A 141,957-nucleotide genomic window follows, 5' to 3' on the forward strand; every position below is an offset into this window, starting at 1 on the left:
AGTGTTAAGTATAGGAAGCCACATGGTTGAGTCCCGTCTCTGCCCCACCAGAGTGGGTTTTCCAGTGAATTCCCAGCAGTGAGGGATCTTCAAGGTGTCCTAAGAAAGACTCTACCTGCCTGGCAGGATGCAGGCAATATCTCAGTGGCATGTGGATCATGCTGAGCTTGCCATCAAACTTCTCCAGCTGCTTATCACTGGAGTTGATTGTTTTGATGTAAATTGTTGGTGTAGACAGGCTAACATTTTCCCACAGACCATGACTTAAACCTTGTGGGAGCTCATGTGCAGGCTGCTGGTAGTGTGGGTATACAGGAATCCTGGCTGGCTTACATGCAGCTACCTGCCCTGACCTGTCCCATGAAATTAAGAAATGCAAAAGTTATTTCCTAGGAGATCTTTTGTATTTATGCTCTGCTGGGTCAGGCTGGCCCACAAAAGCCACTGGGCTGAGGCTGTTTCCGTATTGGCTCAGTGGCTGGAGGAGTTTAAAAGCTGGACATCTTTTTAAAACACCAGCTGCTCCCCTACTTCCTCTACATGGGGCAGGGTAGTTCTGCTTGGACAGAACGATCTAGTTCTGTCAGGAGGCAGTATCCTCCTGACAGCCTCTTCTAGGCATATTGATGCAGCACTAGAAAGCAGTGATAATGTCCTTTAGGGAGACAGATGCAGAAATCCTGAGAACCTGAGCTAGAAAATCTTGTTTATTGAGACATTGGGCAATTCAAAGAAACACAAGTAGCAAGAGTTATATCCTGTGATGTTTCTTTTTTTTTTTTCTTTTTTTTTTTTTTTTTTTTCTTTTTTCTTTTAGCTTGCCCTCCATCACTTCCTGTATCCATTGCAGTTTCTATCTCTGTGTTCAGATTTTTCCTGCCCACTCCCCTTGCCCTCCCAGTGCACGCAGCCCTGCAGAAACGCAGCCCTGGACTGTTAGGAGCTGACTCTACCCAGGAGCTCCTGGCATCCGGCAGAGGGCAAGCGAGCTAAGACAGCGATCCTGTCCCTGCAATCCCCCCTGCAATGATCACTGCTCAGGGAAGATATTTTGGGATTGTTCTGGGCTCTCAGCAGACAAAATCACATTATCTAGCTCCTTTTTTCCCATCTTCACCTGCCTGCATCTTTCCATTTCTCCTGGCCAGTAACACCGTATTTAATTTTTTTTTCTGCATTTGTGTCCTGATTGGTATTGGTATTGGCATGATCTTCCATTCAAAACTTTTAGCTATTTTTCAGTCTGACTAGATACAGGAAGTATTTTTTAATTTGTTTGTTTGTTTGTTTCCTGTGTTTATTTCCTGCAGTTTTGGAAGACATCTTCCTCTTTTTTGGGTCCATTTTGGATCACAGGCCCTGGGGTCTTGAAAGCTGATTCCCTGGAGAAGCTGTTGTTTCTCCAACCTGCTAAAAGCAAGGAGCAGTTCTGTCCAACGTGTGCACAAACATTACTCAAATGGCTCCTGCTGCTCCTTTACAGCTATAGTACATCCAGACATTCACGTTGTTACCTGTTACTGTTCCAGCTGGCAGCTTCACAGTCCCATGTGCTGCAGGACAGAATCTTTCTAATCAAGTCCCCTCCTTTCTGGGAATGTGCACTGTTCACCCTTACACCTGGCGGAGAATAACGCTTAAGATTTAATCAGCGAATTAAAAAATAAACAAAGCGAGTTTGAAAAGAAGCAGATATTCCTGTCCTTTATTTTGGGATGCTCTCTCTTTGTTCTCAGCACAAGTTAGTGTGTGTGCATCATCAAAGGGAATTAAAATGTGGTTCAACTCTCAAAAGACACTGCGGGAAACCAACACCAGTTGCTGTGCATTTGCTTCCTGTAAAAGGTCAGCACTGGGCTGTACTTGCTGGGAGAGTTAAAAATGCTGAAGGAAATCATATACTCATTTCTCTTTGAATGCTTGTAGTGCAAAAGCTCCCTGTTCTCTTAGGTTCCTCAGGAAAATCCCAGTAACAAAGGTAAGTAGGCTTTATTCCAGCTCACAGCTGTTCTGGTAGGTAAAAGAGTGAGTAACTGGTTTATTGCCTTAGACAAGGGTGTGTTTGCTCCTGACTGCTCCCTGTTCCACCCTGCAGCCGCACCAGCAGTGTCCCGTGGGACAGAGTTACAGGAGGAAGAGCTGGATGCTGTAGAAGGATGGATCCAGCATGGATCCAGCAAATGGATCAGGTTCTGATTGGGTGGATATCCCAAGAGCCAGGGTATTGCATAGGGCTTGGAGGAGGTAGATTTGGACCCTCTGTTTTAGAGCTTGTGGGCAACGGAGGATAACCTGTGCCTGCAGAAGGCTCATTAGAAAACAGCTCTCTCTGGTGGGGTGGGTTTCATCTGGAATCTGGGAGAGACAATAAACAGGATGTCCCACAATGACATTTTTATAGAGCTGCTTTGCAGAGTGGGGCTGTGCTTAAAATCCAAATTTAGTTTATTTGAGTGGGAGCATCCTCAGCTTTAATGTCTGCTTGCTTTCAAAGCAAAATGATAGAGGCTTGGCTCACGCAGCTCTGGTGTCCGGGCAAACCCGTGATCTGGATCCCTCCTGCTATCTTCCTAAAAGCCCCCTGCCCTTCCATTGAGCTACGCTGATGCTCACGCGTTGAGATTTTAGCTGTAATGATTTTGTGAAGGGTTAATTAGCAAGCTGTGCTCTGCAGCAGAGATGACTTCATTTTAAGGTTTAAGCATCTTTGTACATCAGGCCAGTAAAATATGCTTGGAAATAGACACAGAGCTATAAACCTAAAATCATGCTCTACTGCTGAGTGAGATACAAAAATCTTTAATAAAAGGTCTGGTTAATTACTAGCATGTGATGGCAAGTGATGAAGAGAGGCTGTGGGCTGTGTTTGTTCAACGTGGAGAAGAGAGGGCAAGAGCCAATTGCTGTATTTGACTCTCCAAAGGGTTTTAGTGTCTGAGAGACACTACAAACGGACCAGAAACAACAGAGGCAAGTTGCTGTGAGGGAAGTTCTCTCTCAGTAAAAAGAAAATAATTTCAGAGGGAGAGTGGTTTACCCCAGAGTGGCTGTGGAGCTCCAGCCCTGGAGATACTCAGAACTGGATCAGAACAGACATGGAGCAACCTTTTCCAGGTCTGAAGGGGAACCTTGTAAGTCTCTAGCTGAACACTCTGCTCTGCACACCCACTTTAGGTGGGGGATTCCCGGAGGTGTTGATTTGTGGGGTTACTAGGGGACCTTTTCCTGGGATGGAAGGAATATACAGCCTCAGGCAGTGGTGGCCCAACCTTCTCACTTTAGTCATGCCTTTTCTTTGGCAGGGTGTCCACATCAGCAAGAAAGTGAAGAGTTTGTTAGTCCAGCTCCTCCTCTGTCACAGTGAGGGTCCAGAGAAGCAAGCCAGAAACCAGCAGTGATGCTTGGAGAGAATGCAGCAGAAGGGGTCTTGCTTGTGGACTGCATGTCAGTGCTTGTGTTCATAGGCTGGTACATATAAACATACTGAAGAAATGGAAAGACTCACTGCTGTAGGAGTGTCTCAGCTGCCTGGCTGTCTCAGCAGGGCTGCACCAGTGCAGAAGGGCTCATTGTGCTACCCTGGGATGAGATCATCCAGATCATCCCCTCCCACACCTGTCTTGACAGGTAGTGTGCTTTAAAGCATAGGATTAAATGCTGTGAGTTGAGGCCCCGTGCTTTTCTGCTGGCCCCTGGACAGTTTTATACAGGGCTGGTTCCTCAGTCTTTCTCCTATGCTGTTGCTGAAGAGGGCGAGGGGCTCTGTCTGGAGGCAGAAGGGCAGAGTTGGTGTTTCCTCAAGGTCCCCTACAAGTGGTCTCTGCTGCTGAGCAGGGTCAAAGGTAGGATAGAGCTTATCTAGGTCCTGGGGAGCTGTAGTCTGAGGACCTGTTCCTGCAAGATGCTCTGTCCCCTCAGCTCTTGGCTCCATCTTCCTCTGCCTTGGCCGCATATCCAGAAATGAGTCAGACTAGGAGAGGTGCAGACCCAGGGCCAGGGAAACGAGACTGGAGAAATTCTTGTTTAAGTTGGTAGGGGGTTAAAGGCACTGCAGTCCTGTGTGCTTCCTAGTCCTGGAGTAGCTCCTGTTCTTTAACAGCCAGGGGACTTTTAGTGCTGGGGTTTTCTTTGTGCTAGACGTAAATGTCAGCGTACCTTCAAACACTCCTCTTGCCCTAGGAGAGCTCTGTGCTCTGAGTCAAGATCTGAATGGCCTTTCTTGCCCCAGCCAAAACACGACTGTTCCCTGTGTTTCTTCCAGTACTTGTTTTATTTGTCCCATGAGACGAATAAAGTTACTTCCCCGAGGAGGCTTTGACATAGGAAGCTAGAGACCAGCAGCTGGAGTCCTTTCTTAATACGTAGTCACACTACACTTTCCTTTCCTTCATCCTGTTCCATCCAAGCACTTTCTGTGGACTCGTGTAAGCAATCCCTGCTCTCCCTGGGGCTGCAGCCCCTTTCCACTCCATTCCTGCATGCAATGTTGTTACTCAAAGCAGTATCCCAGCATGGTGCCTAGAAAAGGGCTGTTTTCTCTCCTGAGTAGGTTCTCCAAAGCTGTTATTACTTTTCCAACAGCAAATACAAAGCAAGTGGAAATGTTGGCTGATGCTGCTAACAAAATTCTTAAGCATCTATGTGTGCTTTGAAATGCTTTCATCCCGCTGCCCTGCTCAAGGGGTACCAGGCACTGAGGAAAGCCTGTCAATGCAAATGTCAAAATGATCTTTGGGTTCTTGTATCTGTCAGGGGGATACTGTCCATTTGCTATTCCAGGGGCTGGGGGGCTGTCCCAGCCCTCTCCAAGAAGCTGGACCCTTTAGCATCTGGACTCACTGAAACAAAGGGATTTTTAATCTTTTATCTTGGGATCTAAATCCCCATGGAAACCATGGATCACACTGGAAGACTCGGTAAGTGTATGGATTGTGGTGGCTCTTACGCCCAGGCATGTGAGGTTTTGGGAGCATTCCTGCTGCTGAAGGGAAATCATGGTTGAGTGGTCTGGAGAGGGGAGGTCTCTGAGGCCAAAAGAACAGGTCCTCAGGTAAGAAGCAAAGGCTGTTAATCACCAAATATGAATAGTACTAGCCACTATTCCCTCTAAGTTACAGCTGGAATGTCTGTAAAGACACTGAGAATTTAGGATCTTTGTAAACAAGTCACCTTCTGCTGATATCCTGAGAACTGCCACTGGGAAACTGCAATAAAGAAGATGTGTATAGTACTATGTCCTTCAGCCACCCAAGGCCCACTTCAGACAGAGATTTGTTTAAAGTAGGAATAGCTCTGCAAAGATGCACTGCTACCTTGGCTCTTCCTTCCCCTCCCTCAGCTACACCTCCTTTCCAGGTCCTCTTCCAAGAGCAATTAGCCCTGGTACATGCAGAAATCAAGGACATTCTCCACATAAATCCTCTCTGCTTTTGTTTTATCACCCCCATAAACCAAGCCACTGTGCCTGAAACGCCTAGGTCAATACCGAACCTTTTTTCCTTACCTCCTCCTAGTCAGCTACTTGGTTTCAAACAGTTTTTTAGACACCTGCAACTAATGAAGGCATCTTTGAGGGAAGCTTAGCGATGAGTGAGGAGTGACTGCTGGGGTGTCCAAGCGCACAAGCCTCTTCTGTGTGTGGCAGCTGCAGACCAGACAAACTTGTGACACCCTGCCTCTGCGCCCTGCACCCCTGCTGGAGAGCAGTGGTGCCTGGGAGATGGGTAAGTACTGAACACCTGGCCCCTTAGCATGAGAATCAGCATTGCTTCATGCCTTCCAGCTAATGGGTGGTTTTAGCTCTGCTAATCTCTAATCAGTGCTGGAGAAACCTAAACAAACTAGCCTGGACCATTCCAAAGCATTCATAATTACTGGATCAGGCTCAGAGATAATGCATTTAGGGCTGCTCTAAAAACATTTCAGATAGGGTGAATGTAAATAAAATGGCCTATAATTGACCCTTCTGCTGACATCTGAACCCTGGCTGTGCTGATGCACCTGGGGAGAACAATATGAGGATGGAGAGGGGTGCCTGGGGCAGCCGGCAGGTCCAGACCTACCTCTGAGTGGAGCAGCAGAGGTAAGGGTGTGGACCAGAGCCGCAGGAGCTTGTGGGGTACCTGAGCTCCTTGCACGGGAGCCAACCAGGCTCCGGAGAACAAGCGCTGATGGAAGTGTGAAACATGCTGATGAGTTTTGGGGGGGTAGAAGTACATGAGGCTGACGTGCAACCACAGGTGTAACTCTGGCAGTGCAGGTAAGGTATGCAGTGAACCTCTGGGCACTTAACCCTCATGAGGAAGAAGACATGATGCTGGGAACTCATTTCTGGGCCATTCGTTTATTTCCTCGAAAGCTCACTGTTTACAGTGTGATTGTCTTGGGGAGCAGCCGTGGGGAGGATGGAACAAGAGGATCCTGCCAGTGCCTCCCTCCCCCCTGCAGGCTCTGCTGAGCTCACTCCCACCACCCCAATTCAATGAGCAAAGCTACTGAGCTGGGGTGCCTGAAGGCAGGTTAAGTTCCACATGTCGAGGCAGCACGGGGCTGGAGCATTGGGACCTACAGTCCTGGGGAGTGAGGGAAGGACAGAGAGCCAATTCCCTGGTTGGATCCAATAGCCTGGATCTTAAGGCTTCATGTTCCTTTTGAGGAGGAGTAAAGGTCCCCCTTGCAGGGGCAGAGGGCAGGGCAGGGCTCCTTCTGCCCCAGCTACTGACTCTGGCCTTGGTCATGTTCCTCTGGCACCCCCTGGAAGGGATGGGGATGAAGAAGGAAAGACCCCCTGTCACCCCACTCTGAAGTGCTTCACTGTGAGCCAGAGGCAATTCCTACCTCCAGTACCTTTAACTCATGGCCGAACTTCGCCGAATCTCCAGGGAGAAAGAAAAATTCTTTTATGGCTCTGTCCTTTGTCAAGGATGAATTAGGAAAAATAAACTCACAAATAGAAAGTGGAGGCCCAAATACATCAATCCTAACCTTCCTCCTCACAGCCTCCCCTTTGTCATCACCTGTCCCTCACCATGTCTCAGACTCCAGCACCCACCATAAAGCACTTTGTGTCAGTCTACTGAAAAGGAGGAATTTAAAAATAATTAAAACACTGGTTTAACCTTCTTGACTTTTTTTTTTTTTTTTCTCTTAACCCCCCCCCCTCCCCCATGCTCTATTACCCATTAAGAAAAAAATGAGGGGAAGAAAAAGGCAGAAGGGCACTTTGTTTTCTCCCCCCACACACTCGGAGCTGTAAAAATACTTCTTAATCATCGGGAGCAAGAGGATCTCTGTGCTGGGCCTCCACTTTTTGTTTGTGAGTTTATTTTTCCTAATTCATCCTTGACAAAGGACAGAGCCATAAAAGAATCAACCAGCACGTCTGTGGGAAAAAACTGCCCTGAAAAGGGTCGGAGGAATACTGTAGCATTTCCAAACAATTCCAAGGGCTAAAGCCTGTGTGAGATGCAGCTTCAGCTATAACTTGCCTTTCTAGGAACAAGCGTACATCTGTTTGGCAATGCCATATTTTGTAGGGTAAAATAAACCCTTGAGAACAAACAGGCCAGCTTATCCAGAGGGGTAAATGCCTGGGAACAGAGCTCACTTGTTAATCCTAAAACTGTCAGCAAAGACCCACTGGAGAAATTATAGCTGGCCACGGGCACTCAAGCTGTTTCCCCCTGCCTCTCTGCCTCCCCCCATCCCCACAACAGCTGTAAAATCTTCTTTATTGTTCTGCTGGAGTTGGAGAGCAGCACAGAGAGGTCTCCCAGCCCAGGGCTGCAGCAGCAGGGGCAGGGGGAACATCTGATCCATTGAATCTGCACCGGTGTTATTGCTTCAGTGGCAGACAAAGAAAATGACGGCAATAAAAGAAGAACAGCCCGAGCACCTACTAAAGAGGCATATGAGCAGGAAATCCTGGCTCATTCCCACATCTGAGCTGCGTAAGGTTTCTTTCCCTACAGGATCATTATGTTTAATGTCCTTCTGCAATTCAGGCAGCTGAGCCAGCGGAGCCCCTTCCCTCCCCCCCCCCCTACCTTCCCTTCCCTCATCAGATTTCGAGTCGTCCCTGTGGAAAAATGATTTGTGCACAAGCAGCCTACACAATGGTGCTTAGAAGGAATTTGCCCCCGCCAGGAGTTATTAATGGCACCCCAGTAAATGCCCCCAGCAAAATGGGCCGCTGCAAGCATCAAGTGCGTGTTGAAAAATCGGGTTTAAATCGTCCCTTGGGCAATGACCTATTGGCCACCTGAAAAACGCAGGATTGGTTTGCTGTATAATTAAGTTCAGGCCATCTCTTGTGCTTACACATGCAGAAACCCAGATGTCAGCTCAGTGCGAGTCAAAGTTCTGGGCTCTTTTAAAGCACCAGAAGACAGACTGTGAGGGCATAAGATTTGCCACTGGAAGAAAACCTACTCTGAATAGTTGGAATATTTAAGTGACTGCAACAGATAATTAGCCAAACCCTCTTACGCCTCCAAATATAGATTCATTAGTCATATGAAAATATCTCATTGGAACCAAATGTGAGTCATTAGTGAAGTCAACAGCAGATCATAAAAAAGGTACCGAGAGCCTCCTTCCCGCTATCCCTGAGAAGTTGTAAGCGTGCAGTGAAAATAATTTGCTCCATTTTCTATTGAACATCTGCTGGGAAATCTGTTTTAAAGGGAGGCTTTTGAAGGGCTGCTGGTATGCAGGGCTGTGCATCCCATTTTCCCACTTCGAGATTCGTGGGAGTAACAATTGCAAATCCTGTGCTGGGCTTTTTTTACTGTATTTTTCTTTTTGTCTTCTGGAAGAGACTTTCTCAAGTCACCCAGGCTAAAATTTGGGTTCTGTAATATAAAAAGACATTTTGTAACATGAAGTAGAATAAAAATCTCTCCATTATTTGTTTGTAATTTCAGGGGAACATGTTTATTGGCTTGGAATTTCAGAGTCCCCTGCATTCAGAGCAATGAGTGCTGCTGCCACAGGGACCCCCAAAACAGCTGGATACTTTCCAAAGTGAAACAGGGCTGGTTAAAATCAGTGTCCAGCTTAAGCAAGGTGCAAACAAGCAATGGTGTATTTTAAAAATTGAAGCAAGTGGGTAGTTCCTCTATGGCAAAGAATCTGCGGCATGATGGGCAGAGAAAGGGACCATGCTTGATTAAACTCTTGTAAAACCTGAGTTATTGTTTGGGAAGACCCAGGGACTGGGATGGGACTGCATACTCAGTCCCAGGACGTATCACAGATTTCACAGAGCATGCTGAACGCTGCAGTCCATCAACCAACCCTGCAGTCATCAATCTCACAAACAAACATGTTGTTGTATAACTCCAGAGCTGTGAGTAATCCTGTGCCAAAAGTTGTGTCGCGCAAGTTGTCAACAGCAGCATTCTGCATTTTTCTTAATTTGAAAAAAACTAAAACCAGAACAACAAAAAAATTACACCAGCGAGTTTAAAATGCTCCAAAGCTGTCGTTTTTCTTGTGGCTGAGGGAACTCAGGCTGCCTCAGTGCCTGACTTTAACCTTACACCCCACAAAGATATTAACTTAGTCTCCTAGCTTCATTAGCTCAGTTGCATTCCCTTGACTTTGTTGTTACTATATTTTTATTACGGAAAAAAAGTGGTTATCCCTTGTGGTTAAAATCCTCTGTGTAGCCTGTGGCAGTCGAGTAGCAGGAAAAGGAGTGTGATAGGGTTTGAAATGGGCATTTCATACCAAAACCCCAAAGCTCAGAGACCTCTGTCTCTGTGCCTCTGTTTGTACCCCACTTTTGGTCACCCTCGTGAGGCAGTGCCACAAGTGTGATGCTGAGTCTGCTGCAAACAACTTTGATCAGGGGGCAAAATACCCTGTGGGCAGCCAGGCTGGAGACATGGGGCATCCCCATGGGCATGCAGCCCTAGGTCTCCAAGAGGTCTCACCCAGCTGCAGGCTCCTGTTCCCATGGAGGCATGGTGGCTCCCAGGACCAACATCTGGCATACAACTGGGTGTTGGGACTGTCCCTGAGTCCAGGTGCTGGCCCCCATGCCCATGGTGGCACCAGGACTGAAGTGACGCTGCTGTGCCGGGCCCGGCACTTTTGTGGCAGCAGGGTGAGAGTGGGCCTTTGCTTAGTCCCCCGGGTCCCCTCGTTTTTGGGGGTGTGCAGATCACCCAGTTCCCCCTCTCCCAGCACTGGGTGTTGCTGTGAGGCACGACCCCAGCCCTCTGGTGGAGCGGCATCTCCATCCCTCCCTGTTCAAGGTGCCTCTGTGAGGCAGGTCGTGACTCCCTTTGTGTTCGTCCCCGCCGCATTCGGCGGGGCAGACCCCCATCCCCAGAGGGACACCTCGTCTCCCACTGCAGTAGGCCCTCGCCCCGCGTTGGTCAGACTCCCCAGTTCCTCTTTGGGTCACCCCTAATCCCGTGTGCGGCTGGCCCCGGCCCACTCTGGCTCTGATCCCCACTCCCCACCGGGAGGGACAGCCCCGACCCCCGCGGGGGACCGGGGGCGGGCGCGGGGGCGGCTCTAGGACCCGGCAGCGGCGCGGCGCGCCCGGCCCCGCTCAGCTCCGCTCAGCCCGACTCCGCGCCGTGCCGAGCCGTACCGTGCCGTGCCTCGCCGGGCCGTGCTGCGCTTCACCCGGCGGTGCTGTGCCTCACCCGGCCGCGCTGCGCCTCGCCGTGCCGTGCCGTGCCACGCCGCCTGGTTCCGCTCCTCTCCTCTCGTCTCCTCTCCGCCCCGCGCCGCCCCGCCGGGGGGCCGAGCGGCGCGTCCACCTGCCGGCCCCGCCGCCCGTCAGTCCCGCCATGGCGCTCGGCGGGGTCGGGCGCGGCGCGGCGCGGGCCGCCTGGCCGCGGCTGCTGGTGGCGGCGGCGGCGGCGGCGCTGGCGCTGGCGGGGCCGGCGCTGCCCGAGGTGCTGTTCCGCTGCCCGCCCTGCACGGCGGAGCGCCTGGCCGCCTGCCCCCCGGCCGCCCGCCCGCCCTGCCCCGAGCTGGTGCGGGAGCCGGGCTGCGGCTGCTGCCCGGTGTGCGCCCGCCTGGAGGCCGAGGCGTGCGGTGTCTACACGCCGCGCTGCGCCGCCGGCTTGCGCTGCTACCCCGACCCCGGCGCCGAGCTGCCCCTGCAAGCCCTGGTGCAGGGACAGGGCACCTGCGCCCGCCGCCGCGACACGGCCGAGTACGGCGCCAGCGCCGAGCGCCCCGCAGGTGAGCAGCGCCCGGCCCCGGCCTCCGCGGGGGTCCGGCACGGCGCCCCGAGAGCCGCGCACCGGGGACGGGGCACCGAGCGCTCTGCGCGGCGCGCCGGGGACCGGGCGCTGCGCGCCGGGGACTTGGGACCGGGGACCGCCGTCCGGGCTTCGGGCGCTGGGGACCGGGCACCGCGCATCGCTCACCGGGCGCTGGGGACAGGTGGGCGCTGGACGCCGCGCTCTCGGGAACGTGTGCCGGGGAGCCGGAACGTCCGGGGGACAAAGAAATCCTAAAGGGTGACCTCACGGGGGGTTCTTCCCGGGGCACAGCGACGCCGCGGGAGGGCAGACAAGGGGGATCCCTGCGGGAGAGGAGCGTGAGTAAGGGAAGCACAAAGAGGGAAGGAGTGAAAAGGGCGCTGGAGAGGGGACACATCCCTGAGGCGGGCAAAATGGGATATTTGGGGGTGCAGTTACTTCGGGGATAAGAGAGGTTTCCTTGATATGGGACAGGAACCCCGGGGGTGGAATGTAACGAGGTGGGAGGTGGGGGGGGGGAAATGCAGGGACTACTCCAGGGTGCAGGCTGGAGGTTGGAGTCTTTTAGGGAAAAAAAAACCCTTGGAAACAGATCAGCGTGAACTTTTGGGAGATGCAGCTGAGGGGTGGGGAAGGTCCTTTGGGGAACTGAGAGAAGTGAACGTTCAGATTTGTGTTTAGTGGACGAGTAAAACCACCCTGAAGGGTAATGGATGCCCCAAAGATATGGAGAGAGGTGGTGGGGGAGGCCTGGTGGGAAAAGGGGAAGCTGAGGCAGCACAGGGACCCTGCTGCATGAGGAACCTGTTCCCTATGGCCACCCTTCCAGCAGAGTCCACCTTGGAGATGAGGTGACCTCTGCCAGCTCCCATTGGGGTTCCTGGGCCCCTCAGGCCCCCCTGCTCCGGGAACTGGGTGCAGGGACAAGAGGAGCGCCTGCCGGGGGCACAGCCCCGGAGACAGGGACATCAGCAGGCTCCTGACCTGTTGCTGTGATTGCCGTGGGAGGGAGCGCTCTTCGGGTTGCCGATAACAGCAGTGCTGGGTTTTATTAATGCCTGCTCTCCCGTGCGATCAACTGCAAGCTCTTTTCTTTTTCGTGGAATGTTGAGAATTGACAAATCAGCCCTGGAAGTAGAAACCAGCACTTTCTCCTTTGTAATCACCCGTCCTTGACTTCTGCTGCCTTGCTGGTTTTGCTCCCCTGGCTATGACTTGGGCCCTTGACCCTGTTTGCATAACTAGTTCAGCAGCACGACTCTGAATTCCCTCCCTTCCTTCTTGAGGCTTTATTTAAAAGTGCTCTGAACCAGGCTGTACCTCTTGGCTTCCCTCTCCATGAGGATGGGAATGCAGCCAGGTACCTGTGCGTGCTGCTCCGGGTACCTGTGCGTGCTGCTCCACTCCAGGGGGAGAGATGGAGAGAGCGGAGTAAAGGAAAAACAGCAGCACGGAGAACTCTGCATGTTTCAAGCTGCTGCTATGCACAGCCAGGCTGCCACTGGTGTTCTTCTCACTCCTATCCCCTCTCCTGTCCCTGCTCCCTTGCCCAGCTGTGAAAGGCTGTGGAGAGCTAGGACTCTGGAGAACAACATTGATGCAAAATCTTCCTTGATTACAGAATATGAGCGTCAAGGGAAAGAATTTTAGACGCTCCAGAAGAAGCCAAGGGCATTTAGATTTAAGGAATTTGGCGCTGACTTGCAGGCTTGTGCTTTTAAGAAAAGCTGAGGTGGGTAGAGAGCATTCAGTGATGGGCTGAGAGGTGATTTTCTGAGATAGTGCTTCTTTTTTTTCTTTTACAGACTTTAATTCAGAATTATGTCAATTTCACTCAGTATTTTGCTTTGACTATCTTTTTTTTTATTATTATTATTTGATTATCTTTATTCCTTTACAGTGGGTGTGATTTGTTAGATTGTATCTCTGTGGGTAATACACACAGACATAAATAGCAAAGTTTAAGAACCCTATAATGTATGTAGTGCTTTGTAATATCCATAGGGGGTGAATAATAAAAATACTGGCACATCCTTAACCAGCGTGATGTGAAACATGCAGCTGGAATATTCACAGTTGAGCATGTCTTGGCAGAGGAGCTTGGACATCCAAAAGGGTTTGCACTCTTCAGATTACAAAACTTTTAACAGGTTGTTGTAGCCATTAGGAAAAAAAACCCCAACCAAACCAAAACAACAAAACCCACAACAAAAACAAAATCCGAATCTGCCAGCTTCACTTGGTACTCTTCTTTTCAGACTCTCATCTTTCATCCCATCTGCACTGTGCTTGCTAAACATATATGAGGGAGCTGAGTTTGCTTTTTGTTTTAAGCAGTGACAGGGAAAGCACTCTGGCACCCAAAAGAGCAGGGGCTGGAATTTGCTTTCAAATGCTGATGTTAAGCCAGTTTCAAGAGTGCCCCAAGAGCAAGTTTTCGCCTGCAAAAAGCAGGTGTTAAGAGTTTTTTGGTGTGGTTGGTTTTGTGGTGCCTTTTTTTTTTTTTTTTAATGTGCTTAAAGGTATTTACCCTTTTTCCCCTTTCCAGCTTGAAAAGGCTCCTTTGGCTGATTCAGGACTGGAATGCAGAGCTCATGCTATTCCTAAATTAAGAGGTTGGCAAGTTTTTTTGTCCCTGATGAGAGGCAGAAGGATTGCCCAAATGAAACAAGGAATAAAACTCTGCAAATTCTCCTGCTATGGCTCCAGCATTGTTTAGTCTTCCACTAAGGTCTGTAAAGCCAATCCTGAAATGGTTGTAGGCGGAAAGTAACATAAACCACCATGTAGCTAAGAAGCAAGGGATGTTGCTCGTTGCACAAGAGGCTTGGGGTATTTTGGAGATGTTGGGAATGTTGGAACAAAATAGCAGCAGTCTGTGGAAATCAGTCTGAGAACTTCTCCCCTCCCCGGGGAGGTGGGTGCATCAATCCCCGTCAGTGGCGGGAATGAGGTGGAGACTCAGCATCTACAGGGATCAGGGCCTTTTAGGTAGTTTGGTGCCTCTGGACCACATTGCACTGCAGTTTGTTTCAGGTCATGGTGTAACAAATTCCCGTACTTCTGACTGGAGCTGCCTGACCTGGGGACAGGGTTGTTACTGTGTGTGCAGAGCTCGCAGAGCTCCTGCTGGTATTGAGTGTGTGTTTATTCTCTCAGCACCTCAGCAAGATTATCATGGTGTTTTGAAGATGGAGTAAATATGTGCCCAAGGTCCTCCAGGACACAGGGCGCAGAGAGAGGACTGTCTTCCCATTGTGTTAGTCTGTGTCCTGGCAAAAAATGTCTCAGTCCCTGCAGCCACCTTCTATTCAAAACAGGCCTAAGGTGGCCATATGGCTCTAGTAGACACAGTGTGATCCGAGAGACATTTTAAGTACCACTGGAGCCTTTCAACCCCTCCAGTCTCAGCCAGAGGATGGGGATCCTGCCTTCTCTTTTAGCCATGATGAACTGGATTCAGGGGCCTGTGTGGTGTTGTCCAGCTCTCAGCTCCCATGTCCTTTGCCCACCTTTCTGCTGGGTTCAGCTCTCACTTTATTCAGGCTGGTTCAGGAGATAGTCCTGCTGCAAGCCAGCCCTAGAAAACCAGTGTCAGATCAATGACCTGAACTGGCTCAAGGTGCAGCAGGGTGCCCAGCAGGATGCCAAGTGCTGCTCCCTGGTGGGAATTTATGCTAAGAGGTGGAGCAGGGCAGATCTTAATGATGTCAACAAATGCCCTAGATTGTCTTGCCCAAACCATGAGAATAGCTGAAAAACATATTTTCTCCTAATGGAGACAAGGAATAAAACTTGTTCCACTCTGAAAAAATGGTTCTCGAGCCACTGTTCAAAGCTGACCAGTTAGGAGATTTTTTTTTTCCCCTTTGCCAGTTCAGTTCAATTGTGTTTGTAGTATTTTTTTGTTGTACTAATTTAGTGGGCTGTGTCTCATAACCCATTGCTAGCTAATGAGTCCTGCTTTGGAATCTCACTTACTTATTCAAACTGTGTTTTTTTCAATCTATGCCAGTGCAAAGTAACCTTTCCAAAGAGAAAGAGAGCTGTGCAAAGAATGTGGCTTCAAGCAAACTTAAACTTGAAGGGCTGGGGTTGCCTTACTCACCTGACCAGGGTCTCCACTTTCAACTCCCACAACAGAAAAACAGCGTCAAAACAGTTAACTGTTAAAAACACGGTCTTGTTTTAGCATCCAGCTAAAATCCTTATTTGGGTAGCTCCAAATGCCACACATCCTTCCTTACAGGTCAGATGTCAAAACCTTAATTTCCCCTTTGGCAGGCAGCTGCTAAAAGACAGTTTAATGTATTGCTTGAAAACACAGAAGACTCTGAGGTTGGAGGTAGCATAATGTAACTGGAATTTTAACAGCAACTTGAAAACCATGCCAGTAATGCAATGAATGCATTTTTCATCTCTCCTGAATTGCCAGGAAGACTTCTGCTTTTCTCCTGCTTTTATAAGGAAATGAAGCATCCTTCATGATCTGCATGTGCACGTGTGTATCTGTCCTTCTGTCCCCACAACTTCTGACCCTGTCAGTCAAGTTGGTGAGTCCAATGCAGTGGTGGATGTCCTGAAAGTACTGTGTTGCTAAAATGTGGGTGAGGAGTAGAGGAGAGCCAGGCTGTGAGTGTCCCCCTTGTCCTGTGCTGGAAGCACATGAGCAGGAGGGAGGTTAGCTATGAATGCAGCAACCAGGCTTTCAGCCTGGCTTATGCAAGCTTGGGCATTTACCACCCACCAGGGAAGCTGACTACCAGAACCGAATCCACGGGAGTGTGTTAATATGTCCATAGCTACTACAGTGGCTCTGCCCAGGATAAGCTGAACATCTGCACAGCTCCTTGCCTTGGAAGAAATTATTAAAAGTCAAATGCAATTAGTAACAGCTGTAGGGATGATAAGTGAATGAGAAAACCACACAGCTCATCTGTCCTCATTGCCCCTGGGGCTTTGCCAGTAGGTGGACCAGGTCTTCACGCTTGTCTGTGGCATCTATGTCTGGTCAAGAGCTAACCTGGTCATCTTTTAAGTAAATAGCACCTTTGTGAAGTAGCTTCGTGAAAATAATGCTACCCCTGCCACAGTCCCACTTGGAGTTTGCCGTGGTGAGAGTGCTGCTGGTGTGAAAATAGTGGTTTGGAAGGGAGAGGGAAGCCTGGGAAGATTTCAAGGCTCTGACCCAACACAGAAATGTGTTTTCATGCTGTCCCTTGGCAAATGATCTGTTTCCTTCTTGCCCTTTGCAGTTGTTTCCTTTCCTCTGGATTTCAGGCTTATAGTCACTGAGTATGGTATTTGTCAAGGGAACACCGAGAAGCCTTGTCTGTGAGAAAGTGCATGTCGTTTGTTTTATCCACATCCAGGAATTGAGCTGAGATAAACAATTCAGGAGGCAAAACAGTGAAAACTGGAATGTGAGAGGTGTCTTTGTGTGTGGCTCTGTACATGACCTGGCTGCAGTATCATCTGGGTCTAATTTATCTGCCCAATGGGCAGCTGTTGCTGCTATCCACAAACACGACTGGATTTGTGAAGGGCGGGTTTCATCCCAGCAGCCAGCAGCATTCCTGTACCTGCTTTTCCTGGTCATGTGTTCTGAGCTATGGAGATAGGAGAAACAGTAGTTTTCTTGGTGGATTTTTTGCATTTCTATTTGGATTGGACAATTCTAAGCTTTCTGAGCATGGTAACATCTGCCTTCCCTTTCAGGGACTCGACTCCTTCAGGGAGGATCTTTTGCTCGAAACAGAGTAAAAGGAAGGCCAAGGTAGAATTAAAAATGCTGTATGAAGCATTTCTGTTACAGAAGGAAAGGTGATCTTGGTGGTGTACTGTGTTTTCAGGCATAAGAATTCCTGTTTTCTTTCCTTGAGTTGGGGTGACATATGTAACTGTGATCAAGTGTCTGGTTAGCAGACCCTTTCTGTATTAAAGAGATGCAAATCCATTGCAATTGCTTGTACTTCCACTATCAATTCCACCCATCTTCATCCCGGCTCTCCCTTGGGGAGGTGCTGCCGGAATCAGTGCCCCTATGACGGAGTCCTTTAGCAGCACGTACTGAACACACTGTGCTTGGCTTTCCAGCTTGTCCTCTGACTGTTTGCATCTGCCAAAAGGGGCAGGTTTGTCCTGAGGCCTGCATTAGCACCTCCCGGGGAAGGGAGCTGTAGTACGTGTGTGCTCCAGCGTGGTGCCTCACGCGTGCTCTGGGACTGGGAGGCTGACCATGGTGCATGGTCCTGCTCTAGACTTGTGAGAAAAGGAAAAATGCGTGCTAGTGGTTCTAACATATTGTGCCGATTATTCTGCTGAGCTGATGTTGTGGCAGCTGTGTGCCTTGCACATTCTCATGCTCTGCCATACAGGTCTTGGTCCTTGGATCGTGGAGCCATGATAAGAAGTTTACCCAACTGAATCTTCACTTTTCTGGAAGGATGAGATTTCTGCCAATTTATCAGATTTCAAATCTAGTCTTATTATTCTTTCCACTAAGGCAAGCTACCTTCAGTAGACCAAGTCTGGCTGAAACATCTCTGCCTACTTTCAGCAGTCACTGCCAGCAAGCTGGAAGGTGTTTCTCATTCACAAACTGGCCAAGCGTGACCTCATTAAAGGTTGAGTTGACACCTAATTACAAGAACACATGATGTGATGGCTATCCTAGGCAAAGGCTGGGGAGAAGAGGGTTAGTGCTCAGTTATCAGAGCTTTGCTGCAGCCCAGCATTTGACAGCTCTTTGTAATTGCATTATTGATTGATTTCTGCTCAGTGTTTTGCCAGACATGTCATTTAATGAGATACCAGTGGGAAGATGAAGTCTCTTGTTGCATCAGTTTATGGTAGAAGTAAATGGTTTAAGAAAGGAAAGGATTGAGAATTATGTGCTTTTGTTATGGACTGAAATACTGGGAGACATCAGGTCACTTTTATAAGCCTTGAACTGTCCTCTGACATTGCAGCCTTTTTTCTGAAGAAAGCTGCACTGTGCCTCTTGGCTGGTAAGGGAACAAGTTCACTGCCTGGTGCTCTCTGTAGTCAAAGATCCCATTAATTCTGCCGGCTGCAAGGAACGATTTCTTGGTATTTCATTCTGGACTGTAATTGAGAGTGACACAAAGCACTAGTGGGAATTGGACTGTGTAGAAATCTCTCCTTTTTCTTACAGTTTTCTGCAGATAAACCAGCTCAGGGTATTCCTGATGAGGGTATTCCTAATGCTCTGCCCTTGAAATTTGTAATGTTTTCAACACCTGACTGGCTGGAGGCAATTTTAGAGAGGCGTCTTTGTGCCTTCTTGTAGCTTGTCCTTGTGATGCGGGATGTCTACAACACTGACACACAGTGCACTGCACTCACTTGCATGACAACATGTGTGGGATTACATGTACTGTAATATCATGAAAATTCATTAAGCTTTGCCCAGTATTTTTCTCCAGACTACAGCAAGATTTCCCAGTATGATGCTGCTGGTCAGACTTCAGCCAGAAGTCTGGTCTCAGCTCTCCTGGCTAGTTGTAGAAGACTTAAGTCCAAGCTGATAAATTTCTCTTGGCTTGGTGAGGAGATTGAAGCCTTCCTTCCCTTGTTCTCTCCTTGCTGTTTTCTAACTAGAAAAGGTGAGCACCTGAAATCCATTTCTTCAAGAGTGCTTGCTGCTCAGTCTGAGGTGACTGGTGAGTTGTTGAAAATGTTTTTGTGGTTTTGGGTATCCTTTATGACCTTTTTGGTACCTTCAAAGATCAGGTATGTGTCCTTAGTGTGACCAGGTTCTTGTAAGGAGTAGGGAGTGCCCTGTATTTAAGAATTCTCACATTTTGCTCCAGTGAAACTGGACAGAATATGACTATTTTTTTTGCATGTGGAAAATTGTGTTGGGTCATTTTCTGTTTGAGCCCAGGAGGTTTTGTCTGCAGTGCTCAGGATGCCATTTGGCTGCAGACTGAGCCAGGGGAGACCGCTCCTCTCCTACTGCTTCCAGGGGGTCACTTCCCTCTGGCTCTTCAAAAACAAGCAGAAATGGGGAGGAAAAGACAGATTTAGTGAAGAGAAGTGGCATGAAGGGGAGAAGCGGGATGAGGCTGGCATGAGGCTCCATCCTCCCTCCCCCTGTTGGAGCCGAGAGCTGGTGCTGTGGCTCTTCCTCCTAGCCCCGACTGCGACTGTAGCTACCGTGGCTGTGGACAACCCAGGACAGCTGGCTCAGAGGCTCCCCAGGGTGCCTGGTATGTGTCCTCTGGGACCTGGCTGCTGGGAGGGTTTGGTGTGAAGGCTAGTGCCACCATGGTGTTTCTGTTCACAGTGAAGCTGACCCAACAGCCCTGGGACTTTCCATGGCTGTTTTTAGTTCCTCCTCGTCCTCCTTACTTACTCTGCAGTGCCCGTGCTAAAAACAAATTCCAGTTGTATTGGTGAATCATGTCTTGCTGCCTGGGGACATTGTTCAGGGGTGCTGCAATCCACCCTTCCCTCAGTAGCTACTTTGCTATTCTAGCTTTGCAGCTGAACCAGTGTGAGGAAAATGCTGAGTGATGGCACTATAACGAATCTTAACACTGCTTTCTGAAGGTTGGAAGAACTCTTCCAGGCTCAATCCCAGGCTCTGAAAAGGCATCTCTTAGTCCAGATGGTCAAGGACAATGTTCCTTTTCTGGAACCTTTCTCTCTGTGTTACTGGTCTCCAACAGTCATTCCTCTAGCATAGTACCCACCACTAACTAAGGGCCATGATTTTGATATGGTCTGTTATGTATAGAGGGCTCTTTATGTCTGAACTTCATCTAAGCCTGATAAATAGAATGACAGTGAAACCACTGCTGGACTATCTTGATCTGACTGTGGTGTGAATGAACAAGTAAATAATCTGCCAAGATGGAAACTGGGATGAGGAGGCCTAGAGCAAGGGCTGGCCATGGTGGGGTGCCTCTTCTTTCAGCCATAATGAACAGCACTACTTCCACAGCTTCTGCAGGGGTGGTTAGGGCAGGATTTTGTTTAGGCAGAAATCCAGGGTGTTACAGACCAGTACAGAGATCATTTGGAGCAGAAGATATGGTTTTCTATTGGTGTTTAGGGAATATTGCCATTCCTAGGACAAGATGCTGGGTCAGCAGTACAGGTACTAATTAGAGGCTAACCCACCAATTCATCACTGAATTTAAAGAGCACTCTGGAACTGGAAGGGAAAAGTGAGACTCTGGCAAAATGGTGCCTTCTTACAGGTCAGCTCACTGTGGGAATTCTGAGTCATTTTGTTGTTGTTAATTTTAGTAACGAAAATCATTGTATTCTCTCCATTTTTTCCTTGCCAGACCCCACAGGCCTGGTCACCCCAAGCTTTCAGATTCCATTAATTCTTGTGCCTTATTGAGGGATTTTGGTTGATTAGATTCTTGCCTGGAATTTCTCTGCAGAGGAGGTAAGCTTCCCACTGCCTGCAGATGGGATCTGTAAAGCTCAACTTCCTTGCACACCCAGCTGGGTGCTGGGAATACAACTTCTGATGTCTTCAGGACAAACTTGGTACCCTGCCCCTTTCAGGGTACCTGTTGCTGAGAGCATGGCCAAGACTGGGCAGGTGGAGAGCGACTGGTCTACAGAGCTTTAAATAAAGCCAAAATGCCTGTTTTGGGCTGATTTTAGAGGTCTAGGAAGGTGTAGACCTCTCTGCACATAACTGAAGCATGGTTGGTCTGTGGGCACAGGGAGGAATTTGGCATGGAGCCCTCTGAAGCATCTATCTTGTTTAGTAAAACTCAGGCTGTGGGAGTTGGTGTGAGGAAATAACAACATCCACTTTGGTTTCTGCAGGCTCTGTCCCGGGGGCTGGTTGGGTGTTGCAGAAGGCCACAGGAATCCTGCTTGTGACCACAGACAGATTAATGGCCACTTGGGCAGCTTTTCAGAAGTGAGGAATTTGTCCACTTTCACAATAGTGGCAAGAAATTCCACATGAATTAATTAGTTTTATTACAGGACTTGTCCTTCCTGCTCCTCTAGGGCTGCCTGAAACACTGAACTCATTACATGAAGAAATGGAAATAGTACTAAAAATAAGAACTGGTATTCCAAGCCTTTGTGAGGAAACACACAGAGTATACTGACATCCTCCACCAGATGTGCTTCCCGAGCTGTGGCTCTTGGCCAGATGAGATGCAAACCTGAGATTTAGATCAATTGCAGCCACTTAAACACTTCAGCCTGCTCCACGATGCAGTCTTCTCCCAGCCTCTTATTCCCTGCTCAGTTTAGACTGTTCATCTAGGCTTCATAATTACTCCCACAATTTCAGTTTGATGTACCCTTGGGTGTTGCACAGTGAAGGATGCACACTTTCAGCTTCCTCTCCCCGTTAGAATGGGTTTCCTACCTTGCAAGGACACTGTTGGCTTTTATGGTAGTGAAATACCCCTGTGAAAGGGTGCTGTACACTTCAGTTATGGTGCCATGGAACTCTGGAAATGTTTGATTGAGTGTAGTCAGAATAACGTTAGACTGAGTAAATATTTTGGGAGCCCAGAGCTGATAACTTTCCCTTGCTTATGTTTGTGGGGGGTCAGCCTGCAGAAATTTACCACCACTCACATGGCTTTTAAACAAACGTTATCCGTGGAGGCAGTGTGCTTTTAGTTTAATCCCTTTTTAGAAGTGCTGATGCTGTCTTGAGATTTGCTCTTGCTGATAAGGGCAGGTGTACTGCTTGCTGGTCATTCCAGTGTTAGCTTTATGAACATTGCTTCAGATACTTGTGGTAGGACAGGGCTTCTTATTTTGAGACTGACCCCTCCTTTCTGCTCAGCCCCACCTTTGTGACCCAGGCTTGACTTGGTTTTGTTTTGTTTTTTTTTTTTTTTTTTGGATGCAGTGAGTTTGATACGAGAAAGCTGACCAGTGAGGTGGTAAAGTTCCTGCAGATCCCACAGTACAGAGGGGTTTGGTTGCTGCTCAGCCCTCTTCTCATCCTGGACAATGGCCAGATGAGCTGACAAGGACTGCAACACAGAATTTCCAGCATTAACAAAATGTGCCCTGTACAAAGAGTAAAAAATGTGAATGCAGACGTAGAATCTTCTAATTTCAGATGGTTGGAAAGCTTCTGTTGTTCTAGTAATGTTTGTGGTGGATTTCAATTGCTGCTTTTCTCCATTTTTCTGTTTGTTTTTTTCATCACGCTGGTTTCAAGGATTTGTTACCTAACTCCCAGCCATTAGGCTGGTCATGCACATGCTGAAACTGACCTTTGCAAATTCAGACCACACTGAAAGCGTTTGGGCAGTGCAGGTACGACGGGGCAGTAGGCGAAGCTAGCCGAATGTCTGTCACATTCATAATCTGGCCTTCGGTGACAGCCAGCACTACACAAATCGGGAATTTATGAAAAGAGTATGGAGTGAGCCTTGCGAGGTGGGAACAGTGCTATGGAAACCCATCATGCTGCTGATACCGCTCAGCCCACAATTTCAGGGATTTCCAAAGCACAGCCTGGTCTGCTGGCTGCTCACAGAGTATCTTCTTTATTTGGTGAGCTGCCCTGACTTCCAGCAGTGGGGCTTCAAGTGCTGGGAGAGGTAAACAGTGATGTCTGTGTACATCAATCCTGTGTCTTGAGGCTTCAGCTGTGGTGAGAAGGGAGGTCCCATCACTTGTGCTGTGCCCAGTGGAAGCACAGCCCTGCCCAGATCTGTTTTTGACCTTAGTTACGGGGGTGTGCTAGGAGGGTTGAGCCTCTGGTGTAGTCAGCTGTATCCTGTCCGCTGGATCTGATCTGCCCTAGCAGACCTAAAATGTCTCAGCTGACCTAAAAAACTGCTTGTAATTGAAATGCAGTGCCCCCCATAAATATTTAACTGAGTCTGTGTTTTGCTGTGCATTTTTTTCCCCAGTTCTTCTCTTTTGCTTTTCCCTGCCTATGTGTGGATAGTCAACTGCATGCACACCCCCTCCCTGGCATCCTGTGATGAAATGGCATTTTTGGCAGTTAAATGATGCGTCTTGCTTGTCTTCCATCATTATTGTGTTTGAGACTGATATCAAGTTCAGTGTGGAGTGGTGTGAATGCTCCTGTGGCAATATTTACACTCCACTACGGGCTGCCCACTGCCATAAAAGCCACATGACAACCTGGCACAGCCTGCATTAAGATTTTGCAACTCTGCTGCTGAAGCAGTGGACTCCCCTCAAATGAGGGAAGTTACTAAGGTTTTGCCCAAGAAATAGCTGTGGATGGATGGGACTTTGTGTGGCAGAAAGAGCCTGCAATGCAAGGCTGCAATTAGTGCAGTCAGACAGCAACAAAGGTTATCTCCGTGAGCAGCGGGCACACTTGGGCTGAGCTTTGGAAATCCCTGAAATCGTGACCTGAGCTGGGCTGACTGCCTGACACCAGTACCTGGGGCTTGTGCAAGGTGTGCAGGCTGCCCTGTACTGGAGTAACCCCGGCTGGGCTGCTCTCCTTTCCCCAATCGTGGAAGCATGCACGATGCCCGAAGGACATGTAGCCACGGCCTGGTAGGGACTGGGACAACACAGATCAGGCTGCTACCGTGGTGGAGTTAGGCTGGGGGTGCTTCAGAGCCCTTGGATAGGGTCACCCATCGTGGCAGGCCAGCCTGGAGCAAATGTGATTTCTCCATTGTGACAGCGGTCAAGGGCTGCATTTCAGAGCTGGGGAGGCGGTGCTGGTTCCCCTCTGCGCTGAACCCAGCGCAGGAGCCGATGCAGGGCACGGCTGCCATCCTCTCGTTGCTGACGTCCTGAGGAGAGCAGAGCTCTGCTGTTCTCAGCTGGGGTCAGACCTGAGCAGCCTTGGGCCAGAATTGCAGGTTTGCTCTTTTCCCAGACAGACACTTGCATCTGTTTAAGGCAGCCAAGGCACAGGGTGAGTGAGACTGAATCTCTCCAAAACTGCCTCTGTTTCCCGAGGACTTGAAGCAGGGGCCACAGGAGTGGGATTAGACACCAGAGTTTGAGCACACGTATGTTGCAATGCTGCCTGAAGGGTGCTTCTGTCCAGGGGCTTTCCTGTGGAGAGACATAGTCGGGAAGCAGAAATAGCAAGTGACTAAACGTCACGGTTACACTCCTGCCGTCTGAAAAGAATTCCCTATTTTCTTTTGGCTGCAAAAATTAACTTCCCTTTTCTCCTCCCTGAGCGGGCGAGCTGGCTCCCGGTGGCTGTGCCCTTGTGGCGGATGCACAGGACGGTCCAGGTCAGACTGAAAGGAAAACTCTCCTACTGGGGGCTTTTCACTGTTGTGTTCCTTTCTAAAGAAAATGTGCAGGGCTTTTCTTGGCCCTCGTGAAGGCCAAGATGCAGGTCTGTAGCTGGAATAGGATAAGACTGGCCTCATTTGGGAGCTCTTTTGGGTTTTGAGCGCTTGCTTCCCTTCTGCATCCCGCTGAGCTGTGTGGGGTGGGGGCTGGTGGCTGGCATCCGGCTTTTTGTTATTCGTGTAATTAATCTCATTCCTCCCCAACTGTGGTTCTGCAGCCCCCAGGCACAGACTGGCTGTTCGGCCTCTGCTGCACAGTAAAAGCTCCACCTGGGAGTCAAGGAAACTGAGGCAGGTATAGCTGAGTGTGTTGTTCTTGGGCATGCCTTATCCTTTGCTCCTGGAAGGTTCAGTAATGGGACTGTACCTTAGGACAGTAAATTCCTTAGACTTAACAGCTTGCTTGTTGCTCCAGTGATGAGCACTATAAAAGTGACGACAGTGCCATGTAAAAGGCTCCAATCCAAAATTGCCTGGGATTTTTAAAAATTTCTTTTTAATACTCTTTGCAATAGCTGAAGTCTGGATTTTTTGTGTGATGAAAGCCTGATGGGTAAGGAATGACTCAGCAGCTGCTCCACCTGGGTCTAGTCAAGAGCTTGGTTCTTTGACTTGCAAAAAGGCTTTTATGGGCCCTCTGGGAACCCCTTAGTGCCAAGAAGAAAATATGCATCATTATACCCATGCTGACCATGTGCATTCAGGGCAGCATACTCATCCCAGTCTTTTTTGCTGCTTTTTTTCCTCCTAGAACCCTGTACTTTTATCCCATTGCATCTTTTTTTTGGCCAACAAATTTATTATTTTCCTGTATAAGGTGCTGCACTTTCTTTCTTCCTCTTCTGTTCTTGCTGCGCTTCTGTCAGCCTCCTCTTCTCTCCCCGTGCTTTGTCTCACATTTACTTTGCATATTTTCAGCAGGTTGCTAGCAGGATTATTGTGACCTGTCTGTCTCAGTGAAGACCTGCTGAAACCTGCCATTCATTGATCCAGCAAGAAGAGCCATCAAGGAGTGCTCCTGCCAGGTTGGGAGGGTCAGGGCAGAGCTCTGCACAAGCATGTCTGGGAGCTATGGAGGTGACACTCTGGGTTTGGGGTATGATGGAATCCATGTGTTGGTTCCTGCTTGGGACTGATCTTTTGGGTTTGGCTGCCAAACTATTTGAAAAAAAAAAAGGTAAAACTAAGGTTTTATTCTGGTAACTTTGAAATATTGACATTTCTCCTTGGGAGCACAAAGGAACCTCAAAGCAAGCTTGCAAAGATATTTAGAGAGACCAGCAGCTAAAGAAGTTCACCACTTGAGCATCTTTAAAGAAAGAAAAGGGAATGAACATCTACACTCTCAAAAGCAGTGCCAAAGAACACACCACCAGTGACCCAGGATGTGTGAAAAGTCACACCAAACTCTTCCTATGCCTGAGAGGTGAAACCAGGCTGTCTGAGCTCCCAGACTGTGACACATGGGTTTTGCAAAACGCTGACATTTCAGCTGGCATAAGAGCTGGTGGTGTTTAGGGGAGAGCCTGGATGAGCACAGTGATCCCTCTGGGATCAGTGAACCTCCTGAGCAGCATCTGCAGGAGCCAGTGGGATCAATCTCTGGTTCAGTGGGTGTGGAAGACTTTAGTCCCAAATGGCCAGGTTCTTGGTGGTTTGTGTTGTCATTGCTCTTCCAATTCTTGCTGAAACTGGGCCATAAATGTACCACCTTGGTGGAGCTGCTGGCACACAGACTCCCTCCACCCAACTGGCCCCAGAACTGACCACAATCTTCTATTTCTTTTCCTTCTAAAAGGACCAAAAAGAAGCCTTGGCTTTGACCATAAGCCAGCCTTTTTGACTTGATTGCTGTTGCTGCTGTGATTAAACCCAAACAAAACCAAAACCTGGAATGTTTTCTGTATGTCCAGTTTTAGTTCCCTTTTTTTCCAGGTCATCAGCCAAACTAAACAGCCCCAAACAGACCCCAGGTGTTTGCACTGTCCTGCTTTTCACGAAAATGCACAGTTCCTTTATAAAAATGTGTGCAAGAATTTGGTGTTTTCCTACTCGCTCTCTTTCTTAAGGGCATTCCGAGAGAGATCCTCTTTCTGTGGTAGCTGTACTGAGATGTTTTCATCCTGGCACTCTCTCCAAGGCAGGGCAAGGAGAAGCCATCAAGAAGCTGTGGAAAGAGCAGTGTGACTGAGAACCAAAGTGGACTTTGGAGCAGAGTCCTCCAATGAAATTTTTTTGGGGGTCATGTTGACCCTCTGGATGGGTTAAATGTCTGCATCTATAGCCACCCGCTCTCTCCCCTCCTCCAAACTGAACAGGGCTTTCCTAGAAGCTCATCCCAAACCGGGGCTCGTGGCTTGTAAAGTGGTGCCAATCCAGTGCCTGGACTGCACTTGGACCGGTGCCCATCCACTTTCCAGAGGGTGGGGGGGCCAAGTCCACAAGGAAAATTTTCTGAGGTTTCAGTGAGTCGAGTGACCATTATGGCACGTGGGCTGAGACATATGTGGACTTTTATGTCTTGGCTCTTTTTCTCCAATTACCTGAGGTGCTGTCTGTCATCTCAGCATGTAATTCCTCTCTGCTTTGCATCGTAATTCCAGCGGGTGCAAATCGCTCTCCTCCTCCGGTGATATCCGTTCTCTGACTTAGCATTTCTGCTGCTGCTGAGTTCTGGCCTTCCCCCTTTGGGGGCTGGCACCCACCGAATCCAGCTGAGAATGTGGCCTTTTGTGCCGGAGCTGCTTGCAGGAGCTGGGGAGCTTTTCCTTCCCTGCTGCGAGCCTTTTTGGCTGGAGAACGTGTGCCCTTTCCTGGTGGGGAGGGATTTAGGGGTGAGGGGGAGGTGAGAGCGCTCCTTGTGCTGGAAGAAAAATGATGAATGACTCTCTTGTGCTTCTGAACAAAACCAGGAAATGGGGGGGGGGGGGGGGGGGGGGGGGGGGGGAGCAAAAAAAAAAAAAAGAGGAAATGAGAAACAGTAAAGAGGCCTCCCCCGCCTTCATATAAGCAATCACTCCACAGCATCTGGAGCCCAGTAAAAGGGCTGTTCCCAGGAGACCTCACACTCGCCAGCCACACAGATCTCCTTTATTGCAGACTCCTGGGGACTGCACCCCCACCCACGTCCCCTTTGCTGGCCCTGCACCCCAAACTAGCGTAGCGAGGGCAAACGGAAGCTCAGTTTCCATGGCCATGAGCACCAGAGACGGTGGTGTGTGGCTCGGCTGGCAGGGCATGGCCCGGATCCACGCGACGCTGTCAAAGCAGCTGGAGCACCTGCACGCTGTTTGTGCTGGCATGCTGCCTGGCAGCACCAGGGCACAGACAGCTGATACTCTTAGCTGGTGTGAGATGTGCTGGAGTGGAGTCACCTCTCCTGCTCTCTCCCCCAAAACTGTTTTGGATGCATTAGATGCAGTAGGGATGAGCAGAGTGGGTCACTGGCCATTGTGGTGTTGGGTTTTAATCACCCTCCTTTTGTTAAAAAAACTTCATCTGGTAGGAACCTCAATAGGTTAAGCTCGTTCTTACTGTAACCTTGCTAGCATTACTAGTTTAGCTATTGTGGAAGGGGCATGCTGGCAGTAGGAAAACTGTTCCTGAGTGCAGCTTTAAAATCATAATGCAGGTTTCAGAAACAGAGACCCTGAGAGGGGAGTGCTTCCCACCCATTTTCAGATGGAGGTGATCACAGTTGATCACTGAGCATCTTTATCATCCCTGCCAAAACACTAGGTACTAATTTAGCTGTAGTTCTTACTCTGTTGTCATCCTCAAGTCCCAATTGAATTTATGTTAGGTGGGAGGGGACTTGGTTGTTAGTTTCTACTTCCTGAGCTGAAGCTTCTTTTCTCCTGGATGTAAGACAGTTAGCTGTTGTCCTCCAGTCTGGAGATGGGGAGCATTTCTGATGTGGCATTTGGGTCTTGCCTGGGAATTTTTGGTGTTCAGGGCTCTGTGGCAGAATTTTTTGTCATACAGGTAATGTAGATACTGTGGAACCTCTGTAGTGATGAATGTTTTTGTATCTTATATCCAAATATTATACTTCCGCTCAGGCTTTAGCTCAGTGCTTGTTCACCTGCTCGTGTGGCCCTTTTTTCATTCACGCAAATCTGGAGGATTGAGTGCATTATCTGAAAAATAATAATTCTCTGTTTTTGTGGGCATGGGAAGAGAAAGTTTTCTGTTGTGAAAAGTTAAATCACCACTTTGGATATTTGCAGCTGTTCTTGAAATCCCCTCTTATCCCCTTGTCAGCAGAAGGGAATCCTTTTCCTGGTTCACAGATGCAGTGTCCTCGGTGGGTATCTCTGCATGCTGCCAAAAGGAGCTTCTTGAGGGGCTGAGGAGAGGGATGGCTGGGCTCACACAGGTGCTTTCATGGAGGAAAGGCAGAAATTGCAGAGGAGTCACAGACACCCCACTGTTTTATGGAGAGACAGAAAATCAGGTTGCATCCTTGCAAAGTGGTGTTTTCAGGTTTTCCCTAGCTGGTTAATGACAAGGCTGGTGGGGGTGCTCTGGGTTTGGGCTGTTCCCCTGGGGCAGCCTCTCTGTAAACTGGCAGGACTTAAGAGGAAAAGCAGTATTACTCTTGAGTTTAAAGCAGCTCCCGGGGTTGCTCAGCATCTAGAGGAGTTTGCTGAGAGGGACAGTGCTATAAAAATCCTCAGCTCTTCCTCCTAAAATCCACAGGGCAGTACCTTCCTGAATTTGCTCTGCCTTTGCCCTTGTGTTCTGGGTCTTGGATGCTTGAAGAGACATGTCAGAAGCCAGGCAGGCCTCCACTCTTTGCAGTGCCTGAACCCTGGGGTTAGCTTTGGAGTGAATTTGTGCCCTGAATTGCACAAATTGGGAGACAGTGGTGAGAAGAGGCGCTGTAAGCCCTGCCTGCAAGGTCTGAGCTGTGCTGCTGTGGGCTTAGCTGGAAAGCAGTGGGGTGTGTGGCAGGTAGCAAGGATAGATTTTGTGTTTGTATTGCAGAATGGTCAGGGGCTGGGCTGGGAGCTGGTTATTTTTTATTTAGCAGTTCTGTGACTAGTCCTTAAAGGAGGGCAGCTTATGATTCACCCCATGCCTCCTTTTGCCCTTACATGAGCATTGCTTTTAAAGCAGGGTTCTTGATGGCTGGGGAGGGGAGTGTGCTGAATCAGCAGCTGTTATTGCTGCTGGATCAGACCCTGGTCAGGAGTGTGAAGTTTTGGGGATGCCTCAAGCCATTGCACCCTTCTCTGCTGACTGCCCCTGTGGGAGGGGGGACCTTATGCTCTCATTAGTGCAAACCAGCAGCATTTGAGACTGGTAAATTTACTTTCTTTAGAAGATACTTGGTTGGAAACCCTGGGTCAGTTGACTGGGTGACTGCTGCATTTTGGTCCTGAGCCTTTCAAAGTTAGATGGGCCCACTCAGAGGGAGAGAAATCTTTGGAATTGTCTTCCTTGGGAAAAGCTCCTGGGGGAAGTCTGACTCCTCTGGGGTTTCCGTAACACCATGATGAGGTGTCTGCATGTCCTAATGTCTTACTAATTTGCCAGTGATGATTTTTTTTTTTGGAGTTATTTTAAACCGGCGCATTGTGCAACTAATGGGCTTTTTATTGGTGGTAAACAAGCCGAGCTAGACAGGAATGCTGCCGAGGCTGGACTGGCAGGCTTGCCTCTGAGTGCTGTAGAAATAACTTGTTCGGGTGTTTTTTTTGTTTTTTTTTTTTTTTCCTTAAAGAGGGAGAGTAGCTGAGGTGCATGCTCTGCACCTTGTGGCCTGATTTTTGGGTCTACAGCTGCTTTCTGCATTGGTTTAAGGGACTGTAACCTTTAGGGGGAAGGCAGTGGCTTTGCCCACGTACCGTAGCTGGGTGGTGCAGGGCCCAATCCTGTCCTGGGCCAAACAGCAGCTTCCTGCCAGGCAGTGCCTGGGATGCTCGGGGCTGAATGCATGGAGCTGGTGGGTCTTTGTAGGGGCTGTGGAAAACACCCTGTCTCTTATCACACCTCTTGCTTGATGAGATCAAAACTGTGGACATGGAGCATGTCCTCACTCCTGGAGTGGGATGAGGTCAGGTTGGAAACAGCTACAGTCAGGGGCATGCAGGTGCTGCCACAAAGCCTGTGGGTACTGGTGGTGCCTGGCAGTGCTTGGCTGTGCTTGGGGACACTGCAGGGCAGTGCTTGGGGACACTGCAGGGCAGTGCTTGGGGATGCTGCAGGGCAGTGCCAGGGACACTGTAGGGCTGTGCCAGGGACACTGCAGGGCTGTGCTTGGGGACACTGCAGGGCAGTGCCAGGGACACTGCAGGGCTGTGCTTGGGGACGCTGCAGGGCAGTGCCAGGGACAGTGCAGGGCTGTACTGGGGACACTGCAGGGCAGTGCCGGGGACACTGCAGGGCTGTGCCAGGGACGCTGCAGGGCAGTGCCGGGGACACTGCAGGGCAGTGCTGGGGACACTGCAGAGCAGTGCCAGGGATGCTGCAGGGCAGTGCTGGGGACACTGCAGAGCAGTGCCAGGGACGCTGCAGGGCAGTGCCGGGGACACTGCAGGGCAGTGCTGGGGACACTGCAGGGCTGTGCTGGGGACACTGCAGAGCAGTGCCAGGGACGCTGCAGGGCAGTGCCGGGGACACTGCAGGGCAGTGCCAGGGACGCTGCAGGGCTGTGCTGGAGACAGTGCAGGGCAGTGCTTGGGGACGCTGTAGGGCAGTGCCGGAGCACCGCGACTCCCGCCAGGCTCACAGCCGTGCCTGGCCTCAGCCTCTGTCCCTGCAGTGCGTGTGCCACCACCGTCCAGGATAACCTCAAGTGAAAAGTATCAGACTTCAGTGGCCAAGAAAAGAGTGCTGACCTATTTTGGACACTTATTTATATTCAAGTTGCTTCTCTCTGTCTCTGTGAAAAAGCTGTTGTGACTCCAATACTTTTTTTTAAGTTTTTCCCCTCCCTTAGCTTTTGTTTGTAACAGGATATGATCTAGGACTAACATCTGTATTTTCCAGTAGCCAGAATAAATGTCTTATTATCTTTTATTTTTCCTGCTGAAGCAACACTTTTACGGAGCAAAGCCAGTTTTGTAATATAGCTAAGCATTTAGTTGTATTGTGTTTCATTTTTTACAGGTTCTCCTTTTAATAAAAGTCTTTACTAAAATTTTCAATTTTCAGACCAAAATGGAAAAAAGTTGCTGTTTCTGATTGTGAGTAACAAAAAGTCATCTAATGTAAGGTCACAAAAATTATGGAAAACTGTTTGGGTTTTGGTGTGTTTTGGGGGGTTTTTTTTTTTTTTTTTTTTTTTTTTTTTTTTTTTTTTTTTTTTTTTTTTTTTGGTACAGTTTCCTGTCATTTACTGGCTATATCAATTTACTGAAGTCATGATCTTCTGAAAGATCTTACTGGTGAAAATGGTTTTGATTGCTTTTTTTTGTGTTTTGTTTTTTTGGTTTTTTTTTTAACAGCTACTAGCTGATTTTGTGTGCCGCAGTTCACAGTTAATTTCTTATGTTTTTTAAAATTGAAATTGTAGTTTCCCTGACAAAATTCTGCCATTAGAATAATCATTAAATCTGAACAGCTTGGTCAGGGCAGCTGTGTGCACTAACCCTACTTGCTTGTCATCCTGTAGATTTTAGGATTTGCAGTTCTGTCAACAGTAAGCATCTAAGTTAGATACTTAATCAGCAAGGAAAGCAAAGGCAAATGCTATGAATATTCATCATTCCTCCATATAAATGGTGGTTGTATTGTATTTTATTCCATAATTTTTTCTGCTTTAAGGTAGGAGGGTTTTATTGTGTTTTTCTTTTGTTAGTGTTGCAGTTGGATTTTTGTTTGTTGGCTTTTATTTCATTCTTTCTGTGTGCATCTTTAAGACCTGAAAGAGGAAGGGTGAAAAAACTTGCTTTATGGAAATTGCAAACCCTTTGGCTTCACTAGCTGAGCTTGCAAACTCACTGAACAGCACCAACCTTGCGCGGAACTGGCTGTGCCCTGTGCAAGTGCATCTACATGAAGATCATATCTCTCAGAAGGCCAGGAAGTTCCATAACCCTTGCCTGCAGCTGGATTTTTGAGTATATGTGAGAAGGATTATGGCAGTTTCTTTGTTGAACGTAGTTTTGGTGGCTTTTGTGCTGTCACATCTGTGTTCTTTGTTTAATGGCTGACATGAAATAACCAGTTTGCATGCCCAGACAGACACACAGCCACTTGTGCCCCGTGTGTGCACTGAAATGTCTCTGTGCATTGATGTGGCTGGATGGGATGATCCCTGCACCATGGCAGAAGGGCTGTGCTGGCTCCCTGGGCTCCCAAGGCTGCTGGCTCTGTGGCATCAAGTAAAGCTGCTCCTTGAGCATGGTCGGGCTGCAGCTGTTGCTGCTGGTGAGGTGTGCCCTGTGCAGGGTTTTGGAGAGAAGGACTGGAGTTTTATTTTGCCCTACACGCTGCTGTAAGATTGTGTCTCACTCTGCAGCCAAGTGCAGTTGATGCAGCTGTGGGTGCTGAGTCTGAGGGTGGTCTTCATGCAAAGTCACCAGGGAGTGGAGAGCTGGAGGCAGAGCCCTCATGATACATGAAAGAAGAGTGTTTCAGCTTCTGTCTGTGAGAAACATCAGCTGAGGCTTCTGGTCAAGGCCTTGCCGTGAGAAGCTCAGTATTGCCCTTAGGAGGAGTGGAATATGGCATGGTCAGATGAGACCCCCTCCCATGCTGTATGCTGGGGTTTGGAGTGTCAAATGCTCTTCAGCTTTCAGTGGTTCGTTCACGTGTGTCTAAAGTTGTTTCTGATCCTTGTTTGTTAAAAAACATTTGTAAAGCTCATCTAAAAGGAAGTAGGTTATGAAGGTGAAATTAGTTCCTACTGCTGCTGGGATCAAAGGAGTGTAGCAACAGTGTCCCGAGTGGTGTGTGGGTTGGGCTTGGTTGTTCAGACCGGGCCATGGGGAGACCAGACCAGACTGTGACCCCTTCAGTGTAAATGAAATAATTTTAATATTTTATGCATGTTCAAATGGACAGCATTTCTTTGCTTTCAGAAGAGCTGTTCTGGGTGACACCTAACAATAGGTGGATCACCCTAACAATAAACATAACAGTGAAATGGTGGGCTCCAGAATAGATGCTTGTTTTGTCTCCTGAATACCCTCCATAAGCTGCTGCAGTGGAGCAATGCTGTTGGCATCTCCTGGTGAAATGTGCTGGTGTGCTTTGACATCAGCAAGATAACCAGGAGTTTACTGAACTCATCTGGGATTTGCTGCTTTAGGCATGATGAGAGGCTGCTGAGTCTGGAAGCTGAGGGACTCTCAGGAATTAATGATGTGTATATACTCTGGATTAGTTTTATCTATAGAAGTTTCAATGCAAGACATTTTCTGGGAGTTGAAGTGCTCCTTGTTCAAAATGAGCAGCGTTCTCCCTGCAGATGAGAAGGCAAACTTAAAGGAGGGATGCTCTGTATTGAGTTAGCATACTATTTAGCTACTCTACTGTGAAAGTGAATTCAGATTAAGCTTCCCCTGTGTAAACAAGCCAGGTGAGGAAATTTTTTGTGTCATGAGTTGATACAGTAAAGCAGAAGCTGTAAAGGAATCTGCTGTAAGCAGAGGGAGTGTCCCTGGAGCTGGCAGCATTGGCAGAGCTGGGGATGGGGAGCACTTTGGAGAATGCATGGGACCCTCCACTTCAGTGCTTAGGCCTCTTACATCCTATACATGATACATCAGGTATGAAACTGCAATTTTCCTATTCTGAATACACATGGAGATGACAGTTTTGTTTTCCTTGAGTCCGTCAAGGATCAGTCCCTTTGCACTTTGGCTTAGTTATCTTCATGATTGCCGGTGGTCTTGTGCATGTGTGGCTTCACACCTTACACATCCGAATGTCAGCAGGACAAATTTTTTTATAAAGTTACTGGGGAAAACTTATGGTTCCATATGTTCAGTTTGTTGGAGACATTTGGATCCAAGGCTGAGGCTCGAGCGTTCTTTCCCTGTGTTGCTGCCACCATATTTGTCTCTAAGCAGGAACACTGATTAAATTACAGTGCACCTCTGATAATGTGCACATATGGCAACTCTCTGAAGTTTCATATTAATTTTTATTTTTCATGTGGTGAATAATCATGCTCACACATCCAGAGGGTTGAGGAAAGAACAGGAGACAGTAATTGCTGGATATGAATTTCAAAATTCCCTGTGGAAGACTGTCTAATTAGATTTAATGAGCTGGCTGGTGAGCATGCGTGTGCATGTGTGCTTTCACCACCTCTCTTGAGCCAACTGGCTCAGGGGTGCTTATGTGTGTCTGAGGTGAATTGGAGGAGTATGTGGAAGAGATATTTTTGCACTTGTAGAGGGCAGGTTTGAAGCAGACTTCTACCTGCTTTTCTCATGTGTGTGCTGTAATGAGGAACTTCCACCATGGAGGTGAAGCATTTGATAATGCAGGTGATAAATTGGAAGTGACTGTGCTGTGGTTTCAGCTGTTTAGTTGAGGAGGGATGGGAGCAGAGTATCTGTCTCTATCTGTGGAGTTGGTATCCCTTCCTCTCTAATGTACTTCTCAGAGCTGCTGGTGCAAGGGGTAGCAGAGCTACAGCAGGTCACAGGATGTGTGCCACTGAGCTGCCAGGAGGAGGTTTTGGATTAGCTGGAGGCAAATGGTCACTGGGGCTGGGATTTTGTGAGTGAGGTGGATTACAGCCCTCAGGTTTGAACATTGCTGTGTCTCTGATCTGGTCTGCTGGCTGCTCTCCCACCCCTCAATCAGTGGGAACAGCCCTGAGTTAGTTGCGTGCAGTTCGGCTTTTTTGCAGGGGTCATTGCCATGGATCAGTGCTCTGTTTCCCAGAAGGACCAGTGTGAGTAGAGAGCTGTGCTGGGAGGGTGGCCATTTTAATGAGGGGCTTCTATGTGTTTTTTTCTTTCTTTCTTTTTTTTTTTTTTTTTAAATATTAATTAACCTTTATTTTCTGTCAAGAAAGTTGTCCTGAAGCATGACTTAGCAAGGCAAACATGCCCAGACAAAGGAAGCATTAAGCCTGCACAGAGGGAGGGGAGAGGGTTACACCTCTAATTATTTTGTGTGCATGTAATTTTTTTTTCCCCCTCTGGTGACTGATGGGTCTTGAAAGGACTTGCCGGGGTTGGTGTGTGATTCACCAGGGCAGAGCGTGTTCTGGGCTGAGGCTGCCGGCTGTCTGGCCCTGGATGCCAAGGGCAGGAGATGCCCTTGTGCTGGTGTTGCTCACGCCTGAGTCAGCACTTGTGCAGCACAGCTGCTCCCCAGCTGGGGGCCAGGTGTGGGATTCACTGCTCACACCCCAGCCCGGCTGGACAGGAGGATGCAGAGGCTTGGCTCTGCCACGTGAGCACTGTCTGGAGAGGGCTGCTGTGGGAGCATGTGGAGCAACGTCTCCTGCTAGGAATGTGGGTGCTCAGAGCCGTCCTTGAGTGGGTGGGAAGCACTGAGCTGCCAAAGTGCTTATGCCAATGAAGGGGCTGGAGAAGGAGGCAATCCTGAACCCCTTTCACACATCCCTATCCCCAAAGAGGGAAAAAGGGATCAGTGCTCTACCACCCTCCCGATAAGCAGCAGCCTACAAACTACCCAGCCTGCCACCGTGTCCTTTTCTCTGGTCTTCCTGTCTGGTCCTGGAGCCTACTGAAAAAAATGGGACCTGAGATTGGCTAGGTGGGGACTTAGAGCTCATATGATGTTCATGTGGGAAGCAAGAAGAGGGGAACTGAGGTGAAGGAGAAAAATGGGTTATGAGCAGGAGTGGGAGTGGTGTTCGGGGAAGAGGAGGAGAAGCTGGGGCTGTGCAGGAAAAGGAGGAACTTGTGGAGTGGGCTGCAGTCCTGGCCTCAAAGCTGATGGATTAGGAGGGCTTGGCAGAGAGTTGGAGATCTGGTTTTATGCAAATAGTGTAAAATATGTGGAATTCAAGGAGGGAGCTCCAAAGCTAGTGGGCTTGGCTCCTAAAGATCCCACAGGACAGAATGAATTTTAGTCAGCTTTTTTAAAGGTTTTCTCTTTCCCACTAGTTTTTGGATCCATTGACCAACTCCCTGCTGGTGGGGTGCTACAGAAGTCTGACCAATGATTTTCATCTTCAAAGTCTAGTAAAAATCACTGACCAGATAGAGGAGGAAAGGCCCTGTTAGTGTTCACCTGGAGAGGAAGGCTGCAGCATGGGTTCAGCTGGAATATTAGACATCAGGACATCTGTGTGGGTGCTTAAGGGCCACGATGCACACTTAGGCAGTTCTGCTTCTGAGATGCCTGGCTGTCTTTGGGAAATGGTGCACGTTCTGCACCAAAATCATGGAATCTTTTAGGTTGGAAAAGGCCCTTGAGATCATAGAGTTCAACTGTAAACCCAGCACTGCTGAGTTCACCACTTACATCCCTAAGTGCCATATCTTTTAAAATACCTTCAGTGGTGACACCACCACTCCCTGGGCAGTCCACTCCAATGTTTGGTAACCCTTTCCACGAAGAAATTTTTCTTGATATCCAATCTAATCCTCCCCTGCTACAACTTTAAGGGTATTTTCTCTTGTCCTATTACTTGTTACAAGAAAGGCCAGAACAGATTATTGCAGAATTTGATTTGGCATATAGAAGAAGCCTAACCCCGCCATGGCAGTAGAGAGATGCAGGTGATGGGACTCTTCCTGAGCTGGGTGGTTCGTGGTTCCAGATTTGAATCCTAGAATTTTAGATATGGCGTTTCCCTGCTTCTGGGCATGACACTTGGTAACTTAAGTATATCTTGCTGTTGGAACTTGAAAAAAGTCCCTTTCTTCTTTTCACCAATTCCTCTTTCCTGATGCTTTCATAAGTCCCAGTGGCTTACAGAAAATATTTTTCATCTCTTCCTCCTCCCCCCACCCTGCCCCATGACCATCTCTTCTATTTTTTTCATGAATGAAAAATTGTCTCTAGCAAAAGGGAATGAGAATCTTCACCATTTTGAGCAAACTCTTGTCCTACCAGGGTGGGAAAACATATCAGTGTCACCTCTTTGATTGGTTCCACCAGCTCTTCTCTGCTGATTGAAGATTAACTGCGTCTTGCAATTGAGTTTGGTTTTTGGTTGGGTTTTTTTTGTGTTTTTTTTTTTTTTTTTTTTTTTCTCTGTTAAAACAATCCCACAAAAAAACCCCCAAATACCTAAACCACCCATCTGTCTGGTAGTTTTTTTTCATTAAATGGAGCTGAGGGACTGCAGCAAGCTACCTCTTTTGCAGGAATCTCTTTTGGCTTGAAAGGAATTATTCATGCAGTTACGCAATCCACAATGAATTTTCAATTTGTCACAGCTTTTCCCTGCCTCCCTCCTTTTGTCCACCAGCCCAGCTAGGCTCTTGCTGAGTCTCTTCATTGACTGACATGCTTTAGCCGGAGTTCTAATGTGTAGGTGCAGTCCTGATCAGCAGCCCTCCTTGGAGTGCAGGGCTGCAGTGCATAGTGAGGTTCTAGATTCTTCCCAGTTTAAGGTCACACCTTCTGAGAAGAAAAGCCATTTTTCATCATGAATTCTTTTCTGAGAGCCTGCAGTTGCTTGGTGTCTTGGCTTTCCTCCCTTCATCTGTGTGGGAAAGCCAAGTGGTTCACATTCCTTGCAGGAAGAAATCTTGGAAGCAGAGGACTGTGTGATCCTCTGCAGTTACAACCTGAAGTGTGACTGAAGTGCACAGGTATTGGGGAAAATCTCAGGAGCCTTCACTTCATGAGTATCTGCTCAGATGGTTTGTAGCTGAGCTAATGTTTAATTTTTCTCAAACAACTTCAGATGTGGGTTGGAAGTGTTCACTGCTCATCCTGATGTAGGAAGCTCTGCCACCTGCAACAGGAACCTGAGCTGTTAAATTTAAATTTTAAAGAGTAGCCTCTGTGTGCTGCACATCTGTGGTGGGTTGGTCCTGGCTGGATGCCAGGTGCCCACTAAAGCTGCTCTGTGGCTCCCCTCCTCAGCTGGGTGGAGGAGAGAAAATAGAAATACAGGCTTGTGGTTCGAGATAAGAACAGGGAGCAATCTTGTACCACTGCTGCTTTTGGATCAGGGAATTCATGCACGTGTACCCAGGTGAGGTGGCAGGGAAGGTTCCTCCTGTCCACTCACTCTCACTGCAGAGCCTGGTGTTTGCAGAGGATCTGCAACAGGAGTATGGGGATGGGGTTGTCCTGCAAAAATGGTGAGTGTGGCTCCTGAGGTCTTGCCCTCACTGTCTCGTGTTGCCCTCTCTCCTCTGCCCAGAGGAGAATGGGTCAATGGGGTGGTCTTGCATTGAAGGAGCCATGCAGTGGGTGATGCCTGGGCAGCACCAGCATGTTTAGTGAGACAAATGTTCGTGGGCTGTGGATTTTCATTTTACTCCTCCCATTCAATACTCTGTTTGGATCAGTGGTAGGAATTACAGCTGATAAAGCTAGCTGTTGCTGTTGCCATTAACAAAAGCATTTTCTTTCAAATCCCTAAGAGCTCTAGCAGAGAAAATAATAAAAATTCACTTGCTGTTTTGTGTTTCCAGGGTGTTGATGCCTTGGAGATGCACCAAGATGGTAGAATAAGATCTAAGGGAGGGTATACACTCCTGGGACTATGATCAGGAGTATGAAGATCTATTCACGGAAAATATAGAACAGAACAAACCTAACCAACATTTCCCTAAGGACCACTTTTGCTGCTCTCCCTTGGTGCAGCCCTGCGTTGAACCTGACACCCCCATCCTTCTCTGTGCTGATTTCTGTTACTAATTTCTCTTGCTGCAACAAGTGTTAAATCTCAGCTGCTAAGCAGCAGGTCTGGGCTGTGTTTCAACCCCCTCCTCTTTCCCAGGAGCTGTTGATGTGCCTGTGCATGCACCCTTCGTGCTGTGTCCTCCATCCTGACACAGCTTTTTCGTTTCCTCTCCCTCTCTCACTTTTTTGGAGGGTTCAGGCTGGGGGTGTGATGTGTGCGGTGGGGATTTTTTAGGGATATATCTGCCTTGACAATGTTCCTTGACAGCTGTCCCAACCTGAACAGAGCAGAAAACTTGTGGAATATTTGAATTACTGACTAGTTCGATGGTCTCCTGGGTAATGGGGCAGGGGCAAATGTTGCTACTGGCAGACGCTGGAGTTGAAAGTTCTTTGCTGCAGAAGGTACCCCTGAGTTCCTCAGCTGTGGTGAGGCCAGCCCAGCCAGCCGGAAGGGTCCCCTGGGCCTGCTGTATTTCGTTTGGGTCCTAAAATTACTTTAAGTCAATTCAGACTTCATTTCTCCTGCTTGATCCAGCCGTCTCCCTGGGTTTCCTCCATGTGCGATGTGCTGGAGTCATGGAGGTTTGGGAACACCTCTAAGCCTGGCTGGTGTCGGGAGCAGACCATCCCATTCCCGCGTGTGGGGCTGCGGTGCCCTGGGCGCACAGGGGCCTCGTCCCCTGCCTCTCCTTGTGCAGCAGCTGGAGGCAGGCGGTGAGCAAGCCTTGCCCGCAGGCTTTGCGAGGTGAGCAACTGGCTTTGCGCTTCCCTGCGGGCTGCTCTGTACCGTGTCTGTCCCTGCTTGTTTGTGCCACCGCCTGAGCCCCGGGGGTGGGGAGGGCAGGATCCCCTGTGCTGCTCCAGGACCTGGCACCAGAGCTCTCCCTGTCCCCGCTTGGTGCAGGCGAGTGCATGCATGTGTTTTACGAGGCTGAGTTCATTTGCCCGTTCTTTGTCTCTCCTCCGCCCCTTAAAACTTCCAAATATTTTTTTTTTTTTTTAAATTCTTATCATGTGAATGCACACTTCATGCATCCAGAGCATCTGATGGCAGTCAAAGTGCAGATCTACCCCCTTTATCACCTCTACAGTGTGCCATGCCATATTAATTCTGTTGAGAGGGCATCTGGGCAATAAAGTGCAAACATAGTTCTTGTTTGGCTCTTGCACTCAGTAAAGACTTCTCTTTCTTGTTTAAGAGCAATGCACTGGCTGTCCCATTTTGAGCCTGGCTTTCTTCCAAATGAGCCTGTGTGTGGGCACGTGTGGATTATCTTTGTCTCTATGGCTACCCTGAAAACTTTTGAACCGGAAAATTCAGTGGAGGGATTGAGCTCTAAGATACTGGTTTCCTATGGCTTTTATGGAAGTAGTTGCTGGGTGGTAGGACTATACCTTGTTCATGTCTCCTAAGGGGTTGAAGCAGAAACTCAGCCAGTATTAGACATCAGAGAACCAACAATGTACTCACAAGCACGCTCTCAGGAAAGAGACATAAAACTCCTTAAAAAAAAAAAAAAATCAAGCTTTGTTAGTTATATCACTCAAGTGTATTACTATTAATTAGGTCATTTAACTAATTACCTGTTCATCTGTATGTAAGCGGCAATTGATAGCTTACTGATGGATCCCAGCTGGAAACTGTAGAGCATGAGAAACAGACCTTGAGAGTCACGTGTGGGCAAGATTAACACTTCCAAGAGCTCTTGTTTGCTCGGGCTTTAAATCATTTTGGCAATTACTGAAGTTTCATGTGGAATGGAGAAGTGCTGTCTCTGATGAGGGTTAAACACATGCTTTTTAAGAGAGAATTAGTGCATGTAAGCTATTCACTGGTGTGTGCTTGCTAAGAGCTGCTGTCAACATTTTGAGATGATAACAAGTAACAGCACTTACAAATATCATCATCATCCTTATGTTTTTGTCTCATTTCAGGCACCTCCCCAGCTGGGGATTTAAAGATGTTTCTGATTAGTCACTGTTCCAGGATCTGGGAGATGAGAGTTGCTGAGGCTCTGTTGCAGAGGTGTCTGTATTCTGTCCCTCCCTGGACGTTGTTCTGGGGTGAGCACTGTCTCTGCTCCCCTTGTGAAGGTCACACACTGCAGTGAGTGTTAGGAGATAAAGCAGGGGACACTGGAAGGGGAACCTTGTGTTTGATTTTTCCTGTGGGCTTTCGGTCTCTTAGGAGGGGGACAGTCACTGAGGATTTACTGGCTGACCTGCACTATCATTAGGATGTGCCAAGTGCTTTTTCTTCCTCTGTCTTGTCCAGCTGCAGTGCCACACGGATACTGTCTAGCACCTAGTGGGTTTTCCAGCCCAACTGTGTCTCTGGGTATTTCCATGCTAGGCTGGACAAGATTTGGTGGTGAGCAAATGTGTAGTCACTTGTCAGTCTCTCTAGACTGACTGTGGGAGTTAGAACCCACGGATGATTTTTTCAGTGTGTTTTTTTTAAACATAAGTGGTGACATTTCCCATGTTTCATTCATGTCATGCCTGGTATAATAATCTTTGGAGCCTTTCAAACTATTTTTTACTCATTTAATGAAAATCGGCAGAGATGCTTTTAATTTTTGTACATAAAATACTACAAATTTGATGTTGGAAAACCAAATGGAAAGAATTCATCCGTGCCAGTCCCCTGAACAGAAAACCTCCTTGTTCTGCTCCCTGGAGAACACTCCAGTCCATTGTCATTTTGGGCAGAAGATATGTTAAAACTGGCCTCATCCTTCCCGCAGTTCAAGAATATTTTGGTCGAAATCTTGCTATTTTAATGCAGTTGTTGCTTTCTGGTTTGTCCAGCCTTTTCTTTCCTATTGTTTGCAACCTTCTGAAAGCTTTGCTTTACACCCCTGCTGATGGCAGGTTTATGTCTGTCAGACTTTCCTGATTACTTCCTCAGCTCCCTGAGCCCAGTTCCCTTTCTCCAAGTGTTTTCTGATAACGCAGCAGAGCACAACCCTCAAGTTCAGACTAAGCTACCACAGAAAGTGCAGTCCCCAGAGGTTCCACGTGGGAATTTTGATGGTGGAATGTGTTTGAGCTACTGCTTATTTTCAGTCAGTGGGTAAGGAAAGAACAGGGTCACAAGTTAATGTTGCTCTCAGAAGATACAGCGAAGGCTTGGTCTGAGATGGGGAAACAGAGGGGGAAGTGTGTCCTTACCTGAAACAAGAGCTGCTGTTGCTCAAAGCAAGGAGTGAAATAGCATGAAATATAATGATGTGGCGTAAGTGGTGGAGACAAGACAAGGAGGTAGCTGCCTCTGGACATCTGCACATGAACAAGCAGCTGTCTCGGGAAGAAATTCATCTGCCCTGGGAAAAAAACTACTCTGGATGGGAACTGGTTAGGGCAGGTTTACTTCAGCACGAGGTTGCATCATGCAGCCTTTTTTCCCTCCCCTTAGGCCATCTGGGGATTTCCTGGCTGATCCTGTTCATGCTGCTTTCTCTGGGTGCTTGAGAGCTCTCTAATAGGTGCTTGTGAACAGCTGTGGGGGACGAGCATCAGGCTGGCCTAGCTCATTAAGGGAAAATGGGTTCAGAGCAACTGAGGTGATCTGGGGGCAGTAACTGGTGGAAAAGGAGGACAGGCTTTTTCCTTTTCATCGAAGCAGCCTTCTGAAGACATGCTAGGATCCGGGAAGATAGGTAAATGGCCGCTGTATTCATGGAAGCACTGAAATAAGATTCTCACTGCTCTTGGCAAGGGTCCTTTGCCCTGCTGTGTTGCCTCAGCAAGGCACACTCATCTTCCAGTCATTAGTCATTTGCTTGTTATTTTGTGGAGGAGATTATAACCAGCTGAGGCAGTATGGCGGCGTGAGAGACCAGGCCGCTGTCTTAAACCGCTGTATTGTCTCTTTGTCTTTGCTTTGTCCTCCTTCCAAATCCATGACCATCCAGACCATACAATGGAGAGCAGGCAAGAGCATTCCTTAGGCTGGGAGGAGCAGACAGTTTGGATTTTTGCATGTCAAGCTGCCCAACACTGGAGTTACGTTTTTCACTGTGGAACAAACAAGGGCGCTAAGCATTGTGATGGTGCAGCGTTGATTTCAGAGAATTTATAGACTGCAATGAACTTATGGAGAGCAAAGGCTCAGGGCTGGAGGACTGCAGCCTTTGAATCAACCAGGCCTCAAGGGGTTCAGCAGGAGCAGGTGGAGTTGAGGGAGTTCAGCTTCTGAACCTGAAGATCCGTATTACCCAATCCAGTCATGATGCAGTGAGATTAAGGGTGCTCACCCTTTCCCTTGGAGCCTGAGTGTTGTTCTTTGATGAAAAAGTCTTGAGGAGACAAGATTATGTCTAAATTAGCCTGTTGAGCAAATTGTAGACTGGGACTCTGTTGTCCTGGAGGAACCTCAGGTCAACACACTGATTTTAAGTGATAACAGTAGCATTTGATCAAGTGGCTCAGGTGAGGAGTTAGATTTATCACTTCTAGGAGATCTTTGCTCCCACAGTCCTACAGTTCCTTCAGGACCAAATCTTGGCCCTTCTGAAGCTGTTCCCTGACTGGGAGCAGCATTCTCCCTATGAATGAATAGCTTATTGCTGCCTGGTGTTTCTCAAGGGCAAGCTGGAGATACTGTTGCCTCTTACATGCCTAGGCTCACATGTGCTTCTGCACGTACGCTTCTTTGATATGAGAAGATGCAAATCACTTCTGCAAAATTGCTGATTCTTGTTGTACGAGGGAGGCAGGAAGGAAAAAAAGAGGTGCACCCAAATCTTTCCTGAAATTTCCAAGTTTGGGGAGTGTCCAACCTCTGCCAGGTTTGGTAAATCACAGTGCCTGATGCCAAGCAAGAATAGGAATTTTTTCAGCAGGTAAGAAGGTAACAGTGAGGCCAATTGTTTGGTGCTGTGGGGAAACATCTGTGTTCCCCCCACCCACCCTGCTGTGTGGTCCAGAGTGGAGGCTGTGTCAGGGTAAATATTCAGAGGCAATTGTCTGTATCTCTTGGGTTTCTGCATGGGGTCAGTTTTGCTTAGTCTGCATAGCCTGAGGAAAAAAATCAAGTCAAATGCACAGCTCAGGATTATTGTCTGGGGTTGTCTTAGTTTGGGCAGCTGCAGTACATGAGGTTTTTTGTGAAGAGGCAATTTTTGGAGCAAGGCAGGTGAGGTAATTACCACAATCCTTTTTTTTGGATTTTGCTGAACACCTCCAGCCTTTGCAGGGCTAAAAAGAGAAAGAAATTGGAGTTTTCCCAATCCCCTGCGCCTTCTTACTTTAACTTGCATGTTCAGTGATAATAGCATGACAAAATAAAGGGGAATTATTTATGTGGCACTAAAAGCACAGTCAGTGTCAGAGCAAGGGACTTGCACCTAAATATCTATTTGTTTTAGCTATGTAGCTGTCCTTGCCAGAGTTACAAGGTTTTTTTTTTCTATCTTCTGGCTTGATGCTAACAGTCATTCTGTCAAGGATGGGATTTTTATGGTCCCTTTCTTATAGATGGGAACTGCTGGATAAAGTGATAAAATTATTTCTTCAAGGTCTCTTAAGGATTGAGAAGCTGGGTAGGAGGGCTCAAATCCAATTCTCTTGAATCCTAGTTCACGAACTTGGCTCTGAGACTGTTTATAGGACCTTCCTGGTGTCAGGATTGACTTCCCTGTAGTCAGCTGTATTGTACCACCATAAATTACCTTAAGCAGATTATGGCCAGGACCACATTAGTTGCTTTCAAGGACTTCACTGTGAAACAGAGCACACAAAAATTGGAGTGGGATCAGGAACAAAGAAAGTACTGAAAACAAAATTCTTTGGTCCCACAGTCAGTAACAGAATGGGCACTGAGACTTTCTTAGTCTACCAGAATCCATTTTTGTCTTAGTCTAATTCATCCTCTTTCATTTGCATTTCCCCTTTTTTTGGCTAACGTTGGTTTTGATGAAGAAATGTGCCAGGCCCTGTGACATCCATGACAAGTCCATTCACAGTCCCTCTTGTTGAGCCAACACTACTGACTCCATCTCAAACAGACCAAAGATGAGGCCACAATTAGTGGACTTAAATGTTCTGCAGTTGACAGGGTTTTGTGGTAGTGTTTCTCTGTGATGGTGTGTTTTGTTTCCTTTGATAGTATCTTCAGAAAGGAGGAAGGTCTGGGTGGCTGTGATCAGAAGTCAAGGACCCAGAATTGGTGATGCCAGAAGCACTGGCATGTAGCCTATAGGGACTGGTAGTGGTGCTGTCCTAGCTCATAGCAGTGTAAAGATGAGAAAGGCAACATTTGTGGGGAAGGTGGAACTAAAAATGAAATTCAGTAAATGAAGGAAATTCTGTGGCATGGCAGTGGTCGTGTGGATAAATGTCTCTGTAATTTTATTGGAAAGATAAGAGTTTCCAAAATTATATTGCTGTGGGAACTTAGGAATGTCTCTTAATATCTAGGAATACACATTGGCAAACACATTTTATTAGTAAGGTAAAACATAAATATGCCTGGATGTTGTAGCCCAGATTTTTTAATTAAATAGAGCATCAGCAAATGGAGGTGCTATTTTAGGTTTTGTTTTGGTAACTAGTGTTGATGTTAAGAGGGCCTGATCGTACAGAGGAATCTTGGACCTAGTGCTCATAAAATGGATTCCTTTTAAATTAAGTAGAAACCTAAACAAATGTAGATCTGGAACTAGGATACTTGTCTTTGAAAGGGCGAACTTTGAAAAATGAAAAAACCTGGTGGGTGAAGTCATCTGGGCAGAGAATGGTGAATGTAGAATGCAGATGATACAGAGCCTCTAATTCAGAGGTGCAGAAACTATCTGGACCAGGGGTCCTAAGCAGAGGAAGAAAAAGGCAGGAAAGGGCCCCTTGCTGAAGGCTGGTGAATAGCCCCCTTAAAAGGATAGTTGGGATTAAACAGAGAACCTGTAAGGAATGGAAAAAAAGACTAATTGGCAAAAAAGCAATGTCTTAGAGGTCAGGAAGGGTAGGGATAAAATGAGAATTGCCAAAAGTCATGCTGCGTTACGTCTGGCAAAAGAAATTAAAACAAATAGCAACAGGTTTCTCAGCTACATAAATAAAATTAGACTTGAAGCTGCTGTGCAGCGAGGACCAACTGGAAGATCAAAGGTGATGTAGGTATGGATCCAGTATTAACCAAACTTTGCTTCGTTGTTAAATACAGTTGGAGGGGATGAGGACATGAAAATCTTGGAAACTGAGGGTAAGAACTAAAAGTCAAAGAATCAAATTGATTGAAATCAGTCAGAGGGAAGGAGGACCCGCCCTGGTGGAAACTGTAGGTGTGAAGATGTTGAATACTTTTGGTTGCACTGTTAGGTTAATTTCTATGAAGAAAGAAAGCCCAGAAAAACTCTTTAGGATAAATGATTTGGGTGGTTGAGAGGGTCAGGAGTGGGAAAAAGCTGAATAGAGCAGAGTGCTGGGATGGGCAGTGAAAGACCAGGCTGAAGACATTGATGAATGGGACTTTTGCTAGTGAAACCGGCCAGTGGACAGCTAAGACCTGCATGTATTAATTGATTGCAGGGTGAGGGGGGACTTCCATCCTGCTTTGAAGAAACCACCCAGGCTCACCCTGGATCCACAGAGAAGCGTCCCACGGGGAGGGAAGCGTTAACCCCCTGGAAAGCAGCTGGCAAGCCCTCAGCAGCAGTCATGAGCCTGAGAAATGGATGTAGGCAGGCACAGGTGCAGGGAAGAGCTCCAGTGGAGTGGGAGCTTGTGCTACGGGGAGGACTTGGCTGCTCTGTTGAGTTACAGGAGGCAAACAAAGACAGGGAGGGGAAAGAACACTGTGAGGGAGAAAATAGTGTTGGCGCAAGGACGTCATACCATAACTCAGCCCTAATAATATCCTGTCTAGAAAATACGGCATCTCCTGCTGGCTGGAGCACTGTCTTTCTAGGATGACATCTCCAGGTGATACCTCAGGGGCAGGGCAGATAGTTTTCTGCTCCCAGGTAGGCTGCTGTGATGTAGCTGACGGCAAGTCCCATGACCGGTGGTTCAGGAGGCCCTTGCACTAATCCCAGGGAGGATTTCTTTTCTTAAGTGGAGAATTTTCTAAAATGTTTTAGCTCTCCTCATGAGCCTAGCAGGTTGTGTCAACACACAGGACATAGTGCTGACCCTGCCATGCTAATGCTCCGTCAGCTTGGCAGAAGGCAGGTTTTGTCGTGGGAGAGTGATTGTTAAAGATCAGTGTGACCAAATGATCGAGACTAAATTTAAAATAAAATTGTGCTCAAAAGGGTTTGGGATTTAATTCACAGTACAGTTGGATTGAGGCTAAAGCAGTATTCCTGTTTCACACAAAGTTTTACTGTACTGAATTTTCAAAAGGAAAGGAGAGATGGCTTTGTTGTTGTTAATACTGTCTTTTAGGTGCGGGTCCTGGTCTGCCTGTTCTTTAAATTGATTTTACCTTAAATTGTAGTGAACCAAGTGGCATGACATTCTCTGACCTAAAGTGAGTTTTCATCTATTTATTTATTTACTGAGATTTTACTGCTCAGCATTTCAGAGTAGCAGAAGTGTCCTATATGTTTGTTTTCTTTAGGCTCTAAAATTTACTCTGCAGCCAAGCCAAACTACTCCAGCTTTGGGGTGAGCTGAAATGAGGAAATCTGTACTTTGTGACCTTAAACTTTAAATGAAAGGTGATTTGGGAAATAAGTGAGAATTTGCAACAGGTAAGCGGGGGAAAGCTTTAAAACAAAGCCCTTATACAATGCCAATGACAAGATAATGTGGTAGAGTTGGGAACAGAGACAGAGAATTGGTTGCTCAAGAGGAGGTATCAGGTGTGTTGTCTGAGGCCAGCAGCTCTGACAGAAACAGGGAAAAGGACAGCTGGCAGCTCTGATACTTTAATTGCAAATGAAACAAAAGCTGGTAGGGGAGAAACTGAGAAGTGTCACATGCCTTTAAGGCCTCCAAAAGGCTCTTCTCCAGCTTACAGTGGGCCTTTCTAGACTGATTTATTCCTGTGACTCAGTGAGGGTTAGATTTTAAGCATTTGCTTCTCTCCACTTCCAAGCTCCCCCAGCATGGCCATGCTGCCTTTGGGGCAAAGGAGCAAGATGCACTTCAGACTATTTATGGCTCGTTCTACAGTTTCATTCTGGGAACATCACGGGGGAGGCTGATGGCTGTTTTGATGCCAAATATTCATCAGCCTTCTGCCATTTTCCAAGTTAATTTGTCTGGATGACTTCTCCGATGACTTCTCACATTTTCCACCAGCTGATGCTCTATTAAGAGTTTGTTCTTTTGTCTGTCTCTGGGGCTGTTTCATTGTATGGCTGCTTCTCCATTTTCTGTCCAGTGTAAGGGTTCAGGCTGACCTTGTCAATTGTGGCAACTGATCGAGGCCGCTTCTGTAAGGAGTCATCATCTGGAGACTTCCATCCCAGCTCCACTGCATTAGGTGTGATCTGAGCACTGCCCTTTTCTTTGGTGGAGGTTCTTGGTTTAGGTATCATTCCACATGGTGTCAGGTCATCTCTTAGAGCATCCATCTCTGATGTTCTCAGGTTAATTTTCACAGCTTTACAGCCAGAAGGACAGTGTCCCATTCTCAAGCCTGCTTCCTCGTCTAGTTCAGACCACAGGTTATTGCTGTGTGAACAGCTGTTTTGACTAGAACACTACAAAAATCATTTGGTCTTGACTTTAAAATCACTCATAACATTATACATTATCACAACACTTTTGTGAACTATACCAGTGGCTAATTATTTGGATTGTCCATGTTTGTCTAATCCAGTAGTTTTCATCTCAGTAAAAGCTGCATATATTTAAGAGTTGTTAATTCCTTTTTGTCTTCCTAGACTTAACTATAGATGTAGTCAAATTTTTCCTGGTTGCCCTTTTCCTTTCTAGTATCTTATCTGACCAATCTGCCCTACTTTCTTCTGTAGTGCTCCATTATATATTTTAGGAACAAGAAAGATATTTGTGTGGAATTATCTCCGCAGGTTTTATTCACTTTTGCTTTTCATTATTGATAAGCAGTTTCTGTTCTCCTCTTCTCTTACACCTCCTTAAATAATAAATATCTATGTTGCCCCATCAATTTACATAGTATTCTGCAGACCTCAAAATAGGCAGAGCCCTGTCCCACTGATTTCATGTCTTTCCATGCATCTCCCATGCTGCTGTGGGGCTACTGGGAGCAGAGATGATGCAGCTTTGCAGGGAAGGACCCACATACTGCAGAGGCTGGTGTATTTTGCTCCTTTGGAGCTCACTGGGAATGGAAGACCTTTCTAATTCCCTTTCAAAGAGGGGACGACATAGCAGCTGGTGATATTACACATGGAGAGAGTGTGGAAGTGCCCTGAAACTGGTTATCTCCATTCTACCTTCTCTGGTCCTGTAACAAATCCTGTTTTTGAATGCAAAATTTGCATTACCCTTCCTGTGAGGTGTTAAATGCCACCAGTAACTCTTCCGTGTTGACCACAAACCCTTCCCTCCAGCACTACCTGTTTCCTGCTGCTCCAGGCATGCTTTCTGTGTGATGCAGGAGGGAGTAGTAGTGAAACGAGTTGTTAACTCAGCTCTTGGAGTGTTAGGGATGTTTCTGTTCTGGAGGAACTTGAAGAAGAGATCTGTGGCTGTGTAGGGATCAGCCAAATGAAGCTGGTCGAAATGAGATCAGACCAAGGCTTTTTTTACCCTGGTATTCTTCTTACTGGTATTCAGTAGGAAGACTCAAATGTAAATATGATGATTGCAAGCACATGTGGCTGTGGCTGTCCATCTTGAGACCTGTTCAGTGAAAACTGGATTTATCTGTTTGCCAAGAGCAACATGCTTTTCCCTTTAACCCTCAGGAAGCCTTTCAGCTTTAGTCTGGCTGACACCATCATGGTTTATTTAGCAAGGCAAAGCATGGTGAGGCTGAGGGAGTGGTGTGAGGGGCCACAGCTGGGCTTTGTGAGACCCAGGAATGGGGCAAGGGAGAAAACAATTAGGAAATAGCAAGTGTTCTGGTGCTGAGTTTTAGAGTGGGAACTTGTAATGTTCAGTGGTAAATAGCTGGTTAATCAATCCCAGATTGTCTCTTGGAAGTCGTTTTAATTACTTTAGCCTGTGCCAGACACTGATATCCTTGAAACCTGAAAAATCCAATGAGAAGGTGCTTTCATTGGTCCCCAGCCAACATGTTTCACTGTGTGACAAGAGCGAGTGCTGATGGACTGGGGCCATACATGGCATGATGGACTGGGGGTGGCACTGGAGGGGTCTCTGTGTCAGGGCACCCTGTGCAGCTCGTCAGGAGCTTGCAGTGAGTTCCTTGCTCTAGGGTGGTGTCCCAGCTCTCCACTTAGGCAGCAGCAAGAAGTGCTGCTGCTGTTTTCCATGTGCTTTGGCTTTGTTCCTGTGCCCTTAGCTCATGCCAAAGCCTTCTGTAGTTGCGAAAAGGCTGGGCATTTTTATTTCTTTTTAAAGAAGAGGTGTCCTGGCTCCCAGCCCCTCACCAGGGCTGTGGTTGATTTTGGAGGCATGCATGGCACACAGCAGGTGCACGTAGCATTCTGATGGTCACCCCTCGGCTAAGGGGTCTTCAAAACCTGTCTCAATGGGGTATAAAGGCCAGCACTGTGGTGTTTAGGTCTTTCTGCTGACTTGTTCCTGTGGGCTGAGGGGAAGGCTATGAAGCAGAAACAAGAAGATCACTATTTTTCAGTTTCACTTGGCATTCCATGAGAAGATCAAGCAGGGCACAGAACTGAACTATGAAGGTCTCTCCTGAAAGAAGTGAGAAATGGCTTTGATATATAAATGACATCTAAAAGGGAGTATAGAAATTCACAGATGTATGACTGGCTAAGAAATGTGATAATCCATGTGCAGTCTCTGGTTTGGAAAGTCCCTATGTCACTGGTTTCCAGAAGCAGAGGAGATGATCAGTCATTACAGTCCTCCTGATATCAGCTGCTGGTTACAGAGGAGCAGCTCATTCCCTGACTGCTCCCTGTTTCTCTGGAAGCAATGCTGCAGAAGGCATCTGCTGTCCCCTCTCTCTGTCTTGGTTGAAGGGGGGTTAGTGTGGGTTGTGCAGCAGTACCTAAATTCTCTGCTTTCCCTGACTTTGGAAGACAGGGTGTCCTTTTGAGGATAACTTGAACTGGTGTTCCCACGGGTAGAGTCCAGCTGGGTTCAACTGTAAAGCCTAAAGAGGGAATTTTTCATAGGAAAGATGTCTCTGTATTGTGCCTACAAGCTGTGCTGGAGGAAGAGAGGAGGGCAGGGAGAGGTTTAGATACTGTAATTTGCTTGCTGTATTCCTCCCAAGGAATCCAGAAGTTTGTCCTGTTAAAGACAGGTCTGTTTTCCTCTCTAGTGAAATGAGTGCCTGAGTAATTATCTTACACACAGGAACATCCATTATCAGTTCAGGACTGGAAGTGCAGAGTTAAATTACATTTTGACTCTTTCACTTCACTCTTCAGATATTTCTTTTCCTGGGTTTGAAGTCTTGTTGGACTGGGACAGGAAGGACCAGGGGAGCTCATTCGGCTGCTGCTAGTACGCCTTGCTTTTTACTCGCTTCAAGGGTGGCTTTTGTGTTTAGACATTGAAGAAAAGCTACCACACAGCAGGGATAAAGGATGGTTGGACTCAGCACTGCAGCATGAAATCAAACTGGAACACAGCACGGGGAGAGCTGACAGTGCTTTGAATATCTTATTCTCATAGGAGGGGGTCAGGCTCCTTGATGCCTGCTTCCTTTGGGAGAGTTGAAAGCCACAAAGTTGGCAAGGTGTAACACTGGCTGAAGAGGATTCTCTTGTACGTGGCAGGCAGGAGAACAAGGAGCTGAGGTCAGGGATCACTTGGCTGGTGGGGGTGTGGAGCGTACCTAGTGTCCATGAAAAGTGGTGCAACTGAGGAGCTTCCTTCTGGGTGCATGAAACAGGCTGTGGGGATTGCTGCATCACGGCCATGATGTGTGGTGGTGTCATGAAACATCACTTCAGCCACTTGCCCTGAAGCTGCAATAGTCCTGATTTCAGCAGGTCGTCCTGCTTTTAGCAGGTACAGAGCTCCTGGGCTGCTTATGTCAGTTGCAGTCTGTGTTGGTATTAAGCAGCATAATGCATTTGTGTGCATTTGGTGTTTCATGACAGGTGTCCAGCTGAGCAGCCTCAGTCTGCAGTAGAGAAATACTGTCTGGGATGGTGCCTATCCCATATCATGGCCTGAAAGCTGTGGAAGGATGCCAGGCATGGGCCTCTGTGAGGATGCCACAGGCCAGTGAAGATGCCCAAATGCCTTGCCCCAGGAGGCACAAATCCTGTTCTCCCAGTGGCTGCAAAGTACTTGGTGTGGCTTAGTGGGAAAACAGCCAACTTTACAGCCAATGCTCCTCTGTACTCCCAGCTACTGTATGCCTGGCTTCTGGTTTCACAAGGAAACATCATATAGAAGCTGGCAAAGGGCATTTCAGGTAACCTCTCCTCAGTCTGGGGGCATGAAGGACCCTTGTACTTTCTGGAAGGGATTCAAGCTCTGCATACATCAGATGCAGGATTCCTGAGCTGGGCTTTGCTGTTGTTTAGGCCACCTGGAAGGATGTGCCAGAGGAGTCTTGCAGTGTGATTGTTTGTAAGCGGTAGCTGGCACCAGCACAGCCTGCACTGAGTGGTTGGAGGGGGATATGGGGGCTATGTTTTGATTCTGCTTTTCCTGTTTGTTGTAACTTGGCAGAGGCCAAGTTTCAGAGACAGCAGGGGCAGCAAGATCCTTTTGCTTTTCTTTCTTCCTGACACGTACTACTCCACCTTCTGCCTCTAATTCTAATTTTTTTTCTGGGGGAACAGAGTGGGAAGGGAGGATTGGTGGGGTCAAGTCTGCAGCTTTGAAGCACATAAACCAGAATATTTAGCATGGGGTTTATTGTCTAGAGAGGAGACTTTCCTAAAAGCAGCCCCAGAGATTGTGGGCAGCTGTCATAGCGGCTTTTGTTCCTGCTTCAGGTGGGATTTCAGTGGAAAATAAATTTAAAAAGGAAGAATGAAAAAAGAAGCAAACTTCAGCTCTCTCCCCAAGGCCTGTTCAGAAAATGGAGATAAAGCAGCAATAAAGTCAAGTGCTCAATTAAGCCAGATGTATGTGCTTTAAAACACTAACAGATGTGGCAACAGTGGCTCTAATGAAGTGGAGCTTTATGGACCAAGTGTGGTGGAGATTGGTGTGGGTGCCCATCTTCCTGATGGGGAATAGTGCAGCAGTGCTTTTGTTCTGGGGACTGATGAAAGGGGGTCGGAAGCTGCTGGGGGCTGCTGTTCTCCACTGTCTCCTTGGCTCCTGCCCCCTTGCCTCTGGGATGGCTGTGGTTACAGTGCTTTCCAGTTGTGGTGGTCTGTCTGAGAGCAGTGCAAGTTACAGCACTGCAGGGCAATCTACCTACTGACAGCCTCCCACCTTAGGGCTCCTGGGATGATTTAGTGCCCTCCTTAATGAGCTCCTTCCCCAGACCCTGTACTTGGGGACTCACATGCCCTTAAATGACTGCTTTGAAAATTTGGGGGTTCCCAAATACCATAGACAAAGGCCAGGTGAAAGCTGTTGCATGCTGTACAACATGAGCGGAGTACAGTGTGAGCCCTGCTTGGTGCAGAGCAGCTGTCTGGGCTGTGGCTGGGGAGGCTGACCCACGCCAGGCATAGACCATGTTCAGGATTGGTTTGGAGGAGGACGTAAACATCCGTATGGCACAAGCCAGTTTATGGTGTTTGGGGTGAGCTCCGTGGGAAGGCCAGTCCTGGAAGCCAGGGGATTCCCTGCGCTTCCTTGCTGAAGTTCAGTGTTTCACTGCTTGGGTTGTTTACAAAGGCAGGGGTGGTTTTCTCTAACTTGGGGGCCATCCCACCCAGTTTATCATCAGCTCCCGCTTTTCAAGGGCTCTTTGCCACATACCTGGATCTCTTCCAAGGCTTTAAGTAGTATCTGGCTGAGAAAGGGGTGCTGTGTAGATCAGGTGTAAAGCACACACACCAGGGTGCTTGGTGCTGAGCCTGCTGGCTGGCTCTGCACAAAATGCTTTCTGGAGCTGTTTAAATGGAAAGCTGACTGATGCGCATCCCAGCTTCCATTCCAGTGGTTCAGCTGGGTTATCACATTTGTCTCCATCACTGTGTTCTGTGGTGGTCTGTTTCTTAAGCTTTGCAATGCCTCCATCCTCCTTGGGAATGCAGCTACTGATGTTCCCCTTGTCTTCCTTCCTCTACCACAGTTTTATGACTCTCTCTTCCTGCCTTTTGCTAAGCAGGAGTCTGCAAACTCCTGAGTTTTGAATTTGGGCAACTTCATAGGTGGCCCAAAATAGAGAGTCATTTTCAAACAAAATGAGATCCAGCCCTTTTTTCTATAAAGGCAAGAGACCAAAGCAACAACATCAGAGTGAAGCAGCAGGCTGCCTGGCACTGCTTCCCTCACACCTGTGGAGAGGAAACTTCCCCTTCTGAAGGCCAAGTGGTATGGATGTGGCTATGCTGTGGGCTCTGGAGGTTGGAAGTCACCGAGGGACCGTAAAGGTACCTTGCATTACTTGCATGTGCATGGCCTTTGTATGCCACAAACAGTTATTACAGATCAAATTGCTGCCTTCTGGTAGAGTATCCATGAGTTTGAACATTTCATTGTATTCCTGCATTTGTGCATGCGCCAGTCAGCAGTGAGATGAATCTGCAAAGTCTTAATTTTTGTCAAAGCTCCCAGTTATTTCAGTAGCGATGTTGTATTAGTGAAGACTTTATCCTTAGAGAGTGGTAGCTGCTTTGTTTCAGTAAATGCACATACCAAGATAAATAGTAAATGTGCATAACAAATACACATGCAAGACCTGGTTCAGTTCCTTCTCATGGAGTACTTGAACACAGGGGTTCAAATTCAGCTCTGCCTCTAGCTGGGAGAAGGGTAAAACAAGGGTTAAAGAAATTGAGCAAAGTGAATGCAAAACTGAGTGAAATACTGCCTCAAGAACAGATGACCAAATTGTTTTGACATAACCTGAAACAGTTGTGGTGTTGCTTCGCTTGGATGTGGAATGAGGAAAAAAACACAATCTGGGAACAGCTCAACTTGTGGCTTAAATGTGGGATATAGCAACTTCATAATAGCCCTCATGAGGAGGGAGGACGATGACTGTGTGTGCTGGAGGCAGGTGGGAGATGCTCATGGGCAAAAATGGCACAACTAAATTGCAGCAGGTACTACATATGGTTCAGTGCTCTGCTTTTATTTGGAGCCACCTGTGCTTTGTGTCTGGGGAATGCAGATTTCTGGGGAAAAAGCAGACAGGGTTGGCTTTAAGGGCTGCTGCAAGGCTCAGGGGCTGCGTGAGGACAGTGGGTCCAGCAGACCTTAAGGTGACACTGATGGTATTGGCTGTTGGGCTCTGGCAGAGTTTCTGAGAAGGTGGGAAGAAATTACTGTAATAATAATCTGTTTTGAAAAAGGCAGACTTCGAGGAAATGTGCAATGATATTTGGGTGGGTGGTGAGGGGAGCCCTGGCCTGAGCTGCCGTCTGGAAAATTGACTTTGGAAAAGTGAGATGTTATTTAAAAACTAGTAATACAAATGACTGAAGTTCATTCCATTGGTATGCATAATAACTGGAGAAGCCAATGTGGCTGAGAAGGGAGCAGAGCAATACCAGAGATAGGTGAGAGATGGCTCTCGCAGGCAGGATGAAGCACCTTTTTGCATTTTAAGTGTTTTTTGCTTTATTTGTGGGTTGTTTTTTTTGTTTGATTGGGGGTATTCCTAGTTTTGAGGCTTTTCCACCTTTCTTGAAGGGTGCAAGGTCAGAGTTCTGGCTGTGCTGCACATAGCCCTCCCAGATGATGCACTACTCTACTGCAGGCTCCTCTGGTTATGCCGTGTCCAGAGCCACTTCCCCACCAGCCACTGATCCTGAGGACATCTTTTTGGTGAGCTTTTGTCTATCCTTGAGGAGCTGGAACAGGCAGAGGGCATTGTCAGAGATGATTTCCCTTAGCTTCTCATATGATGGAACCCACAAAATTTCCCTCAGTCACCTCTCCTTGAAGCAAGATGTCTAATATTTGGCTAAAGCACCCTAACCAAGAGACATGGACAGATGTGAATACTTCCTCTAGTAGTCCATCTGTTGTCTGTGCGGGTTTAAACTGATCTTTGGCAGTCTTTCTCCAGCTAGCATGGTGTTTGCTTGTTACTTCCTGGACCTATAAGGGTAATAATTTAAAAATAGGAGAATAGTCTGAAAAGCTATAATTTTTCCCCAAATGTGTGAGGGAGGCAGAAACATTTAGTGCTTTGAAGAGTTTCTTGTTTGTGATTGTGTGTCCGTATGTCCTTCATCAGTCCTTCCTGGCAGGCTGCAGAGCATCATATCTGGGAATCAGCCTTGTTGAGATTCACAGCTTCTGTAATTCTGGCAGCATCTGGCTCTCCTGCAGGAAAGAGAGGTGCAGCAGCCCAATGCCAAACAGGGATCATCTAAATAGTAATGAGCATGCAGGCATCCCCATGGAGGCTGCAGTAAGGAAAACTCTTCTGTGCTTGCATACTCTGGACTGTGGGATGCAAAAGCCCTGACAGATTTGGACTCGGGGTTAGAGATGAGCCCATGTTTCAATTGCGGAAATACAGTTAATATGAACACAGCAGTTAAACCTATAGGAAGTGAATAAGGTGGTTTTGTGGTTCACTTTTATTCTGGAAATTCATAGGAACCAAGGATTTAGGTACTGATCTTATACTGGAAGTTGGTTCAGGCTTTTTGGGGCACCTGAAGACCACACAGATGCATTTGAGTGAGTGGAGAAGGAGAGCAGAGACTTGGCCTGGTAGGATTAATGGCTTGTTTCATTCAGGCAGAAGCCCCTAATGACTAAGTAGTAACTACTCTGGGGATTTTACAGACAGGGTCAATGTCAAATGGGGAAGCTGCAGTGCAATTAATTTAAGCTGGGAAGCGTTTTCAAGTTAATTCATTTGGTTCTGCTGGGAATGTTGGGGCTTTGTAGAGGGCTAATTGTAGAACTGTGTTGAAAAGGCTGAGATACGGTTCACTAACAAGGGGGAATGCTTTTATGGTGGCAGGGAGCTTGGAGAGCCTCACTCAGCAAAACCTTCCAAACGCGTTAAAGGTCTTTCCCCTGAGCATGCTGCCTTCACACGTTGAGGTTAAGTACGTGCACAAAAACACCATCACCAGCCATGAGATGAGACCCTCTGGCTCCTCAGCCTCAGCTTTTAGGTAAGTCCAGAGTGTCTCTGCTGTAAGTGTGCACTGGGATGTACAGCAACTCTGTGCTCGGGAGAAGTGGTGAAAGAAAAGCAGGATTGTAAGTGGAAGCTTGGTAAATGAAGGGACTTGAAACATTCCTCCTGCATTTTTGAGGGTCCTGAACAGCATTCTCACCATTCTTGGCACACAGTGAACAGCTGGTGTGGGAGAGAGCAGGGTGTCACAGAGAATATGTGCAGGCTCACTGCTGGCAGGAGGGAGGCTGGAGCAGACCTTCCCCAGAGGTGGTTTGTGCTTTGCTGGGGTCTGCAGAGTGGACTGGTAATGTGCTACATGGCCCTTCAGTCAAATAATTTGGAAAGAAAGCTAACAAAACAAACCCTGCTATTTTGTCTCTTCAGCCTGGTTGCACATTTCCATGAAATGGTGGAAACTTACTATTTTTGCGAATTGTGTTCCTGTTTGAGATGCAGTTGGCATTTGCTGACGTGTTTGTAGATATATTGGGAGGTGGAGGGGGAGGAGAACTAATAGGGAGACAGGCAGTCATACAAACATACGCACATGCAGAAACACAGAGGCAGGCTGTGTAATTGCACAAGTCTTGTATCCTTGGGAAACCAGTCTACAAACATGGTTTAAAAAAAAAAAAAAGATTGTTTGAAGTAAAGCAGGGGGAAGGGATATCTCTGTCTCTCTCCTGTCCTCATCTGACATCAGCTTCATGTCAGTATTGCTTGTCCCTCGGTGCTGGAGGGCTTTGTGTGCAGAGGTGCACAGGTGTGCTACAAGGCACTGTGCAGTGGTAAGAGATTTTCCTCTGGCTCTGGCCCTAGGTGGATGGAGGAGGGAAAGTTGAGCTCTCCAGTCACCAGGAATAGGCAGAGAAAAGAGAGCAAAGCAGGCTGCTGAAAGCTGTGCTGCCTGGAGTCAGTGTCCCTGGCACTTTGGAGGAGCATAAAGCATTTCCTGTAGGATGCCTGAGTCAAAGGAAAGCACTGGGTGCCCCTTGGATCACCCCTCGGTGCCAGCTGCTCAGGGCAGCTTGCTAAGCAACCCCTGGCCAGAACATGCTGTTCCCTCCCCGGTCCTGCTTTCCCTCCTAGTCGAGATGGGCTGAAAAGATCTCATGGCAAAAAAAGACAGGGTGTTTGCAGAGCCCTAGGACTTTTGGCCCCAGGAGATCTGAGAGTGCTTTGTGGACAGCTTATCACAGAGGTGTTGGAGACCAATGCAGGAATTTTCTGGCTGTAGTGTGCAATTCCTCACTGATACTGAGCAAATTGGTGTGATGAAATAACCCTGGGAGTGCAGGCAGGCAGAGAGTCCTGGGGAGCTCTTCAGCAGATGGAGAGGTGCTCTGAAGTGATCAGTGTCCCATGGTAGCCTGTGTTTCTGAGAGATTGGGATGACTGGTCTTCAGGCCAGTCCTCCCAAAAGCTGGGTGGCACAGACACCTCTGGACTTGTAAGTCCTTTGCAACCAAATCAACAGCTTAAGCATGACATGTTGCCTGTGCAGAACTGGATGAGACTAAGCAGAACAGGCTGCTGGCTGAGGAGAGGGAACAGGAAGCAATATGGGGGTGTCTCTGTTCTTGAATCCAGAAGGGGTCATGCACAGCTTTTCCCTCTTTAGGTCGGTCAGTGGCTGTTAAGCCCAGTCTAGAAGAAATAGCTTTGGTTTCCTAACTGCCAAGGGCCAGGAGGAGAGTAGAGGAAGAATTGCTCTGTAATTCTCTTCTGCTCCTCCCCTGAGCATCCATGGTTGTCCTTTGTGAGAGATGCTGTTCCAGGGCAGGTGATGCTTCTTCTCTGATGTGTGCCGTTCTCCCACTGCCCTCTCTCCTATACAGCTCATTCCTTATGCTCTCCCCGTGGCATTTCCAGATGCACTTTTGTACAAAGTGAAAAGTGAAACTTGAGTGGATGCTTTGGTTTCATCTGCCTCGGGACAGCTGCATCCAGACTGGATTGATGATGCTTGGGGCCAGACTGTGCACTGATGCTCCCACATTTTCCCTCTGCTGCCAGCTGAGTGTGGATGGATGCTGTGACACAGCTCGGTGCTTTACAGGTTGGCAGTGCTAATTAGCAAAACCTGTGTCCTTTTTGGGGGTAGTGTGTGAGCCAAAGGTCCTGGGTATAGGGGGGTGGGCTTTGTTCTTGGCAGTTCCTGCTGTGAGGAAATTGCGATGCCAGTAAAATCCTTGTTGGCAAAGTTTTTCTGAGGTTTCTGAGTTCCAGGTCAGAGACACACACATCAGAGCTGTTGCACATTTGCCCAGGGCTCTTCTAGAAGTACTTTGCAGACTGATGAGGCAGAGGTCACCGGGGCTGTGGTTGGGGTTTGGCTACTCCTTCCCTGACTTCCTACAAGTAATTCTTCTGCTGGGGCTGTTGTGCATATGAAAGGTCAGGCTTAAAGGCTCTGTCTGCTGTCAGGCTGCACCGGACAAGCACTGGCTTCCTGGCAGCCTGGGACAGGCAGCTCTGCTCCTTAAAATAAAAAGTGGCAAGCAATAAGGCTTTTAAATTATACTGAAATGGTAGAACTTGCAGACACAAAAAGCTGAAAGAGTTGGAGGCAAAAAAGCCCCCAAACCTAGATAGGATGGATGACACTGCTCAGAGTGAAAAATCTCTTCATGGACGCTGCATTCCTGCGACCCCAAATGTGATCACTCCTGTACATGGTGCAGTGCCAGGCCAGGTCTTGGGCTTCTTCATTTACTCATATATATTCCCTGCATGGCTTTGTGCAGCACTCTCATAAATTTCTGTGCCTTTTTTTGTTGTTGTTGTTTGTTTGTTTTTCTTTAACAAATTCAGTTCAGGAGGAACACCTTTCTGTCTTCAGGGTAATTAAAGAACTGCAAAGCCCTCAGATGTCTTCAGAAGGAAAGTGCTGGCCAATGGAGGCTGTGATTGCTGTGGGAGGGAGATGTAAGTCCTGTCCAGCCCAGGATACAGCCGGGACCCGAGTTAGTGGAGTTTCAGGTGGGGTGTTGAAGGCCACTTGGGTGCAACTTTCTGTGGGTCTGGGACCTTCATCAGCATTTAAATACCCTAGGCAGATAAACAAGTGCATGTGAAACCCTCTGGGCAAAGTGTTGATGAAGGAAAGCAAGTGCAGAGAGAACAGGAGCAGCACTGGCGAGGGCAGCTGCAGTCCTTGGCATGGTGTGTGCTCCCCGTGATAGAGCCTGGCCCTGCAGTGCTAAGTGAGTGCTACTGGCTCCATCCGTTCTGCAGCCCAGATACACTTCAGGGCTCTTCAAAGGGATAAAAATATATTTTTAACCTGAGGCAGCTGCCTTTTTTGGTGTGGTACATTTTTTCTTGTAGCTCTGGAAGTGACAAGTTGTTTTTCAGCCCCTCTGTGTCTCAACTGTCTCAGCAGAGGTGCCTAGAGGTCTAAAACCAGATTCCCGAAAATTTTAGCACTGGAAATTGGTAGTCACTTTTGAAAATGTTGGCGAGATGGTGCAGTTCCCTACAGATGTTAACTGATGGCCATTTAAACAGGCTTTTTCCTCAGCCAAGTCCTCGCCCCATTGAAGTGAAGGGGAATTTTCCTTGAAAAAGGCCATAAAGAAATCGTTTTCTTGGCAAGTAGAGAGGTGTTTCATGGACTCTACATCAGCATTTAGGAGAACTTCAGCTATCTGCTTAGATTCCTGCCACATTTGTCCCACCCTGCACAAAACTCTCTTCCTTTTGATCCAAAATAACACAGGAGATGTTTTCCACATGCCATAAGAGAGAACTATAAAATAATTGTTTTGGAGTTTGGCACCACTCCCTTACAGATATTTAGTATGAATTGAAATTGGTCAGCAAAAAGGTGTTGGCCAGGGTAACAGACAGATTAGGGCTCTGTGTCTTGAGGCTATTACATACCTGCCCATCCCATGCTAGTAGGGATGGTAGGTGGCTTCATTAGGTCATGGATTGTAATAAACAAGCATGACTTGCAGATTTTGGGCAGCATTAAAAAGCATTATCTGGCTGTAAGAGGGGTTGTTTGGCTTGTGGCATGCTCTGTACTGTCCTGACCTCGAGTCTTTATCTCTCCACTCTTGTTGCTCCCTGGCCCTTTTGCTCTTTCAAATGTGGTCCACCACACCTGGTGCTCAGCCTTCTCCTGTGCATGCAGCTTGTACTGAAAGAAACACTGGTGCTCTGCACACCCGGCTAACCTCTTCTGTCTCATCTTCCTTCAGTCAGGATAGCTTCTCCTAAGAGCAGCACCAGATTTGGGAGAGGGAAAAGCTGTGATGGGGCTCTGCTATCAGCCCCAGGTGGACCAGTCCAGCTTGGCAGCAGGGTGAAAGGCATGGCTCACCATGGCTGACTTGGCCTTAGAGAGGAGAGCTTACAGTCAATAGCAGCTAGACCTTCCTGGCCTCTGATCCAGTCTTGCTCCTGTGATGGTGCCTGGGGAGCCAAGACCAATCTCTCCTGTCCCTGGGTGTGTTCATGCACATTGGCTTGCACACTCCACTCCCATCGGTGGTTTTCTTTGGGCTGATATTTGTTAGCATTGGAAAGTGAGAAAAATGAGCAAAAATATTATCAGAAGCAGGTTTTGTGAATGAATCAGCCGACAAGAGGCTTACCAGCTTGCCTGCATTTACTAGCACAGTGCTTATTTGGGCAGATGTCTATATATTTTAGTTGGAGGCAGGAAGGAGTGAGAATGGATGGGGGAAGACATCACTTCCAGTTTGCTGCTTTTCTGTCAGTTTTTACTATCTTTTTCTGACTGAAGCAGGGGACTGCAGTGTGTCTGAGAAGCTGCCCTGCTGTTGTCCTTGTTCTGCTGTTGTTGACAACTTGGGGGACACCAAGGAAAGGAGTGCAAAGGAGGCCAGAAGGCTAAAACTCTCCTAAGCAGCTTGTTGAGGATCAGGGCCTGGCCAGCCTTGCCCATCTCTTCATGGTGCTTTTTTATTTGATCCTCTCTAAAGGCAGCCTCATGGCCTTCTCTCTTCTCACTATGTGTTTCTAATTAACTGGGAGACTGGCGTATAAACAGAGTATTCCTGCTCAAAATATTGCTTGTCTGACTCCTAGGATGATGGCCAGATGGCAATCACCAGACAGCAGCCTAGACTTTGAGCTCGCCCATCTGGCTATCAAACCTGGTCTCAGTTCTCATCTGGAACCAGAACTGAAGAAAGTAATGGATTTTGCCAGATTGGTTTTGCCCGATGTTTGCTTTTCAGTTGCTACCTAAGCAGCTAAAAACTTGCAGACCAAATGCATTTAGTATTTCTGGAAATTGTGAAGAACTTCAAAAAGATACTGGACAAATCTACTGAGGGATGGGTCTTTTGGTAGCTTCTGAATCCTGTGGGTCAGGTGCAGTCTTCAGCCATGAAAGTGCTTTTACTGCTGGTGTGCAGCACAGAGTGGGAATTGTCCTTCTGCTCCCAAGCAGCTGCTGATGGTCTCTCATGAATGGCAGGCTGGGCTGGTTGGCTCTTTGATCCAGCCCACCTTAGCATCAGGCAGCTGCATGTTTGCTGAGTAAGTTCAGACAAAACTCTTCTCGCAGTTTCTCCTTTGTGAGCTTGGGGTTGTAATACCTGAAAAGAGCTTAGAAAGCTGTGGCAGAAATAAAACACTTCCTTATCACAATTTTTCACTCTGTCATGGCAGTAGGGCTATGCCCTGACAAAACGTCATCATGCAGATACTGAAAAAAGGAACGGTTAACATCTGTAAATGCTCTGTATGTTTGGTCCTCTGAGAAGCAGGAGAGATCCATAAATTAAGCATTGTTACATGAGCTAAAGCATTGCTTCCCTGCATCATGCACAGTTTGATACTATTTCTTTACCTCTAGATGAGTCCCTGAGTTCCATGAGGCTGGAAAGCTGAAATTGGAGGTGCCAGAGAGAATTCTGGTGCTGGGAAGTTGGGTGCTACAGTTCTTCCTTAGCAATACTGAAAGACACTTCCTGTTTGTCACCACCACTAAAGCAGCCTGGTCTGTCCCTCGGTGTGGTACCTATGGAGCTGCTGAAGAGGTCTTTATAGAGAGATACAGAGACACAGAGACATACAAAGCATGGCCTGGGTTATTGCACAGGGAGGTGATGTGCATGTGTGGGTTCAATCCTAATTTGGGCTGGAAGGGACCTCTGGAGGTCTTGCTTCAAGTCCCAGCTTAATTCAGTGTCAGCTTCAATATTATATTTAGCTATAGTATTAGATATGCTTGCTCAGCCAGATCAGAGCAGGCAACAAGGAGTGATCAGCTGTTACCTCCTAGGTGTTTGGAGCAAACAGGAAGAATTGAGATCTGTCCTCATTGCCGCTGCAAAGTCCAAAGAGACTGGTGTCTGCAGCGTTGTGACCATCCTGTCCTGCTGTGCCAAGGTTTGCTCTCAGAAATTCCCAGTGAATTGGGAAAATGCATAAAGCACAGAGCAGAGGAAATGGAAAAAGTCCAGAAATCGTCAGATTTCTGCTAGCTGATTTTGAAATGGCTGAAGTAGCTGGGATCAGCAGTGGGAGAGTTGTGACTGTTCTACTGTCAGCAGAAGTGGCCAAATGCAGAAGTAGGTAGAAACTAGATGAATAACACAGTGTATGACAAACAGTGGGAGAGATGGTGTGGCAAGGATGATGATCACTGAAATGGCAGGATCTCCAAAGGATGTTAGGGTGGCCACATGGCCACAGAACAGAGGTGAGATACTTTTGAAAGCAGGCCTGAGAATTTATTTTAGCACATGAATATTGAGTAAGTACTCCTGGAAGATACTCTGAGGGATGATAGATGGACTTGAGGTATTGTTACTAATCACTGTGGTTTTAAGTGTTGGAGCTGAAGTACACTTGGCATCTCCAATCCAACTGGACTTCTGATGGGAAAATTGCATTCTTGGGAAGTAATTTAGAAGGTCACAGAAAAGCCATAAAGAACTTCTCCAGCAATGATTTCCCCTGCTCTCTAAACTCTCTTTTAGAGTGGTAATAACTCCAGAATGAAAGGATCTATTCTCACCTTCCAGATGAAAGGGCTAATGCAGTTTAAAATTTTTGCATGCAAAGATTTTATGGCTTGGTAACCAGCCACGTCTGAAAATGATCCAGGGCAGGATGAACACGTGAGGGAGCGCCTGACTGAGCTGGATGCTTTTCTTGTCTGCCCCGTCTCCTGCAGATAATGGTGATGACCGGTCTGAGAGCATTCTTGCTGAGAACCACGTGGATGGCACCGTGGGGATCCTGAGTGGAGCTGGAGGGCGGAAGCCCATGAAGACGGGCATGAAGGAGCTGGCAGTGATGAGGGAGAAGGTGAATGAACAGCAGCGGCAGATGGGCAAAGTCAGCAAGGCCCATCACAACCATGAGGACTCCAAAAAGTCACGACTGTCGACCGGCAGGGTGAGAGGGCAGGGCTGTGGGGACCTAAGGGGGGCAGCTGTGGGCTCAGTGGGAAATGCTGAATGCAAAGCCTAAGTGGCATCTGCAATAAACTGTCCTAAAACCAGAAAAAATAAACTGCAAGAAAAAAGCGGGGAGAAGCAAAAGGGGAAAAGCAAACATTTTTGGCCTGATGCTGGGGCTGAACGCACCATCCGATGAACTTTGATATGCTGGTCAGGAGGCATTATTTTCATGGCAGCTTCACTTCCTGAAGCAGGGCTTCTGCTGGCTCAACACCCACCTCTGCAGGCGTGCAGGCATGCCCTTTGCCTGTGGACTGGCTTTCTCAGACCCTTTTTCCCTAAGCAGGTGTGGCCCAAGGGGATTTGAGGGGCCAGAAGCAGGGCTGTCTGCCTGCTGCAGGGCAGCCCCAGTCCAGGTTAAGGGAGGCCACAAGCCCCGAGGATGAGCTGCGTGACTGTCCTGTAACAGGGAGAGTGCTCTAAGACCTCCCAGTCTCCCTGCCTGTCCCTGTTACCCAGTTCTTGGCTGTGGCTTCCCTCTAGTGGGAAGCTTGCTCAAGGCAGCTAGATGGGATGGGAATGGGAGTGGAGATGGGAATATGCCCCAAAGGGTCCACAATATACATCCCTGTAAACATACAGAGTATTAATATCTGGGGAGCACTGGGACAGAAAGGAGCTTTAAGAGACCTCCTGCCTTCCAAGGACCAGGCAAAACAGAAGTTCAAAATAAAATGCATGCACCATCAGTTATGAAAGCTCACACACTGCTGCTGCTCCTTTGCAAAAAAAACCCCAAAACCTCACCTACTGCAAAAGCAGAGAGTTGTGGACTCAGTTTGGCTCACATCAGGCATATTTCAGCCACGCTGCCATAGCTGGAAGCCCTGTCTGGGAGCAAGAAGGATGCCTCCAGAGGTTGGCTTTCAGTACTCCCATTCCCAGGTCTTCCTCTCCACTCCCATGGAGTTTCACATGCTTTTGAGTTGCACTTCTGGGCCAAAACTGCATCACAGGTGTGTGCTCCTGGGCTATGCTTATGGAAACCCACCTGGTCTGTCTGGACTAGCCCTGCTTCATGTCACCTGTCACCACCAGTGGGAGCCATGGTAGCCTCTCTGAGGTTTCTCCTCTGTATCCAGGACTTGGAACCTGATATTACGTTGGCTCTTGGTCGTGTCAGGTACATGGGAAATGTGCATGTCTATGCACAACTCTGATTTGGGGTGCCTGGAGGTCAAGTCTGCAGCAGGACCCAGTAGCAAACCTGTGTCTTTAGGGATGCACATGTGTTTGTACCTACTGGTGTTCCCATTGTCCATAGTGTTGATGCTGAATGCTATCATTGTTCTGATTATATATATATATATATATATATATATTTCTGTTTTCTGGGCTGTTTTCAGACCCCTTGTCAGCAGGAGCTGGATCAGGTCCTGGAACGCATATCCACCATGCGGCTGCCAGATGAGCGAGGACCCTTGGAGCACCTCTATTCCCTTCACATCCCCAACTGTGACAAGCACGGCTTGTACAATCTCAAACAGGTAAGTGGGGAGAGTGGGAGCTCTGGAGCTGTCTGTGCTTCCAGCAGCAGCTCTTGGCTCACTGTCCCCACCTTGTACAGACACAGAACATGCATAGTTCGGGCCTGGGCTGATAACCTGTGTGTGATGTGGGGTGCGGGGTAAATAGCAAATGCTGCACGTGGCATGGACAGGTTTAGTTACACCCAGGTGCATCTGCAGCCACAGGTTTGCAAGTGGAGATGAAATCCACATCCACACACGGCTGTGGACAGTCTAGAGATGGAGAATCAGTTTAGCTCTCCTTCCCCACAAGAGCTGCTTATCTGTTCAGGTGTATTTTCTTGAACTTTGAGCTAGGGGAAAGAGGTTCAGCCCTCTTGGGGCTTGGACTGCTGGAGTAACACTGCTGGTACAGCATAGGCCCTGGGGGATTTGAATACAGCATCCTATGGATTTTGCCTGAACCTAAACTAGTGCCAGATCACCAGAGAAACCTCAGCTCTGCCAGTGCTGGGGCTTTGGGCTGAGTGACCTGGGAAGTGATTTGATTTGTCCTTCTCTTGACTCTGACACCTGTCCTTTCCCTCTCCATGCAGTGCAAGATGTCAGTGAACGGGCAGCGTGGCGAGTGCTGGTGCGTGGATCCCATCCACGGGAAGGTGATCCAGGGTGCACCCACCATCCGTGGCGACCCCGAGTGCCACCTCTTCTATACAGCCCATGAGCAGGAGGACCGGGGAGCACACGCCCTGCGGAGCCAGTAGACAGACGTGATCTTGCTGGCTGGAGGTGGCTCACTGTGGCCCCAGTGCTGGATTTTACATGGGTTTCAGCGTCTCTTAAGGCTCTGGAAGAGACTGGGTGCTGCCCTCCTTCCTCAGCTGCCTGGTTCCTGGGGAGGGGAGGGATGATGGGAGGGGAAGGCGGTGGGGGATTTACAAGGAGAAGGGACTGCTTTCTTAGTCTTTCACCCAACATAAACCAGTGAACTGGTCTTTTTTGCTCCTCACCCTGCAGCCCTGCCCTCCCTGCTGCTTTGCGGCATCTTTCTGCACCCTCCAGCACAGAGTGCCATGTGCTCCCTGATCCCTCCCAGGGGACAAAACCCCTTGCTATGAGCGGGAGGGGGTAAAAAACTGAAAGAGCCCAGCCTTTCCCTCTTTTTCTCTCTTCCCCGAGACCAAAGACTGTATATACTGTCACCTGCCTCTTGTGTCCTGCCAGTCAGTCTCTTGTGCCCCAGCCCAGCCATCAGTCCTGGCATGGGATGCAGTGTGGGAAGGAGGGAAGGAAGGAAGCCCCCAGATTCTCAGCTGGAACATACCACCACAGCTGGGATGTGTTCCCCAAGGAAGCAGTGGTGAGGGAAAGGGATAAAGATGAGACAGCTGCCACCTTGCCCCATAACAACGCTCTTGGGTGCTTCCTTTGCTCATGCTGGGGCACAACTAACTTCACAGGGACACGGCTTCAGCCACTGGTCTGGGAGCATGGGGCATTTGGGTGATAGCAAAGCTAAATGCTTCTTTTTCCAAGGGATTTGAAGGGCTTTTGCACAGTATTTCTTAGGGTCAGCTTATGCCGAGGGCGCTAAAATGAACTTGCTGAGGCTGGGTGGAAGGATGCGTGTGTAGATTTAGGATAACAAGCCAGGGAATGTCTCTCTTTCTCTCACTCATTTTTTCTTTATTTCTAGATAGGAAAACAAAAAAAAAACCCATCTAAAACCTGCGTTCCCAAGCAGCTGCCCTTGTCCCTCCATTTTCGCTTGGGACTGAAGTGAGCATCTGTTATTCAGCACATAACTTTTTCTTTTTGTAAGTAAATTACAGTATATATCTTGCTTTGTAAAGGCCCTCACACACACACACATACACACTCCTGCCCACATACACATTTGTATAGATGAAATCCATGTGATTCTAGGTGCTCTGAGAGGTTTTGTGCTGGACATGCTGAGGAGAGATGTCTGCTGTTAATTCACCTGTTGATTTCTTTCTGTACAGAACACACTGATGCTGAGAATAAATAACTTTCCCATTGCCTAAGCAAGGAAGTTTTATTATTTTCTTCCCCCTTTTTTTTTTTTTTTTTTTTTTTTTTTTTTTTAAATATGGATGTCCTTATTAGAGCAATTGCAAAAACCCTCTCCTTGGAGTAAAGGTCTTGGGCTTTTCTTAAATGGTTTGTTGTTTCTTGTCCCCCTTCTTCAACCCACATTTCAGATCCAAAGTATGAAGGGCACAGCTGGGCTCTGTAAATTAGGGCCCTCATGCCTTTGCAACGGTTTGGACATGGCAGTGGAGGAGACAGGGGAAGGACCCCCTTTGGAAAGTTGGAGATAAGCATATGTGGATGTGTATGAATGGGAGCACATGAAAGAAGAAAACACCTCCATGCAAAACTAAGTAACTGTAAAAACAATGCTACCTGTTCTCTGTTAACATCTGAGGGTGTTCTGCTTTTTCATATAAAATTTGCACATGCTGGCTCTCATCTGCAGTTTGTACTTTGTTTTGTTTAGGAATAGGGAAGTTTTCTTATGTGTTTGCCTTCTCCCCTTTTAAGAAAGCTGAGCTACATAAAGTTGGAATAAATTAAATAGGATGCCAAAAAACCTGTTGTCTTTCCCCTCCACAGTGCTCACAGGATCTTTCTTTGCCTGATGCATCACACTCAGATTTGTCCCTGTTCATCCTTCATCCATGGCTGACAGGCAGTAATGGGAGCTGAGTTTTTTGTTGTTACTCCCCCTGGTTATGTGAGCAGGGAGGAACTGGTGTCATTCCTCCTTTGCCTGGCTATATTCCTGCTATACACATGGGTGCTTGTGAATCTCTTGGGATAGTGCAGGGAGTTACAGGCTCCGTGTGTGACCAGAGTTTGGCTCAGCTGCTCCACTCACAGAGCTGTGGAGAGAGATCCTGCACCTTCTCCCAAAGCGAGAAGTGCTGCCAGTGGGAATGTGGCAGCAGAGCTTGGTGTTCAGGCATCACAGAGAGGCAAATACTAATAAAAATTAAAAAAACTCCAACACTACATTCAGTTAAAATTGCAGCATTGAAGTAGAGGCTCTTTGTTGGCCCCAAGATCCTGCATCCAGGTGGCTGTGGTATCCCTTTGGACAAAGGGGAGGCAAAACTACTGGGCTTCTTCCCTGTCTGTTTTCTTCTACACTGCCATGAATTTTCAGACTGACACATGTTGAGGGGCTTTCCAGTGGTGAGGAACACCAGGAAACTGTATGGGGACAGAAGCCAGGGGCTTCATGAGAGGGGGAAGAGGGACAGGCATGATGGGAGGTGGGATGCAAGCTGAAGAATATGGGGAAAGGAGCAAAATTAATATCCTGTTATGTGCATCTGGGGCAAGCTGGAGGTGGCTCAGGTGATGGCATGGAGTGGGGGAATGCTGAGTAGCAGGCTGGGACACAAGGGTGCTCCAAGCCAGATGCTGCCCAAAGATGGCTGGAGGTGACAAGAGATGCCCAGAGCCCAGCAGTGCGTGGAGTCACCCTCCTCTTCAAGGGTTGGAGGGGAACACACACGAGCTGTGACACCTCTTACTAGAGCAGGCTGTTCCAGCCCTGTCCAGCCTGGCCTTGGACACGCGACGGATGGCTGGGGTATCCACAACTTCTCTGGGCAACCTCTTCCAATCATCCTCACAGTGAAGAATTTCTTCCAAGTACTTTCAGTATAAAACCCTTGCAATAGTGTAATATAAACAATGATATTTATTGTAAATAGCATCATTCGTGTAAAAATGTACGACCCTAACCGCGTGCAGCTGTAGCTACTTCTGCAGGTGTATACAGCTCCAGCTGCCCTTAGGGATGAGATTTATCAGCCCGTAGCTGAAGGCAGCACTAACTTTTTCGGACGGAAAGTCCAATTTCAGGGCCTGTGCGGCCGCAAGCGGCGGCGCCGCGGCCCTGCCCGGCCGGCCGGGCGCTGAGGGCAGCGCGGGCGGGGCCTGGCGCCGCCTGGTGGCCGCTGCGGCGCCGCGCGGCTCCCGCCCGCTGTGCGGCCCCAGGGGTCGGGCCCGGCCGTGTGGGGTGTCCGGGGGGCACGGGGTGTCCGTCGGGGTGTCCGTCGGGGACAGGGTGGCTGTGCCAGCTCCATGTGCTGCCAGATGGCTGCGGGATGCACTGTTAGCACAGCCCTGGCAACCCACGGTCCTCAGTGCGGGGGCAAAGGGTGTGATTTCGCCTCCCGCCCCGCTCTGGGCGCACGGGGTGCTGCTGGCAGGTGAATGGAGGGGAAGAGGGGCACAGGAGCAGGGAGATCACGGGGAGTGGGAGAATGAAGGGTGCTGACTGCCCCACTGGGCGGTGGGGCAGGGTCAGATCCAGCACCGGGGAGGGCAGTGGGATGAGCCGCCAAGAGCTACCAGAGTGTGAGGACCACTGCCTGGCGAGGCTGAGCAGTTCCAGGGATGTCCCTGCCACTGGGACATTGGGGGAAATCTTCCAGCGGCCCCAAGAGGTCTGAGACTCAAATAGCACACCTGCTCCCAAGCTGTGGAGCTCAATAGCATTTAGGGGCTTAACATCACTGGTTGCTAGGCACTTCACCCTGGTAAGCTGGTTGAATGTGCGTGCTGTGCCCCACTGCCACGTAGGTGCAAAGAAAATTCTGAGGAAAAAAAAAAAAAAAAAAAAATTGTACCTCTGCTTTCAGGAAGCTGTAAAGCTTGCAACTTTCACCAGTCACCTAGTAGACTGGTCCAGTACCAAAAGCTCCCCCTAAAGCACTGCCACCATTTCACCCCATACCCTGCACCTCCCTGAGTACCCTTGTGGAGCTGGCTGAGCCCCCCAAGGGACCAAACACAGGTGGCCATGGGATGCTCGGGGCTGGAGCACCTCACTGGCAGGCCCTGGCACACAGATGCTCCACGAGGGTCAGGCACGAGCTAACTGAATGCATAACTTTATTAAATAAATGCTTTGTCATGAGAAAAGACAAAGATCAAAGAGTAACATAAATTATAAGTTGAATAAATAGTATACAGCAATCTTCACTTTTTAATAAAATGTGAGATTTTTTTTTTTAAGTACAAAATGCTAAACAGAGCATTAAGCTCTTCTTCCATTGTCAGTTTTTCACAAACTGCTTTTTTTTTTTTTTTCTTTTTTTTTCCCACCAGTAAGATTATGAGTATTTCTTGTTTACTGGAAAAAAAAAAAAAACCAACAAAACAACAAAACCAAAACGAAACAACAGAGCTACCGTATGTATGTAAAGCTATAAAAAGCTACCGTAAAATGTGTAGTGAGTATTGCTTAAAGATAAAAACCAGGCAGGAAACTCGGAATCTGGTGTGTTTTAACAACTGTGTTACAACGGTGGGTAACGTGCATGGTGACGTCTGTCCCGGTGGCAGTGACGGTGGCTGGTGGGGCTGGGGAGGGGGCCACAGCAGGCAGGGCTCCTAGCCAGGGCCAGGACAGCGGTCTGGAAGCGAGGTGAACTGACAGTTCTTTAAATATACAATGCTCCATTTGGGGGAAAAAAAAATCAACAACAACAACAACAAAACAAAAAAACAAAACCAAAAAAAAAAAAGAAAAAGAAAAAAAGAAAATTAAACCAACAGCAAAGAATTTTCTTGGGGAAGGCGGAGAAAAGGGGAAGGGGGGAGAGAGCAGAGAAATAGTGCAAAATGCTCTTGTACTAGTGGTTTTCGAAGTCCACTGCAGTACAGACAAGGAGTAGCCCAGCCACTGAGTGCTGCTCCCCGGGCAGATGTGGTGGAAGGGCTGTCCTGAGCCATCCTTGTCCTCTCCTTCCCAACTCGCATCCTAGATACCAACGTGGGCTCGGTGCAAATACCATAGCCAGAGACCCCTGAGCCTTACAACCCCCCCAATGCACAAATTGCCCACATCTCCCGGTGTGCCTCAACCCTCCCCAGCTTCCAAATCTGCCCCTTCTGGTTCTCTCATCCTAAATGCAGAGGGGTGCTGCTGGGTGCTGAGAACGGGTGCACCTCATCACTGCCACCCTAGAGGGTGACCAAGCCCTCCTGAAGTCACTCTCATTCCCAGCCCAATCCAGGCTCCAACCCCAGTCCTAAATATTAGTGCAGCCTGTAAACAGCCTCGTCCTGCCGGGGATCCTTAAGGGAGTGGGCAGCTGGGGGGGGGGTCACTTGGTGCCCCATCCTGGGAGCCAAGGTGATCTGGGGGGTGAGCGTGGTGCAACCCAAATGCCCATCATCCTCCCACCAGGTTTGTGGGGACAGGACAGGCAATGCCATCCCAGCATGGGGTGTGCAAGGGTGAGGGAGGCTGTGTGGGATGGATTTTGGTACTCTGGGCTCCCAGGACCATGTAGACTTGCTTTTTAGGGAGAGGACAGAGCATTGTCCTGTGTCCCCTTCCCAGTGTCTGTGGTGGCCTCCTTGTGACACCACCATGGGCCCCTGTGAGCCAACCCTCACCCTGCAAAAGCATCCTCCCCAAAAGGCAAGGTCCACGGGCATCTGCTGCCCTCTGTCTGCTCCCATCCCACCCCAGGGGAACCCTTTCTCTGCAGCCAAAGGCTTTCAAGTTTTGGGAAATTAAACAACAAAACAAACAAACCAACCAAAAAAAAGTAAGAAAGGAAGAGAGAAGGAAGGAAGGGTCCTGGGAAAGGTGGTACTGGCCTATGACAGTCAGGAGGTTTTGCACAGGGATCAGCAAGCGGACAGTGTCAACAATGGTGTCCAGTGGCCCTTGGGGTTAGCACAAGCTCCTCCTCCTCCTGCTGTCTTTACCCCATTCTTCACTCCACTTGCACCCCAGCATTAATCCACCACTCTGGTTAAACCAACCCTGCTCCATCAGCCCTGCAGAGCCTGGAGGCGTCCCTCTCTCAGCCCCCACCATGCTCCCCTCCAACAACACGGAGTTACGCCATTCCAACAGGCTTTTTTGGGGGCAGATCTGCATTTGATGGCACACTTCCATCCTTTCAAGCCTGGGAAGGTGCTTTGTCCCCAGGCTGAAATGTGTTCCGCTGGTTTCTGTGGAAGTCCATAGGCAAAATTCGCCCCCACTGTCACTTGGAGGGAAATAACCGCAGGTGTCCATTCCTGCCCTCCATCAGGGTAACATTCTGGTGGGGGGCCCACGGAGTGCTTAGGGAAGTAATGTCATCTCACGGGAGGCTGTGAGGGCTCCCAACCTGCGATGGCAAGGAGCCTTCACCAGAACTCCTTAGTGCTGAATCCCCCTTGTCCTATCCCCACTGGTGGGGCCCCAGTGGTGCTGTGGACCTCCATTTTTCTCTGCCCAGGTCCAGGAAGCTCAAAGGGATTTGGGGGTTCAGGAATCTTCCACCTGAGATCAGCTGTGTCCTTTGGCCAGTGTTGGCTGCCAGCTCCAGCTGTGGCAGTAGGATGTGGTTCCCAGCAGGTGTGTTTCCTCACCACAGCACCCAGACCCCACAGCTCCCTTTCTTTTCTTCTGTTCGCTGCAGGATCTCCTTCCAGCACCAACATCATGGAGACCCTTGTCATGGATAAGCAAGAGGCCAGAGTCCCAAAATCAAATGCAAATGTTAAAAACAACAAATGAGTCAGGAAGGCAGCCGAGGGCTGTCCCAGCATGCCCAAGGCAGTGGGTCTCCATGGTACGGTGGCAGCTGTCACTCAACAAGGAGCTGTGTCCCAGGTTAAAGGCAAGGACCCATCACAGGATCTTACTGCAGGGTGGTGGGAATCAGCCATGGCAACATGAGCAGTATCCTCAATGCAAAAGGATGGAGACTGGCATTCTCCTACTCATGGGGAAAGCTATAAACCAGCCTTAACAAAAAACCATGATGAAACAAAGTGGAGGTTTGGGGTTTTTTTTTTTCCCTGGAGCAAACCATATTTTTGGCTGTGAAAAAAAAAAAAAAAATCTCCATTGTTTGGTTGTCTTTGTGGTGGCAAAATGTGGTGAGGAGTTTTGGCCCTGATTCCCCTGTCCCCATGTAGGGGATACTTCAGTCTGAACAGTGATGCAGTCCTCAATGTTAATGAGGCCCTGATTCCACAGGCACCGATGCTCCTCCATAACTTCGCTTCTGTGCTTAATCCAGCAGGTTATTAATTGTTTTTGGGAGGAGCAGCATATCCCCCAGCTGCATATTACATTGAAATCTCCAGAGTTCAAGGTGAAGTGTTGCAATGAGGGAAAGCCAGGTCAATGCACACACAAGTGGCACGCAGGTGATGAACACTTTCACACCTGGATGGACAAAGGTCAGAGTCCTGCTTGTCCAAGAAAAATTCTGATCTGCCAATCAAGATGAACCGGACAGGGAAGACTGTATTTCCTTTTGTGATGATTTTTTTTGAAGTCCAGATACTTTCTGGGGGTATTTGTGCTGTTGCAGGATCTGTGTTTCCCTCCCCAGCTTATCTCCAGACACAGAGCGAACAGTCCCATGTCTCCTCCCTTGCTGAAATCTGCCTGGACTGGGGGCAGTCATTTGAGATGGAAATCAACTCAAGTGAGTCCCAGCAACAAGGGGAGGACACTCTGGACGACTGCAAGGGGAACGCTGGTGGCCACAAAATTTTCTCTCAAGACTCTTCAGAAATCAACTAGCTAACATGAAAAAAATATAAAAATAAAAATGAACCTGCCCAAAACCCATACTGGAAAATCACCAACTTGGAGAGCTTCCTACGTCGGGGTGACCTCTGCTTGTGGCAGAGGGGTGCAGGTAGCATTGGGGACAGGTGCAGGACGGCAGAGCGGCCATGGCTGGTTTGTCTCTGGCTCTATCCTTTCCTTGCTGAGTCCTTGTCAAAAGGCTGCTGTAGATTCCGAGTCCTCAGTTTCTTCAGGGTTTATTTTTCTCTCTTCTCTTTTTTTCCTTTTCTCTTCTTTCTTTTCTCTTATTTTCTCTTTTTTAATTTTCTTTTTTCCTTTTCTTTTCTCTTTTTTCTTTCTTTTCTCTCATTTTTACTTTTCCTTTCCTTACTTCTCTCCTTTCTTTCTTTCCCTTTCTGTTTTTTTTCCATTTTCCTTTCTTTCTCTTTTTTCTTTTCCTTCCTTTTTTCTTCTTACATGAGATGAAAGGAATCGGAGTCCCGGGGTGTGGGGAGGTGCAGAGGGGAGGGTGGGAGTCTGGGTAGATAGTGATGGGGCGGAGGGAGGGGATGCGGCTTCACTCCACATTGCTGCTGTCGAACGCGTGGCACTGCAGGTCTCCACTCAGGAAGTCAGTCCCCGGCAGCTTCATGCCATACTTGTCCACACACCAACACAATCCACGCTTCCGGCCCCGGGAGGGCTTGCACTGGGGAGACACCCAAGGGCAGAGATCAGGAGCTGGCCACCAGACGCTGCGTGGCTCCCTCCCTGCGGATCAGGCCTCGCCCCTTTCACACCCATGAACAGCTCCTGCTCTCTGCTTTCAGCACATCCCTATCCCTGCTGCTACCCCAGCCCAGGGTTCTCTGACATTTTCCCCTCCCTCACCAGCAGCTCCTTCAGGATGCTTGCTTCAGGCCAGCTGGCACTTGGAGCCATTAGCAAGGCCACCCACCCCCAAACGTGTCTGGAGATGCTTGCAGCAACACCCCGACTAACCCAGCAAAGGAAAAACTTCCATCCTTCCCACCCAGGGCAGCGGCAGAGAAAAGCCTTCCCGGGTGGGGAACATCTTACCTGCTTCCTCTTGTAGAAGCCCTTGCGGTCGCAGTTGGGGAGGTGGACAGCGCGGGGGACCATCCGCTGGCTGCTCTTCAGCTCCTGCAGCGACGCCTCCATGTGCCTGCGGCACGGGCCCTGCACGCGGGGAGATCAAATGTGAGAAGGGGAGCACCTCACGGAACCTTCCAGCTGCAAAAGCCCTCAGGTCCCCCCCCACTAGTACCCATTTCTCAGGGGCAAAAGCCCTCCCGCAGTCACTTTCCTATAGGAGCCTCATGGAGGGAAGGTGAGGGCACCCACCAGCTCAAACTCCTGACGGAGCTCGGGGATGACGACACGAGGGTGGGCCGTGTTCTCAGCCATGCCCACGAACTTGGCCAGCGTCAGCTTCTTCCGGCGATCCTTCTTCAGGGCTTCGGCCTTGAGCTCAGAGAGGCGCCCGTGCTTGGGCCGGTAGGCCTTGGGCGGGTAGGACTCCTCTGTCATCTCCGATGTGGTCGGCTCCTCGTGCTCCCGGGACTCCCGTTCTGCAAGGGAAGGGGTACCAAACTGTCATGTCTCCATGAGTGGGGCTTGCTTTTGCACAGACAGCCTCCTGCCCAACCCCAGAGGAGATCTTTGCACCAGGCAGGACGAAAACAAATAACCAAAGGAATCTCTTTCCCAGCTGCTGCCTTCAGCCCTGGCTTTGTCCCGCTGTGTGGGACTTCACAAGGTAACCTTTTGTGTAACCTCTGAGCTCGAGACAGGAAGGTGTCTAGAGGGCATGGAGGAGTCAGAGGTCTAGGATGCATTTCTACATACAAGGGCCATCATTGCTTTTGGGGAAAAAGACCAGTGTGAGGGTCACTGTACCTCCAGGAAGGGCCAGATGACACATAAATGAGGCAGAGAAGCCCCTGTTTATCCGCTGAGAGGATTAAGTGACAAATTCATACTTTACCCTGCCTGGAGAAAGCAGGAGCACAAGCCAGGAATGGCTGAAGATGAGACAATTCCAAAGCCAAGGTCAATCACACAGCACAGCCAGCATGTGGCTGGGCAGGCACTTCAGCAGTGATACCAAAGATGTGCCTGACAAGTGCTGGGATCTCCAGGGTCCTCAGCTTGCAACCCCACTCATGGGATCAAACCAGCTCCCATCTGCTGGCACACACCAAGCAGCCAGCAAAGCCAACGGTGACACTGCCAAGTTATGCTGCCTGACTGCCACTGATGGTACTGACAGCAAAGGGGGACCATGTTTAGGTTCTGTCCATGGCACCCATCTTCCTGGAGACCCCCCTGCATGACCTCTGCTGGCAGGATGCAGTCAGGAGCCCTGAGCAGTTATATATAGGAGCAAGCTGGTGACAGTCTAAACTTAGATGACTTGTGACATTTAACACAACCACCAGAGTGAAAAAGGGTTATTTCTCGACTAAATTTGAATACAGCTTACAGCTCCTGAGGTTGCCAGTCTCCTGACCCCTGGGTCCTCAGCCAGCTGGTGCTGATGACAACTTCATGCTGAAACCAGCAAGCGGCCATGAGGAAACTCACTGCAGCAGGAAAGCATCAAAGTAGCTGAAATCTGTCCCTAAACAGCACCTCTTTCAATTTCTATGTCAGTGAACCCAGCTCACCCCCTCCTACAGGAGGGAAAAAGGCTCAGGATTAAAATAAAAGCAGATGTACACCCCCAACAAGGCAAACAGGATTCTTTCTGCAGACCGACTGTTTCCTGGAGCCCAGACGCAGCACAAGGAGGAAGAAAGGTGAAGAGGATGCCACTGCTGCCCAGGGACGCCTGAGGATGCCCAGCAGGAGGGACAGATGAGATGCTCAGTGGCAGATGGCAACGCCAGATTGTCACACACACCTCAGCTGGGGGGTTTGGAGGTGACTGAGCTGGTCACTGGGTGCCCAGGCCAACCACAGGTACAAGTCTCCTATTCCTCCTTGGAAAGGTGACCTTGCACTCTCCCAGCAAAAAATTGGAACTTTCTCATGGCCACTTATTTATTAAAGTGGCCCTTTGTTTTTTGTGTTTCCACAAGAACAGCACTGGATCAGCATCCCCAACTCTACATGCTCCTGACTGCCAAGAGAAATATAAACAACCCCCTGCACCATCCCCAGGACTCACGTGGCTCCCCAGGATGGGATCATTTTGCTATTTTGCCCCATGATGCTGATATGCTTGGGGTTTTATTCCTCGCTGCAGGGCTCAACTGCCTGCACAGATCAGGGCTCCTCTATTCTAAGAGAATGACAGACAGGGTATAGAGAAGAAATTGAGTAAACTGGGAATTACTCCCCAGAGAATGAAACAATACAAGGTACAGCTGATGTGTAACCTTTGCCTCGAAAGATATTCTGGCAGCTCAAGGTCCAAAAGAAGCACAGAGGCATCTGCACTGACTAAGCTCTTCTTATGGCAGTGAAATATGCTGTGTTCTGTCCCAGGCACCCACGTCCAGGGCTGGAGAAGGCGCTGCCAGAACATCTCCCTGGGCTGCCCTACAGTAATAAGGAGAGAGAAGTTTCATATTGGTGCTGGTACAGCTCAGTACCTCCAGAGTAGCAAGTAAGTGAGGCACAGCATCTCAGGGCCATCCTAACAAATAAAAACTAATAGCAAATAAAGATACAAGGCAGTGAGGATTCAGAAAAAAAGTACAGGGTGTCCAGTCCCCAGGACTCACCATGCAATGGGTGTTTGCAGCAGCTCAGACTGCTCACGGAGTCAGCAGCTTTACCCTCATGCAAGCACCTTATCCCTCCTCTCCCTGCAAGCTGCCAGCAAGCCAGAGTGAGCTGGGGACTAATGTGGAGCCCTTTCAGCAACAATAGATGGGAGCCACAGGAGCCCTGTGCTCCTGCCGACAACTGATGTGCACTAAAAGCTGCCCAGATCCCAACCTGAGTCTGGTGCTTTCTGCAGGGCTGAAGAAGCACCTGGAACTGAACCCCTTTACTCTCCCTGGCATGAATATGTGCCCCTCAAGTGGGAATATATGCTTGGGATGTCATACAACAAGGGACAAAAGTGATGGGACTCTATCATCTGTGACTCAGCAGTGGTGTCTACTCTGGGTCTTTATGTCCCAGTGATAGGAAGAGTTATCTCCATGAATGCCTTGCAGGGATCCCTTTCCTCCATCCTCTTTTTATATGCATTTTATAGTCAAATTTCCTTTAACAAGAAGGCTGATGCAATCCCTTCTTCTAACAAGACAATTTTGACAAACCGAAGGGCAGAGATCTCTGACAGAAACTCCTGACAAGCTCTGGGCAGGTGGTAAGGGGCCTTCCCAGTGCCAAGAGGAGAGGGAAAGGCAGAGTGAGAGCATGCAGCACCCATGCAGCCCCTCCCTCCTCCTCCTGGCTGGCCCATCCGCCTGCAGCTTCCCACTGCCGCCAGACCAGACAGTCACATCAGCATCTCCAGAGCTCCTGCACCCACCTGCCCATCCTCACCCACCAGCTCGTTCATTAACCTCTGTCTGCCCACAGGCTGGCTCATGGCAGGCAGCATTTGGCACTGCTGTGCCTCCATGCCTGAGGAGATGCTGGCGGGAGCAACGCCCCGTTTCTCCAGATGAGCCCTACTTGTGTCAAAGGCTCAGGAAGGAGTTCAGGCTGGAGTTCCTCCTCCCTCACTGTCAGGTTCTGGCCTGCCACACAGCCCTTTCCCACATACTCCCACCTGCCTGCCAGCCTGGTGGCCACCTGCAGAGGCAGAGCTGCCTCTTCTGGGGGCACAAGTCATGGGCTAAGCATGCTGCATCCCTGTGGGCTTAGGGCATGGGCAGGAAGGCCCTACTCACGGTGTTCCCAGATGGGGGACAGTGGGAAGCAGCAGGTGGGTGGCTTGCACAGCTCCATTCCTTCTCCCCATAACTCAGGAGGGGATCACCTCCCAGCAGAAGTCCCAAGCTTACTGGCACAGAAAAATGACACAAAAGAATGACACTGCTAGCCAAGCTGAGGATGACTGGCTAGCTTGGAGGTGGCATGTGGGCTGTAGCCACTTCAAAGGGACGTAGAGCCTACTGCCAAGGTAGGAGATTGAACTCAGCTCAGAGCCACCCCACAGCTTCATGTCTAGTCTGATCCACTGTTGCCCAGGGAAAGAGACGCAACCATCTGGAAAGAGTCTTAACCCAGGCCAGGCCAAAAGGACTGTGCTGTTGATGTCTTAATCCATGAGACCTGGGAGGAAGAAAATACCAACAGCAGAGCATGGGCTGTCCTATGCCCTGGGCTGAGGCATGATGTTTTCTCCCTACCCCAGGCTAGCCAGAGGAAGCTTGCCAAGAGGACCCATTTCCAACCAGTCCCTGCAGAAAGGGAGTAGCAAAATACTGTTTCTGGGAAGCTACAAATTGCTCCTGTCTGGCTGCCTGCTTTTCTTAAGAGATATCACTCAGAGCAGACTACACATCATCCTGCCCTGCATCAAAACCCAGCCTGGTGCTCCTGGGCTTCAGATGCTTTGGACCCATGTGAGATCCCAAAAAAGTGGTGGGTGCACTCACATGGGGGAGCAGAGCGTGTGGGAACACTGCATCCCAGCCTGCTGACATTACAGAGTGGAACATAAAACTTTTTCCAAATGGCTGGGAGGCTCCAATTTTTGTAACACATTTTCACTGGTTTCTGGCAGAAAGGATCTATTGACCGCTGATCCTAATGAACCATGCTCATTACAGCCACAGCCCACTCCTAGAGGACTTGCTGTCCTCTTCAACACCAGCCCCAAAAGCCACATGCACCTAAGAAGTACATGCACAACCACAGCACAACCCTGCTAAACAGTCCTCTTGATTATTATCACGATCATTATTATTTACAGCATAGGCTCTAACATAACACACCACTTAAGCAGGAAGGTGTTGGAAAAAGACTTAATGGGGATCTCAGTCAAACCTCTAGCACAGGAACAACACAAATGACACTCATGGAGACTTTGAGAATTTTCCCAGTCCTTTTTCTACCCCATTTCCATTCGGAGGTGCTCACTGCATATGGGGCTTATACAGGAATTCCATTCTTAGGTACCTGGCTAGTAAAAACCCTGAGTATTTTCCCCAGCTGCCCTTCCCATTTGTTGCCACTCCAGAGGAGGGGACGTGCTTGACCTACACCAAAAACTTCCTGGGCAGGCAAATTTCTCCCTGACCTGGACTTGCACCTGTGTCCATGACGGGAAAATAAAAATTCCTCCTTCCAGGTCAGCACACAGAGACAGCCACTGTGTTTGCATTCTCAAGATGCAAGCAGGGAAGGGATAATGCAGGCAGGGAAGGGATGCAAAGAGAGGAGAGTCATCTCATCTCGCACCCTTTGGCAGCTGGAGCGTACAGCTGAGCAAAAGCATTCCTGAGCTCCCCAGAGGCCACCAGATTCAGCCCAGGCAGAAGCCCAGGAGCTTTCACCCCCCCTAATGAAGAACAGCTCGCTTATATTCCTGTGCCATGCACAGCCCCCAGCGCGGCAGTGACCAGCCCCCAGCCCTGCTGGGGTGGTCAGTGGAGCGGCCCAGGCGCTGTGCCGGGGCTGGGGTCACTGCTGAGACCACCGCCCTGGTGAGGTCAGGCAGTGAGCTCAGGCAGCCGCCCAGCCCCAGGCCATCTGGCACCCACTGGGGGCGGAGCAGCCGGGGCTGAGGATGGAGGCTCCAGCCAGTCCCTCCACTAGCCCAGGGTGTTGCCTGCCGGAGAGCCAGCTGCAATGTGCCTTGGACTTTGAATGAACTTTTGTGCTTTGGTGGGGTCTTGGCATCAGGCCGGTGCAGTCTATCTGGTAGGGACTGGCAAGGGAACATGCTGCTAATGCTTGCAGGTGATGAGAAGCTCCGAGGAGACACCACACAAGAAGGACAGAATAACTGCAGCCCTGCTGGGACTGCCACCCCACCTCCCACAAGTCTCGGCAATGTGAACAGACACTTAAAACAAATCTATGTCGCGTAACCCCCGAATGCTAACACTGAGGTGTTCTGGATGGCCAAACTCCATTGCAGAGATGCTGCACCCTCTAAATTGTGACCAGCCCCATCATTTGGCTTGGGTGATGATTTTTAGGTGGAACAAAAGTTCAGTCTCCTTTCCTGTGACTCCAGTGATCACACTTAAGTCTCCAAAGGTCTGAAGTTAAGAAAGGTAACTCCCACCACCTCTTCAGTCTTGGTCCCCTTGCAGCCTGTGATGTAGTTCCCACGGGCCAAGCTGTTTTGCAGAGACAGGAGCAGTAATAAGAAAACACAAGACCCTATTTCCTTCCCTGGGAATTAGGAACTTCAACAGCTGCCAAAGGCAGAGTGATTCGCAGAGTGTGGAAGGAAGTCTTTAGCAGTCAAAGCACTGTGAAGTGCTCCCAGAAACACCCACTCTGCCCCACCACACCCAGTCACCTACCAGAGACAGATTATCAGAATCGAATCAGTCCATGGCTCAAAAGCCACACAAGCTTTTGGAAGAGGGGCTTCAGGATATTCCAGTATCCTATACCCCTGTGACAACATGGTGGAAGCTGACGAGACCTCACTCCCTCATTCTACTGAGACACCTTTTAAGAGAGGGTTGATATGGGATCAGCAAGGCCAAACTCAGAGAAGAGATAGAAAAGCATCCAGAGAGTTGGCTTGGAAGGCTAGGACTTATCTCCCTTTGTTAAGCCAAGAGCCAGGAGGATGCCTGGGAAGAACTCAGGAATACCTGAAGAGCTTCAGAGAACAGGCACTGATGTCAGAGGGATGTGCTGTTCTGTGGCCTTTTTTTTTAAAGTTATTGTTTGGGCTTTGCTGAACTAGCCTGGAAGACCAGCTCTTTCTCAGGCGATTAATGTCTCCTCAGCAGAAACCTGTGGATGCAGATTCTGCTGTATCAGCCAGGGCTCACCTGCAGAGCGTGAATATCAGGTGCTCGGGCAGCCCCCAGGTTCACACAGGATTCATGGGAAAGGGAGATCATCATCCTGATGACCTTGGTGTCCTCATACAGAGCTGGATGGGGGAGAAATGCAGCTCAGCATGTGGGAAAGGAGCTCTCAAGGGAACCAGATCATGTTTTGGTCTGCTCTGGAAGTGCAGGACCTATCTGTAGGAGTGGATCTCTGGGTCAGCACGACTTCACAGCGCCAGCAAGTGCCACAGAGTGGGAGAGGTACAGCTATGGGAACTGGAAGCTTGAGGAAGGATCTGTGTTGCTATGTGCCAGATGGTACTTTCCTGAGTTGCCCTTCCTTTCTGCAGCGACAAAATAAAACTCTCTGAGAGCAACTCTGTAGGGCGAGAAGAAAAGCAGGTTTGGATATGGGGAGTTTCATGATGGAAACTCCTTCCCTACACATTGCTAGCTGTTAGTTCAGCAGTCTCCAAGCACTCATGCTGTGCTGGAAGAGCCAGGCTTGGGCACCAGCTGGTGGGCTAGACTGGGGCTGCCCTGAAATACTGTGGTTGAACAGGAGGTGTTGTCTTTGTCTCTTTCCAAGAACTTCCCAAATCTGTTTACAATCAGTTCTCCGTGCAGGTGTAGGAGTTAGCAATGCACATATAAGACACACCAAAACCAGGTGAGGGTCTGAGTCAACAGGCAGCATAGCCAGAGATTCTGGGTTCTCATGACAACGGCTTCTGCCCAAGAGAGAATGCAAAATGTCTAACCAATGAAAGAATTGGGTAACTTTCCGGAGTTTCACGCCCTGGTAAGATAATGAGCAAATGTCCATCCATTTCAATTAAATGATGCTGATGTGCACCATCTTGCAAAACTGCAGGCACTCTGTTGCTAGACAGCTGCTTTTATCAGCCTGACATTTCCTGAACAAAGTTATCTTCCAGAGAACTGAACTGGCAACTGGAGGGGAAGGAAGTATTGCACGTCTAGATTTATATCAAGAAGCTCCTGTTGCTGATGCATTGATGATAGGAAGATAAAACTTATTTCCTTCACATCATCTGGAGACTGCAGATGTTCCCCTTTCCATATGCTGAAACTACCGAAGAAGCTGAGAGCTGAATTATGACCCACAGAAATCTAAATAAATCATCTTTCAATATCAGAGTGACCAAGACATATTCTTCCTTCCTGGAAAGGATGAAGTAATTCAGCCTTTCTTACTCTCATATCTTTTCCAATAAATCCACCCTAGTTGCAAATTTCATCAGTTGCAATAAAGGAGGCAAAACCCATACCAAGCTGCCAAGAAACAAAGAGGAGAAAAGATTAAAAAATGAAAACTCAGAGAAGACTGCCTAACTGACAGTCTCTGCCTAACTGACAATAAGGGTGAGGAAAATCTGGACTAGCTCCTGAAAAGCAGGGTTCATTGAATTCATTGAATTGCTTACCAGGAGTCTCTCTATGGAGCTTATTTGTGACAAAAATATGAGAAAACACGAGTTTTAAGGTTTTCTGAATGAAAACAAAAGGTTGTTTGATCATCTGGCCACCAGAGATGATACAGAAAAAATCTTCCTGTGCCCACAGAAATGAAGGAGGTATGATGGGTTGAAACCCTAAAAGTGTCCATCAACTGTCATTATTGCATGAAAAAGAAACAGGCAGGGGGACTTTTTGGATACAGGTAGCTCAACATCAGCAGTGGAGGAAGTGTAACTAGGGAGAAGGAATAAGTAATTTGCCCTCGTGGACTACATGGGCCTTGTTTTTAGAACTCAGGTGAAAAGTGGTATCAATATACATAAGACATCAAGAAACCTGGACTAAAAGCAGGTGCTGCCAGGATGCTGATGCTGTTTTGGTTTCTGAAACCCAAGTACTACAAATCATAGTACAGTCAGGGATAAAAAGGCTTTAGAAGCTGACCCATAACGAAAAGAGTGCTGCTGATGGCTATCAAGAGCTGAGGTGCCAGTGTGGATATTGTAGCTTTTTACTTTAGGAACAGTACAAAATTAAAGAGGAAAATCCTGTATTAAAGGAGAGGATCCTGAGAAAAGGATGTCCTACAAAAAATGCAGTCACTACAGGTTATGCTAAGCATAACAGGGCATGGTTTTGAATCTGATTTTGTTTCATGTTGAGCAGAAGTTTTAACAACTGTCCTACTGGAACTGAATCTGGGAAACGTTGCTCCTGCCAGAAGCTGGTGGTCTCCATCCCAAGATCTGTTCCTACAGATGGTTATTGAAGGTCTCTGTTGGCCTCAACAGCAGTCAGGAACTGGAAGAGCCAAAAAAGCCAAACCCCTTGCTCACCACAGAGAGGAAAAGGCCCATCAAGGTGGAGCGTGGAGATGCACTTGTGTCAGGTGTTGGACAAGAACTATTATAACACCAAAAGTATTTCAGATGTGCAGCTGTGTTTGCAAACTCCAGCCTAGCCTGGATTAACTTCTAGGCCTTCAGCCTCACTTTCAGTTTTGCCTTAAACCAGATGGAAAAGCTGTGTGAGATCATCCATTGCTCATCTCTGTGTCAGCACCAGATGACACATCATCACATGTACCGTCCATCCTGACTATTACCACCTCTGAGGGATGAAATTTCCAACCTCTGCCCTCAGGTCTCCTTTCTTAATGGCTCCTTCTCCCAGAAAGCCTTTGCCTGCAGTAGGCCTAGATGTTATTTAATCTCTCAATCCACCTGAGTAGGACCACAAAAAAATACCAGAAGTTTGACATTCACACTTGGACAATACTGATAAGGAGCAATTTGCCCAAGCTCGATTCTAAAGGATGACTCTTGCCTCTCTCAGCCATTTTTCACTCTGTACTACTGCATACATTAGCGATTTCTTTTGGTCCAACACAAGGCAAAGATGCTTTTGAACGTTAAAAAATCACCATGGGTCTCTTGATGTACAAAAGGGTATAGACCTCCATTGCACTTTGTTGTTTCTCCTGCAACCTCAGGCCACCGCTGCTTTTACAAAACCAAATAACTGGCCATTGAAATGGTTATGAAACGATGCAGTAAAATTTCACCCACATCTACTATTTCATCAGGAAAGAAGAACACACAAGTAAGAGCAATGACTGTATGTCATTTTGTATTTAGAAAAAAGTATCTTAAGACATATATGTAGTTGTGGCAGCAGCATAATTGACTGCTGGACAGGTATAAGACATGCAGTTCTTCCCTAGTAAAACTTTTCCTCTTTTTCAGCATCTCCTTTAAATTAGGAAGTGAAAGCAAGGTTCCATAGTTTTCACTGGCTTATTTAATTACAGATTTTCATCATTAGTCTAACACATAACATCTGATTTCTTAAGCATGAATAATAAATAGCTGTGTTGATTTAATTGTCCTGTGATGAATCCCATCTGTATTTGGAAAAATAAAATATTTCTACTATTTTTCTACAAAAAAGAATTACGAATATTGGCCAACTGTGACCCCAAAGTTACCTTTAAGAAACACTCCTTCTTCTGTTTAGCTAGGCGATCATTTCCCTAAGCATCTGTCAGGATTACTTTCTTGCCTTAAACAGCAACCAGACAAGTCATCTCCATCAACATAACAATTATCTCCATCATCAAGCCAGCCGTGTCCATCCAACAAGCAAACAAACCAAACTGCAACAACAGCCCTCGAGGCTCCAAGCTGCAAAGGGCTCTCCAACTCTACCAGAGCCAACAGCCTTTGCTGCGGCCCCACAGTCCTTCGAGGACTGAGGCAGCTGGTTCCCATTGAGGGGAGAGGTGCCCAAAAGCCTTTGATTCTCTGGACCTCGAGGAAAGGTGCTCAGCATCCTGCAGGATCAAGGCTTGCCAAGATAACAGGGAACAGTGTGCCAGTTCACTGGGGGAGACACTGACCCCCCATTCCCACATTCTCCGTGGAAGAGACAGTACCACCTGGGTGGAGTTGCAATAAAAAATGATGGGAATATCAGAGAGGTCTGGAGAATAAGGGCAATAGTGAGAGCAAGGCCCTGTGTACATGCACAAAAAAATTGCCCACTAACTTCACAAGCATAAATTTAACATGACTCCTCAAAGTTTAATCTGCTGACCAAAGTCTCTCTCTCACACTTGTCCTGGAAACATCATAGACAGAAGACTTACCAAAATGTGCTGAGAAATGGATTCCTTAAGAGCAAATTTGTTCACATCAAATCACCAAGAGTCCCAAATTTCTGCAAATACTTTATGCTGGCTGACTCCTGCTGGGATTAACTTCAAGCAGTGGATTGATACGAACACTAAGGGGTCCCCTCAGATGACTAGCATCAAAGAGCCACCTCAAAAACAACATCTTGTTGACAGTTGTTTTGGCTACACAGCTGAAAGAAGTGTCTTGTGGGGGTTGAGTGGTGAGGGGATGGGAGATGTCACCAGGTATGACAGAACCCTTCCAGGATGACCTGAGGCATGAATCATGAACCGTGCCTAGTGATCTTAAATGGCCAGCACCAGGATCCAGGAGTGCTGGCACAACTGCTGCTCCACTCCATGTCCTTGCCCTGTATATCACTGGGGAGACCCAGGGTGGAGGCTCACACTCACTGGACCCAGTGGGCAAGATCTTAGGGGATTCCAGCATGGGGGTCAGGTATCCCTCTCCTTCTCACCAGCACAGTCTCCTTATACTTTTGGCTATTCCTTCCTGATGATAAACAGATAATATCTACTTTTTCCCCTATAAAAAACGTCCTTATAAATGACTAGGTGGTTATCAGGCTGGTTGCCAGTGAGTTCACACAGGCCAAAGATGACCTTTTGATCATGTCTGACCTCTGCAGCATCATGTCTTTGGGTGCTGTAGCTTCCTCTGCTCAATGCTGGAGGCTGTTTCTCCTGACCTCAGCTGCTACATTTCAGCAAATGGGCCATCTTTTCCCAATTCAGCTCTTCTTTCACACCTTCCTGAAGGTCAGTTGTTGCTGCCCGGATATGGAGAAGTTTGAAGGATCCCAGAGACCTCAGCGCCCCTGGCATCATCTCCTTCCACCTACAACACAGGAACACTGCCCTGGGAGGTGGACTGGCTGTCCTTTGCAAGCCACAACTTCACACCTTCACTCTGGGGAATTTGCTTGTTTGACATGGGAAAATCTGACCTCAAGAAATCTCTCAGTGTACTATCTGAGTCTAGACAGAAAACACAAGCCACCTCCAAGCAGCGGGGGTGAATTTGGATCCACACAGCTGGCTGGCAGGAGGATAGATTTTGCACCTATCTCCTTCCTCACCTCCCATTGTTTGATATGCTCACCTGGTGCATCTCATTTCTGAGCCCTCAGTGGGAGGACAGGGTAGGCTGATCTGTACACCAGTATCTGATCTTCACAGCAAATACGATGTGCCAGCCATAACCAGAACTCCTGCATCTAAGAGAGGTTATTGTGTGCTGCCTGGAAACCATCCTGCCTCCAAAGACAAGAATGCTCCGTGTGTGTGCCTGCACACATTAAATGTTTATGCAGGCGTGTGTGGGCATGTGAACACGGGAACATGTGTGCATATGCTCACACGCATATCTTCCCTGTGCATATTAATCCTGCTGCTCTGCAGCCCACATCGAGAGGCAGGTGCGTTCCAGCCAAATTCTCCACTCGTGTCTGGCCTTGAATTTGCACTAAGTGCTTGGGCTAAAAAAGAGAAAAAAAAAGGGGGAGAGGGACAGGATTTGCTGTGCCATGGGCGCTTTTGTCTGCCCTGTGAGCTAGCACAGGGAAAACGAGCTACAACTGTTCTCAGCAGCTCACCCAGCTGAGAGGAGGACGGCAAGCCCCGGAGGGGCAGAGGTTGCCGCCACCCTTCCAAGGCCGCTGCCAGGATTTTCAGTTTGCACGGAGAGTTTTGGGAAGCGCCGCTACCGCAGCAGCTCCCGCAAGCGCTCGTTCACGGCGCGTCCCGGGGCCCGGGCGCGCAGAGCTCCCCGCGGTCGTTAGGAGGAAGCAGAGCACCGCGCTCCGTGCGCGCCAGCAACGGGGCCCTCTCCTCCTCTTCCTGCCCCTCTGCCCTGACACGTGCGACAAACTAAGCGACAGAAGACACTCGGGGACGTCTTTAAGTTGGTGCAGAAGGTACCCCGTCTTTTCTACCCCCGCCTTTTGTCAAGCCTGAGGGGACACCCCGCAGGCAAGCAAACGCTCGCAGTCGCACACGACTGTGCTCATGTCACTGACGTGCCAAAGCCGCGACGATCATCTGGGCTCAGGATGCTGCTGCTGCTGCTGCTGCTTAAGTATGACACAAGGAGGCACAATGGCCTCCTCCAGCATCCCTCAAGTTTGCAGAGGCTCCCGTTTGAGACCAGCTCCTGCTCTCCGCCGTGGTGGTGCAAGCTCTGGAGGAGCTCTCTGCGCTGACCTGGAGTGGGTCCAGGGCTGTGTGGAAGCTCGGGGCCAGCTCTATCACTCATGCACGCACGCACGCACGCACGCACAGAGCCACGTCTTTTCTCCGGTGAACTATGCTGGCACTCGGCAGGAATTTCATTTAGATCAACTACTTAATATTCCCTCTCCTTCCTTAGAAACCAGGCTGCCGAAAATCCTTCCAGCCAAGGCCGCTCCTTTCCTGTTTGAACCACCCCATCCCTTCCTCCCCCATACACACACACCGCAGAAACCCAGCTCTCTTGCTGGCATCTGATGGATTTCACTCTCTTTTTTCTTTTTTTTTTTTTTTTTTTTTTTTTTTTTAAATATATATATTGTTATTGAAACTCCAGATCAAAAGAAAAATGGAGATTTTCCTGTTCTGTGTCTGAGGTTTTGCAGGCCTGTTGATACTAGCTCTCACCTTGACAGCTCGGAGCTGCTCTGCTCAATGGACCCGGCGCTAGCACCAGCTGGGTCCCTCCCAGAGTGACATGTGCACAAGCCAGCGCATCCAGAGCGCCCTGCTCCCATGACCCCTGCCCTGACCCTCACCCTCACCCCGGACCTCAGCATGGAGCTGGCCACCTGCTTCGCCACATTCCCTTTGCTCACCCCTGAAGCCCCACATCCCCAAATGTCGAGCAGGTGAGTACGGGAAGGAGGAAAGGGCTTGGGGGAAGGATGTTGGGGAGCACTAAAAGGACAGCACCAAACACAAACTGCAGGGAATTTGGGCTCGGCAGCACTCCTCCTCCTCCACCTTTCAGCTGACGCAGCAAAGATGATTTTCTTAGGGCTAATTCTGCAACCCTCCCCCCTCCCCTTTCCCCTCCCGGTTATCGTTGGCTCATGGTTTCATGAGGAAACTTGCCAAGTCTTGCTCGCTTTCTAGAAAGAGAGCAGGAATGAGAGAGAAGGAAATATTTGACAACCTTTGTTTTTCCATGAGCCTTTTTGGGGCAGCAGGCTCCAATCTGTGCCCTCCGCTCCCTGGTGCTCAGCCTGACCTTGCTGTCTCAGCAGGAGGAAGTCTGGCAGGAGCACAGGGGAGAAAAATGGAAAGACGTGGTATATTTCAAAGGAAACCTAAACAAAACAGAGAAAACCCAGAATCCTGCAGCCTGTGCCATAAATGAAGCTCATTCATGTTTTTTTTTACCAGGAACAGTCAATTGCAGACGTGATGTTTGGATTTCAGTAAAGGACAGTGTCTGTTGCAGGAGGAAGGACTACAGGGACCATCCTGTCAGTACCCACATATCCATCTACTTAAAACAACTCCTACTAAGGCTCTTTAATCCCACACTTGCTTTCATTTTATATTTCTGAACGAACCACGAAGACATTTCTGCTCATTCCCTCTAGCACTCCTCAATACCACTGTAGCCGGCATATATATGAGGAAAATGAGGCATGGTACCTGTGAGCATCTTTCCCCTGCGCAAGACATCTGCTGTACAGGAGAGCTAAGTCTGGCCTCCCAGGCTCTTGCAGCGCTGCTCAATGCATTTCGACCTTGTCCATAGGGAGGAAAGCATCTGCAATTTTAAACTTGGCCAGCATGAGGGCAGAAACAGATAGAAATACCGTTTGATCTAGTCCTCACCACTGTCACACAGTTTATTTTGCCGAGTGCTGATTTTTTCCTTAGCTGTTTGCAGCTCAGGGCCAATTTTGGTCATTGATAGATGGGAGGGCCAGGCCAGCTTCCCCAGTGCACGGTCCCTGTGCTGCTGGCCAAACTGGCAGAGGCCAGAAAGTTCAAGTCAAACTTCATTTCTTTTCTTGCCCTGTTGCTTAGAAACATGCCTATGAAAATATACTTTGTTCTCACACGCTACCAGTCAAATGCCAAGTGACTTTTTTTTCCCCTCTCTCCCATCCTCAGGAATTCCTGATTTATTTTTTATTTCTTTTTTGCAATTGCATAAATCTCAAGAGGAGCCTGCTGGTCTCCTGTGGCTTCTTGCAGCAGCCTTTCCAATCCAGGCTCATCTGCTGTCTGTGAACAAAACCTGTCGAAAAGAGGCCCCTGCGGCACTTGTGGAGTCCAAACTGGAAGTGCAGGTAGTGCCAGGGGCTTGGTTTGCATGAAAAACCTGCCACCGCTTTCCTGTCCCTCTCCTTGTTCATTCAAGAGGTGCTCCCCATTCCAAGAAAATCAAAAGCAAGCAGAATTACAAGGGACCTGGCTAAAGTTTTCACACAAAGCACCTGCTAAAGGACCAGTTTCCTCGGGAAGTGCGAGGCAGGTGAAACGGAAGGGTATTCATGCTGGGACCCAAGCACCAAAGCTTTTTCAGGTGTCTGTATGGGGCACCCTCAGTGCAGGCCGTGCTTTCCTGCTGGGTTTCAGCTGCCTGGCTTTGCCTTCCCAACTACACTGCCTGCCCCTGGCCACGCACACACATGTGCAGAGTAAATAAACACCAGGATGACGTGCTCCGGGATACTTCGCCTATCTCTGCTGACAGTGGTTACTGCCCGGCTTCCTGGGCTCCACAGCAGGAACGTGGCTCCTGGCCTCACCCTCTGCTCCCTGTGCAGGTCGACTCCCAACCCTCATCTCTTATAGCTGCCCTTCAAAAAACCAAGCTCAGCTTTGCTGTTTCTGGCTGATTAAAGGGAGTTCGGACATCTGATGTCATTTGAGGGAGGGGGGAAGTTATTACACACAGAATTTGGTTTTGCTCTGAAGGATGGTGCGTAGCAACACAACCACTGCCTGCAAGGAGCAAAGGGGAAAAATAATAAAAGCATCACGATTTATTAGGTGCGAGAAAGGAGAAACGGATTCCTGTTGCATGGGTATAAGCAGACGCTTGCTAGCAAGTAGAAATGACTGTTTCATGGACCAGAAAAAGTGACGGTTTCTGGTTTTTGGGTTTTTTTGCCAAGTGGTTCCCCCGGACATACAGACACCCTCCCTTACCTCCCCTTCACACCGTGGCAGAAATACAGATGTATTTGGAGGAACATAGGGAATTTGTCCTCACGTGAGCTACGGGATCCAGAAATGGGAGTGAAATGAGTGTCAAAATGAAGGAGTGCTTTCTTTCATACTTTTGTCACGTGCAAGGTGCAAACATTTCAGAAGCTTTGCCTCGCACTGGGTGCTGCCGTGCTCGCCCTCATGCTTGCTTTTAACCTGTTCTTGCCTGTTATTAGCCACACCACCATTATTTTTTGCAAACGCAAATCCTGTGCCTAACGCACCTGCTCTCTTCATCTCCCTGAGCTACAGCCCACCACCCAACAAAGATGTCCAGCAGCCAGGAGACAGAAAAAGCGGGCTGTAGTGATCCAAGGAAGTGTGAGGCAAAGCAACAAACCTGGGGGTGGCTGAGGACTTTGGGAACGGGGCTGCTAGATGTAAGGAGATGCCCTGCTCTCCTCCGTACTTCAATCTGCAAAGATCAGCTCAGGCCCCAGAGCAAGGTGAGGGATATGAGGCTAGAAAGTTGTCAGGAAGAGGGCTGAAGACAGGGATGCAGGAAAGATGTAAAGGATGCAACTGGGGAAGGACTGGGATGCAGCTGACTAAAAGGGTGCATCTGGGAAGTGGGGAAAGAAAATCCTTCCACTGGAGATGGGACAGTCAAGAGGCGATGAAGGAAGGCAGGGTGGGGGGAGGCTGTGAGATGATGCAACAGGAGGTTTGACCAGAGCACAGATGGAAAGAAGGATGAGAAAAGTGGCAGGGGGCATGGAAGAGCAGTTAGGGGGATGGAAAAGTACCCACAAAGATGGAAAAGCAACTGTGGCTATAGGTGGAAGAACAGCTAGAAAGATGTGAAAGTAGCTGGAAAGGTGGAAAAGCAATAGGGGGTTGAAAGAGCAGCCAGGGGAGTGGTGGTGGTGGAGAAGCAGACAGAAAAAATTGAAAAGCAACCGGGGGCTTGGAGAAGTTGCCCGTGGAGGGGCTGGGGAGGAGAGAGAGTGGGGAAATAACTAGAAAGATGGAACAGCAGCCAGACTGTGTGAGAGGAAGAGAAAAGTCAGGCAGAAAGACAGAAAAGTAGCCACAAAGATGGAAAAGCAGCTGGTGGTGGTGCAGGGGAATGGAGGAGCCGGGAAGGCAAAAAAGCACACGGCGGGAGAGGCGGGGGGAATGGGGGAGGGTGGGGATGGAAAACCGGGCGGAAAGATGGAAAAGTAGCCGGGAAGGCGGCAAAGCAAGTGGGGGCATGGAAAAGCACCTGGGAAGATGGAAAAGCAGCCGGCGGGATGGGAAAGCAGCGGCGGGGGCAGGGAAGAGCAGCCAGTGGGAGGGAGCAGAAAAGCAAGCGGAAAGATGGAAAGAGAGCCGGAAAGACGGAAAAGCAAGCGCAGGGTCATGGAAGAGCACCCGGAACGAGGGAAAACGCAACCGGGAGCTGGCGGTGGGGTGGAAAAAGCTGGCGGAAAGATGGAAAAGGGGTCGGCAAGGCGGATAAGCATCCGGGAGAGCCGCGGATGGAGGATCGGGGTCACTCACCGGCCTTGGCTTGCTCGCGGTAGCTCTTCTCGCTGAGGCAGACGGCGGTGCCGTGGAGCAGGGCGTGCAGCGGCTTCTCCTCGCCCTGGCGCGGGAGGCAGCGCAGCCCGCGGGCGCAGCGCTCGGTGTAGACGCCGCAGGGCTGCCCGGCGGGCAGGGCGCAGGTGAGGCAGCAGCCGCAGCCCGGCTCCTTCACCAGCTCGCAGCCCAGCGGCGGCGGCGGGCAGAGCGACAGCGCCTTGGCATCGCAGGGCTCGCACTGCACGAAGGAGCCCAGGCAGCGCGACAGCCCCGGGCAGGCGCCCAGCAGCACCAGGAGCCGCAGCAGCATCGCGGCGGGGATGCTGCGGGACGGGGCGCGGGGGGCTGCCGGCAGCGGGCGGCGCTGGCTTTCCGCTTGCCCCTTGGGGGGGCAAAAAAAAAAAAAAAAAAAAAAAAAAGGAAAAAAAAAAAAGAAAAAATTAAAGAATTTTAAAAAATAAAATTGAAAGAGGAAAGCGCAGCCCCTGCTTGCAGGCGCCCCACTCTGGGGGTTATTCTCGGGGTGCGAGACCCTCCTGCTTTTCTTTTGGCGTTGGGAGAGGGGGGACGTCTAGATTCCCTTTTTTGTCTTTTTTTTTTTCTTCCTCCCCCCCCTTGTTCCTCCTTTCAGCTTTTTCTCGCCTCGAAAGGGGGAATTCGCACCGCGATCCGCGGGAGCGCAAAAAAGAGGGAGGGAAGGAGGGGGGAAAGGGAGCGAAGCCTGCAGGGGTTGCACAGCCTACAGGTTGCAGGGGGAGGCGTGGGGGAGCAGGGGTGTTTGGGGAGGTGGGACGGCGATTTCACTCACTCACACACACACACACACACACACACACACACACACACACACTCTTCCCAAAGGGCTGGGAGGAGGCAGGTTGGGAAGGGAGCAAAGTTCCTTGAAAACCAGTGTCCTGCTAATAATGCATCAAAGCAGTCAAGAGGAGAAGGGTAAAAAAACAAAAAAAAAAAAAAAAAAAGAAAACGCAGAAGGAAGAGGGGATGCAAAGCTCCCCTCCCCTCCCTCTTCTTCTGCAGGAGGAAAATCTCTCCCGACGCAGCGAGCTGCTGGGAAGCTTGGTATGAAGCAAAGTTGTGTTTCTATCGGCTCTGTTCAACTCTCCCGCTTTCCTCTTCCAAGATTTGCAAAGAAAAGAAAAAAGACCAAAAGAGTTTAAAAAAAAAAAAAGAAAAAAAAGAAAAAAAGTTTTCTGCAAAGTTGGAGTGTTTTGTTGCAAAGTCGGCAGAGGAGCGGTAAAAAATCAGGGAGAAGGGAAAAAAAAAAAAAGGAAAAAAAAAATCCACTTTGTAGATCTCCCAACACTTTTCCCCTGGAGAAGTTTCTAAAGAGACTGAATACTGCAGAACAGGCTGTCTTTTAAATAGACTGCCTCTGGCTGCCTGCCAGCCCCTCGCTGCAATTTGAGATCCCAATGACACCTCAGCTTGACTAGGTGCCAGCAGCGAGGGCCCTATCAGTGCGCGCTCGGGCCGTGGGGGTGGGGTGCGCAGCTCCTGACTTCTGGGCTTCAAACCCCGGGCAGTGATCAAGGATAATATTATGAGGAGAGACAAGGGGAGGAGGAGGGGGAGGGGGAAGCCGAGGATCGGAGCGGGAGGGGTGGGGGGTGGGGGGAAAGTTCAGATCTTCGCGGTTTAAGGGGAGGGGGGAAGGAAAAAAAAAAAAACACAAAACGCAAAGTGCTTGCAGTTGGGGTGCAGGGCAGCCTGGGCTGCAGGGAGTCTGGATGGGAGAGGTCAGGCTCTGAGTTTGGGGAGGAAGTGGGAGATTGAGTTAGCAGGGTCTGACCTGAGGTGCTGTAGCCTGTGCTGGTGGGGTGCGGACCCCCCAGGGGTGCCTGGGCAGCGGGCGGGCTGGGAGCCCTCGCAGCACCCGTGCGCTCCAAAGGTGAGCGCAGGAGGAGATGGCTGGGAGCCTGCCAGGGAGCTACTGTCGCCCGCCCGGGCCCAGGGAGGAGCCTTTGTGTGTGCAGGGTGCCCAGCCCTCATCTCCTGTCCCTCTGCCCCTAGGCGAGGTTTAAAACCGCAGTGAGGCTTTGCTCTGTGCCGGGGTGCGCCCCTGACACCCCTAAACAGCAAGGGTTAACATGGCCGGACAGGGAGCAGAGGGAGGGCTGGGCTGCTTGTAAGGACTGTGTTAGATTCCTCTTTGGAAAAGTTCGCTGTTGCTTAGGGCATGCCAGAAAAGAAGGGGAATTTTGCCATGTGAAGTCCAATTTGCACGTTTTAGCTCATTCTTCTGCCTCTTGCCCCGCACAAAATGGGGAGGGAGAAGAAAGGAGGTAAAAAAAAAAAAAAAAAAAAAAAAAAAAAAAAAAAAAAAAAAAAGCTCTTTGCAGTGCTCATCCCCTGTCCTGGGCAGCTTGGGGTTTGTTGTCTTTTGTTCCACCGCTGCATTCCTCAGGGTTACAGTTGTCCCGGCCCTGGTCCTTCTCACTTGCCTCCCTTAGTTCCCATTCATCTCTAGGAGCAGGGGAGCGGGAAGCGCAGGGGAGGGAATCTCCAAAACTGGGGTGTGCAACCCCCGCAGCTGTGCTCAGGGGTTACACCTGGAGCAGAGGAGGGTGAGCAGAACCAAGGGTGGGAGTCTGCTCAGAAGCTCGAGCACAGGGGCATCTACCAGGGCAGCGGGAAATTCAAAGGGATCAGCTAATTCTGAGTGAGGTTTATGTGCGAGTCGAGTCAACCCCCCTTCCACACAGGCACGCACTCCTCCAAAGCTTCATATTCCCCAGGTTTCTTTTTAGATCAGTCATCTGTGCAGCTGCATTGCATGGATTTTGCCACTAGAATGCACCCTTATCTATGGTAAGAGGACGGATGGTTGCTTAAAAGCATTAACTCCTTCTTTTCCAAAATTTCCAGCTAAAGGCTTTCTTTGCACCTCTCAGGTGTTCCTTATTTTACTGCCTTTCTACCCCGTGTGGACTCAGCAGTAAAGATCAAATTCCTCCTGTTCTTACCCCTTGCCCTTCAGAAAAGAAAACAACATTTCTAAGCTTGGTTGGGGTGGTTTTTTTGTCTTTCTACCAAGAGTTTTTCCAGAGATTTTATTTATTACTACCTGAATCTCTGCTTAGATCACAGTTAACTGGGAAAAAAAAAAAAAAGAAAAAAAAGAAAAAGGTACATTTAAGGTAAGAAAAGCACTCCCCAGGGGTTTTATCTTGACGTGCTTTAAAATGGTTTCTCCAGTTGACACTTAGGGCTTTTACAGCATATTAATTGCATCCTGCCGCTGTTTTTTATGAGAATCTGCCTCTGGTCTGAATGGGTGCTTTGCAGAAAATAGCACCAAGCCGAGAGTGAGCACTGTTCACCTGGAGATCTGGAAGCACTTTGTGAGAGGACTTAGGGCAGGAGAAAAATAGCTTTCCTCGTTTTCTCATCCACTGTGTAAGAAATAGAGTGCTGTGTATTAATACCTGGTACAGAGACAGTGAGAGTATCTGAGGGGTGGAGAAGAGGTTTCACTCCCACTCCTACCTGCGAGACACAAAATGGTGAGGCATGTAGAGAACTGCCTCCATCAAGCCCAGCTGCAAGCCCTGGCAAGGGAGGCTTGGGCACGGCTGGATTGCCACGGGGTAGAGATCCTGCGAGGGATCTAACTTAGGGCTGTCCGGGAAATTTCTCTTGGGCCAAAACCCAGGTCATGTGAAGTTGTCTTGAAGCCACTCTCGTTTAACTCCTGTGCTGTGCTGTGAGGACACTCATCCGCAAAAGCTTGCCTGGAAACTGAGTCATGTCCTCAGCCAGAAAATGACAATAGTTTAGCCATGAGAAGTGCCCTCTTGGCAGGTTTCCCCCCATTTTATGAAAGCAGTCTCATCCGTGGGTTTCTTAGAGCTGCTACCTGTACTGAACCACTGAGGCCAGCAGTTGGGATGGAGTTGCACATGACCCCCTAGTCTGTGTTGTCTCCATGCTTTTCACAAGCTCTGTCTTTATGGCATCTTCTGCTGACACCATAAAACCCCCACTACCCTGGCAGCATAAGACAGCCACAGGACAGTGTGCAGCGTACGGCTGGCTGTGAGCTGTAGGAGAGCCTGCAGCTAACAAAGATCACATTTCTCCTGGCTTGTGCTCTTCCAGGGGAGATCACAATCATGTTTTATGTTTATAAGACATGCTCTCTTATTTCGAGGGAGTTACCAGAGAGCGTTCAGAGGAAACCAACGTTTCTATTAGTGCCTTCTAGTGTATTTCATTGCTATAGGCTGTATGCATTACATATAGCTCTGCTGCAAAAAGAGAAAGAATTATTTGGAAAGCCGTTACTGTTCCTAACATATCAGATATGTTACACTTCATTATGATAGTCTCGGTAATATGCAAAAGCACTGACTTTCCTGGGTATGATAAAGAGGACGGAACACATCAGTTTGAGCTAATCTGTGTATTTTGGACACACTTAGAACATTAAAAAAATTCAGGCAATATAGAAAGATTAAGAGCTGAATGACAGATACAAAAGTAAGATACTTTTTTCTTTTCCCTCCAAAACGACTGTCTAGTTTTTGTAGATCTGAAACTCAATAGCAAAATAATGCTTATACAGGAGAATGTTGTTTTTTTTTTTTTTTCCCATGAGCAAGCATTAAAAAAATACTGAATAGTTGTGAAGTCAAGTGCCTGAAGCATCATTCTGAAAAAAAATGAAAAAGCCAATACTTCTAAAATCCTTGGAAGGAAAAACAAGCCACAGAAGTAGAGCTGATGGGACAAGTCTCAGACAGAAGTGCAGAAAGGAGAGATGAGCGCCAGCAGGAGGTGCAGATATCAACACAGTATTTCACTTTGCATGGAGACTGCGTTGAGTGTCAGAAGTAAAACGTGATTTCTTCCCAAGATATTTGTTCTTCCCTTGGACAGTGCCTTTTTGCTTGCGATGATAACCCCAACAAGTGTTTGCAGCTTCGTGCTGGGAGCTCCTTTCCAGCAGGATCCCGCGGCCCATCCCGCAGCAGTGGATGTAGTAGAGCTAGTGAGGGCTAGGTGGCATACTGGATACGTTGGAGAGTCACCTCCAAGGACTTCCTTCCACATCCAGCGAGGGTTAGGCTGAATGAAATTATCTCTTTGCAAGCAGCTTTCTGTGTCATTAAAAAAACAAAGCAACCGATGCTTCCAGTGAAGACAGCATCAATGTTTTGCTTTCTAACATGCCTCATGGGGGTATCAATTTTAAACCGCATGTAGAAATGGAGTCTCCCCCCCACCAGATCAGCGCCTGGGTGTTCCACGGGGCTGTGTTGGCTCTGTTTCACATTATCAGGGCTCAGCTGCCAAGATTTTCAGTGGTGACGGGTGACTGGGGTGCTCCACCTCCCAGTGGCCCACACGGGTCAGCTTGGGGTGCAAAATGAGGGGATTCAGTAAGCGAGGGACATCAGATCCTGGGCATCAGGAGGTCCTTCCTCAGAGACTTTCACAAGGACTGAAGCATAAAGACTATACTGGATGTTTAAATGATAGAGGCAGAAATAGCTCAGGGGACAAATTCCTCTTGCCTGAGCACAGACGAAATTAATTTCTTCTGCTAATGGGGAAAAGACAGATGTTTCATCATGAGCAGACAACAGGGGTTCCCCTTTGCACCTCCCTGGCCAGAGCAGAGGTCATCGTGTTGCTGGTGGCTCTCAAGGACCTGAGTGTGGAGTGAGCAGTTCAGTGCCCCTGCCAGCACTGTGCATGGCCCAGCAACAAGTAGGGCTGTGAGTCTCCTGCCCCATTGGCCGTGCATGCCATGGCCATGGGGACAGGTATGTTCCTGCTTCCCTGGGGCATTGGAAAAGTGCAGTCGTGCAGTCTGGCTCTGGCGATGAGTTGCAAAAGAAGCTTCAATTTCCCTTTTCTGCAAACAGGACTGCTGAGGCTTTTGTGTCTAGGAGGGGACAGGGTAGACTTTAAGGGCTGTCTTTGTAAGTGGCTGGAGATCTTGTCAAGGTGCTCTGCAAGCTGGAAATATCCATGTGATTCACTCGCTTTCCACCTCCACCTTCCCCCGCTTCATGCTGCCCACATTGTTTTTTTGTTATTAATTGTTTTAGATTCAGACAATGCCTCTCCTTTGGCCTCAGGCAGACACACTGGCTGAATCACTAAAACACTTTAACACACATCTGCTGAGGCAGCAAAACTCAGTATCTCCTTCTCTCTTTTTCTGCCTCTCCAGTATCACAGTCAAAAGGTGACTGAGACACAAAGTAGATCTGAAATTGGCTGAAAAGGGAAAGTGCTCCCAGCTGAAGTGCAGAAAACACCTGCATCTAATAAAAACAAATGAGAAACATCATCAATAACCAGGAGAAAAAGTAGTGTAAATAAAGAAAGAATATAAATTCAGATGGTCTCTGGGAAACTTGAACAGATGCCCTAGCCTGCTGTCTTCTAGAGGTATTGGCTAATTATTTACCTTGTAGTGCAGTAAAATACAGGGGGTTGACGTGTCTCTCTAGCATTGACTCAGGTGCTCTAGAGACCTCTGTGCACGTGGGTGCCTTGGTGATGGGCGACAGAAATACAATTGTTGCTGTGGCAGGAGAGAGGCATCTCCTAGAAGAAGGAGTTGTCCTAGAGAAGGATACTCCTTTCTGCCTGTGTAAGGTTTTACGTGGTCTGAGTACTTGGATAATGATTCAAGGCAGAAAATATGTTTGGAGTTGACTGAGAATCTTCAAGTCCCTTACAGGGTGTGTTGGGTGGAAGTCAGATGTCCTTTGCCTCTGTGGTCATCTACCTGCTGCTGACCCCATGAACAGCAGTGAGGAGTACTTTACCTCGAGAAGATGACTCCTGACTGTGACCTACCTCCAAGCCTGCTCTGTGCACGTTCATTCCTGAACCTTTGCATAGCGCCTGAGGAGCTGGCATGGAAATACCCTCTTGGAGCCCTGCTGATTTCATTTTTTCTTTTTTCATCTTTCAACCACTCTGGATTCCCTTCTGCTCTGTGCATGAGCCAAGACAGATACAGGCTTTTCATCTCTTTTTGTGATGCCATGTGCCTGAAAATATTCTTGTATGAATTGATGTTACCACCAGGAACACACCAAAACCCCTGTCCGAAGGGCTGGGAGGTATAATTATCATGGAGAGTCTCATGGGTGGGTGTCTGGCTGCACCACTGACAGGAGTGGGTATGGATGATTTGGAGGCTTTCTGGGGATGAGGAAACATAATCCTTATAGCCCGATTATGAAGAGCTCTCAGAAGCCAGCCTGTCTCTTCTGCTGAGGTGCTGCGGAAGTTTCTATGGATGTCCAAACTACTCTGGGATCTGTAGATAGCAAGTTCTGGCTGTTACCATTTATAGTCCTTTTGAATAGAGAGAACTCTCCTGCCTGTGACTATGACACCTTGATTTCTTGCAAAGCTTTCTGCTGGTGGGATGCCTGTGTGCAGCTGCCTTCATTAAATACTCACAGTGAGCAGTTGTATTGTTCAAAGGACAATTAAGGTCCTCACTGAATTAATCCAGGCTGGAGCTTAGAGCCTCAGCTTCTCTGATGTGAAAGGAAAATATCCTCTCTCTGTGCCATCCCAGACACATGCATGGAGCCTCATCCCTGAGGGTCTGCAGAGTGCTGTAAGATCAGAGGTGCGTGAAGCATTTCAGGGTCCTGCTGAGACTCCAGGGACAGTAGGTTCTGTGATGATGGTGGTGGCTCATGCAAGACTGGATGGAGAGGGCCCCAAACCAGAGGGGCCCTCAAACCCTGCTTGGATACATCCTCTTCTCAGCCACCAGTAACTGGTCTGGATGTGGGCTCGTGATTATATCCCTGAAGTAATTCCCTAGACTTCTCCTTACCCCCACTCAGAGTTATTTTCTAATGGCTGTCCTTCCACTTGTTTTCTTTCTGGCTTTCTTTTTCTTCCCAGTAATGAAAACACATCAATGGCCTTTCTCCAAGAACAGTTATTAAAGCCATCACCCCTGCCTGTCCCCCCTCCCCTCGTTTAAAGCCTATCAAGCTCCATTGGATTTGTGGCCAGAGTTTGCATCGAATTACTATTTTAGGGTTGCCAAAATAAGCACAACCAGAGAGTTTGGAAGGGGAGGGGGGAGGGAGAAAGAAGAATAGGGAGAGAAAGTTATAATCTTCCCAGATCACTATTAATTACATTTATAATAATTATACTTTTCCAGACGGTTACACTGCTGACAAGTAGGAGGATCAGCTCTTGCAGGGCAACCTGTGTGTGTATTTTGGCCTTTGCTTTTCCTCTACAACAAATCCTTTGTGACTTGCAGCTGCTGCTGGGACACCTCTGTCCCCAGTACGATGGAGAGGACAATGTGCATTTGCAGGGAGGGCGGACAGCTTCACTCCCTTGATGACAAAGCTTGCACCCACAAACAGGTCCCGGCTTGGCTTGCCAATTTACCACCTCCTCTGAGTCTGAATTTCAGTGCCTTGTTTAGTTAACCCGGTCCCCTGATGGTCCGGAGCACAGCAGAGGTGGGGTGCAGGATGCTGTACTGGGGGTAATTGTCTAAAGCTGTTGCTCAAGGCAAAGAAATATTAAGGAGTGCTCTCTCATGTCTCTGGACTGAGCTGTGCCTCCTTCTGAACTCATGGGAGCATGTTCTTGCACGGGTGGATCTAGTGGATGGACAGAGCAATTCGGAGTAGCTCTCACAAGTCAGATTGTTCCTCATGTGTCAGAGGATATTTATTTATTTAAAGGGGTGTAGCAATTAGGGAAGAGAACAGAGATGTCAAAAGGCACTTGGCTTTTCTCCAGGCAGCTCCTTCTTCTGGTGCCTCTTTCTGAGGCTGCTGTCCTCCCCAGTCTCCCGCAGCGCTGAAATCCCTGACAAGTGTCTCCCTTGCACTGCAGCCGAAGTTATTCTCTCCTCTCATTGCCTTTGCTTGACGTTTCCTGCTTGACACCCCCTCTCCTAAGTCAGGGGGGTGAGGACCCAAATAGTCATCAGAAGCAAAACCTCAAAAGCATTAAAATAACACATTTTGTCATTGACCCAGTTATCTCTGTTTTCAGAGCTGTCTTACTTCAGACACATCAAAACTTTGGATCCCACATATTCTCACCTGTAATGTGATATATTTTATCTCTTCTACAAAATGCCCTCCCTAAAACTGCATATTACACTGGCCCCTCAGTGAAGAACAGAAACACCCTCTTACTAGTGGGGAAACATTTTTATACAACATACACTTTGTCTCCAGCCTCTGAATCCTGATTCTCAAGGGTAAACTAAAATAATATCAACTCTTGAACTAAAATTCATAATTCTCCTGCCTGTGTCAAATCACAGCCTCAACTAGCGATATTAATTTTATGGCATATTACATCTTCCCCTGCAATTTACCTGTCCCCCAGGATTCTAAAGGCAATAATTATCTGTCTGTCTGTCTATCCAGAACCAACAACTTTTTTACCTCCCCTTTTCCATCTTCCTCCTCTGCTTTCCAGCTGCTGGCTCCCTTAAAATAGACAGGTGTGGCCATCATAGCAAAGAGACGCAGGTGGTGTTTGTGAGCCAGGGACAGATCTCCCTGGCACTCCTGACAGATGGCTTGCAGCAGTGGTCCCCTTACTCTCTCACTTGTGCAGTAATTGTAAAAGTACACAGAGCAAGAACTGAGGGGCCTCACGCTAGTCTGCCACCCTAACTCCCTTATCTCCTTGGTGAGGGAAGGCATTTTCACTCTTTGAACACATCCTTTCACCTTGTTTTCCCTAGGAAGCATCCTGACTCCCTTTTCTGCCCTGCTTGCTGCCTGGCAAAACAGAGCATTGCTTCTGGATGTCCCAGCAAGAGTCCTTAGCACCATCTGATGAAAGTCATGGGACATACTGGTCCGTAGGGCTGGGACTGGCCCTAAGGATTGTTTCACTCAGTGTTAAAGGAAATAATAAGTGGTATTAAACTAGATGCATAAAAAGTAGTATTAAAGCACATGCCTAAAAAAGGCAGTGGAAATAAGAGCAGATGCAACAATCCAGGAAGGATTTGAGGGAGAACAGAGCCTGTGCCCAGTACAGAAATAGTGAGGCCTTCAATGTACAAGTGTCTCTTGGGCTCCCAGACTCGGAGAACACATCAAAGGCCTGAACTTGGTCCAAACCATCATTTCTATTCTTTTCCCCCTGCCCTCCTCCCTTTTTCTTTTCTTAAGGAGGGAATCTCCACAGCCTCTTGTGAACCAAGTTTCACAACCTGAGGCATGTGGCTTTCTCTGCAGTCTTCCTGTTTTCCTTCCACAGCTGTGCTGTGGTAGGCTAAGAGAGAGAGAGAGGGAAAGTCAGAGCCACTTATGCCTTGCATTGGTCCTAACTCCTCGGAAGAGTCACTGTGAGGTTGAGAGAAGCATGTGGGTCTCACAGCCGGAGCCAGTATCCTCATGGATCTCTGCTGGGAAACAGCATATGAGCATATGACTATTGTGCTTTTGCAGCCTGGGGAAATGTAGTGACTCAACACACTCATGCCAGTGGGTGACATCTTTGTGTTGGGATGCATGTGTCGGCATCAGGAATTAATTCAGTATTCCCCCTGTGTATCAGGCTGACAGGAACTCGCTCAGACCGAAGGCATGCTCTGGCACACGTGACGTCGTGTCTTTGAGGGCACTGCCCGCAATGGTCCCGGGAAGATGCCAGCCAACTGTGTGCTGTTTGGCAGGAGGACAGTAATGGCAACAGGGCTAGAAAGCACCGCCCTTCTACAAAAAAAAATTCCAGGAGAGCTGCTCCATAGCTGTGGGCTGCACATCCCACTGGGGTCCATGGACCTTTGGTCACCATCCCTCTGTCTGAAACAAATCTGGTATAAATGATGCCTTAAAATATTTGGCTTCAGCTAGGGCAGTTAATTTTCTCATTTCAGATGGCAGCCTGAGATTGAACCAGTGAGTACAAAATGGGCAACAGATGATTGAGGGCTCAAGTGAAATGTAGACCAGCTTGACAGGGTAGATTCAGCAGAAAATGCCATGAAGAGCAGGCAATTTATAATAGTTAGGAAGAGGGGCAGGGATCTCCCTCTCCTGTCACATAACGAAGCTGGAGAGCCCTTTCTTGGTCACATTTGGAAGGACAATTAACAATTAATCTGGCAATGATGCCATCTCTGCCAGCATTCATATACCAGAGTGATGGATTGTTCCTCAGCATAAGAACTCTATCTGTGAACAAAAGTCTCTGCGTAAGTTTCGGCCAAAGGAAAAAAAATCATTCCTCCCACGTGCCTTCATTTTTATGGCCCGTTTGCACTCTTTTTCCGGAGTTTTCAGCAGCCTCTTCAATCTTCCTGCAGGAATCCCTGAGGACAGTCTGATCCAACATAAACTTTACTGTAGCAGCTTTCCCAGGTGACTGGCTCCTGTAGCTATTCTCTATGCTCTAGCTCTGCCTGAAGTCACTACTTGTTGCCAGATCCTTGATGCTTTTCTGAGGTCTCAAAGTCTGTGAACAGCACATTGCCTGATTTCCCACCTCTTCCTTGATGTCCTTCTTGTCTGCCTCTTAAAATCTCTTCTTTCCAAAGCACGGCCAGAGTTTTCAGATCTTATATGTTAGGCTCTCTGCTGAAACCTTCCAAAATCTGAACGTATTTCAAGTGTAAAGGTGCAAGATTTTGGAGGAGATCACAGAGTCATATGAGACCTTCACCTCATCCTCAACTTTACTGACACTCATATAATCATAGCACAGTAAAATTGCTGGGGTCAAAAGCGGTGTTAAAGGATACCTCATTTCAAGCTCCTGCCATGGGCAGGGATACCTTCCACTCAATGAGGTAGCTCAGAGCCCTGTCCTGGCCTTGAACATTTCCAGGGATGAGGTAGCCACCATTTTTCTGGGGAACCTGAGTTTTTCCACCCTCATACTGAAGAAATTAAAACAACTCTTCCAAATGAATGTAACAGCCTATTCTTGCAGACTTCATCCCATTTCTCCTGATACGTTGGTTGTCTGGTTGAAAGTAGTTGTGGAGCTATTTTGTGATTAAAGTTAGGTGTGGCAGGTCTGAGATGTTCCCAAATCTGAGAGAGTTTTGGTGGATGTTGAGAAATCCTGTCTTTCCCAGGGTCAGTAGGCTGAGTGGTGACTGCTTCAGTGTTTGCAGTGTTTCTCCAAAACAGCTTGGCTTTTGTGCCTTGGAGTGCTTTTCCAGCAGGCTTGTGAGCCCTCTGGCTGATGGGTGCTCAGCTTCCAGGGCCCAGGCCGGTGGCTGCAGTCACCTTGGTACAGCTGCAGCCTGCATGGGATGTCTTAGGCTCAGTCGTGCCTGCATCTGTTCCAGCTGGTGGATGAGCCAGAAGGGCCACTTCTGGCTGAAGAGGTTGCTGGAGAGTGGCCTTAGATAAAGTTTGGACGTAGGAATTCTGTCCCTGGAGCTGCCTGGCTGCAGTTTTAACCAAGCATGATGTGTGGCTGATGAGTTACAATCACTACTCTTTTTCCTCTCTGCCATAACCAGTTTCCATAAGCACTGAAAGGCAAGATCCACAAAAAAACTCAACAAACCACCCAAAAAAAGCAAACAAAAAACCCCTCTCTGTTGAGGTAAAAGATTAGTTAAGTGACTACATTTCCTGTACATCAAATGGCTGAGGACATAGAGGTTTCCCAGTTTCCAGGGCACCATTAAATCAAACACAATAGGAAGGGGGAATGAGATTAATGGGAAAAGCGTCATGGTCTGCTCTCAGCCAGCGCAGTCTCACCGAAAGTGATGGGACTGTGCCAGTCAAGGCAAGGCATGAGGAGGATTTGGCCTTGCATCTGTTAAATGAGGACATTACCAGAGTACCAGATTACACAGCCTAGTTCTCTGAAACCAGCTCTGCTAAAGTAGAAAAGATTTGTTAGAAGGCTGCAAGGTCAGGAAAGCAAGATTATTGGTTTAGCAGCCTTCTGCTGTGCAGGGGACCCCAGGCGATGGCAAGCACAGCTCTGCCCAGTGTTTCACATCTTTTGCTTTGTCGTTTAAAGACTTCTAAAAAGGACAACGAGACATTCTCCTTTCTTTCTCTTCAATATTTGCACAGTTGGAGTAATTCTTACTCTGTGCTTTTTTTTTTTCTCCTCAGAAAACAAGTGCTTCAATGCCCTTATTTTCTAAATAAACCGAACATGCCCACACAAGTGCACCCACAAATATGAGCAGCCCAGAGCGCATGACCACAACAACGAACCATTTTGTAGCACAGTCTTCATGAATATCCTGTTCAGACCAGCCGAGCCCCCTGTTCATAAACAGCTCTATAGTTCCTATTAACCAGCAGCCCTCCAGTAATGATCCGTTCTGTTCAGCCCTGTACCCTTTGGTGACCTCCCAATAAAAGACCCTACTATTGCTGCGCAGCTTGGCCACAATTAATCAGCGTAGCTCTGGGCTTGCAAATTGCTTTCACCCTTGCCAGCCATTACTTTCGAGTGACCCTACAATAACAAATCAAGATCCACTGCTGGCAAAATAGTCAAGGTTGGCTTTTTTTTTTTTTTTTCCCCCCCCAAATACCTCAAAACAGCTCTCTAAATAATTTTCCTCCTTATCCATTTCAGAAATTAAAAGGTTTAACCTGAGCACAAAGAAATAGTAATTTGGAGGAAAAGGCAGAGATCACTTTTAATAGGTTAATTGTCCCATCAGGAGAAAGAAGGAACACTCAGTGTCAATCTGGAGGATCCAAATCACAGATCACATCTATGGAACTGCAGAGTGTGTGTGTCCCCACCCCAGAAGAGGAGATATCACCCATCTTGTGCCTGGGCCTGTCTCTTGCCTGAGGTCCCCATCCGAAGGCTGAGGAGATGCCGTGACAGCTGTGCTGAGGAGTTGTGCTTGCAGTTCCGTAGCACAGTCACATGCTGCTGCTTGAGCCCCAGCCCTCTTTAGCTTCCTTGTGCAAGTGCAGTCACAAACCTCTGGTGGCCCAAACAATGCCCCCTCCACCCTCTTCTTTCTGTGATGGTTTGCTGGTGGCCAATGCTGTGAATGAGTCACTTTTTCCTATACCGGGTAGTTAATTTCCAGCTCTCTTCTTTATCTGGTTGCCAGTTTTCAGGAAAAGTGTAGAAATGTTGCATCTTGGAGCACTCTGCAGTGCTGTCAGATTGGGTTGAAATGGGCCAGTGGGCTGAAAAGCTACTGTAAAGTCATGGGGATATGGAAATGCCAATACCCTTAAACATGAATATGACTGAGCACCATTCAGTCTGTGATGTCTGGTGTCACAGCATTGTGGTGGCATTTTCACTGTGTCCTTCATAAGCTTCTGCCAAAGTCAGAGTCAAATTTGTCCTGTTTCACCTTGTTTTAGCACCTGGGGTTGGAATTAATTTTAAAAGCAAAGGGAAGCACAAAGAGCTGGCACACAGTGGGGTCCTGGCTCTGATCTCTCCAGAGCCACTGACTCACTCTGTGATCTTCGGCAAAGCTGTTGACCTGCTCGTGCTTTGTGCTACACAGCTGGAAAATTGAGTGGGGGAGAAAAAAAAAATAAAAAAGCCAATGGGAACTTCACTCAAAAGAGCAGATGCACAAATTTTCTAGATAAATAAATCACCCAAGCCCTGCCACTCCAGTGTCCCCAGTCCTCCTCTTTTCTTTGCACCTTATAGTTTAAGCAACAAGCAGTTTAAAGTGGAAAATCTAGGGCTGTGTTTTCTTACAAGTTCTGGATCATCCTTTAACTGTGAAAATGTTCAAAGTGAAAACTTGGCCTGGCAACAGTTTCTGAATGACCTTGCTCTGGCTGTGAAATCCACTTCAGCTTTGCAGGAGCAAATTTTTACAGTCTTCTCTGGTGGAGGAACAAAAAGATTTTTATTATTATTATTATTTTTCTTCAAGAGGAAAATTTATACAGACTGTGTGTTATGTTTTCTCCCAGCACTCAAGGTCAAATCAGCAGTTCTGGTCTCATTGTTCCTCACTCACTTTATATCACCCAAAAAAAAAATAAACCCATTCCCTGCTCTCACTGCGGATACCCCATGGCGGTGGAGGGGAAGGACAGAAGCGCAAGCAAACAACGTGACATTTCTGCCATTGGAGCCACACACAGTAAAGACACGTCTGGGCAATCTGATCATGTAACTGGAAGTTGCTAATTATAATTTCTACCTCCTAATTCGAAGGAGTAGTGATTCACAGGAACCCTGAGCTATCTGGACCTCCCAGATCCAGGTTCCTCAGACTACAAGCCATGGCACTGAAGATAAAAGCCTCCAGTGGATTCACTTGAAGCCCTAACTCAAAAGTGGTCAAAGACACCACTGGTGAAGATTTGATATCTTCTTCTCTCCAGGGTCAGAAGCTGTGGCTGAACATCTGGGGCTCAGCTGGAGCCAACTTGATCCTCCTCAAGCACCCAGTGCCAGATACCCTCTGCTGAACACTGCAGTGATTTTCTACTGGTCATTTTTGACAGGGCATTGTATGCAGCACCGGCCATGCGCTGGTAGGGAAAGAACATTTATGGTTTTTGGAAAGGCTTCCCTGTGCGTGACGGTGGCTGTTTGCATGTGCAGCCAACACGCCTCATCAAGACTCACAAGTGCACAGAGCACAGGACATTATTATGTGTGTGCCTGCACACTCTCACAAAGCTGAGCCTTCAGTGACAACTAATTCTGAATGATGTGCTAAAAAAAGCAACAAGTATGCAATAAGGACTAATCCTAACTTGAAAAAATACTTCTTTTTATCTCCTGGCATGTTCCCTGGACAGAAAAGCCTAGTCTTTGATGCTGACTTTCCCCACAGTCATAGGCAAATCTTAGCTTCAACTTCTTAGTCTTAAATGCTAGGCGTAATAAACGTGTCTTTTTAGTTTGCCAGCTCATACCTGTGTTTCTGAAGCTTGGCCTGGGGAATAGCATGTCTCGTTCCCAGTAAGGATTGTGGAGGTGACTACCACAGGATGGAGGAGGGAAGGGAATTTAATTATAAGCCAAGCTGAACTGACTTGTGCCAGGCAGACTCTAGAGTATGTTCCTTTTAGTTACAAGGATATACATGGCCTGCATTTCCAGAATTGTAAATGAGACATCACATCATCAGGGTTGAGAGAGTAACACACTGAGGAAAGGGAGTCAGGCCAAGGACATGTTATAGTATTATCTTATTATTCCTTCACACTCTCTTTCTGTGTTCCCTGTCCAGCATTTTACACATGATTATAGGCTGTTTGGGGGCAGAGGCCATCTCCTAGCTGCATTTGTGCAGCCGCTGAAACAATGAGGTCATGTTCTTGATGAGGAGGAATTTGTGCACGCCAAGGATGCTGATGATGCCAGGATGCTCATGGGAAGGGCAAAGGAACTCTCCCCTGCTGAGCTGCAGCTCCACAGCAGAGTTGAAGGTCTGTTTGCTTGTCTCACTTATTCCAAGTCGGCAGGGGTTTGGTCATGGCCATCTAAGGAGTATGTGTGTGAGAAATCAACCAGACAGTTCATTTCTCTGCCCACAGAGGTGTTTCCACATTGGAAAATGCCTCACCTGCATAGGAATTGCCCCTGCCACCAGAAATAACTAAACATGTAACTAAAATGTGAAGTCTAAGGAATATTGTCAGAAGTCTCTTTAAGGTAATTTTTATTAGGTGTTGGATGTCCTAGTTGAGGGTTATTTTCCCTCTTAAAGGCTAACGTAGGAAAGAATCACACCATCAGCTCAGCCCTCCCATGAAGTGCCAGCAGACGATGTTCCCAAGGGGAATGGAGGCAGTGGGATGAGCCATGCTAGATTACAGAGTGTGACCAGATGTGCTGAGGAGTTTGTTGAGGCCTGTTCTTTGCTATGGGGTTAACATGCATGAGGAGATTGCTCACCCTCATGTAGCTGATGCTCCTGTGGAACTGGAGCTTGATGCTGCTTTGAAATCGTTTCCTCCTCCCATCTCCATTGCTGTGGGAGGCACTGCTCCATCGCTGTGGCACTGATGGCTTTTGGGGCACTCTCTTTGCTCTCCCCACGCTTCCAAAAAAGCTTTTCTAGTGCAACATCTCCAGTGTCCACTCTTGTCTTTCTGTCCATCTAATGGTGTCCTATAGGTTTTCCTGCTGTTTACCCCATCTTGATGGCCTAGGCTACCTCAACCACAGAGGCTAAGTGGAGGAGGAAGGGAAGCAGAGCAGTGAGACAGAAGCTGCAGTGGCTTGGAAAGGCTGCTCAAAGGCACCCAGAAGGTGTCTCGTCTCAGTGTGCAACATTCTGGCCCATGGTCTACAGCCACAGGCAGGCAGTGATGGAGAAAGTGCCTGTATGGAGGCATAGGCTGCTCTGAGCTGAACTTTTCCTATGTGTCATCAGCAGCAGAGCAGAGTGGTGCCTGGATATCATGTACCTCTGAGAAGTGGGTCATAAAAATGGCTCATTATGCTCTGGCTTGTGTCACATGCTGAGCTTATTCACCCCCTGTACTCAGGGACTTGACAGAGGTTGTGAGCTGGTAGGAGGAACACAGCTATCCCTACTCTAAATCCACTTTCATCCTTGTCCTGGGGATTAGAGACTTGAGTCACATTTCTGTACATTCTGTTTAGCCCTGCTGCTTGGTATAAATAGGACAAGATCCTTGAAGAGCGATGGGTGTGTTTGCACGGCTACAGATCACGCTGCAGGCCATGTAAATCGAGGCATTCATGAAAACCTCACCCACCGTCAGTCCTGCCTCGTAACTGCTTACAAAACCCTCTGAAATAAAAAAGGAAGGAGTCAGGGCAAGCCCCAGTGACCAGATGAAAAGGAACAATCCCTAATTACCAGCCAGTGCAGAGCCCATCTGTGCTTATACATAATCTGCTAGATGTGGGCCACGTGAGGAGATGGGAACCTGGTGTCAGCTTCTTGTGAAACCTACTGTGATGGCAGGGCAGCAGGATAAACTTCTGGGATGCTTATGGCAGGATGAGAGTGGACAGTGTCATGTGGGTGACACCATGTCCAGCAAAACAGCTGGGAAAGGACACAGTGGGGTAATTTAGAAGATGTGTTGTTGGGGATATGGTTGTGTCTGGAATATTTGCTGAGGTGAGACCTGGAGAAGCTGTCACAGTTGTCATGTCACAGCTGACAAGGATAGGAGAGAGGAGAATGGGAACTCCATTGAAACTATAGAAGACAGTAATTTGCAGGGTTTTATCCAGGAGGGAGCAGGTGGAGGTAATCTCCGTTGAGAACAGTCTCACAGTTCATTGCTTCTCTTTCCTTCCCCTGGAAAAAGGAAAACATGCTTGAAGGGCTGTTTTGGAGAGAGTTGGGCATTTCACCTGCTTTATCTAAACCAGTCCACATTTTGCAGCATCTCAACCTGTAGCAGCATTTCCACATCACTAATCACAAATTTGTTTTGGTTTTTGTTGTTGTTGCCCAGGTCTGAACTTCCCAGAGGGAGCAATAAATGACAAAGAGGTGAGGTTTACACTGCATCCAGATGTGCCTGGTAGACAGTTGTGCAGTGTGTTATGTTTCTGCCTTGCATTATCTCTCAGGTTTTGACCCTGGTGGAGCAGAGCTCCTCAGCAAGCACCATGCTTAGACACAGGGACAGAGAGGGAAAGTGAGTGAGCAGCAGCCTTGGAAAATGGTTCTTTGCCCACCAGGTGCTGGCTGATTGCATGAGACAACCTGAGATTTTGGTACATTTTGTTTCCAGTATCTGTGGATTTAGGCCTGTTGCAGCCATTTGCACTCACTGATTTTGGTGCTGGCTCCAGGTCTTCCTTCCAGCAGTCAGATTCCCTCATGCCTGAGGTCATGCTGAAGCCCAAGTGATAATACCACATTCACATGTTTTTCAAAGGCTGGATCAAGCTATAGAGGTGACTGAACCTAGGAACAAATGTCCCGTTGTGCATAGAAACAGCGTTGAGCTGGTTTTTGATACACCCACTTAGTGCAGCCGGGGTGCTGGCAGGCTGTCTGTGTTTGGTTGGTGCTTTATGGGACTGCAGCAGGGAACACAAAGCTGTGGGAGCTTGGGTTCTCCTGCTGAGAGCACTGTTTGTGATTAAAGCCCGTAAAGTGACCACAGGTTGTCACCTCTCTTTGGCATGAGATGCACAACTAGCCAGGAAAAGGTAGTTACTGCTGACTTTGCCTTTTTGCTAGTCTGTTTGTAGTCTTCCAGCTGGCTGTGAGTTCTCACAGTCGTGTTGTTCTCCAAGCTGAGCTTGTATTAATTGTCTCAAGAGACCCAGCATCAGCTGCTTTATTGTAGCTCAAACTTGTGACGAGTAATTCGTTTTCTCTTGCTGTAATTGCTGGTAGTAAAACATTATTTCCACTCTTCAGAAGGTCACAGGGCAAGAGGCAAGCAGCCTTTGTAGCAGTTGTGGCAACCCATCAGAGAAGAACATAGTGTTTGAGATTCAAGTGCTGCTGAATTTGAAGGTGCTAAAACCAGTGCATGATAACAAAGCAAGGTGAGAGTTGACATCTCTCTAGCAAAGACTTTTAAGGAAATGGGCCAGGGCTCCTACCTGAGGCAGTTTTGAGTAGATTTCTAGCTGTACAGAGGTCAGCTCCCCCCAGACTGTCAGTCCTCTTTTTGCATCCCACCTGACATCCATTTCCTGTTGGGTTCCTCTGCTGTGCTTAGGTTTGGTGGGTTCCCTGAGTCATGTGGAGTTGAATGATTTAGCAGCATGTTTATGTGGCTTGTAGTTTTTAAGCTGCAAGATTTGTAAGCTATTATAAACAGAAAGGCCCAGCCAAATCTTGCTGCCTGACTGAGCTATCAGCGTCCCTAGATGTGTAGGAGAGGCCATCCTTCCCTCATGTTTATTTGTAACACAAGGGAAAAGAGGGAAGCAGAGTAAAGGCTAGTACCACATAATTTACTGGAGTGACAGCTAATTTGCATTTTAGCTAAGACATCCAGCAGCAAAATGCAGTCGTTTTCACACACACTCCAGGATTCCTAGTACACGATCTTGGCCACATGGATTTGATGGACAATGAGTTTTGCTGAAGCCCATTACAAATAAGGAAGAAATGTGACAAGGCTCAAAGAAACTTTTGAGTGTTTGTATGAGAAGTTTTGCATTACTAAAGACTCCTGTGAAAGGTATCCTCATGTGTTCCTCCACTGAAAGCTCTGTCTGTGCCTCTCCAGTGAGGAGGCCAGTTGAACAGTTCTGTAGGTGGGTGCTGAGAGATGGAGAGGAGGGAGCTTTCTGAGAAAAGGAGTCCTGAAGGAAGGACTTGACTGTGGGATGAAGGATCAGGCAGTTGGGACTGTGCTCATTTTACTCAGATGTCCTCACTTAAAAATTCTCCACTTGCTGGTCATTTTAAATCTCGCAAGTCAAATGTGAAGGTTTTAAAATTTGTCATTCTGTACTGTCTAGAGAAGCTGGTGTAGTACTGGTCTAGAGTACTGGTGTAGTAGTTGCTTTTTATTTTTTCTGAGGACAAAAAAGTGTCCTGACAGGGAGACTTATTTTTGGTGTGTTACCAGACAAGTATGACAGTGGAAATCTCTATGTTGCATTATATACTTTAGTCTCTGCTGCAAGGAACAACATCTGATCTGAATGTGCTCCTGCCAGACCAGGGGTCTCAGCGCCTCTGGTTGCTGGTAGCCGGCGTGACACCCAGCCATTACTCATGACAGATCCTTGGGCCGAGGTTCAGGTTCAAATCCTTCTGCTGGAAATGTGCCCCGCATCTCACTCCAAAGAGCAACACTTTTTTTTCCTCCTCATCAGCTAACTCAAAAAAAAAATCCTCATATTTTATTCCTCTGTTTTGAGTTTTGAGTTTTGAGTTTTGAGCACTCTGTTTTGAGTGCTGGGTGTGCAGCTCTGTGCCACCTCTCTGAAATTACTCCAGCAGGGACACAGCCTGCCTTTCTTTCCCAAGGCTGAAAGCTGAGCCCTGCTCCTTCTCTTTCACTTGTTAATATGGAGCAAAGTCAGGACTCACACAGCCTGTGCAGAGCCATAGTGTCTCCTTTCAGGTGCCACTCCCGGGGGCTGTGTGTGTCCAGGGTGTCTGTCCTGCCTGGGGTGGAGGCACACCCCGCTGAAGACACGATAGGACCGACCGAATGCACCTGGGACCATAACTTGTCACAGTTGGGTGGGTTCCTGCTTTCAGACCAGCCTGCTCCAGCCAGCTACACACATCCTCCAGGCAATTTTAATGTTCCTGGAAAGTCCTCCCAAAAACAATCACATCATCCAGATCAGCTGAACATGTGGCCCACTGAACAGCTGCCAAAATCAAATTCATTCGCCTTTGAGAGGTGCTAGGGGAATTGCAGAGACCAAAAGGCATCACGTTAAACTCAGAGAGCGAGACACGCTGTCTTTGGACAAGTTTCTCGATGAGTCTGCCCTTGGCAGAAGCCACCAAGCCTGTTTGGAGAGGAGCACTGCGCTGTGGTGCAGGCAACTGCCTTGGGCAGCTCCTCTGCCTGCTGGTTTTCACTTCTGTCTTTATTTTTAGGACTGAGCCACTCAGAAAAATGTTGGCCACTCAAGTCCAGTCTCCTCAGAAAAGCACAAGCCACCAGTGGAGGCTGAGACCACCCAGTGGAGGGGCTGGGTGTGATGGAGCCCCTCTCCTGCTGCATTTGGTTACCAGAGCTCGTCTCGTCCTCGTTCTGGTGATACAATGCCGAAAACAATGGAACCTCAGTCCTGCTTTGAGTCTTGAAGTAATGAATAACAGCATCTTCAGCTGAGGCAGTAAACCCATATTTGGGGAGGATGCACTCTTTTCTTCCAGGAAATGACTCTGTGAAGCAGGTCAGCCCCTGTCAGCACTCTGGTTGTGAAACCTGTGTGACAGTAATTTGTTGAGGACCTTCATCCTCCCCCTGCACTACACCCTCTGCTTTGCCCTTGACACTTGTGAGAGGTTTTTTAATAACCAAGAACATCAGTGACCCTCAAGGATATTTTGGAAGATGTGACATTCCTACCTTCTTAGGAACAAAACCCCTGAACCCGGGGTTTTCCCTAGCTGCTTTTCTAGACAGGCTTCTCCTTGCTGGTCCCTGGGAAATGTACTTGTATATTGCCACTGAAGTCCTAAAAGAAATGAAAAACTGTGTCCTTGCAAAGAAATTATCTGATAACAATCTTCTCCTATCACTGATTTGTCAGACTTACGAGCCAAAGGAATGTTAGAAAAAGGGAGGAGGGACAAGATGTCAAATCTCCCCCTGCCACCTTCCTTTCCACCTAACATCTGCCAACACAGGGCTGGGTGCAGAAAAAATAAAGGCTACGCCTGCCAGATGGCTGATGGATAATGGTACCATTGTAAAAATTGGCCAGAGCAGCTCAGACAGCAGCCCTGCCACCCTTCACAGTGTGGGACAAGGGCTCAGATGGCTGTCATTCACCTCCAGCCATAAAGTGGGATCTCCCCTCCAAGACCTGAAAGACCTCATCCTGCCAGGTGCAAAGCTCTCTGCAGTCTCCTAATATAAGTAGGAGGCCTCCTTGGCACCATTCTGGAACAAACATTTATCTTTTGGATTTGTTGCTGTACAGATTTCAGGAAAGGGATGGCTCTGATTCTGCTGGGGCAAGCTGTTGCAGAGAGAGGATGCTGAGATACTTCCTGTAGGACTTTCTCTGGGGCTGTCAGCCCTGATACAGTCCTAGCTTTCTTATTTCTTTCCATCTCTTCTGCTCATTTGTGCTTTCTTGGATTGCTGTCCCGGAGGAAGTTTTTTATATTCATTGAATTTATATCTCAGTGACTCAGCTCAACCAGAAACTCAGTTGCCCTGAGGAGATATGGATGGGGGAAACGATTGTGCGTGTAAGTATTTGTTGGCAGGGGACAAGTTCTTCCCCAGCCTCAGCTATTCGCATACTTTTGATTTAGGAAAGCCTGAAGAGAGCTTTCTTACTTCCTCCTTACTGGTGCCGAGCAGAAGTGGGACCAGACGTCATGCTCTGACACGCTGAGCTGTCTCCTACCCTCATGCTCAGTGGTTTTCTCCTGGTGCACTCGAGGAGAGCTCAGGGAACAGCACTCCCAGCCAGTTTTCAACTCTGAAATGCATCAGCTGATCGCTACCTTGTCTCAAATACCTGTCTGGTACAGGACCATGTGCAGAGTATTGTCTGCAAAAGAAGTGCTGGAGCACTGGAGCAGGATGGAGAAGGAGCTGAACTTTGCCTCTTTCACTGCACAGGTCCCTGCTCACTGGTCACAGCTACCATATGTGAGCAGTACTGGTGCAGGGGGGTGCAGAGCCATCCATGAGGATGCAGGAGGACAGAGGAAGACACTTGTGAGGTGCACACCAAATGGACCTGGGAGGGGCATGTCAGAATCAGACAAAGTAGGCAGTTGCTCCTGTGACATGTGGTTGATCTCTCAGATGGACAAGGATGGAGATGAGCTTCCAGGCAACTCTGGATGAGTTAATGAAGAAGGAATTCCCTAGGGATTAATAAATTTGCAGAGGATAAACACGTTTAGATAACATGGGGAAAACAGCATATTTACTTATCCTGTTCTTACTTTCCCCAGGTTGCAGGGCCAGATGCCCATGTGTTCAGACCCAGCTCAGCTGTCAAATTTTCTCTTACAATCTTCTAGCTCATTGGCAGCTGCCTTAAGCTGGGCAATGCCTTCGGTAGGCCACAGACCTTAAGTATGCCCTTCTTGGAACTGCCATGAATGTTCATGGACAATACCAAATATTTCCCTCTTGGTTGCCATTAACAGAATGAGGTAGAGAAATATTGCTCAGTGATAAGCCAAGATGTTGTCCACAAAACATTGTTTCTTAAACACACTGGGGGAAGTTTCCACACTAACCGTGAGAGCTAAATGCTCTCCCTTGGTTCCTCACGTGCAAAGTGTGTACGGTAAAGACTGTTTCCTGCTGTAGGCTGCATGGCACTACGTGGCTGTACAGCCTCAGTACCTTTCTGGTACTTTCCTGCCACCAGACTAGGTGTGTCCATTGTCCAGACAGCTGTGTCTGATCCAGAGCCTCCTACTTCACAGCCGGTGTAGAGCAAGACACAAATTAATGAGCTTACCCTAGCTCATTTATTGGACCCGTCACTGCCATGTAGAGGCACCGCTGGGATTGCCAAAGGTACAGGGAGAACCGTTGAGGGACACAGCAGGGATTTTAGGTGTTGGATGGTGGGAAACATGACCTGCACCAAGCAGGGGTGAGGAGCCCCTCATCTGTGATGTTATTGGAATGGCAGCTAGAAGAGACTGCTGGCAGTATCTCCAGGCATACCCTGGCTCTTAGCTCGGAACCTAATACTAAAATTATCTCCTTTTAGTACTTTCAGACATTTCTGAGCACCTTTCCCCTGTTCCAGGATCCTGCTCAAGTTTAAACTCTGTTTTCACTTGGAAATAAAAAGGCCAAAGCCCATGTCTAGTGCAACCTGAGAGAGAAAATTGATGTTTCTGCTGCCACAGAAGATCTTTGTATTCTCCTTGTTCCGGAGGAAACCCACAAAGTTGAATCTTATGCAACATATTTGGCAAACAAGGCTGTGGCAGGATTGTGGCTTTGTGACCAGATGAAGAGGCACAGGACAGGAAAGTCCCCAGAACTCAACCAGAGTGGAAAAGGGACAGATGTAGAAAGTGTAGAAGACTGCTTTTGTGGTGACATGAAACAGCAAGGTCTATCAACACAGTGACAGGCTGGCAAAATCCCTCTGCTGTCCCATAAGTGTCTGGCACAGCTTTACCAGAGAGAGAACGACCCAGAAGGTTAAAGGAACAGGATAAAAGGAAGGAGGTCATCCAATGAGTGGTCTGGTTAATGTTATATTGGAGGGCAGTCTCAAGATGTGGTTTATCTCCTCTAGATTTAAACTGTCTAGTGTTAAGGTATTTGCTATGGCATGCTGTATAGATCCCAGTTTAGGCAGTGGGGAAAGATGTGAATCTCTAAGGAATGTTTATCCCAGCCTGTCCCAAAGATGGAGGCCATTCCTTCCTGAAAATGTCTACCTTTCTTCATGAACAGAATAATCTGGACAGCTATTTAATTTAAGCATCTAATTTACAAAGAGCTAAAGTTGGTGGGTTGAACATCAATGTAGATAAGAATGAGCCCTTCCAGCCTTCTCCATCTGATTCATTACATAAATATTCCTCTGTACTCCATTAAAGAAGATACAAAAGTTGTTTTCTACCATGTGAATAACAGTAAGTACTTGACAAGACTTCAGAGGACACCAAGGCCTTTGTGCTGTATTGTTGACAAAAGAATTACCAATGTGGACTTTTTCTTCTTTCATTTGCAGCTAACCGAAGACAAAACAGTTTTCCAAGAATTCTAGTAGTAATGTAAATGTGTCAGTATTTTTTTTGGAGATGACAAAGCCTTTTATGAAACTAAGATTTTTAAAGGCAGCTTCAATACACAAATATCTCACCACAAATGGCTTTTGTGTACGTTCTACAGCAAATATCAGCTTCTTCTGAATAAAATCCCTGATTTTCTCTGGAAATGTTCATGTCAGTGATGGGGACCACAGTGGGGTCTGGAGCAACTGAGGGCTGTTAGTTAGCTAGAGAGAATTTTATTCCTTGTTTAAAATGCTCTTGAGGGAAGGACAGAGAGGCATCCCCAGCATACACAGGCTGGATCCAATGTCACAGAGATTTAATTCATCTGAAGGAATAACAGTCTCTGGTTTGAACTATGGCTCTAAGAATGAAGGTAGGATGAGTGAGTTGATGAGACTGGATATCACAACAGCTGCTTTGCTCTCCACAGAGCCCCACTGCCAGGAACGGGGCAGTCCTGTCCTCTTGCAGTTCTTCACACTGGGGAACTGACTCATGAACATCCTGAGGCAGGGCGCCAAAATTTAAACCTTATGAGTAATCCAAGGTGTTCTCATGAAGATGTGACAAGAGCAGCTTGCATATTTCAAGCTAGACATGTGCTTCAGAAAGAGGGGAAAATCCCTCATTCTAGAAATGTGATGAGGGCATTAGGTACATTTCAGTCATAGTTTTATACTCCTTTCTTGTATTTTATTTGTCAGTGATCTAAATCAGAAGGTTTCTGTCTAAGTCTTTTTGATGAGGAAATCCTTCCATGTTTCTGCTCTAGATCTTTCTTGTTTGTGTTATACATCTTTTGAGAGCTGGTGATTCAAACTATGTTTGAGGTCAGGGAGAGAGGCTGTGTACACAATGACATTTTAGCACTTTCAGTTATGTATTCTAGCCTCTTCCTAAGAGTGATGTAGTCTCTGTTGGACACCAAGACCTTGAGGCTACAAAGGAATTTGGCACAAGACTCAGGGAACAACTCTCTGAATTTCCCTTTAGAGGTGTTCTTTTCTCAGCACACCTCATTTCTGTCTCACTGAGAAGCCAGTTTGCTTTCACCAAGGTCTGCTGAACTTTTTACAGTTTCCTTAGGGATTTACAGATATAATATACAAAAAAAAAAAAAAAAAAAAAAAAAAAAAAAAAAAAAAAAGACTATAGCTAGGACTGAAGGTGGTACAGAACAACACTAAAGTATTTCTGGTGTGGAAAGAAAGATGCTCTGTCAATCTCAAACCATAAAAGGGATTCAGGAAGAAGAATGCAATTTCTCTTCAGTAACTCAGCCAGACAACCAAGGCTAATGAGCTTTTTCCTACTAAATGCAGACTGGAATCCTTCACGGTCACAGACTGATGTGGTCTTCACCTAAGCCCTCAGTCCTTGGGGTGCCATCAGACAGAGGCAGAGTGTTCTCTTCCTAGTACTTCATTTAAAAGTCGGATAGATAAAGGAATATTTTATCATGTTCACTGCTCCTCATGGCCCCTGATCATTGTTTGACTGTGCCCATTTCAGATTAGCCAAAGAATTTCAAGAAGACTGATTTTTCCACACTTTTAGGCCTCACACATGGAAGCATCTCCTGTGACTTTCTGACAGATGTAGATGTCTTAAGATCAAACTTGGAATCTCACAGTGAAAAAGGAGGCTCCTAGTTATGTCCCAGTCCAGGACATTCTGGTTTCAAAGAGGTCCATTGCTCTGTGCAGGATGGAGTAGCACTCTAGAGGTATGGAACACTTGGTGTTTACAGGGATATATGCACCTCTCAAAACACTATGTTCAGAATCAGGCAGATGAAGTGGTAGTGTCTCTGATGAGCTGCGGCGTGGTATCATCAGGGACAGAAGATCCTGATGAAGAATATTTTAAATGCAATCAATCTCTATGACTTAAGACAAAAAAATATCATTCACATTCACACACATCCAATTGACAGGGCCTGCCAATACCCACACAAGAGCCCATCCAGATGGATTCTTTTGCAACGGCTGAAAACATACTAAGAAGAAAAGAATTTCAGTTCTTCTGTTAGCCTGAAAACACATGAGCTTTTAGAGGAACTATTAGTATTCCGAACATATGGCAACTCCCTGCATTGCCTGGGGAAGCTCTTGGCTTTCCAGTAGAAAAGCTGTTAAACCAGTAATGGGGGACTGGGTGTATCAAGTGTTTATGAGTCTCCCATCTGTAGGCCAGACAGAAACATCTCATACTGAATGTTTTGCAGTATCATCAACCCATCTGCAGAACTGTCTGTTTGACCCCGGGTATGTGACAAACTTGGCAAGAAGCAAGAAAGAAACAAGGGTGGTGGAAGGAGAGTTAGAGGTGAAGAAAGGAAGATGGGTGCAAGAGGAAAAGATATAAGGTGCGGAATAGAAATAAGCCTGTTCAAATATCACAGAAGTGACATCATGACATTTCTTCACCCAAGACCTTCACTCTCAAACTCATAAACTAATTAGAGAGGTGCGTTTTACAATTCCCTCACCCTACTACATTAAAATCCATTTTTTCAGCTGGTCTGGCCAGAGTAGGACTCCAATCACATATTTGCAGAGGAAAGTGTTAGTGCATGGGATGGTCAGCTATGTATCTGGAGGGACCCACTGGTGAAGGAATTAAACAGCAAAGTAATTTTTGTTTTTTTTTTTTTTTAATTTTCTTCTTTTTGGCTTTGGGCAGTCTTGAACTTCCCACCCTCTGCAATGCTGTCAGCCTTAACCGTATGGACATCTGGTATGCAAACAAATTACAGCCCAGGCAAATGCTGTCTTGTTAAGTTAGGTTTGTCAGTCTCTCCATCTTGCTTGTGCTTTCTTTCTTCCTTTCCTCCTTTCCTCCTTTCTTCCTTGCTTTCTTGCCTTCTTTTCTGTTGCTCCAGCACCTGTTTTTGTAATAAATTAGTGGCCCAGCCGCCTTCGATTCATTCCAGAGGGAAAGAACTGGAAGGTTACAGTGTGATGACACCCCCAAGGCTAACAGCTAGGCTCATAAAACATGTTATCAATAAAGCATTTCAGTTTATATGATGGAAACCAATCTCTCACAGTCAGCCATGGAGTCTTAAATATAATTTCATTTCTACTAAAGCGGCACTGACCGTGACAGTATACGGTCAATATATTCTCAACACACTTTATGTATGTATTATATATTATATATATATTATGTATGTATTCTCAACACGCTTCTCAACATGCTTTAAGTGGCAGGGATGTTTACAACAGCTCATGAAATCACTGACAGCTGTAAATACCACACAACCATCCTCACTCTTTTCTGATTACTGAAACAATAATTCTGGGAGGGAGAGAGAAGTAGATCCAATGGATTTTAGAGGTTATACAGCAGTAGGGGGACAGCTCAGAGTCCTCCTTCAGATTTTATTTTCTTTTATGGTTTATGTGTGCAACACAATTCTAAAAATGAGAGAGGTGATGTGGGCAATCAAAGGCCTCTTTTTATTGAACTGTAGCATCAGTGCTAACACTAGTGCCTTTTAGAGGCCACTTCCAGGAAAGAGAGAGTCACTTGTAGCTGTTTCCCAGCCTGATCTGCCCATCTCATTCTTTAAAAAACATTTTCCCAGCCTTAGCTTTTCCACAGAATGGATCTTGTGTCTTTGAAAGTGAGACAGAGAATAAATGCATCACATTCAAAATGGGCGGGTTTATGAAGTTCTTTTATAAGTCAATGTTAGATTATTCAATAAACCTCATAAGCAAAAAGATAACCTTTGTGAAGAGAAGGGACAGAAAAAATTGAATAGAGATACTGAGCAGTGAGAACTATGAAATGTAACTATCAGGTGCCTCAGGATTTCAGAGAGCTAACAAGTGCTGAAACTGCCTTCCATGTTATAAAGAAAGGAAGCTTTAAAGCTAAATTTCAGGAAGGATAACATCAAAAAGTTCTGTGTTCATAGTGGATCCCTTAAATGTATGTGTGAGCAAAATATGAAAGGAGGTGGCTGAAAATGTGAAAAAGCTTTATACAGCTGTTGATCCTCTTTCACAATTGATCTTAAATTTTTTTTTTTTTTTTTTTTTTAATTTTAATTATTTGCGGCCATGATTGCTGCCAGGCTCACTGCTGGCCCTCCCATGTGCCCAATGCATCCTTGCAGTCTTGGCTTGGCTGTAATGCCAGCTGAGCTGGGGAATGGCAAGAACTGAGCAGTATGCACAAGGCAACCAGGAGAAATTCATATCGGAATTTCAGATTCATATTGGCCTTCCAGAATTTCAAAGTGCTGCATGGGCTGAGGTTGATGCTGGTGATTAGTTTGGAAGCAAATCTGATTCACTGCTAGCAGGGTTTCTGTCTGGAACCAAGGAAAGCTGGTGAAATGTGTGTTTTTGTCTGATTGTTAATGGAAGAGGTAGAATAGATGATATTAAGAGATGGTTCAGGATCTTGGGATGAGTGGTTAAGAGATCAGGAGTGCAACTAGTGTTCTTCATCCATCCAGTTGGAGGGAATGATGAGGAAAGAAACTAGAAGAGACAGCAGATCAATACCTGGCTCTGAGCCTGGTGTCTCCAGAGGAATTTTGGGTTTTTTGATCATGGGTCAGAGTACATGACATCAGACCTGCTGGCAGCACCCAAGGTACACCTGTCTCAAAGGGGTAGAAGGATCTTTGCACAGGAGTTAGTAGGGATCTAAAAGTCTTTTCTAACTGAAATGATTCTATGATTCTGTGATCTAATTCAAAGAGGGTAAGCAAGACTTGCCCAGATCTGCCTTTTCGTCAAAACTGCCACTTTTATGTGTTGCAACAGCAGAAGAGCTAACTTTAGGTCATGGGGACTGAACTTAATTTGCTTCTTTTTGCTGAGATTCCAAGATTAAGTCTCATTTCCAGTGGGTGGAGTGGTGATACATATATTGCATCTACTCTCCCTAAGCAGAGAACCTCCATTTCCAGGGCTGTCAACTGAACCTTCTTCACACTATAGAGAGCACTTAATAAATGGAAAAAAAAAAAAAAAAAAAAAAAAAAAAAAAGAGTGAAATGTGATCTTGCTGGAATGGGGAGGCATCCAAAAGGACTGTGATTTGGGTTGTACAGCCTTCACAAGGAGTCAGAACAAATATCCAGACTTCAATGAGAGACCAAACAGAGTTGTTCAGTCCCTGTGGAGATGAGATGTAGAACTGGAGAATGTAAACAGATGTGGAGACATTTTGATGCATCTTTGAAAAGACAAATGATTTTCATGCTGCTATATTTTAGAGTTCACCCCATCTCCTTATCAAAAATATGATGCAAAAAGCAATAGTCACTTCATTTTGATTTCTTAATCTGTCTAGAGAGCAAAAGGCACAGTCATCTTGTAGATGAGTTAACAATGGTGTCTAACAGCTGTTGGGAAAGACTTGGAGAGATTAAGACACCAAAGAAAAAGGAAAGAACTATCAAGAAAGTAAGAAGGAAAGCACCATGATAGATTGAGATCTTGAAATAGCGTGTGTTTATATATTATTGCAGGTGGGTTGATTAGCACATGAGAGATTCCAGCACATCCTCATCCATCTGGAAAAGAGAATGCAAATGGTGAGTATCCAACTATCCCCATATGGATATAAACATTCCATTGAAACAAGAAACTATAGGATACAAAATAGGTGGAATTTCAGCATCATAATCTCATCACCCCTGTTTTTTTTTCCCCAGGGGAGAGCCACTCCATGGAAAGGGCAAGGCTCACACACTAAAGGGCTGGAATATTCTCAGCATCCTTGGAGCTGACTTCTGTGGGTGAACAGAGGATGCCAACAGCTAAGAGTGTCTCTGTAGCTATGGGTATGATGCGAAGGCCCCTTGTTCAAGGATATCCCAACCAGTTTCAACTAACCAGTGTGGTCTGTTCAGGTCAATATTATGGACTGCAATAAACAAGAGGACAGTGTGTCTCATCAGTCTCCTGGATATAACTTTCTGCTTACAGCTGTATTTGGCAAAGGCCTGTAGGTGGTTATGGACTTTGAGTCAGTGGCTGGGCTTGGATGGGAGCCTTCTGGCTTGCAGTCCTGCACTCTAACCATCTAATCTCTCAGCCCAGAGGAAATTGCGGTATCCCTTTGGGCCCTTGGTAAGACACCACAGCTTTGTTTGTTGAGTGCTTAGCTTTTGATGGGGATATTTGAATGGGGATATTTCACAGATGGCAGTCAGTGACTCTCTGCCCTTTTTCTACCTGGAGGCTGCCAAAGGATGGCAGCAAAGAGGCAGGTGTTAGAGGGACATCGGGATATGAAAAGAGGGGGTATGTGCAGTGGAAGAAGTGCTGGGATTGGTTTTTCTGTGAAAGAAAGGCATACTATCTTGGAAAACAAATTATCTGGAATACAATATTTTCTGCAGTTTGATGCTGCTAAAAAATGCTGCACTGGCATCTCTGCAACATGATACCCCAAGAAAAGCAAGAATACGGTTTGTTATTACATGTGTGGCCAGGAGGACTTCGTGGTGGAGGAGACGTCCTCAGCTATGGCTGAGTATTTAGTTTCCGTGTCCCTTCTGTCCTAGGATAGCAGTCAGCAATAATTACTTTAGTGGTTTCTACCCTGCAATTCATAACCTCTAGAGACTATACTCAGCTCCACAAATTTGTTCCATGCAGGCCCCTTGTAGCAGGATGATGACTTCTACTCTCTGCTGAGCTTGGTGTAGATTCACATGGGAAAGCTAGAGAAGAAATGACAGTTCACTGGAGTGGCACTGGAAGTGCCAGGCCAGCTTTTGATAATGAGCTTCCAACATTTGGAAACAACCCTGAATTAATAGAGTAACAAACATAATGATCGATCTGAGACGTGATTTAAAGAACTACCAGTCACCAGATCTAGGAAAACTGATCACTGATAACAACTGTTATTGACAGGAGTGTTAAGAATATCTCCTGATGACACAAGAAGACAGCCTGTGTTCTTTAAATCTATTGCAAATTCCTATTGTCTAAGTGTGATTTTCTTTAGAACAAGAAAAAAGGCACTTTCTTTTTGTTTTCTTGTTTAACAGAGCTCCTGTGCTTGACAATCTTTACACTTGCCTCCCCAGTTAAGTATCTTTTCTTTTCCTTCCCTGGTGTTTGCATGAACTTGGTGAACCCTCATCACGTGTGGCAGTGTTTATATTTGCACAGGCTGTTCTGCGTGTCTCTGTTTGTGTTGCCACCACATCTATATGGCTTGGCAGCAGCCCCACGGCTGTGTTTCAGCTGCATATAAATCAGCTTCCCTCCATCCCCCGGTGTTTCCATCTGTCTGTCTTCCCTGATTGCTCTGAAATGTTACAGGGCATGGAGGTTAACCCATGGCTGAACCCTTCAAATAGAGGTGGGACAAAATGAAACCTGAACTTCTCCTCCACAAACGCGACTCATCAAGTTATGAAGGTGTGGGTTGTTTGTGTTTTTGAAGGGAGAGTAGGCACCTTAAAATAAGGAGTAACCTCTGCTAATATAGTGTAGTTTTCAAGTCTTTTATTTTGGAGGAAAGTTGTTGCAGAAGCTCTGAGGTCACCTCTGGACTGTGGAGCTGATCATCTCTTACACCTTCATTACGTGAAGTTGCCCCTGCCTCACACAGATTTAATTTCTACTCTGTCATAAATTATCACCTCTGGTTTCTTTAGTTTTCTTCTTTCATTAGGGAAAGAGATGAAAAGGGTCCAAAGACTGATGGCATGAGGAGCTGGAGGTACCTGGTCATCCAGGAAAAAGGTGTCAGTCAAAAAATGTAGTCAATGATACTCTCCATGTAAAAAGACATTTCTCCAGGGATCTCCTCCCAGACAGAGTTCACAGCTGACTGAATTGCTGCAAACCCCAGAAATAAAGCTCTAGCCTGCTCAGAGTCCATCATTTTCTCTTGGCCAGGTCTCTTCTCTTGGAGAATGGATATTCCAGCGGAACAGAGATGGAACATATCCCTTTGCTCATTGGCAATAAATGGCCAACACAGTAGAGATGAAAAGAACTAAATAGGGAGTCTGTACTGCTCTCATATATTGGAATTGCTATTCTAAGAAACTGAGAAACACTGATAGGACAAAAGACCTGGTAAAGGAACAAAATTCCCCTGGTATGCTTCAGTCAGGTGCCAGATGTAAAAAGCAACATTTTCTCACCATCTTTGAATTTATTTGGTACTCTGCCTTTTTTCTGAGCATAAAACTGAAACCAGGTTCTTCCCTTCTACATGTAAGTGCTTGAAGGTCTGGATACCCTAGCTCTTGAAAGAACAACGTAATCTCAGAAACATTGTAGACCAAATAAGAAAAATAGTGGATTAAACTTAATTGGCCTCCCAAGTCACTCAGAGTCTACTTCACAAAGGAGACAATGTCCTTACCTAGGAAAAACTGATTAAAAATCATGTGTGACTGTGGGTTCCTACCTCTTTCCAGCCTTCTCTCAAACTGGGAGGTGTTTCGGCTTTGTGCTCTAGTTTTTCTTAGCTCTCTTGAAATTTTCAAAAGTTATGTCAAGTTGGATCTAATGCTTTATTTTAATAGATTCCAGAGAATAATGGGTTATGCCTGTTTTGGTACACAGATAAATCCTTAGTAATAGGATTTGTCCTATTACTACATCTGTCTAACAGTTCTTTGTTACTAAATCTTTGTTGGAGAGTGGAGGTGGCTGTGATTTAATTTTTGATGGGAGTAACTGATTTAGAAATTCAGGAAAGGCAGATATCCCTGTGATATAAACATCCCCTCCCATTGCACTTCTAGCTAGAAGAGAGAGCCCTAGATTGTTTTTTAATATTGCTGATGTCCCAGATGCGTGTCTGAATAGATGCCATTAAAAATCAGGCTTGCAAGAAACCTTGGACAGCATCTTTCCACAGAAATCTCATAGAACAAGTGAGGTGTTGATATTAACCAGAATATTACCATGGAAGTTCCTAAGAGGCCACAGAAAGCAGAGGCTGACCACTAAAAACAGATATGAGACAAGTTCTTGACAACATTTATGTATTTTTTAATAGAAAAAGTATTAAGGAACCAACTGAGACCTGTACTGACGTATCTATATTTACTTTTTTTTTTTTTCTTCTTTATTTTAAGATGCTGGATTATAAATTTTAAGTCAGTGTCATACAGTCTGTGAAACAGCGCAAGAACAGGACATGACTGGCAGTACAGGGCTAGATCCATTGAGATTCAGCATTTAGAAAATGGAAGAGAAGCAATCAGGTGTCAAAAGACAGCAGTAGGTTAGATCACAATGAAGAGACATCCTTCCCACCCACTGGGGACTTTTCTGCTTCTCAGAATGAGTTGCAGCTGTTCAGGCCTTAGGACAGAAAAAAAACAGTGCAAGAAAAGATTGATCTGGACACAAATCCCTGGCAGGAACTGGTGAGGATAGAAATCTGGAGAGTAAGAGCGCTGTGTTTTAGCCAAGTTGGGGGTTGGGAGAAACATTCCCTGCAGAAGGGATACAGAGATTGCTTCTAAGATGCTGAGATTGAAGATTTTGCCAGGGGTGGAAATAAAAGTAGTTTGTGCCCTTCAGACTAACTCCAGGAGCTTCACTCATGCCTGAGAGTATTGATCTCTGTGCTTTTTTCAGATGGACACGCGTTTACAGCTTTGACTTTTTCATATTTGTGCACTTTATAAAGCCATGATCATATTTTATTGGGCTTTTGTTAAAAGACTCTTAAGTCTAACAAAATTCCAGCAGAACTGGAGAGGCTGAGATAGAGAGACATGCAATAAGGCCGAGACAAGAGGAGGAACTCGAGAACAGGGTAAAGCAGAAATAAGCCCTGATAGAAGACTTCTTGGGCAAAACTGAAGATGAGGCAAAGCTGTGCCAGAGCATGTATTGATTTATATACTTTAAATTAATCCGTAAACTAAAGGCAAAGGTACAGCTTGATTAACACTCTACGCTCCCCTCCCCCAAATCTTACTCAGCTAGCCCCTGCTTGAACCTGGAGCAGAATGTAATACCAATCCACTATGCCAAGCATCCCAGCAGAGGCATCCCGTTAGCATTGCTGTGCATGAGAAATGAAGGGGAGGTGCAATGCAATTAAAGGTGACAGAGAAAGGAAATACGTCTCCCTTTCTGTCCAGCCTAGGGAATTCAGTACTGCAGGTAATTACTGAAATACCTTCCCAAACAGGAGAGGTTATAACAGGAGAGGTCATTCCTCTGCATTCAGATATAACCAATGGTATAGGTAGTGTCCCTAAGTGGGATTTGCTGTCATAGGGGTGGGAGTAAACATTATTATTCACTATGCTTAGAAGGGAGTTTCCCTCTCCTGCAGAGTTTGGCAGCAGATATTAGATTCCTCATTTTGAGGTCCTACAGTCCAAGTTTAGAGGAGCTGGGCAGTGCTCTAAAAGGCTCCTTCTAGTCTGCAGTGAGCTTGAAATTATCGTTCCGCTCGCACTGAGACTGCTGGTGGGGCATGGGTGCAGCCACGGCACCAGGAGGTGACCTCATTCCCAGGGAGAGGAACAACAGAGCAGCTGGGTCAGTGGAGCCAAATACTGCAAAACTAAATTTGCTCTCATAGTCCATACAGCACCCACACATTTGCATACACCCACCCTGAACCCAAGTCCCTGGAACTCTTTTGGAAAAGAGCAAACAAGCAAAAAAGCAAACAAGCCTAAAAGCTGCAGCTTGCAATGTTTCAAAACCCAGGAAGTGTCTGGCATATAATGTTTGTCTCATGTCCTTCCTATAGCAAGAAATATTAGAAAAATATTTTGGTCCTTCAAAGAAATGTGCTGTGTGCTCTGTGCAGTGTGGAAAGGCAGCTCCTCCAGCCCCCTCATGATCCCCAAGCCTTCAGTGCTGGGATCAGCACAAGGAAGGATGCCAGAGAAAAAGTATGAGATTACCTCTCAGCAAAGCCCTTTGGCCTGAATCACTGACATCTTTGATTTAAGCAGTAATTTAAAACACGCATGATGAGAAGTCAGGGAAGGGATCCAGGAAGGCCTGGGGTCCAGCCAACCTGGCGTATCTGCCAATTTGCTATTCAGAAGGTAGGTTTGCTAGGAAGGGGCAGGATCATGGCTGAAACCTGTCATTGCCTCAGCTAAGCCACAAGCTCCTGATTCAGAGATGACCAGAGGTTGCCTGGCTGAGCCAGCACTGCCTTGCTGGATGCTACAGCTCTGCTCTACTGCTCAGCTGCTCTAAAGGACTGTATAAAAGGATTTGGGGAAAATCTCGCCGTGCTCCCTCCAGCTGATCAGAAAGCCCTGCTGATGTGTGCCCTGTGGATTCTTCTCTGGGCCACTAAGCCAATGTCTCAGTGATGAAGTTTGAGTGTGAGGATGGCAGGCAGAGGCAGCAGGAAAATGCTGAAGGAACAGAAAAAATCTGGAGTAAGGGAACCACAAAAGGAGCACACATACAAAGAACATGCATCCTCTGCAGCTTTTTTCCACTCTTACGTCTCCCTCCGACCAGTGGCTTTCCTGAGTGGTGCTGCTGGCACCTGCCTCTTGACATGCAGAGACAAAAGAGAGCAGGGTAAATCCATTCTTAACTGACACATCCTAATCGCTTGATCTTAAAGAAAGAAGTATATGGCTCTAGATAAAGGTTTCCCAAGTTGCACACTGCTGCAAAACTGACACAGGCCTCTGCTAGTGGAGGCCCAGATATGGAATAATCAGTGGTTTCACTTTAGTGAAGGAAGAGGTGAGTTCTGATCCAGCTCTGAGTCCCTACTCTGGCTCTGGTGCACCATGAGTACCACCGGTGGGTAATTGCTTGTTGGGTTTAGATGCCAATATGTTATTCTCACACAAATTATCTTTTTCCCTGCCAGGCAATTTCAGATTCTGCCCTGATACTGGTTGTGTCATTTTTCCTCTCCTGGGTCAGGTTCAAGTTGGCAATCTATTTCTTGCAGAGGGCAGACAGGAGAAGAGGTCTCTGACTTTGAATCAAATTCTGTATGATCATGACTCAATGATCATAAATCCTTCAGGGCCTGAAACCTAGCAAGGGAATAAAGGAAGAAGCTCTGTCTCTCTTGGATCAAAGGGAGGAAAAAAAGATGTGAAGGAGACAAAAGGTGCTGCAGGGTATGTGAAAATCAGAGCTCCCATACATCTTGCTGAAGGCTGCCAAAGCAGAGCTCTCCACAGCCATCCCATATCTATGCAATACAGTGATGGGAGCAATTTTAGATAAGATCAGGCCTGGAGAGAGCATGCCCGGCTCTGTTTCTTCCAGCAGAGCAATATGGAAACCCAGTGCTGGGAAACCATTTTTCCGTGCCAGTAAAGAGTCAGGGAGTTGTGTGCAACCATTCAGGAGCCTCCGCTCCCACGCATCCTCCTGCTCCCTCCCTGAAACCCTGCCAGGACGGCAAAGGAGGAATTGATTTACGTGCAGTAAGCCAAATAAATAGATAAATACATAAATAGATACAATAAATTACACCCTTCCTACCTTGCTCATCTAAAGAAAGAGAGAGGGATCGGAATCAAATTCAGGAGGAAGTCATCTGCAGGTGTGCAAAGCTGGGCACTGGGTGCTGACAGCTCTGGTAAACATGATATTTATTCCCTAGGAGAGAATTTCAAACTGCTCTTTGTGAGACCTGTCACTCACTGTCTCCTGTTCTCGGTAGTGAAATCTCTCTACTGCGAGCTCGTCAGGGTCAGACAGAAGTGGAGGAGTCCAGCTTGAGTTTTCCCAGTGTTTTAGTTCTCATTTTGATGAATTTGTTTCTGAAAGAACACTGCAGAAAAGGGTTCCCCTTGGCTGAGTATCAGTGGGTTCACTGACAGTCAATTTGCTTCCCCATTTTCCTGTGACAGTGGCAAGCCAGTGAGTTCCCAAGCATTTTGCAAAATGTCCACCCAGCTGAGCAGGCTCTTCTTCCGTGGTCAGCAGCAAATTGCCTGGGGAAAGAATATAATAAAGTTACAGTGCTAACCATCCTGTGGCTGGGACCTCCCAATTCCTATTAAGGAGCTCCTTAAAACACTAGCTGAGATGGCTGCCCTATAGACCTTGGTGTTTGATAGGCACTAGCCTCACTGAATCATCCTCTTCTCTGCTTCTGGCATCCTCAGCATTCAGTGTCAAAAGAACTTCTCATGGGAAGTATATATAATATTAAAAATTTCAAGCAGCTCCTTTGAACTTCCCCAGACTGACCCTACTATTTGAGATCTGGTCTCCCACAACCATTCCCTCCTCCTTTGTCCTGTCCTCAGCTTCCCACATTCCTGCAAAAATGCCAAGAACAGGTCTGTGATCCATGGATTCTTCTCATGAGTTCTCCCTCAATAAAATTATCAGAGATCTGGCGACTACTAGAGATTAGCCTATCTACTTCTTGGAATTCAGGAGGGAGCTCTATGTCCAGAATTGCCTGGGGCCCAAACACACTACAGAAAAGAGGTTTTTTCTTTTCCTGCTCTTGCCAGGTATTCAGCTCCTGCTCTGTTCAAATACAAATGCCCTTTTCCTCTGTGCACCATCAGCAGCAGGACTAAACCATCCAAGTGAACAGTTCTTTTTCACTTTATCACATAAATTCTTGAAGTGACATTAGAACAGAGCTAAATTCATCTTTGCCCTGACACCAAACTCCCACAGAAGGTAATACAAGGGCTGGGAATGGAGAAGATTTAGGGTCAAGATGTTTCCATGTACCACCTAATTCAGTTTAACACAATGACCAATAGCAAACTGCAGCTGGGATAAAACTGAGGGTAGTTCTAATTGCTTTAAAACCTCTTGTGGGGTCCATACAGGCTTCCCTAGCCTTTAGAAAAAGAAGGAAAAATATTCTCTACTATCTTTTCTTATGCCAGCATTTTCCTGCCTTCTCCCAGAGCAGCGAACTTGTTTTCAAATCTCAGTGTAGATTAGGAGCTACAGACCAGGATTTCCACACCCAGTAATGTTCTAGAACTGTAGCAGATCAAAAGAAGAATAATTAAGAATGAAAAAAAAAAAAATAGAATTAATTGGATAGTAAAAGTAGAGAGAAAAACTGTGGATTTGACAGACACTCACATCTGCATCTACCTGTACCTCTCATTGTCTCATACTATTACCTTGGCCCCTCTCTCTTTGCTAATATCTCTTCCCCTTGTCCCCCAGAGGCTGATTGCTCTTTCCTCAAATTGCCTAAACATCTGACATGGAGACAGTAAGTGAAGAACGAGTGTTTCCCACCTGTGTGCAGCTGAAAATGGTGCACTCTCATTTCAGATCCCAAGAAGGGCTGCTGAGCCCCAAAGTGGATTTGTTTTTCTTAGTCTCCTAGTTAGTCTAAGGAGAGATATTCCCTCTCTTTGAAAAACCCACTTCTAATAAAAATAATTCATTCTACTTCTGAGTGAAACCTCAAAATGTCCAAATTCGCTGGAAGTGGGTTTCTGACCTTTCGACGTGACAGATGAGCTGGCACGTTTCCCTGGGAAACCTTGCTTTCAGGCAAACGGTTTGACAAAGTCAACCTGTTCCCGCAGAACCTCTCCAATCTCTCCAGTGATGTGTCCAGCCAAATCCCCCCTCCTGCCCCACTCCAGCCCTCTCTGTTACAGCCGGAGAAGAAAGCATTAGTGAAACAGAAGGATCCCTTCTTGCTTTCAGAGTGGAAATGAAACCAACATTAGCCTATTTACGGAGGATCTTCATGTGAAGGCTCAGGCCAAGAGCAAATGCCAAGCAGGCCTGGGGTTAGCCTTTCCAAGCAGCAAAAAAAGCTATAAATGTGGCCCCAAAATAAAAAAGAAAGGAGAAAAAAAAAAAAAAAAAAAAAAAAAAAGAGAGAGAGAGAACAAAAATTATACAAAGAGAAAGAAACTAAGGCAGATTAAAAAAAAAAAAAAAAAGAAAGAAGGGCAGGTGCTATTTCAGCAGAGTTCCCTGCTCAGCAGTTTTCTTTCAAAGCTTTCCAGTCCCACTGTTTGCTGAGTTGCTCTGGGCTCAGCTGCAAGGCAGGCCAGAAAGTACATGTACAGGCCATTATTGCTGGGCTGGCTCGGCGTGGCTTCTAACCATGTGCGGATGCTGTTGCATTGTCTGAGCCTCCTGGCAGGCTCCCAAGGGGGCTTCTTGTTTGCACTGCCACATCTGTTTGAAATTCTGGCACATCTCAGCCTGAGAAATATGGTTTGTGGTGTCATAGCAACCACTTTTTCTTGATCTGACAGGCAAGGCAATGTTGTGGAGGCCTGGAAGTGCTCCTTGCAGATCTGGTTGCAATGGATAGAAAGCTCCTGAGGCTACTGATCACGTGTATAACCTGTGGTGTTTTTTTTTTCCTTCCCTTGTTTGCTATCTCCCACTGTGCCTTAAATCACTGTACTTGTGGTGGTGGGTAAGTTCAGAAGTTTGAAGGAGACCATCAAACTTATTCTTGAAACTTCCAAGATGTCCAGCTAAGACCTCTGTTGCCCAGCTGCAAAAGGCAAAGGTGTCATAGGTCCACAAACCAAGACCATCTTCGTACTAGGGAATATGAGGCAGAAATTTGCCTTTCTGTTTCCACTGTAAGAACATTAAGCAGCCTAAGGGGTCTTGCTGAGCCTGTCTGTCCTTTTTCCTGAGGAGGGATGTGAGGTGGAAGGTGTTGTGGGTGTTTCTGCAGCAACCCTGTCTTGGAGCAGCATGGACAGAGCCACTAAATATACATTCCACCACTGGAGTCTGAGGTGAAGGAAAGATCCTGAAGCTTCAGCCGGAAGATAGATGGGAAATTTAGTTAATCACTGCCATTGTTAATGAGTCAAAGCATCCTCTACCTTTGGGCTGGGCAGTGTTGCTAGCCAGCATGCAGTCATCAGTAGGAAATGTGTTTCCACTGGGTCTCCCAGGGAAAGCCATGTGAATTTGTCCTTCCTTGGCTGCGCTATGCCCAGTGCCATGTAACTATAGCCAGGGTGCAGAGGCCATGGCCTCCTGCCAGTGCTTCCTTCTGTGACACCGTGGTGGCGTCAGCAGGAATGTAAACGTTTGGCAAAGACAAAGGGAACAAAGCCACCTGAATCTTTTCCCCCTGGAAAGGAGCCCAGCAGGAACCACAGGAATGTTCCTCGAAGCAAACGGGTACCGGAGAAACTGAAAAGGGTGAAATCCTTGACACCAGTGCCTGGCTGAGGGCTTGAGGCACTGCAGAAAAGGCTTTGTATGGAAGCATGAAGGGAGAGCTGAGCCCCAGCGAGAGCCAGCTCTGAATGTAGGTACTGTTGGGGTGGATGGGTGGGTGAGCACCCTCCAGGGAAGCACCTTGCCTTCCTGAAGAGACCAGCTGCCAGGTGTGACTTTCCTCTGCTCTCCTGCAAGTGTACAAATGGTGGCTGAATGGTATGGATTTGAACAGTAGTAGGCTGAGCTGAAAGCAGAACATTTGTTGTATAACTTAAAAGTAGGTCAGAGACAGGTTATCCCCAAGAAATAGACTTGGCTTGGCCAAGAGGAGTGAGTATTTGCAGGGCTGTTAAAAACTTGTGCTTCCCCAAAGAAAAGCATTAACAAGCAGGGGAGGAAGGGCAGTGGATCCAATTAAAAACACACGGCAAGGCAAAAATCAGAGAAAAAAGAAAACAGATTTTTTCAAAATGCCTTAAAAATATACAGTGGGATAATCCAGATTTGTTTGCCATAAACGAGGAGGCAATCACAGTTCAACACAGGTGTCCAGGCCCGGAGGGAAGGCAGGAGAGAGGGCAGCCAGGCAGCAAAGAGAATAATTACAGACTCCGTTGAGGGTATCGGCACTTATTTTGGGGTATGAGTCCAACTTTGCAGTGAGGATTCCATTTGGAGGCATGCCACAGAGAAAACTCTCAGGAAATATTGACTATTGCTACCCACAAGGGTGTGAGGAGCTGGACTCCTCCCAGCTCTGACACCAACCTTTGAAGTAGAGCATACCCTCCTATGCCCATGCCTCAGTTTCCCCACGAAGGTTCTCCCTTGATGATAAGAACCTGAAAACTTCGTCACATATTCTGAGAGCTCTGTAGGGACAGCAAAGGTCAAAGCAGGAAAGATATAATTTTGAACATAATAAAATAGCTAACTAGTGTTCTGAAATTAAACTTGAAATGAAATTCCTTGCCTGAAGGGCAGCACCCTCTGTTATGATCATCCCAAAGATGACACAAAGTTCCCAGACAGTCAGTCAGGGGTACAAGTGTGCCCATTAAGGACTGATGGCTGCATAAATTTGTGTAAAAAAATGCAAAATCTCCCCAGTCAAGTCCAAGCCAAATAATTCCCCAATGGCTTGACACAACAGAAGCCCAACAAATTATATGGAGCGAGTTACTTCCTTTGCCTCCCTTTTCCTCTGTTTTATGTCATGGTTTACTATCAAAGTGTTTCAAACTCATGTGTTAGCAGGGACTCCTGATGTCCTGGTGTCTCTTGCTGAAGCATGACCGTAACATACCCCTTAAGCTTCGCTGGGGCATCTTTAAATTCTTCTTCTTCTCCCACCAAGGGTTTCAAAGAAACTGTGAGTGAATTTGGGTTACTTAGGTAGGATTTGTGTCTAGGAAAGTGCAGTCTAATGGGAAGTCTGCCGCTGAGAGGGATGGTCCCACCTCTGCAGCTTACGCGTTCTGGAATTGTCTTCTAGGTGAAGAAAATTAAGACAACGTGGTCACTGTTCTGTGAACAAATAGGGCAGTAGCTGGGATGTGAGAGTTAGAAGTGGGTAAGTATTGACTGAGGTCTCCCACACAGCATGAGATAGAGAAAATCTTGAAAGTGGAGGAAAAATCTGATTTTGCATGGGAAAAAGAATTCATCAATCCCTTAGTTCAGTGGATACACTAAAGGACTACCTTACTTTATGCTGTCTGTTTGTGGTGTATGGAGAATGCCATATTTAGGGAGGATAAATGCACACTTTCTGATACAATTCATCTGCACAAATGTAGACAGTTACTTTTTGGATGTGGTGATTCATACCCAGGTCTCTGCTGACACTACTGATTACATCTGCAGGGTAATGTACAACCTCTGCAATGGGCTGCAGAGAACAATTAACATGATTAATTGAAATGGGGTTGTCAGTACCGTGTCAGATGTGTTGTGTCCAAATTCTGTCAGTCCTTGGGCTGTGAGCCAGTGCCATCCTACCACCAGCTGGGATGAATTTGGGCCAGAACTGTGATGGAGCTGCAGGATGCTCTGCACTGCGACCACAGCAGAGCTGCAGCAAGGATGGAGGGAGAGGGGAGCCCAAAAAAGGAGGTAAATGTGACTCAGGCCTCTGCCTGCCAGGGCTGTTGTCAGACAAGAATTACAATTCTAAATCAGAGGGAATTTCTGGGGGTTGCACTTAGCTTGGGGTAGGTCAGTGCGCTGGAGAGAGCTGTGCATGAAAGGAGAATCAAGCTGTTAATGCCTTAGGGATTAGGTGCCTTGCAAATGAGCTGGTTAAGATAATTTTTTTCTTCTGAATTTACCTGACATCAGCCGCTCTCAAGATACTTGCAAGGTACTTGGCTAGAAAAAGTACAGGTGTGTTCCAGTGCAGCTGTGTCTATCCTGCTCAGCTAGGGGCTTGGAAGAGTTACTGCCTCTTCCAAGAAGAAAGCAGGGGTTTTTTTTCTGGGACAGGAGAGACTGAGGAGGGGTTTGACCTAGAGGGCTTGTATGGTCTAAGCTGAGCTGAGAGCCAGCAGTATTGTGGTTTTCCAAGATCCTGACTCAGCTTTTGACCTTTTGCAAATCATTGACCTGAGTCAGAGCAGCTGGAAAGTTGAATAAAACTTACACTGGAAGGAAAGTAAAGATGCTGGATTAAACTGAGATGTCAGCCTTCTGTATTTGGGCAAATTTTTGTTCAAAAATAGAAATAGTCTGAACTTCCATGCCTTCCTCAGAGATTTTTATGACTTTGGATCATCCCCTGTGTTGCTGCTCTGAAGTAAAATAAGGAAGGAATGTGAGATGAAATGAACTGTGATTAGCTGTGTTATCAATATATATGCAATTCAATAAATCAGAAGTCTTGATGGACTTGCTTTTTAACTATCCAGTTAGAATTTCTCATGGAGAGGTGGAAGAAATTCTAAAGAGAAGTTGCAAAAAATAATTTTATCTTCTTTCTTTTAATTGAATTTTAGAAAGAAATGTTCTGTTGAGAAGGGATGGGTCTGCAGAAGCAGTAGTGGGAATAAATCAAGTGCAGGGATTCCATGCCTGGTGTTATTGCAGATTTCTTACATGGACTGGGGCAAGACGCCCAGTCTCTTCTCCTTCCCATGCTCCAGCTGTAAAATAAGGCAACCATATTTGCGTGGAAAAGTTTTGAGGCTGTCCATTCACATATATGTTACACTATAATCTAACTAATCCATGAAGTCAAATCATATGGATGCTCTCAGGTTATTGCAAAGAGAATCAAAAGCTCTAGAGATCTCTGAATGAAGGATAAGAATTTCCTCTCCTAATTTTTCTTCTCTCATACACTGCACAAACAAAAATGAAAACCTGGCCTTCCGACAACTAAATTTCCCCCACTCTTTTCCAGCTTCAAGTGAAGGTTTACATCAGCTGTTTTTTAATTCACTCTCTTTTCTCGGATTAAACAGGAATTTCAAGAACAGAAAGACATCTGTGTACATCACTAAGCAATGTGGTCCTGAGCACTGCTGAGCTCTTCTTTCTGCTGCTCCTCACATCAAGTCCAGTGGTGTTAAATGCGAGAAGTTATTTCTGTCCAAAAGCCAAGGTAACTCTGAACTTGCGCTGATCGTCCACAAGGCTGGAGAATGGGACTCACAGTTATTCAATGGTATGTACTGAACAGTAAAGGCACAGTGTTTCCAATTAAGAGGTCTGATAGTAAAAGATTTATGGCAAAGATGGTAGAATAACAGAAAAATTCTGTCCCAAGAATTCTGAGGGCACTGACTCAGGGAGACAGATAACTGCAGGCTCCCTCGGGTTCACCAGGTCCCCTTACCACATGGCATTCATTAGGATGCCCCAAAAGCAAGTGTTTGGCCCATTAATGTGTGTCTGCCTTCCCTTCTTCACTGAACCTTCAAACAGTTAACAGCACTCTATATCTTCCCTGCAGCAGAAGCAATTCCCAGACGTTGAAGCATTTCCATTGCAAAACACAGCTTGGGATTCTGGACTCGCTTATTTGTTTGGAAGATGTAGACAAAATGAAAGTGTAGCAAACTCATACCAGATTGGATCCACTTCAGAAGCTGCCAAACAGCTGCCAGTGCTGTCGGGTCAGAAGAGCTTGCCAGGCTGTTCCCTGGGGCAGGGGGTAGATTTTAATGGGGGAACCTGGGATCTGGAGATGAACTATACAGCTATCCTGGAACAGAATATGCTGTCTACTGCATTTTCCCACCCACAAGTATATAAACATGGTCCCTACCCCTCTTTCCAGGCTGAAATGCAGCTGATCTAGTGCATATACACAGACACACACACAAAAAAAAGGCCACTGGGCAATTAGCAGTTGCTGCAGTGTCACTTCAGACAAAGGAATATACGCAAGTTGGGGACTTGGGAAAGAACAAGCCAAAAAAGAACAGAAAGAAAAAATATCTGTGGGATGCCACATTGCTCAGTGCCTTACTAACAGCCCCGTTTTTACCTCTGGGTCACTCCTTTCAGCCCCACTTTTCTTCGAATTACTGGAGAGTGAGTGGAAGCTGTTCCTTTGTAGTCTAGGATGCAGGAATGTCTCATTAGCCATGGGGATCAGGCAAACTGCCTCAATGAGATAGTAAGGTAGATGTTAACTGCAAAAGTAAACTTTTTTAAAGCATGTGAGAGGTCCAGTCAGTTGGGAATATTTAGCTACAGCATGGGACTTTTCTTTTGCTTCTGTCTTAAAAAAAAAAAAAAAAACAAACAAAACAAAAAAACCCAAAAAACACAACAAAAAAAAACGCCCCAAACCCAAAGAAAAACCCCAACCAAAAAGCCCCCAAAAATATATCTAGGGAGATCTGTAGCTCAGACAGTTTGGCACCTTTAACCAGCCTGAAATGAGTTAAAAAGAGAGAAACAAACAAACAAGTTGAATGGGATACTGAGTCTCAAAATTCTTTGGAAAGAAGTTTTAAAAAAAAAAGAGGGGTTCTTTATTTGCTGGATTTAGATCTGAAAGGACTTTTGTTTCATTTTTAATACATAAAAAAGACAGGGAAATATCTTCCTTTCTTTAGGGACTTATGAGAGCTCACCTTGTAAATCTATGCATTTGGAAAGGTACAAACTCTTCTATATGTCATTAGTAACATATGTCTTCAGCTTCCCCTGATCTCCCACTTGTGTGAAAGGGAGTTCTCCCTTTGTTATCAGAAATTAAACAGAGACAACAGAAAAGAAATCCAACAAAAGTGAGATTAAGTTGGTAAATTACAATGCAAAGGATTTTGGAAAGAACATCCTCTGGGGCTGCTTGAAATTTTCCATCAGAATATTTTTCAGTGGAAAATTGCCTTTCAAATAAAAGCAAAGTTGTTTTATGTTAAGTTATGACCAATCTCTCAACGAGGTTTCAGAGTGTGGCAGGAGGCCTGGAGATTCAGCTGGGAAATCTTTGGACAGTGTCTCCTAGAGGCTGTCACTGCAGAGCTTTGTGACCCCATTCTGCTGCAGTGCTGGGCTGGCCATGTGAAGTGCGTTTCTCACAAAGCACCATGGTGACACGACTTCCACGGTGCATGGCATTGTCTCAGCTGGAGAGGGGACCATGCCGCACCATGAGAGATGTGGGCCAGCCAGGAATGTCAGCTCACAGGGAACAACAGGGACACAAAGCATACCAGCTACAACTCCCATGGGGGAACATTTCTGAACTGAAATGGGGGGCTCTTGGCCAAAGATTTTCATTGTTTGGTAAAATCTCAATATTTTCCATGGGAAAAGAAAACAAAAACCACAATACTATTAATAATAATAAAAAACCCCAATGTTTTTCAGCCCAGATTTATCCAATCAGGGTTTGAGAAATACAAAGGACTGAGTTTCTATTAAGAGAATTCTTCCAGGAATCCTAAAAAAATTAAGAGTGGGAACCACACATTATTTGGGACCAATCAGACCATTTGACCAGGACCAGAGAAGAGGTCAGGGAAGCCCATCGTGTGTGGTTCAGGCTTGGACTGGATTAGCAATTGCCAAACAATGTTAAATCACATGAGCCAGGAGCAGCCAAAAACTAGCAGTGGACAAGTCAATGTATTTGTGTTTAAGGTCAAGTGTACGGTGGCTCTGGCAAAAGCCAGCATGAAGAATGAGATCAGTGACTGTCTTCATATTAGAACAACTCATGAAGAGTTTGTTTCTCTTAGATCCTCTTGTCTCAGACCTTCTCCATTTTCTTGCCCCAGAAAGACCTTGTTAAGTGACCTATTTCAAGAGCTGAGCAGGTCTTGAGCATGAACAGTTAACATTGCAAGTCCTCGACAAGACAAGAGTGATCAAGAGAGAAAGGAACAGAGAGGGATTCATGTCTGTAAATTGCAAAGAGATATAATACTCACCTTTCACTTATGCTCAGTTTCAAGTTTCTGTTGAACAGCATCCGATACCTTCCATTTTCCATAGGTGAATTAGCCAAACAACAGACAGACAATAGAGGCAAATTGGCTAAATCAGAAAACATTAAATGAAAATGAGCTGGCCATGGGAAGGAGGGAGGGGAAATGTTGAGTAAGCCTTTACTAGTAAGTGATCCTTCCTTGGATTTTTTACTTGGTTTCCAGTAGGCTTGGGAGCTGACAAATGAAGGC

At 47.4% G+C, this 141,957-nt stretch overlaps 2 protein-coding genes across 7 annotated transcripts; one reads left to right on the forward strand and one right to left on the reverse strand.

Moving 5' to 3' along the window:
- Window positions 1–10,808: 10,808 nt before the first annotated feature.
- IGFBP2 (insulin like growth factor binding protein 2) lies at window positions 10,809–68,955 on the forward strand. Of its 6 annotated transcripts, XM_040070194.2 has the most exons (5): window positions 57,364–57,531; window positions 63,805–63,911; window positions 64,702–64,925; window positions 66,337–66,477; window positions 67,056–68,507. In XM_040070194.2, the coding sequence occupies exons 1-5, from the start codon at window positions 57,365–57,367 to the stop codon at window positions 67,221–67,223; spliced, it is 807 nt and encodes a 268-aa protein (XP_039926128.1). In that variant the 5' UTR covers window position 57,364; the 3' UTR covers window positions 67,224–68,507. The 6 variants fall into 6 exon arrangements, with proteins under 6 accessions (XP_039926127.1, XP_039926132.1, XP_039926130.1 ...); XM_040070193.1 differs by lacking the exons at window positions 57,364–57,531; window positions 63,805–63,911 and adding an exon at window positions 10,809–11,208 and having other exon boundaries at window positions 67,056–68,955; XM_040070198.2 differs by lacking the exons at window positions 57,364–57,531; window positions 63,805–63,911 and adding an exon at window positions 38,576–38,606.
- A 2,422-nt stretch (window positions 68,956–71,377) lies between these two features.
- Window positions 71,378–94,190, reverse strand: IGFBP5 (insulin like growth factor binding protein 5). Its single transcript, XM_040069691.2, has 4 exons — window positions 93,860–94,190; window positions 76,400–76,626; window positions 76,115–76,234; window positions 71,378–75,743 (listed from the first exon to the last, which is right to left on the reverse strand). The coding sequence occupies exons 1-4, from the start codon at window positions 94,188–94,190 to the stop codon at window positions 75,612–75,614; spliced, it is 810 nt and encodes a 269-aa protein (XP_039925625.1). The 3' UTR covers window positions 71,378–75,611.
- Window positions 94,191–141,957: the final 47,767 nt, after the last annotated feature.

The sequence above is a fragment of the Hirundo rustica genome, chromosome 7, assembly GCF_015227805.2.
Source record: "Hirundo rustica isolate bHirRus1 chromosome 7, bHirRus1.pri.v3, whole genome shotgun sequence".
Classification (NCBI taxonomy): Eukaryota; Metazoa; Chordata; class Aves; order Passeriformes; family Hirundinidae; genus Hirundo; species Hirundo rustica.

Coding starts and splice junctions, on each gene's coding strand:
- IGFBP2 (XM_040070193.1), top strand. CDS start 10,809: ATGGCGCTCGGCGGGGTCGGGCGCGGCGCGGCGCGGGCCGCCTGGCCG. Junction 11,209..64,701: donor CAGCGCCGAGCGCCCCGCAG/GTGAGCAGCGCC, acceptor CGTCTCCTGCAG/ATAATGGTGATGACCGGTCT. Junction 66,478..67,055: donor GCTTGTACAATCTCAAACAG/GTAAGTGGGGAG, acceptor CTCTCCATGCAG/TGCAAGATGTCAGTGAACGG.
- IGFBP5 (XM_040069691.2), bottom strand. CDS start 94,190: ATGCTGCTGCGGCTCCTGGTGCTGCTGGGCGCCTGCCCGGGGCTGTCG. Junction 76,235..76,399: donor TCCGTCAGGAGTTTGAGCTG/GTGGGTGCCCTC, acceptor CCCCGCGTGCAG/GGCCCGTGCCGCAGGCACAT. Junction 75,744..76,114: donor GCTTCTACAAGAGGAAGCAG/GTAAGATGTTCC, acceptor GTGTCTCCCCAG/TGCAAGCCCTCCCGGGGCCG.